The sequence below is a fragment of the Ranitomeya imitator genome, chromosome 2 (assembly GCF_032444005.1).
Source record: "Ranitomeya imitator isolate aRanImi1 chromosome 2, aRanImi1.pri, whole genome shotgun sequence".
Lineage (NCBI taxonomy): Eukaryota > Metazoa > Chordata > Amphibia > Anura > Dendrobatidae > Ranitomeya > Ranitomeya imitator.
In genome coordinates, this window is record NC_091283.1 from 339223606 (window position 1) to 339327483 (window position 103878).

Here is a 103878-nt window from a genome sequence, read left to right on the forward strand (position 1 = left end):
CGCTCCCCCCGTGAGCGCCGCTGATCGCGCTGGACGTACTATCCCGTCCATGGTCATGGGGGCCCACCCCACCTCGACGGGATAGTACGTCCCATGTCAGAAAGGGGTTAAAGAAGTTGTCCACAACTTGGACAACCCCTCATCATTCCTCATAAGTGGTTCTGTTAAAATAAAAACACTTATACAAAATTCCCATGCTAGTGCCATTCCAGCGATGTCGGCACTTGTGTTTCCAGAACTCATGTGAGCTTGTTACGTCCCATATACGCTGTGCCCGATCAGCGCTGGCATCACTGTCCCTACATTGGGACAAATCGAACATGAGGAAGTAGGCAGAGAGCCGCCACGGCCCTGGCTTCCTGTTGATGCTCAATACTTCTAAAGAAGAGGAGAGTGAAGCTAGCGCTGATTGGGTGCAGGGCTCGTGTAGCAACCTCATGTGAGCCTTGGAAATGCAAGTACTGACACTGCTGGAAGGGCACTAGCAAGGAAAGTGAGTTTGAGGGTTTTTGTTTTAACGAGGCCAAACATGAAGAATGACAAGGAGTTGTCCTAGTAGTGGACAACCCTTTTAAGAAAACACAATTTTCAGTTAAAACATATTCAATATTCTGAACATGAAAAAGGCTTCTCTCCCCTGTGTGAATTCTCTGATGTTTATTAAGAGTTTATTTTTGTGTATAACATTTACTACATTAAGAAAATGAAAAAGGCTCCTCTCTTACGTGAATTCTTTGGTGGCGAAGAATAGATGATTTCTTCACAAAACACTTTCCACATTCTGAACAGGAAAAGGCTTCTCCCCTGTGTGAATTCTCTGGTGCTTAACCAAACTTAATTTCTGTTTAAAACATTTCCCACATTCTGAACAGCAATAAGGCTTCTCCCCTGTGTGGGTTCTCTTGTGCTTAATAAAATTTGATTTGTGTGTAAAATATTTCCCACATTCTGAACAGGAAAAAGGCTTCTCCCCTGTGTGAATTCTCTGATGTTGAACAAAATCTGATTTCTGATTAAAACATTTCTCACATTCTGAACATGAAAAAGGCTTTTCCCCTGTGTGGGTTCTCTGGTGTCTATCAAGATGCTGTTTCCGGTTAAAACATTTCCCACATTCTGAACAGGAAAAAGGCTTCTCCCCTGTGTGAGTTCTCTGATGTTGAACAAAATCTGATTTCTGGTTAAAACATTTCTCACATTCTGAACATGAAAAAGGCTTCTCCCCTGTGTGGGTTCTCTGGTGACTAACAAGAATTGATTTCTGGTTAAAACATTTTCCACATTCTGGACATGAAAATGGCTTTTCCCTTGTGTGAGTTCTCTGGTGACTAACAAGATTTGACTTCTGGTTAAAACATTTCCCACATTGTAAACATGAAAATGGCTTCTCCCCCGTGTGGGTTCTCTGGTGGCTAACAAGATTTGAATTCTTGTTAAAACATTTCCAACACTTGGAACATGAAAATCTATTCTCTGCTGTGTGAATTTTTTGATGTTTAAGAAAAGAATTTTCAATGGGAAAACTATTTCCATATTCTGAACGAGAACATGTCTTCTTTCTTTTAAGAGCAGTTAGTTTTTTAACGCTTATTTTGTGATTTTGATTTTCCTTAGCAGTCGGTAATGAATAAGAAGACATAATCTGTTTCAAAGAGTCAGATGATAGATCTTTGCTGTGAAGGGATGGTTGTATATCTGGAGTATTGGCATTCACTTCAATTGCATCCTGTGGGATCTCAAAATCATCTGATTTAAAAATTGAAGATGTCAGCTGTCCCTCTGATTTCCTGGTACAGTCATCTGCCAAGCAGAAAACCAAATTATTACTTTTGAATAAAATATCCTTGAAATTTACATTTTTGAACATTTCTACTAAAACAGTCTGTAAAATGGCAAGTTATGTAATAATATTGAATTAACCCCTTTACCCCCAAGGGTGGTTTGCACGTTAATGACCAGGCCAATTTTTACAATTCTGACCACTGTCCCTTTATGAGGTTATAACTCCGAAACGCTTCAACGGATCTTAGCGATTCTGAGATTGTTTTCTTGTAACATATTGTACTTCATGATAGTGCTAAAATTTCTTCGATATAACTTGCGTTTATTTGTGAAAAAAACGGAAATTTGGCGAAAATTTTGAAAACTTCACAATTTTCCAAATTTGAATTTTTATTCTGTTAAACCAGAGAGTTATGTGACACAATATAGTTAATAAATAACATTTCCCACATGTCTACTTTACATCAGCACAATTTTTGAAACAAACTTTTTTTTTTCAAGGAAGTTATAAGGGTTAAAATTTGACCAGCAATTTCTCATTTTTACAACCAAATTTACAAAACCATTTTTTTTAGGGACCACCTCACATTTGAAGTCATTTTGAAGGGTCTATATGGCAGAAAATACCCAAAAGCGACACCATTCTAAAAACTGCACCCCTCAAGGTGCTCAAAACCACATTCAAGAAGTTTATTAACCCTTCAGGTGATTCACAGCAGCAGAAGCAACATGGAAGGAAAAAATTAACATTTTACTTTTTAGTCACAAAAATGATCTTTCAGCAATAATCTTTTTAATTTCCCAAGGGTAAAAAGAGAAAATGGACCTCAAAAGTTGTTGTCCAATTTATCCTGAGTACGCTGATACCCCACATGTGAGGGGGAACCACTTTTTGGGCGCATGGCAGGGCTCAGAAGGAAAGGAGCGCCGTTTGACTTTTTCAAGCTAAATTTGGCTGGAATTGAGATCGGACGCCATGTCGCGTTTGGCGACCCCCTGATGTGCCTAAACAGTGGAAACCCCCCACAAGTGACCCTATTTTGGAAACTAGACCCCCTAAGGAACTTATCTAGATGTGTCATGAGCACTTTTATCCCCCAAGTGCTTCACGAAAGTTTATAACGCCCGGGCGTGAAAAAAAAAAATCCTATTTTTTCCACAAACATGATCGTTTAGTCCCCAATTTTTTATTTTCTCAAGGGTAAAAGGAGAAATTGGACCCCAAAAGTTGTTGTCCAATTTGTCCTGAGTACGCTGATACCCCATATGTGGGGGGGACCACTGTTTGGGCGCATGGCAGGGCTCAGAAGGAAAGGAGCGCCGTTTGACTTTTTCAAGCTAAATTTGGCTGGAATTGAGATCGGACGCCATGTCGCGTTTGGCGACCCCCTGATGTGCCTAAGCAGTGGAAACCTCCCACAAATGACCCCATTTTGGAAACTAGACCCCCTAAGCAACTTATCTAGATGTGTCATGAGCACTTTTATCCCCCAAGTGCTTCACGAAAGTTTATAACGCCCGGGCGTGAAAAAAAAAAATCCTATTTTTTCCACAAACATGATCGTTTAGTCCCCAATTTTTTATTTTCTCAAGGGTAAAAGGAAAAATTGGACCCCAAAAGTTGTTGTCCAATTTGTCCTGAGTACGCTGATACCCCATATGTGGGGGGGACCACTGTTTGGGCGCATGGCAGGGCTCAGAAGGAAAGGAGCGCCGTTTGACTTTTTCAAGCTAAATTTGGCTGGAATTGAGATCGGACGCCATGTCGCGTTTGGCGACCCCCTGATGTGCCTAAACAGTGGAAACCCCCCACAAATGACCCCATTTTGGAAACTAGACCCCCTAAGGAACTTATCTAGATGTGTCATGAGCACTTTTATCCCCCAAGTTATTCACGAAAGTTTATAACGCCCGGGCGTGAAAAAAAAAATTCCTATTTTTTCCACAAACATGATCGTTTAGTCCCCAATTTTTTATTTTCTCAAGGGTAAAAGGAGAAATTGGACCCCAAAAGTTGTTGTCCAATTTGTCCTGAGTACGCTGATACCCCATATGTGGGGGGGGACCACTGTTTGGGCGCATGGCAGGGCTCAGAAGGAAAGGAGCGCCGTTTGACTTTTTCAAGCTAAATTTGGCTGGAATTGAGATCGGACGCCATGTCGCGTTTGGCGACCCCCTGATGTGCCTAAACAGTGGAAACCCCCCACAAATGACCCCATTTTGGAAACTAGACCCCCTAAGGAACTTATCTAGATGTGTCATGAGCACTTTTATCCCCCAAGTGCTTCACGAAAGTTTATAACGCCCGGGCGTGAAAAAAAAAATTCCTATTTTTTCCACAAACATGATCGTTTAGTCCCCAATTTTTTATTTTCTCAAGGGTAAAAGGAGAAATTGGACCCCAAAAGTTGTTGTCCAATTTGTCCTGAGTACGCTGATACCCCATATGTGGGGGGGGGACCACTGTTTGGGCGCATGGCAGGGCTCAGAAGGAAAGGAGCGCCGTTTGACTTTTTCAAGCTAAATTTGGCTGGAATTGAGATCGGACGCCATGTCGCGTTTGGCGACCCCCTGATGTGCCTAAACAGTGGAAACCCCCCAGAAATGACCCCATTTTGGAAACTAGACCCCCTAAGGAACTTATCTAGATGTGTCATGAGCACTTTTATCCCCCAAGTGCTTCACGAAAGTTAATAACGCCCGGGCGTGAAAAAAAAAATTCCTATTTTTTCCACAAACATGATCGTTTAGTCCCCAATTTTTTATTTTCTCAAGGGTAAAAGGAGAAATTGGACCCCAAAAGTTGTTGTCCAATTTGTCCTGAGTACGCTGATACCCCATATGTGGGGGGGGACCACTGTTTGGGCGCATGGCAGGGCTCAGAAGGAAAGGAGCGCCGTTTGACTTTTTCAAGCTAAATTTGGCTGGAATTGAGATCGGACGCCATGTCGCGTTTGGCGACCCCCTGATGTGCCTAAACAGTGGAAACCCCCCACAAATGACCCCATTTTGGAAACTAGACCCCCTAAGGAACTTATCTAGATGTGTCATGAGCACTTTTATCCCCCAAGTGCTTCACGAAAGTTTATAACGCCCGGGCGTGAAAAAAAAAATTCCTATTTTTTCCACAAACATGATCGTTTAGTCCCCAATTTTTTATTTTCTCAAGGGTAAAAGGAGAAATTGGACCCCAAAAGTTGTTGTCCAATTTGTCCTGAGTACGCTGATACCCCATATGTGGGGGGGGGACCACTGTTTGGGCGCATGGCAGGGCTCAGAAGGAAAGGAGCGCCGTTTGACTTTTTCAAGCTAACTTTGGCTGGAATTGAGATCGGACGCCATGTCGCGTTTGGCGACCCCCTGATGTGCCTAAACAGTGGAAACCCCCCACAAGTGACCCCATTTTGGAAACTAGACCCCCTAAGGAACTTATCTAGATGTGTCATGAGCACTTTTATCCCCCAAGTGCTTCACGAAAGTTTATAACGCCCGGGCGTGAAAAAAAAAATTCCTATTTTTTTCCACAAACATGATCGTTTAGTCCCCAATTTTTTATTTTCTCAAGGGTAAAAGGAGAAATTGGACCCCAAAAGTTGTTGTCCAATTTGTCCTGAGTACGCTGATACCCCATATTTGGGGGGAACCACTGTTTGGGCGTATGGCAGGGCTCAGAAGGAAAGGAGCGCCGTTTGACTTTTTCAAGCTAACTTTGGCTGGAATTGAGATCGGACGCCATGTCGCGTTTGGAGAGCCCATGATGTGCCTAAACAGTGGAAACCCCCCACAAGTGACCCCATTTTGGAAACTAGACCCTCTAAGGAACTTATCTAGTTGTGTGGTGAGAATTTTGAACCCCCACGTGCTTCACTAAAGTATATAATGCCCAGGCGTGAAAATAAAAAATCCTATTTTTTCCTACAAAAATGATATTTTAGTCCCCAATTTTTAATTTTCCCAAGGGTACCAGGAGAAATTGGAACCCAAAAGTTGTTGTCCAATTTGTCCTGAGTACGCTGATACCCCATATGTGGGGAGGAACTACTGTTTGGGCACACGTTGGGGCTCGAAAGGGAAGTAGTGACGTTTTGGAATGCAGACTTTGATGGAATGTTCTGCTGGCATCATGTTCCATTTGCAGAGCCCCTGATGTGACTAAACAGTAGAAACCCCCCACAAGTGACCCCATTTTGGAAACTGTACCCCCTAAGGAACTTATCTAGTTGTGTGGTGAGAATTTTGAACCCCCACGTGCTTCACTAAAGTTTATAATGCCCAGGCGTGAAAATAAAAAATCCTATTTTTTCCCACAAAAATGATATTTTAGTCCCCAATTTTTAATTTTCCCAAGGGTACCAGGAGAAATTGGACCCCAAAAGTTGTTGTCCAATTTGTCCTGAGTACGCTGATACCCCATATGTGGGGAGGAACTACTGTTTGGGCACACGTTGGGGCTCGAAAGGGAAGTAGTGACGTTTTGGAATGCAGACTTTGATGGAATGTTCTGCTGGCATCATGTTCCATTTGCAGAGCCCCTGATGTGACTAAACAGTAGAAACCCCCCACAAGTGACCCCATTTTGGAAACTGTACCCCCTAAGGAACTTATCTAGGTGTTTGGTGAGAAATTTGAACCCCCACGTGCTTCACTAAAGTTTATAATGCCCAGGCGTGAAAATAAAAAATCCTATTTTTTCCAACAAAAATGATATTTTAGTCCCCAATTTTTAATTTTCCCAAAGGTAACAGGAGAAATTGGACATCAAAAGTTGTTGTCCAAATTGTCCTGATTACGCTGGTACGCCATATGTGGGAAAAAACTGTTTAGGCACACGTTGGGGCTCGAAAGGGAAGTTGTGACGTTTTGGAATGCAGAAATTGTCTGCGGTCGTCATGTTCCGTTTGCAGAGCCCCTGATGTGCCTAAACAGTAAAAAAAAACCACAAGTGACATCATTTTGGAACCTAGACCCCCCCCAAGGAACTTATCTAGATGTGCCCCCTTTTTGGAACTAATGTACGCTTTCTTGTAAAGTAAATTAGTAGTGCATGGAGGTGTGGTACAATCTGAAGCAATCCTTCATACACAGGCCAGGTTTTTCGGGGCAGGTGTCGCATTGATAAATGGTGTCCTTGCGTATTCCCCTTTTGTAACACACTCGGCACCTTTTTTGCGGCTTACCTTTTCTGCCGGTTGGCGGGACCACCCCCGGAAAATGCTGGCCTGGTACGATACGAGCACCTTCAGTTCCGGAAGTACTGGGGCCCTCTCCTTCCGGAGTACCAAATATCAGGGCCTTAACCACTACCTCCTGGAACTGAAGGTACGACGTATCGGTGTGGCGTGCACATCGTAACAGCAGGAAAGCGTTGAGCATTGCCATTTGTACGATGTGGACGGCCAACTTTTTGTACCACACCTTGGCCTTTCTCAAAGCACTGTATGGTTGGAGGAGTTGATCAGAGAGATCAACCCCCCCCATGCTTTTGTTGTAGCCCAGTACACAGTCCGGTTTGCAGACCTGTGTAGAGGTACCCCGTACAGTGCTGAGGGCTCTGCCATCACCATGTATGGTGGTCAAGAGAAGGACATCCCTCTTGTCCTTGTACTTGACCACCAGCAGGTGGTCGCTACATTGGGCCTTGCTCTCACCTTTTCTGAGCATCTGCCGAAGTAGCGTCTTTGGGAGGCCTCTCTGATTTTTGCGCACAGTACCGCAGGCTGCGGTACCTCGCGCAGAGAGGGATTTGTAGAGTGGGATGCTGGTATAAAAGTTATCAGTATAGAGGTGATAACCTTTATCCAGCAGTGGGTGCACCAAATCCCACACGATCTTCCCACTCACTCCCAGGACAGGAGGACACTCAGGGGGTTCAATCCTGCTGTCCTTCCCTTCATACACTCTAAACCTGTGGATGTACCCTGAGGCACTCTCACACAGCTTGTAGAGTTTGATTCCGTACCTGGCCCTTTTGTTGGGCAGGTATTGACGGAATCCGAGCCGCCCCTTAAAATGGACCAAGGACTCATCCACGCAGATGTCCCTTTTGGGCACGTACACTTCAGAAAACTTTTTGTTGAAGTGTTCGATGACCGGCCGAACTTTGAACAGACGGTCAAAGTTGGGGTCATCTCGTGCGGGACACTGTGCATTATCGGAATAATGCAGGAATTTATGGATGGCCTCAAAACGTCTCCGAACCATGGCCATTCGGAATACTGGAGTGTTATATAAAACATCTACACTCCAATATTGCCGCATTTCTGGCTTCTTCACGATCCCCATGTGGAGGACCAGGCCCCAAAACTGCATCATTTCAACTGCGTCTACAGGAGACCAGTTGGAAAATGATGTACCGGGGTTTTGCTCCAAAAATTGACGAGCATACAAATTAGTTTGCTCCACCATGAGGTTAATAAAATCCTCAGAGAAAAAGACTTTGAAAAAGTCTGTTTCTGTGAGGCCCGTGGTGTCAAACTTGATTCCTGATTCTGCCACAAAATCAGGAATCAGTGGCTCGTAATTTTCGGGGGGCGAGGTCCATGTGGGTTCCGCAGTGGGGAGCGCTGGTTCAGGAGTGGTGGGGGCTGCCTCATCTTCTGTCCTGGGGCGTCTGCGTGGTGGTTCCGCAGGACCCGAGGAGGAAGAGGAGGAGGAGGAGGAAGAGGATGAAGAATCAGAAAAGTGAAGAAAAGTGGGATCCTCTCCCTCGCTATCAGTGTCGGAGGCAAGGAAAGCATATGCCTCCTCCAATGAATAGCGCTGTTGGGACGAACGGGACGAGCGGGACATTTTTGTGTGAATATGGTGATTGGGTGCACTTTATTGATAACTGTATGTGTATGTGTGGGGGGATAGTGATTTGTTCAAACTTATCTGAAAAGAAAATGCTAAAAGGAGAAGAAAAACCTGTAAAAAAAAAAAAAAAGGCAGGCACAAACTCTGATAAGAGAACTGCGTCACTTATCAAAGTTTGGCGGCTGCGGGATGTGTGTACGGAGGTTGCGCAAAAAGGCTGAAGGGAAAAAAGCGAGCGCGAGAGTTGATCGGTGAACTGCGTCACCAATCAACGCTCGGCGGCTGTTAAATGGGCGCACGGAAGGAGGTGCAAAGGGGGGTAAAAAGAGGGGGAAGGGAGATGGGGTGGAAGTGGGGATTGGGCAGGGATCAGTGATCAAAACGTACGGTTGTAGTCAGGTGGCGCAAAAGGGGGGTGAAAAAAAAAAAAAGGAAAACGGCAGGCACAAACTCTGATAAGTGAACTGCGTCACTTATCAAACTTTGGCGGCTGCGGAATGTGTGTACGGAGTTGGCGCAACGGGGGTGAGGGAAAAAAAGCGAGCGCGAGCGTTGATCGGTGAACTGCGTCACCAATCAACGTTCGGTGGCTGTTAAATGGGCGCACGGAAGGAGGTGCAAAGGGGGGTAAAAAGAGGGGGAAGGGAGATGGGGGTGGAAGTGGGGATTGGGCAGGGATCAGTGATCAAAACGTACGGTTGTAGTCAGGTGGCGCAAAAGGGGGGTGAAAAAAAAAAAAAGGAAAACGGCAGGCACAAACTCTGATAAGTGAACTGCGTCACTTATCAAACTTTGGCGGCTGCGGAATGTGTGTACGGAGTTGGCGCAACGGGGGTGAGGGAAAAAAAGCGAGCGCGAGCGTTGATCGGTGAACTGCGTCACCAATCAACGCTCGGCGGCTGTTAAATGGGCGCACGGAAGGAGGTGCAAAGGGGGGTAAAAAGAGGGGGAAGGGAGATGGGGGTGGAAGTGGGGATTGGGCAGGGATCAGTGATCAAAACGTACGGTTGTAGTCAGGTGGCGCAAAAGGGGGGTGAAAAAAAAAAAAAGGAAAACGGCAGGCACAAACTCTGATAAGTGAACTGCGTCACTTATCAAACTTTGGCGGCTGCGGAATGTGTGTACGGAGTTGGCGCAACGGGGGCGAGGGAAAAAAAGCCAGCGCGAGCGTTGATCGGTGAACTGCGTCACCAATCAACGCTCGGCGGCTACTAAATGTGCGCACGGAGGCGGCACAAATGGGGGTGGAGGGGGTAAAAAGAGGGGGAAGGGGGGATTGGGGTGGATGAACGGGGATTGGGGTGGATGAACGGGGATTGGGCAGGGATCAGGGATAAAACTTACGTTTAGTTGTCTTCTTTCTTTAGCAGGGATTGTGGTGCTACAGGCTGCTGTGGCACCACAATACCCAGCACGGCAGGGAGATCCAGGCACAAAATCCAGCAGGGAGATCCAGCAGTATGACCGCTCTGTAGGAATCCTCAGCTAGAATGAGGACCCTGCAGAGCGGTCATACACAGATCAGGCAGGTGACACAGACAGGTCACAGAGCGGTCATGCTGCTGCTGTGACCTGTCATTGGTGGGATCGACCATAACATCGATCCTACCAATCAGAGCTTTCCTGGTGACCTGGCTGTGACCTGCCTAGGATCGGATCTGTTCGCGCCATCCTAGGCAGGTCACAGCCAGGTCACCTGCAGGGCACAGAGCGGTCACAGCGTGATCGCCGCTGCGCCCTGTGATTGGCGCGATCGACGATGACATCGATCGCGCCAATCGGCTCCTGCAGGCCCTGCTGGGCCTGCACTGTGTCCTATCCTAGGATCGGTGCTATTAGAGCACCGATCCACGCAGGTTCCGGCAGGGCACAGCGCGGTAATACCGCGCGGTGCCCTGCGATTGGCGCGATCGATGCGATCGGCGATCGCGCCAATCCGGGGTGTTCTTGCCGGTGCCTGGCGTTGCCAGGCACCGGACCTAGGATCGAGTACATCAGTACTCGATCCTAGCCTGTGACCTCATTGTTTCAGCCGCTCCGATTGGCTGAAACAATGAGAATGGCTGTGATTGGCTGTTCAGAATTGAACAGCCAATCACAGCGATCGAGAGGGCGGGTGGGCGGCGACAATGCCCTGGATGCCGAGGCCATCTCCCCCCAGGTGAGATGGCGTCGGAATTTTAATGCGATCACCGCGACTTCGATACCGCGGTATCGCATTAAAGGGCAGGACGTACTATCCCGTCAAGGGTCAGATAGGCCCAGGGCACCTCGACGGGATAGTACGTCCAAGGTCACAGAGGGGTTAATCACTAAAAACAATGACAGTTCACAGTCTAATTGAAAACCTTATAAAATGAACTAGTAGAGCGTGTCAAAATAGTCACTACTCCTATAGATTAATTCACCGTGGGTTATAATTTCCAAAATGGAGTAACTTTATGGGAATTTCAATTGTTTTCATGTTCTGACATTTTTTCATACTAGGGCTTTTTCAAATGGTGTGTCCCATTTTCTCTGGGACTTGCTCCTTCGACGTCTGCGTCTGTCATCAGGCACCGTCTTATTCATTCTGCAGCCGGCACTGGTGATGTAGGAGACATCGGAACCAAAAGCTCTGGTCAGTACAGGCTCTGTCTAGCCATTAAGATTAAGGTGCCTGGGACATGTAGTACCATCCAGTCTGACAGCATAGATGTACAGTGGGGCAAAAAAGTATTTAGTCAGTCAGCAATAGTGCAAGTTCCACCACTTAAAAAGATGAGAGGCGTCTGTAATTTACATCATAGGTAGACCTCAACTATGGGAGACAAACTGAGAAAAAAAAATCCAGAAAATCACATTGTCTGTTTTTTTATCATTTTATTTGCATATTATGGTGGAAAATAAGTATTTGGTCAGAAACAAACAATCAAGATTTCTGGCTCTCACAGACCTGTAACTTCTTCTTTAAGAGTCTCCTCTTTCCTCCACTCATTACCTGTAGTAATGGCACCTGTTTAAACTTGTTATCAGTATAAAAAGACACCTGTGCACACCCTCAAACAGTCTGACTCCAAACTCCACTATGGTGAAGACCAAAGAGCTGTCAAAGGACACCAGAAACAAAATTGTAGCCCCACTGTATGTGCTATCCAGCCGAAGTAATCTACTCTTTACTTCAGCCAATTTGAAAGTATCACACCCCACTAAAACTCAAACCATATTGCTGGAAGCTGCCAGATACAGCCTTGTTCTCCTCTGGTTCAGTCCTCTGCTCAGCTGCTGGCTTGTGTATTTGTATCCTGTTGTGATCCTGGCCTATTTAATGACTACTGTTGTATCTTCTGATTTTGTATTTTCTCTGCCCTCCCGGTTGTGACCCAGCTACTTGACTACTCTTCTTTACATCTCACACCACCAAACAGCTAGTAAGTTTAGAACTCAGGCATTTGGAAGAGACAATGAAAACCTTCTTTTAAAGAACTGCTTGGGAGTTGAAGATGTCCCAAATTCTCAAGGGATTCGTGGCAGCTCTTTTTTTTCTTTGGTCCAGCAAGAGATAATGTCTGTCTCTTGCTGGCAGTTTATTTTAGGCTCATCAGCGGATGTTGGTTGGTAACCACTCGCAACTCCATTTATATAGTTACATGAAATATCAGCTGATCATTGGTTATAGAGTTTTCTTCTAGGCAGACAAGCTAGGGGCGTGGAGATTGCCCGTGACAGTGGTATTGCTGCTGTTGGAATTCTGTTATCCTGGTGCTGTTTACTCTGCTACTGTAGAGCTTAGCACAGCAGACTCTAAGCTGAGTAGTATCCTTTATGGCTGTCCCTTGTTTGTGTCCCCCCCATGTTATAACATGTGCAGTGGTGAGGCTAGCAACCTTGCCGGCCAGTGCACTAGCCTGGGTTAGTAGAGGTGACAGTCGGGAGGAAATAAGCATGTGACGGTGGCAGGGAGGGGGGGGGGGGAAGACCCGCATAGGGCATTAGGGAGGCTTAGGGACAGGCACAGGTTGGTGTCAGGAGGTGTCCCATCCCCCGCTCTTGAATGTTAGGGCCTTCCTCTCCTTTTCCCATTGCTTTGTACTTATATGCTGTTGTCCGCCGGACATTTTCATGTCCGAGAGTAATAGCAGACTCACATAAGTGAGGCATACTAATCCCACCACAAATCATACGAAATAAAAAAAACTGTAAACAAATAGGTATAGAATACAAAAAAACATGTTACATACCCAACAAGGACTTATGTCCAAAACTAAACTGAGCTGCAATAATTTATGGTGAACCATTGGGGCTACTATGAGTTCTAACCAGTAGAGTAGAGAAAGTATTAGTGCCCCCTGTTTCAGGAGAAATTGTGCAGAAATCAGAATTCATTAGGATTGAAAATATAATGGAATTTAAGACGTGGAGTGAATCCATGAAACTAGGACTCATGCCATGTCAACACGTCTCCTGCAGGCGTGAATACACTGGGGGAAAAAAGTATTTGATACACTGACGATTTTTGCAAGTTTTCTCACCTACTAAAAATTGAGAAGTCTCTGTAATTGACCTCTGTAATTGCAACAAAGGTTTCTGTACCAAATATTAAGTTCTGTTTTTATATTGTATCAAATACTTATTTCATGCAATAAAATGCAACTTAATTATGTAAAAATCATACAATGTAATTTTTCTGGATTTTTTAAAATTCTGTCTCTCATAGTTGAAGTGTACCTACCATACCAAGATAGTGACGAGGGGGCCATGTATACCAGGATAAGGGGGCCATATATACCAGGACAGGGGATACTAAGTACAGAATTGATCACAATTTTTGCTTCAATTTTTTTTATTTTTGTTTCCTCCACTAAAACCAAGGTACGTCTTATGGTCTGTTACATCTTATAGTTAGAAAAATACGGTAAATCTGAGAGTTTGTAAATTAAGTGTATAACATTTTCTACTATATAATTGTCTAAGGGTCACTTCCGTCTTTCTGTCTGTCCTTCTGTCTGTCACGGATATTCATTGGTTGCGGCCTCTGTCTGTCATGGAATCCAAGTCGCTGATTGGTCGTGGCAAAACGCCCACGACCATTGCCACGAAAAATCAGCGACGGGCGCAGTCCGGCAGCAACATGGCCGCTCCTTCCTCCCCGCAGTCAGTGCCTGCTCCGTACTCCCCTCCAGTCAGCCCTCACACAGGGTTAATGGCAGCGCTAATGGACCGCGTTGTGTCACGGTGTAACGCACTCCATTAACGCAGCTATTAACCCTGTGTGACCAACTTTTTTACTATTGAGGCTGCCTATGCAGCCTCAATAGTAAAAAGATCTAATGTTAAATATAGTAAATAAAAAAAATCATCATATACTCACATTCCGGCGCCTTTCCCGCTCCTCGCGATGCTCCGGTGACCACTCCATGCAAGCGGCAGGTTCCGGTGGAAAGAATGGTATGTGACAAGGACCTGCCATGACGTCACGGTCATGTGACCGCGACGTCATCACAGGTCCTGCGCCCATACCAACCCTGGGACCGGAAGCTGCCGCATGCACCGCACACAGGGCCAGGACTTCAACGGAGGGCGAGTATATGTTTATTTTTTATTTTAAGTCTGTATACTACATAGCTATGTGCTGTATACTCCGTCGCTGTGCAATATACTATGTGGCTGGGCAATATACTACATGGCTCTGTGCTGTATACTCCGTTGCTGTGCAATCTACTATGTGGCTGGGCAATATACTACGTGGCTGGGCAATATACTACGTGACTGGGCAATATACTACGTGGCTGGGCAATATACTACGTGGCTGGGCAATATAGTACGTGGCTGGGCAATATACTACGTAGCTGGGCAATATACTACGTGGGCTGTGCAATATACTACGCGGGCTGTGCAATATACTACGTGGCTGGGCAATATACTACGTGGCTGGGCAATATACTACGTGCCTGGGCAATATACTACGAGGACATGCATATTCTAGAATACCCGATGCGTTAGAACCGGGCCACCATCTAGTATTGTATAATTGTAGATGTAAAAAATAAAAAAAAATTAGAAAAAAAAATTACAGACCTCTCCATTCTTTGTAGATGGGAAAACTTGCAAAATTGTCAGTGTACCAAATAATTATTTTCCCCACTGAATGTGTGTGACACTTGCAGTGAGACACGTGTGTGTAATCCCTGCTGCTCGTGTCTCTGAACAGACATTCACAGCAGACCTGAATGAATCCCTTGATGCACTACCCCGGACTACAACTACCAGTAGACATTGCTCCTCTCTGCATGATAGGGGAGGAGAAGCAGCAGTGCAAGAGACTGATTGGGGGAGCAAGCTGAGCAACAAGGGATGGAGACCAGTGGACATGAGGGTGTCAGCCATTACTGAGGAGAGACCAGAACACCACAATAGCAGAGCCCAGTGTGAAGACTGATGCCTTTGCTAATCCCTGTGTAATTACACCAGAACCTCAGACTAGCCAGATAGTCCGGGAATGCTCTCCTCCCCCTGGCTTCACAGAAAGAAGGTGATTTCTGCCTGCCATTCCTAAGGGAGTGGATCCTGAAGCTCAATGCTGGAATACAGTGTGACTACAGAACCGCTACGTCAAAGAGGGAGTAGATTGCTGGGGATTGTGGTTCCACTGTGGACAGATATATATAAAAACTTTCTATAAGGAATCCTTGCTGAGACTGATGGTTCCACACGCTCCATCACCCGCGGCAACCAGGCCCCAAAAGTGAACGGTGTTGTTTTCTTAGGCTGCAGCCATTCATTGTTAAGCAGTTTTAGCTAGGAGTGTTTGTTGCTATTTAAAGGGAAAGTGTCATCCCTAACTTTCACGTTAACTGCAAATCCTTAACCGATTCTCTGTGCGTGTAAATTGTGAATACTGTTTGTTTTATTATTACTTGCCATCCCCCTTACCATATTTATCATTTACCTTTCTCCTCCATAAACCTATTTAAGTTTTCATCCACATCTCCTTGTGAGTATATACTGAGTGTGTACAGGGGTTTCTGGAGTCGACCCCTGGCAGAAGAGGAAGACCCTCCTGCATCCCACTACAACTCCCAGCAAGATTCGGGTGAAGGCACTGAGCTATATTGAGGTGAGAACTACCAAACACCCTGCCCCCAGAGGAAGCTAAAGGGTGTGTTACAGTGGAGGCACTGCTGAGATAAACAAAACAGGTAGATCCATTATGGAAATTTTAACTGAAGCACAAGTGTTCATGTGGTGTGGGGAAATGAGCGGGGCAATGGAACGCAGCTTTGCAATATGTGGTGAACTCACCGATGAAGAGGTACTACAGAGGGTGGAGCGATTCGAGGAAGTTGTTAACCCCCGAGTGGTTGACCAATGGAAGGAGGGGGGCAATCATCAGCGGCTCTGATTACTACGGAAAGGACCTTAGCACAGGAGTACTTCCCATTAGTCGTTACTGTGCCTTTAAAACATGGGCGCCATGGAAAATCCCCTGGCTTGAGAGGCCTGCAACAGAGTCATCACGTCCAGAGTCAAGCACGCAGCCCAGAGGGTTTAGTGGAAGTTCACCTCCCACCCCTGCTCAGGACAAGCTGGAAGAAACTGACGTTGTAGTTGTGGTGGTGGCAGCCATGGAGAAGTTAGTCACCTGTTGTGAATTCTGTGGCTGAATTCACTCCTGTGGTCACAAGTGGTACTGCAGCTTCTGAGCTTCCTCCCTCAGGTGTTCTGGTGAGCTCGTTAACTGCTTCATTACTTAACTCCGCCTGATGCTGCTATCCTTGCTCCTTGTCAATGTTTCAGTGTTGGATCTGAGCTTCTCCTGGTTGTTCCTGTGACCTGCTGCTCTGTATAGCTAAGTGCTTTTTGTTTTTTTGTTGCTTTTTTTCTGTCCAGCTTGTCTTTTGTTTTGTTGGAAGCTCCGAGACGCAAAGGGTGTACCGCCGTGCCGTTAGTTCGGCACGGTAGTTTTTTTTTTGCCCCCTTTGCGTGGTTTTGCTTTAGGGTTTTTTGTAGACTGCAAAGTTCGCTTTACTGTCCTCGCTCTGTCCTAGAATATCGGGCCCCACTTTGCTGAATCTATTTCATCCCTACGTTTTGTCTTTTCATCTTACTCACAGTCATTATATGTGGGGGGCTGCCTTTTCCTTTGGGGAATTTCTCTGGGGCAAGTCAGGCCTATTTTTCTATCTTCAGGCTAGCTAGTTTCTTAGGCTGTGCCGAGTTGCCTAGGTAGTTGTTAGGCGCAATCCACAGCCGCTTTTAGTTGTGTTTAGGATAGGATCAGGTGTGCAGTCTACAGAGTTTCCACGTCTCAGAGCTCGTTCTTGTATTTTTGGGTATTTGTCAGATCACTGTGTGCGCTCTGATCGCTAAGCACACTGTGTTTCTGGATTGCCTTCATAACACCTGTCATTAGCAAACATAACAGTACAAGGAGCCTAACTAATGATTCTCAATAGAGGGAAAGAAAAAGTTCTGACATAATTTTTTTTTTTTTTCTGCTTTGTGTTCACTTTTTTTTTTCCCCTAGACATTTGGGTGATTCTGGACACAGGTGTGGACATGGATATTCAGGGTCTGTGCTCTTCAATGGATAATCTCGTTATAAATGTACAAAAAATTCAAGATACTATTGATCAGAAATCTATGTTAGAACCAAGAATTCCTATTCCTGATTTGTTTTTTTGGAGATAGAACTAAGTTTCTAAGTTTCAAAAATAATTGTAAGCTATTTCTGGCCTTGAAACCTCATTCTTCTGGTAATCCTATTCAACAGGTTTTGATTATTATTTCTTTTTTGCGCGGCGACCCTCAAGACTGGGCATTTTCTCTTGCGCCAGGAGACCCTGCATTGAGTAGTGTCGATGCGTTTTTCCTGGCGCTCGGATTGCTGTACTAATTCAGTGGATCAGGCTGAGAAAAATTTGCTGGCTTTGTGCCAGGGTCAGGATGATATAGAAGTATATTGTCAGAAATTTAGGAAATGGTCAGTACTCACTCAGTGGAATGAATCTGCGCTGGCAGCTTTGTTCAGAAGGGGTCTCTCTGAGGCTCTTAAGGATGTCATGGTGGGATTTCCTATGCCTGCTGGTTTGAATGAGTCTTTGTCTTTGGCCATTCAGATCGGTCGACGCTTGCGCGAGCGTAAATCTGTGCACCATTTGGCGGTACTGCCTGAGGTTAAACCTGAGCCTATGCAGTGCGATAGGACTATGACTAGAGTTGAACGGCAGGAATACAGACGTCTGAATGGTCTGTGTTTCTACTGTGGTGATTCCACTCATGCTATTTCTGATTGTCCTAAGCGCACTAAGCGGTCCGCTAGGTCTGCCGTCATTGGTACTGTACAGTCCAAATTCCTTCTGTCCATTACCTTGATATACTCTTTGTCGTCGTTTTCTGTCATGGCGTTTGTGGATTCGGGCGCTGCCCTGAATCTGATGGATTTGGATTATGCTAAACGTTGTGGGTTTTTCTTGGAGCCTTTGCGGTGTCCTATTCCATTGAGAGGAATTGATGCTACACCTTTGGCCAAGAATAAACCTCAATACTGGGCCCAGCTGACCATGTGCATGGCTCCTGCACATCAGGAAGTTATTCGCTTTCTGGTGTTGCATAATCTGCATGATGTGGTCGTGTTGGGGTTGCCATGGCTACAAACCCATAATCCAGTATTGGATTGGAATTCCATGTCGGTATCCAGCTGGGGTTGTCAGGGGGTACATGGTGATGTTCCATTTTTGTCGATTTCGTCATCCACCCCTTCTGAGGTCCCAGAGTTCTTGTCTGATTATCAGGATGTATTTGAAGAGCCCAAGTCCGATGCTCTACCTCCGCATAGGGATTGTGATTGTGCTATCAATTTGATTCCTGGTTGTAAATTCCCTAAAGGTCGATTATTTAATTTATCCGTGCCCGAACACGCCGCTATGCGCAGTTATGTGAAGGAATCCCTGGAGAAGGGACATATTCGCCCATCGTCATCACCACTGGGAGCAGGGTTCTTCTTTGTAGCCAAGAAGGATGGTTCGCTGAGACCGTGTATTGATTACCGCCTTCTTAATAAGATCACTGTTAAATTTCAGTATCCCTTGCCATTGTTATCTGACTTGTTTGCTCGGATTAAGGGGGCTAGTTGGTTCACTAAGATAGATCTTCGTGGTGCGTATAATCTGGTGAGAATCAGGCAAGGAGATGAATGGAAAACTGCATTCAATACGCCCGAGGGTCATTTTGAGTATCTAGTGATGCCGTTCGGACTTGCCAATGCTCCATCTGTGTTTCAGTCTTTTATGCATGACATCTTCCGTGAGTATCTGGATAACTTCCTGATTGTTTACTTGGATGACATTTTGATCTTCTCAGATGATTGGGAGTCTCATGTGAAGCAGGTCAGAATGGTTTTTCAGGTCCTGCGTGCTAACTCTTTGTTTGTGAAGGGATCAAAGTGTCTCTTCGGTGTGCAGAAAGTTTCATTTTTGGGGTTCATCTTTACCCCTTCTACTATCGAGATGGATCCAGTTAAGGTCCAAGCCATCCAGGATTGGATTCAGCCGACATCTCTGAAAAGTCTGCAAAAGTTCCTGGGCTTTGCTAATTTTTATCGTCGCTTCATCTGTAATTTTTCTAGCATTGCCAAACCATTGACCGATTTGACCAAGAAGGGTGCTGATTTGGTTAATTGGTCTTCTGCTGCTGTGGAAGCTTTTCAGGAGTTGAAGCGTCGTTTTTGTTCTGCCCCTGTGTTGTGTCAGCCAGATGTTTCTCTTCCGTTCCAGGTCGAGGTTGATGCTTCTGAGATTGGAGCAGGGGCGGTTTTGTCACAGAGAGGTTCTGATTGCTCAGTGATGAAACCATGTGCTTTCTTTTCCAGGAAGTTTTCGCCCGCTGAGCGTAATTATGATGTGGGCAATCGAGAGTTGCTGGCCATGAAGTGGGCATTCGAGGAGTGGCGTCATTGGCTTGAAGGAGCTAAGCATCGCGTGGTGGTATTGACTGATCATAAGAACTTGACTTATCTCGAGTCTGCCAAGCGCTTGAATCCTAGACAGGCCCGTTGGTCGTTATTTTTTGCCCGCTTCGACTTTGTGATTTCGTACCTTCCGGGCTCTAAAAATGTGAAGGCGGATGCTCTGTCTAGGAGTTTTGTGCCCGACTCTCCGGGTTTATCTGAGCCAGCGGGTATCCTCAAGGAAGGAGTCATTGTGTCTGCCATCTCCCCTGATTTGCGGCGGGTGCTGCAAAAATTTCAGGCGAATAAACCTGATCGTTGTCCAGCAGAGAAACTGTTCGTCCCTGATAGGTGGACTAATAAACTTATCTCTGAACTTCATTGTTCGGTGTTGGCTGGTCATCCTGGAATCTTTGGTACCAGAGAGTTAGTGGCTAGATCCTTCTGGTGGCCATCTCTGTCACGGGATGTACGTACTTTTGTGCAGTCCTGTGGGATTTGTGCTAGGGCTAAGCCCTGCTGTTCTCGTGCCAGTGGGTTGCTTTTGCCCTTGCCGGTCCCAAAGAGGCCTTGGACACATATTTCGATGGATTTCATTTCTGACCTTCCCGTTTCTCAAAAGATGTCAGTCATTTGGGTGGTCTGTGATCGCTTTTCTAAAATGGTCCATCTGGTGCCCTTGGCTAAATTGCCTTCCTCCTCTGATTTGGTACCTTTGTTCTTTCAGCATGTGGTTCGGTTGCATGGCATTCCTGAGAATATTGTTTCTGACAGAGGTTCCCAGTTTGTTTCAAGGTTTTGGCGAGCCTTTTGTGGTAGGATGGGCATTGACCTATCCTTTTCCTCGGCTTTCCATCCTCAGACTAATGGCCAGACCGAACGAACCAATCAGACCTTGGAAACATATCTGAGATGTTTTGTTTCTGCAGACCAGGATGATTGGGTGTCCTTTTTGCCGTTGGCTGAGTTCGCCCTTAATAATCGGGCCAGCTCGGCTACCTTGGTTTCTCCATTTTTTTGCAATTCTGGGTTCCATCCTCGTTTCTCTTCAGGACAGGTTGAGTCTTCGGACTGTCCTGGTGTGGATTCTGTGGTGGATAGGTTGCAGCAGATCTGGACTCAGGTAGTGGACAATTTGATCTTGTCCCAGGAGAAAGCTCAACTTTTCGCTAATCGCAGACGCCGTGTGGGTACCCGACTTCGTGTTGGGGATCTGGTTTGGTTATCTTCTCGTCATATTCCTATGAAGGTTTCCTCTCCTAAATTTAAACCTCGTTTTATTGGTCCGTATAGGATTTCTGAGGTTCTCAATCCTGTGTCTTTTCGTTTGACCCTCCCAGACTCCTTTTCCATACATAATGTATTCCATAGGTCATTGTTGCGGAGATACGTGGCACCTATGGTTCCATCTGTTGAGCCTCCTGCCCCGGTTTTGGTGGAGGGGGAATTGGAGTATATTGTGGAGAAGATTTTGGATTCTCGTGTTTCTAGACGGAAACTCCAGTATCTGGTTAAATGGAAGGGTTATGCTCAGGAAGATAATTCCTGGGTTTTTGCCTCTGATGTTCATGCTTCCGATCTTGTTCGTGCCTTTCATGCGGCTCATCCTGGTCGGCCTGGGGGCTCTGGTGAGGGTTCGGTGACCCCTCCTCAAGGGGGGGGGGTACTGTTGTGAATTCTGTGGCTGAATTCACTCCTGTGGTCACAAGTGGTACTGCAGCTTCTGAGCTTCCTCCCTCAGGTGTTCTGGTGAGCTCGTTAACTGCTTCATTACTTAACTCCGCCTGATGCTGCTATCCTTGCTCCTTGTCAATGTTTCAGTGTTGGATCTGAGCTTCTCCTGGTTGTTCCTGTGACCTGCTGCTCTGTATAGCTAAGTGCTTTTTGTTTTTTTGTTGCTTTTTTTCTGTCCAGCTTGTCTTTTGTTTTGTTGGAAGCTCTGAGACGCAAAGGGTGTACCGCCGTGCCGTTAGTTCGGCACGGTGGTTTTTTTTGCCCCCTTTGCGTGGTTTTGCTTTAGGGTTTTTTGTAGACTGCAAAGTTCGCTTTACTGTCCTCGCTCTGTCCTAGAATATCGGGCCCCACTTTGCTGAATCTATTTCATCCCTACGTTTTGTCTTTTCATCTTACTCACAGTCATTATATGTGGGGGGCTGCCTTTTCCTTTACCTTTTCGTCTACAGAGTTTCCACGTCTCAGAGCTCGTTCTTGTATTTTTGGGTATTTGTCAGATCACTGTGTGCGCTCTGATCGCTAAGCACACTGTGTTTCTGGATTGCCTTCATAACACCTGTCATTAGCAAACATAACAGTCACCCAGTTTGCTAAGTTGTAGCAAAAAAAGGGGCCTTTCAACATTTGAGAACCTTTTCAGGTGTCACTCCAACCCTAGCTGGTGAAGAGGGGTATGATACATAGAAGGGTGTTGCTCTGCAGTACCTGAGTGGCAATGCACTGAGGCAGCAAAGAAGCAGAGAATTGTGGAGGTCCCGCTATGGAAATGGTACAGGCTGTTTGGAGAAGCCAGCCAGAAATGACTTCTAAAGACTACATTACGGTTCTAGAAGATGCTTTTGGGTCCCCAGAGGATGCCACAGATACTTTATAAACTTCGCACTACTTACCAGGAGCCAGATGAGAGGATGTCAGATTACCTCTATCAACTTGATAAGCTGGTGCATAGAATATATAGAATATTATCCAAGGGCGGAATTAGGACCGAACAAGTCGACCAGTGCCGTCTAGATCAAGTGCTGCGAGGAGCCTTGACTCACGATCCCATTGCCCAACGACTGAGGTGTTGTCACGACACAGCTTTCAGGTGACCCTGGATCAGGGGCTCCCTCCCTGTCCCTAAAACTAGGGGGCTCTCTAGCTCACCCTGCTTTCCAGAATACTTCAGATGGCGAAGATGCCAGGGCCTCCATCCTTGCCTTATCTCCTAAGTTAGCCCTCTGTCTGTTCTCTTCCCCCACCCAGGGAAGAGGGACACTACTGTGCACCGTAGTACACCAACCGGATAAACAAGGTAACACAAACAAGGGTTAACAGAAAGCTCCAGGCATACAAAATATTCACTCACATGTAAAAGGAATGAACCGGGGTATGGAGGTAGAGGAATAAACAAAAACAGAGAAGGATAAGGAATTACCCCTGTAAAGCTGCAGTAGTATCGTACGCAGTGAAGAAGCAGTGACCCACAAATTCAAACAAAAGTCTCTTTTAATGTGTTTCTTCACAGCATTAAAGTCCAATTCACATAAATGCATATAACTTCAGTGGATCTTATCAGTGACCAGTTTACACCAGTTCAAAGCAATACATATCACATGGCTTTAGATTTGTGGTCCCTAAACAGGCCAGACTTCCCTTGTCCAGTTTCCCTGGGCGACCGCACGCCATCTCACAGTCTCTATATGTCTCCATACACACAGCCTCATATGTTGCAGACACTACACACGCCAGCCCTCCTCTGACTAGTTCTCGTGGGTGTCCTGCATCGCTGTATCACAGTCTCTTTACAGACTCTTTACTCACACAGTCGTACACAGTTCAGAATATCCTCCGGATAGCAGCCGGGCACCATATCCACCTGTTTGCAATCGTTGCACATGCTAGTCCTCTTTCGGGTACAGGACATCCACCTCTGGGCACAGGACTGTCCACATCCGACTCATTCGGGCACAGGACATCCACCTCTGGGCACAGGACTGTCCACATCCGACTCCTTCGGGTACAGGACATCCACCTCCAGGCACAGGACTGTCCACATCCAACTCCTCCGGGTACAGGACATCCACCTCCGGGCACAGGACTGTCCGCATCCGAGATCAGTACCATGGACGACTTGCATCTCTGTGTATAAAGATCACTGCACCCGTACAAGAGAAAGGTATGCTTGCAAGTGGAAGTTTATTTATAGTGGTTATGAGGTCAAGCGACTGGTAAATTTTTAAAATTTACCAGTCGCTTGACCTCATAACCACTATAAATAAACTTCCACTTGCAAGCATACCTTTCTCTTGTACGTGTGCAGTGATCTTTATATTCAGTGACTTTGGAACTATTGGTTCCCTTCACTAGCACCGTCACCCTCACCTCAGTTGAGTGCTAGCCATCATAAACTTTTGCATCTCTGTGTACGCTGCGGGTGCCAGGCTATTCAGCTGCCCTGGGTGCTGGCTCTGCTGGCCTCCATGCACTCTGCAGACCAGCACACACCAGACTGACACTGACGTGCACCTCGCACACCTGGCCTGACCTGGCCAGACACCTGACACCCCCAAACCCCTTACTGTAGGGTTTTTAAACACACACAAACCTGTGGCCTTCAGCCACCTGGAAAACCCAGACCGGAGATCCGTGACTCTCATGCACACCTATGGACTTCATCCGTCTGCATGCACATTCTGGGGAGAACAAACAGCGCCCCCTAGCTGTATCAGAGGCCACAGCCTAACACCCCGCATACAAACTGAGCAACAGTCACCAAACCAGGGATTCAAGCTTCAGGAGGCTAATTTGCATATTCCAGGTGCCTTCTGGGAGAAGCGAAGTCTCCCTAAGCTAGAAGATCGTTGGGTACAGCCGGGACCAGCTGCTTCGAAAGCATCACCAAACCAGGGATTCAAGCTTCAGGAGGCTAATTTGCATATTCCAGGTGCCTTCTGGGAGAAGCGAAGTCTCCCTAAGCTAGAAGATCGTTGGGTACAGCCGGGACCAGCTGCTTCGAAAGCATCACCAAACCAGGGATTCAAGCTTCAGGAGGCTAATTTGCATATTCCAGGTGCCTTCTGGGAGAAGCGAAGTCTCCCTAAGCTAGAAGATCGTTGGGTACAGCCGGGACCAGCTGCTTCGAAAGCATCACCAAACCAGGGATTCAAGCTTCAGGAGGCTAATTTGCATATTCCAGGTGCCTTCTGGGAGAAGCGAAGTCTCCCTAAGCTAGAAGATCGTTGGGTACAGCCGGGACCAGCTGCTTCGAAAGCATCACCAAACCAGGGATTCAAGCTTCAGGAGGCTAATTTGCATATTCCAGGTGCCTTCTGGGAGAAGCGAAGTCTCCCTAAGCTAGAAGATCGTTGGGTACAGCCGGGACCAGCTGCTTCGAAAGCATCACCAAACCAGGGATTCAAGCTTCAGGAGGCTAATTTGCATATTCCAGGTGCCTTCTGGGAGAAGCGAAGTCTCCCTAAGCTAGAAGATCGTTGGGTACAGCCGGGACCAGCTGCTTCGAAAGCATCACCAAACCAGGGATTCAAGCTTCAGGAGGCTAATTTGCATATTCCAGGTGCCTTCTGGGAGAAGCGAAGTCTCCCTAAGCTAGAAGATCGTTGGGTACAGCCGGGACCAGCTGCTTCGAAAGCATCACCAAACCAGGGATTCAAGCTTCAGGAGGCTAATTTGCATATTCCAGGTGCCTTCTGGGAGAAGCGAAGTCTCCCTAAGCTGGAAGATCGTTGGGTACAGCCGGGACCAGCTGCTTCGAAAGCATCACCAAACCAGGGATTCAAGCTTCAGGAGGCTAATTTGCATATTCCAGGTGCCTTCTGGGAGAAGCGAAGTCTCCCTAAGCTGGAAGATCGTTGGGTCAAGCCGGGACCAGCTGCTTCGAAAGCATCACCAAACCAGGGATTCAAGCTTCAGGAGGCTAATTTGCATATTCCAGGTGCCTTCTGGGAGAAGCGAAGTCTCCCTAAGCTGGAAGATCGTTGGGTACAGCCGGGACCAGCTGCTTCGAAAGCATCACCAAACCAGGGATTCAAGCTTCAGGAGGCTAATTTGCATATTCCAGGTGCCTTCTGGGAGAAGCGAAGTCTCCCTAAGCTGGAAGATCGTTGGGTACAGCCGGGACCAGCTGCTTCGAAAGCATCACCAAACCAGGGATTCAAGCTTCAGGAGGCTAATTTGCATATTCCAGGTGCCTTCTGGGAGAAGCGAAGTCTCCCTAAGCTGGAAGATCGTTGGGTACAGCCGGGACCAGCTGCTTCGAAAGCATCACCAAACCAGGGATTCAAGCTTCAGGAGGCTAATTTGCATATTCCAGGTGCCTTCTGGGAGAAGCGAAGTCTCCCTAAGCTAGAAGATCGTTGGGTACAGCCGGGACCAGCTGCTTCGAAAGCATCACCAAACCAGGGATTCAAGCTTCAGGAGGCTAATTTGCATATTCCAGGTGCCTTCTGGGAGAAGCGAAGTCTCCCTAAGCTAGAAGATCGTTGGGTACAGCCGGGACCAGCTGCTTCGAAAGCATCACCAAACCAGGGATTCAAGCTTCAGGAGGCTAATTTGCATATTCCAGGTGCCTTCTGGGAGAAGCGAAGTCTCCCTAAGCTAGAAGATCGTTGGGTACAGCCGGGACCAGCTGCTTCGAAAGCATCACCAAACCAGGGATTCAAGCTTCAGGAGGCTAATTTGCATATTCCAGGTGCCTTCTGGGAGAAGCGAAGTCTCCCTAAGCTAGAAGATCGTTGGGTACAGCCGGGACCAGCTGCTTCGAAAGCATCACCAAACCAGGGATTCAAGCTTCAGGAGGCTAATTTGCATATTCCAGGTGCCTTCTGGGAGAAGCGAAGTCTCCCTAAGCTAGAAGATCGTTGGGTACAGCCGGGACCAGCTGCTTCGAAAGCATCACCAAACCAGGGATTCAAGCTTCAGGAGGCTAATTTGCATATTCCAGGTGCCTTCTGGGAGAAGCGAAGTCTCCCTAAGCTAGAAGATCGTTGGGTACAGCCGGGACCAGCTGCTTCGAAAGCATCACCAAACCAGGGATTCAAGCTTCAGGAGGCTAATTTGCATATTCCAGGTGCCTTCTGGGAGAAGCGAAGTCTCCCTAAGCTAGAAGATCGTTGGGTACAGCCGGGACCAGCTGCTTCGAAAGCATCACCAAACCAGGGATTCAAGCTTCAGGAGGCTAATTTGCATATTCCAGGTGCCTTCTGGGAGAAGCGAAGTCTCCCTAAGCTAGAAGATCGTTGGGTACAGCCGGGACCAGCTGCTTCGAAAGCATCACCAAACCAGGGATTCAAGCTTCAGGAGGCTAATTTGCATATTCCAGGTGCCTTCTGGGAGAAGCGAAGTCTCCCTAAGCTAGAAGATCGTTGGGTACAGCCGGGACCAGCTGCTTCGAAAGCATCACCAAACCAGGGATTCAAGCTTCAGGAGGCTAATTTGCATATTCCAGGTGCCTTCTGGGAGAAGCGAAGTCTCCCTAAGCTAGAAGATCGTTGGGTACAGCCGGGACCAGCTGCTTCGAAAGCATCACCAAACCAGGGATTCAAGCTTCAGGAGGCTAATTTGCATATTCCAGGTGCCTTCTGGGAGAAGCGAAGTCTCCCTAAGCTAGAAGATCGTTGGGTACAGCCGGGACCAGCTGCTTCGAAAGCATCACCAAACCAGGGATTCAAGCTTCAGGAGGCTAATTTGCATATTCCAGGTGCCTTCTGGGAGAAGCGAAGTCTCCCTAAGCTAGAAGATCGTTGGGTACAGCCGGGACCAGCTGCTTCGCAAGCATCACCAAACCAGGGATTCAAGCTTCAGGAGGCTAATTTGCATATTCCAGGTGCCTTCTGGGAGAAGCGAAGTCTCCCTAAGCTAGAAGATCGTTGGGTACAGCCGGGACCAGCTGCTTCGAAAGCATCACCAAACCAGGGATTCAAGCTTCAGGAGGCTAATTTGCATATTCCAGGTGCCTTCTGGGAGAAGCGAAGTCTCCCTAAGCTAGAAGATCGTTGGGTACAGCCGGGACCAGCTGCTTCGAAAGCATCACCAAACCAGGGATTCAAGCTTCAGGAGGCTAATTTGCATATTCCAGGTGCCTTCTGGGAGAAGCGAAGTCTCCCTAAGCTAGAAGATCGTTGGGTACAGCCGGGACCAGCTGCTTCGAAAGCATCACCAAACCAGGGATTCAAGCTTCAGGAGGCTAATTTGCATATTCCAGGTGCCTTCTGGGAGAAGCGAAGTCTCCCTAAGCTAGAAGATCGTTGGGTACAGCCGGGACCAGCTGCTTCGAAAGCATCACCAAACCAGGGATTCAAGCTTCAGGAGGCTAATTTGCATATTCCAGGTGCCTTCTGGGAGAAGCGAAGTCTCCCTAAGCTAGAAGATCGTTGGGTACAGCCGGGACCAGCTGCTTCGAAAGCATCACCAAACCAGGGATTCAAGCTTCAGGAGGCTAATTTGCATATTCCAGGTGCCTTCTGGGAGAAGCGAAGTCTCCCTAAGCTAGAAGATCGTTGGGTACAGCCGGGACCAGCTGCTTCGAAAGCATCACCAAACCAGGGATTCAAGCTTCAGGAGGCTAATTTGCATATTCCAGGTGCCTTCTGGGAGAAGCAAAGTCTCCCTAAGCTAGAAGATCGTTGGGTACAGCCGGGACCAGCTGCTTCGAAAGCATCACCAAACCAGGGATTCAAGCTTCAGGAGGCTAATTTGCATATTCCAGGTGCCTTCTGGGAGAAGCGAAGTCTCCCTAAGCTAGAAGATCGTTGGGTACAGCCGGGACCAGCTGCTTCGAAAGCATCACCAAACCAGGGATTCAAGCTTCAGGAGGCTAATTTGCATATTCCAGGTGCCTTCTGGGAGAAGCGAAGTCTCCCTAAGCTAGAAGATCGTTGGGTACAGCCGGGACCAGCTGCTTCGAAAGCATCACCAAACCAGGGATTCAAGCTTCAGGAGGCTAATTTGCATATTCCAGGTGCCTTCTGGGAGAAGCGAAGTCTCCCTAAGCTAGAAGATCGTTGGGTACAGCCGGGACCAGCTGCTTCGAAAGCATCACCAAACCAGGGATTCAAGCTTCAGGAGGCTAATTTGCATATTCCAGGTGCCTTCTGGGAGAAGCAAAGTCTCCCTAAGCTAGAAGATCGTTGGGTACAGCCGGGACCAGCTGCTTCGAAAGCATCACCAAACCAGGGATTCAAGCTTCAGGAGGCTAATTTGCATATTCCAGGTGCCTTCTGGGAGAAGCGAAGTCTCCCTAAGCTAGAAGATCGTTGGGTACAGCCGGGACCAGCTGCTTCGAAAGCATCACCAAACCAGGGATTCAAGCTTCAGGAGGCTAATTTGCATATTCCAGGTGCCTTCTGGGAGAAGCGAAGTCTCCCTAAGCTAGAAGATCGTTGGGTACAGCCGGGACCAGCTGCTTCGAAAGCATCACCAAACCAGGGATTCAAGCTTCAGGAGGCTAATTTGCATATTCCAGGTGCCTTCTGGGAGAAGCGAAGTCTCCCTAAGCTAGAAGATCGTTGGGTACAGCCGGGACCAGCTGCTTCGAAAGCATCACCAAACCAGGGATTCAAGCTTCAGGAGGCTAATTTGCATATTCCAGGTGCCTTCTGGGAGAAGCGAAGTCTCCCTAAGCTAGAAGATCGTTGGGTACAGCCGGGACCAGCTGCTTCGAAAGCATCACCAAACCTGCCTGTAGGACATTATTGCAAGAGAGCTTGGCTGAGTAGATTACACAAGAAGGAAAACACACAGCAAGTCAGCAGGATCTAGGAGCAACATGGCAGATGTGACAACCTACATGGTGAGCTGCAGCATGTGCTACATGTTCACAGATCGACCAGAAGAAGAATTAAATTTCACCTGTCAGAAGTGTAGACTAGTGGCTCTTTTAGAAGAAAAGGTGCGGGGTCTGGAAGAAAGAATAGCAACTTTGAAACTCATCAAAGAGAATGAAGACTTTCTAGACAGAACAGAAGCATCTCTACTGGTCACAGAAGGTGCAAAAAGTGTCAGAGAACCTCCAAAAGCAGATGAGTGGAAGCATGTGACCAAAAGAAGCAAGAAGACCATGGAGAAATCACCAACCACACAACTGAAGAACCGATATCAAATCTTTGTAGAGGATGAAGATGGCACACCTAAGAATGAAGCAATACCAGCAAGCAAAAAAGAAAAGGGCACACAGCAACAAGTGACAGCAAAAAGTACAGCCAAGAAGCAACGAAGAGTGGTGGTGGTGGGAGACTCACTACTGAGAGGCACCGAAGTAGCCATCTGCAGACCGGACATAACTGCAAGAGAAGTATGCTGCCTTCCAGGTGCGATGATCAAGGATGTGACCGATAGGATACCAAAGCTCTTCAGCTCCAAGGACGTCCACCCATTTCTTCTGATACATGTTGGCACCAATGACACGGCAAGGAAGGACCTACCGACAATCTGCAAGGACTTTGAAGAGTTGGGGAAGAAAGTAAAGGAACTGGATGCACAGGTAGTTTTTTCTTCTATCCTTCCAGTAGACGGGCATGGCACCAGGAGATGGAACAGGATCCTTGATGCAAACAACTGGCTAAGACGATGGTGCAGACAACAAGGATTTGGATTCCTGGACCACGGTGTGAATTACTGGTATGATGGACTCCTCGCCAGAGACGGACTACACCTCAACAAACCTGGGAAACACACATTCGCCAGAAGACTTGCTACACTCATCAGGAGGGCGTTAAACTAGAAGAAGAGGGGACGGGAAGAAAAACATTAGACTCGAACAAAGACGACCCAGGAAAACATACTCAGAAGGGAGGTAAGAACATTTCTAAAACAATCCACAGTGAGGAGATTGGAACAAAACAAAATCCTCTAAACTGCATGCTCGCAAACGCCAGAAGCCTGACAAACAAGATGGAAGAACTAGAAGCAGAAATATCTACAGGTAACTTTGACATAGTGGGAATAACCGAGACATGGTTAGATGAAAGCTATGACTGGGCAGTTAACTTACAGGGTTACAGTCTGTTTAGAAAGGATCGTAAAAATCGGAGAGGAGGAGGGGTTTGTCTCTATGTAAAGTCTTGTCTAAAGTCCACTTTAAGGGAGGATATTAGCGAAGGGAATGAGGATGTCGAGTCCATATGGGTTGAAATTCATGGAGGGAAAAATGGTAACAAAATTCTCATTGGGGTCTGTTACAAACCCCCAAATATAACAGAAAGCATGGAAAGTCTACTTCTAAAGCAGATAGATGAAGCTGCAACCCATAATGAGGTCCTGGTTATGGGGGACTTTAACTACCCGGATATTAACTGGGAAACAGAAACCTGTGAAACCCATAAAGGCAACAGGTTTCTGCTAATAACCAAGAAAAATTATCTTTCACAATTGGTGCAGAATCCAACCAGAGGAGCAGCACTTTTAGACCTAATACTATCTAATAGACCTGACAGAATAACAAATCTGCAGGTGGTTGGGCATTTAGGAAATAGCGACCACAATATTGTGCAGTTTCACCTGTCTTTCACTAGGGGGACTTGTCAGGGAGTCACAAAAACATTGAACTTTAGGAAGGCAAAGTTTGAACAGCTTAGAGATGCCCTTAATCTGGTAGACTGGGACAATATCCTCAGAAATGAGAATACAGATAATAAATGGGAAATGTTTAAGAACATCCTAAATAGGCAGTGTAAGCGGTTTATACCTTGTGGGAATAAAAGGACTAGAAATAGGAAAAACCCAATGTGGCTAAACAAAGAAGTAAGACAGGCAATTAACAGTAAAAAGAAAGCATTTGCACTACTAAAGCAGGATGGCACCATTGAAGCTCTAAAAAACTATAGGGAGAAAAATACTTTATCTAAAAAACTAATTAAAGCTGCCAAAAAGGAAACAGAGAAGCACATTGCTAAGGAGAGTAAAACTAATCCCAAACTGTTCTTCAACTATATCAATAGTAAAAGAATAAAAACTGAAAATGTAGGCCCCTTAAAAAATAGTGAGGAAAGAATGGTTGTAGATGACGAGGAAAAAGCTAACATATTAAACACCTTCTTCTCCACGGTATTCACGGTGGAAAATGAAATGCTAGGTGAAATCCCAAGAAACAATGAAAACCCTATATTAAGGGTCACCAATCTAACCCAAGAAGAGGTGCGAAACCGGCTAAATAAGATTAAAATAGATAAATCTCCGGGTCCGGATGGCATACACCCACGAGTACTAAGAGAACTAAGTAATGTAATAGATAAACCATTATTTCTTATTTTTAGTGACTCTATAGCGACAGGGTCTGTTCCGCAGGACTGGCGCATAGCAAATGTGGTGCCAATATTCAAAAAGGGCTCTAAAAGTGAACCTGGAAATTATAGGCCAGTAAGTCTAACCTCTATTGTTGGTAAAATATTTGAAGGGTTTCTGAGGGATGTTATTCTGGATTATCTCAATGAGAATAACTGTTTAACTCCATATCAGCATGGGTTTATGAGAAATCGCTCCTGTCAAACCAATCTAATCAGTTTTTATGAAGAGGTAAGCTATAGACTGGACCACGGTGAGTCATTGGACGTGGTATATCTCGATTTTTCCAAAGCGTTTGATACCGTGCCGCACAAGAGGTTGGTACACAAAATGAGAATGCTTGGTCTGGGGGAAAATGTGTGTAAATGGGTTAGTAACTGGCTTAGTGATAGAAAGCAGAGGGTGGTTATAAATGGTATAGTCTCTAACTGGGTCGCTGTGACCAGTGGGGTACCGCAGGGGTCAGTATTGGGACCTGTTCTCTTCAACATATTCATTAATGATCTGGTAGAAGGTTTACACAGTAAAATATCGATATTTGCAGATGATACAAAACTATGTAAAGCAGTTAATACAAGAGAAGATAGTATTCTGCTACAGATGGATCTGGATAAGTTGGAAACTTGGGCTGAAAGGTGGCAGATGAGGTTTAACAATGATAAATGTAAGGTTATACACATGGGAAGAGGGAATCAATATCACCATTACACACTGAACGGGAAACCACTGGGTAAATCTGACAGGGAGAAGGACTTGGGGATCCTAGTTAATGATAAACTTACCTGGAGCAGCCAGTGCCAGGCAGCAGCTGCCAAGGCAAACAGGATCATGGGGTGCATTAAAAGAGGTCTGGATACACATGATGAGAGCATTATACTGCCTCTGTACAAATCCCTAGTTAGACCGCACATGGAGTACTGTGTCCAGTTTTGGGCACCGGTGCTCAGGAAGGATATAATGGAACTAGAGAGAGTACAAAGGAGGGCAACAAAATTAATAAAGGGGATGGGAGAACTACAATACCCAGATAGATTAGCGAAATTAGGATTATTTAGTCTAGAAAAAAGACGACTGAGGGGCGATCTAATAACCATGTATAAGTATATAAGGGGACAATACAAATATCTCGCTGAGGATCTGTTTATACCAAGGAAGGTGACAGGCACAAGGGGGCATTCTTTGCGTCTGGAGGAGAGAAGGTTTTTCCACCAACATAGAAGAGGATTCTTTACTGTTAGGGCAGTGAGAATCTGGAATTGCTTGCCTGAGGAGGTGGTGATGGCGAACTCAGTCGAGGGGTTCAAGAGAGGCCTGGATGTCTTCCTGGAGCAGAACAATATTGTATCATACAATTATTAGGTTCTGTAGAAGGACGTAGATCTGGGTATTTATTATGATGGAATATAGGCTGAACTGGATGGACAAATGTCTTTTTTCGGCCTTACTAACTATGTTACTATGTTACTATGTTACTAATTACACCTTCAACTCTCCTTCTCATGTGCACTCCTCTCCCACAGTTAGCCATGCAGCAAATGCTAGCTCTGATGAGGATTAGTAACGGAGCCCAGATTATAAAGGGCAAAGAAGTGGCTAACCGAGCACAGCTGTGAGCACAGGAATTTCCAACATGGCCGATTAACCCCTGTACTGCCAGAAGATATAAACACATTTTAAATCAAGGAGAAGTGCTTCTTCTCAGCGCCGGAGTAGGAGCAATCAGACGCTGCGGTCTTCTGGCTCCACATTGTCGCGGTAACTCCGTGACAGGTGTTGTGACAAAGAACAGATTCCCAGTTCCCTTTATCAGCGGCTTATGAAAGTGAGACCTAGGATGAATCCATCATGGCAGCTATAGAACAAGTGATTAAGCAAGTGGCTGCTGTCGACATAAATCCCGAGCCAAGCAAGCGAGAGGGAGAACTCCTGAAGATCACTGAGAAGCAAAGTGTACAGTTTGCCCAGCTTAAGTGCCCAGGCTGTGGAAGTAGAGTGTCTAATGAAGATTGTAGAGTGAGCTGTCAAGAACCAGCAGCAACCTATGAAATTGGTGAATGATGACCAAAGTTGGACGGAAGATGTCAAATCAGATGAGTGTTTTGTCTGTGAAACTGCCCGTCAAGTGGCTCATCAGTGTCTAAAGAGGTGGAGCTCTAATTACCTGCAGGGCTAACTATAAATCTTCTCTCACTGCCCCTCTCATGGAGAAGCCACAAAATAAAAAAACAAAGTTAAGTAAAGGGAGTGGTAGTAGCAGTAGCCGACCCTTTCAAGAGACATGGACTGAGATGTATGGCATTATAGAAAAAAATGGCAGATCATTTTGCGTTCTATGTAGTGAAACGGTAGTAAGCAGAACGTGGAATGTAAATAGACATTTTGAAACTAATCATTCCCAGCTCTTGAAAAAAAGTGAGGATGAAAGGAAGGAATACATTTCCAGGCAGCTACACCTTCATAAGAGCCAATCTAATTCCATCCTTAAATTTGTAAAAAGCTCTACAAATTTAACATCTGCAAGTCTGAGCATTGCTCACTCCATAGCTCAGCATGGAAAAGCACTCAGTGAGGGAGAATTTATTAAAGAAACTCTCTTAAGATGTGCACCAGTTCTATTTCATGATATGCAGAATAAAGATGCAATTATTAAGAGAATATTTGAGTTACCACTCAGTAGAAATATCATAAAAGACCGAATAATGAGGCTGAACACAAGCGTACAACATCAATTAAAGAGAGACATAAGTAATTGTAAATATTTTTCGATCTCTCTTGATGAAACTACTGATGTCACATCACATGCTCAGTTGGCCATTATTGGTCGATATTCTGATGGTCTCACAATGAGAGAAGAGTTGATAAAGTTAGTATCAGTGCCAACAAGTACATCAGGAAGTGAAATATGTAAGGTTGTTATGCAAACATTCTGTGACCTAAGCATTGATATCTCTAAAGTTGTGTCAGTGACGACAGATGGGGCACCAAACATGGTGGGGAAAAAAGTCGGATTTGTTAAATTGTTTACGGAAGGTATTGGACATCCGATTGTGCCTTTTCATTGCATTATCCATCAGGAGGCTTTATGTGCCAAAGCAGGATTCACTGACTTAAACGACTTAATGTCAGTTGTTACAAAAATAGTTAATTTAATAGCTGCTCGCCCCCTTCACAAGCGAGAATTTTCTGCACTTTTACTGGAGGTTGATTCCACCTACAGTGGACTGCTGATGTACAATAATGTAAGATGGCTGAGCCGAGGCAAAGTTATTGAGCGCTTTGTGGAGTGCTTTGAAGAAATTAAGGTATTTCTTGAGGATAAGGATCTGGGAAACTTTCCTCAGCTCTATGATTCTAAGTGGGTCAACAACCTGATGTTTTTTACAGATCTCTCTGTTCATATTAATGAACTGAACTTAAAGCTACAAGGTTTTGGCAAAAGTATTGACGTTATGTTTGGATACATAAAAGCTTTTGAAAGTAAACTTAAAATTTTCAAGCGAGATGTAGAAACTAAAACTTATAAGTATTTTCCTCGAGTAACAAAGTATTTTGAGAAGGCCAGTGCAGCTGTACAAAATGAAATGGAACCCTTGCATATAAAGTACCAGCATGTTTTAGACTTGTTACTTGACCAGTTCAGTGATAGATTTAATCAATTTAGAAGCCTAGAACAGACCATGAAAATAATTAAGTATCCTGATGTAGTAGTCTACAGTAGTTTGGAATTAAATGGTTTCCAGTGGATACAAATTGATGATTTGGAGATGCAACTTGCAGAATTTCAGGAAAGCAACTGGGCTCAGGTGTTTGTTGACTTGAGGTCAAAGCTTGAGAATCTAGAAAGGTGCCGCTTGGAGAATCAAGAGGAGTGCCACTATGAACAGGAAATTTGGAGCGCCTGGAATAGGTTACCAGACACTTTTATCACCCTGAAAAATATAGCAATGGCTTTACTCACTATTTTTCCCTCTACCTACTTTTGTGAGACCTTATTCTCAGCATTAAATAATATCAAAACCAACAAAAGAAACAGATTGACAGATGAACTTAGTAGCGCTTGCTTGGGTTTGAAGTGTACAAAATACCAACCTTCAATTGAACATTTAGCTAATGAAATTCAGCAACAAAAAAGTCACTAAATCAGTGATGGCGAACCTGTGGCAGTCCAGCTGTTGCAAAACTACAATTCCCATCATGCCTGGCCATTCAAAGCAAAAGCTTTGGCTGTGAAGACATGATGGGAATTGTAGTTTTGCAACAGCTGGAGTGCCACAGGTTCGCCATCACTGGAAGAATTCCCCCTCCCCCTCACTTATCTTAGTTCACGGCACCCCACACAAGTTAAATAATAGCAAGACCAACAAAAGAAACCAACTGACAGATGAACAAAGAAGTCACTAAGCAGGTAAGTTAAATAATTATACATATTTGTTATTTAAACTATACATGTCGCAAAATTATGGGTTTTTTTCTCAAGGTGACACACCACCCAAGTTATGTTCGTTTTTTTGGCGAATTTTGACACACCAAGCTCAGAAGATTGCCCATCAATGCTATAGACTAAGGAGAAAAAAATAAACCCCAAAAAAGAGACCTTCTGAACTCCGAATAGTCACTTAGACCCCTTCACAAATAGAGCATTATCACGAAGGATCTGAAATACCATCCTGACCTGCTTCACATGAGACTTCCAATCATTGGAAAAAATCAAAATATCATCCAAATACACAATCAAGAATTTGTCAAGATAATTGCGGAAAATATCATGCATAAAGGACTGAAATACAGAAGGAGCATTAGAAAGCCCAAATGGCATCACAAGGTATTCAAAATGGCCTTCGGGCGTATTAAATGCAGTTTTCCATTCGTCACCCTGTTTAATACGAACAAGATTATATGCCCCTCGGAGGTCAATCTTAGTAAACCAACTAGCCCCCTTAATCTGAGCAAACAAATCAGTAAGCAAAGGCAAGGGGTATTGGAATTTGACCGTGATCTTATTAAGAAGACGATAATCAATACAGGGTCTCAAGGAGCCATCCTTCTTAGCGACAAAAAAGAAACCCGCTCCCAATGGTGACGAAGAGGGCCGAATATGCCCTTTCTCCAAAGATTCCTTAACATAGCTCCGCATGGCGGCATGCTCTGGCACAGACAGATTGAAAAGTCGGCCCTTAGAGAGCTTACAACCAGGAATCAAGTTAATAGCACAATCACAGTCCCTATGTGGAGGAAGGGAACTGGACTTGGGCTCATCAAATACATCCTGGAAATCCGACAAAAACTCAGGAACCTCAGAAGAGGGGGAAGAGGAAATTGACATCAAAGGAACGTCACTATGTACCCCTTGACAACCCCAACTAGTCACAGACATAGTTCTCCAATCCAGCACCGGATTATGTTCCTGTAACCATGGAAATCCCAGTACAACAACATCATGCAGGTTATGCAACACCAGAAAACGGCAATCTTCCTGATGTGCAGGAGCCATGTACTTAGTCACCTGTGTCCAGTACTGAGGTTTATCCTTGGCCAAGGGTGTAGCATCAATGCCCCTCAAAGGAATAGGGCTCTGCAAACCACAGCACCTGGCGAATTCTAAGTCCATTAAGTTCAGGGCAGCGCCTAAATCCACAAATGCCATGACAGAAAAGGACGACAATGAGCAAATCAGGGTCACAGATAAGAGAAATTTAGGCTGTATAGTACTAATGGTAACAGACCTAGCGACTCTCTTAGTACGCTTAGGGCAATCAGAGATAACATGAGCCAAATCACCACAGTAAAAACAGCCTATTCTGACGTCTGAATTCCTGCCGTTCTACTCTAGTCAAAATCCTATCACATTGCATAGGTTCAGGACTTTGCTCAGAGGATACTGCCATATGGTGCACAGCTTTGCGCTCGCGCATACGCCGATCAATCTGAATGGCTAGAAACATAGATTCGCTCAAACCGGCAGGCGTAGGAAAGCCCACCATAACATCTTTAAGGGTTTCAGAAAGACCTTTTCTGAAAATAGCAGCCAGAGCCTCTTCATTCCATTTAGTGAGCACAGATCATTTTCTAAATTTCTGGCAGTATAACTCTGCCGCTTCCTGACCCTGACACAGGGCCAACAGTGTTTTCTCAGCATGCTCTACAGAGTTAGGTTCGTCATACAATAATCCGAGCGATTGAAAAAATGCATCTACATTAAGCAATGCCGGATTCCCTGACTCAAGAGAGAATGCCCAGTCCTGAGGATCGCCACGCAGCAGAGAAATAACAATCTTCACTTGCTGAATGGGATCACCAGAGGAGCGGGGTTTCAGAGCAAAACACAATTTGCAGTTATTTTTAAAGTTCAAAAACTTAGATCTATCCCTGTAAAACAAATCTGGAGTGGGAATTCTAGGCTCCAAGGCCGGAGTCTGAACAACACAATCTTGAATACTCTGTACTCTTGCAGCAAGCTGATCCACACGAGAAAATAACCCCTGAACATCCATGCCTGCATCCAGAATCACCCAGAGATAAGAGGAAGAAAAAAAGACAAAACAAACCAAAGAAAAAAAAATGGCTCAGAACTCCTTTTCTTTTCCTTCTTTTGAGATGCATTCAGCTCATTTTTGGCCAGTTGTACTGTTATGGTCTGGTGATTACGGAGCGACATGTGACTAGCTCTGAGCAGGTGGTATCTATACTGACCGCAGTCCCTAAGCTCAACACAACACTAGAAATAGCCGTGCAATGCTCCTAACTCTGCCTAGGCATCTCGTCACAGCCTAAGAGCTAACTACCCCTAAAGATAGAAGCAGGAAAACTATCTTGCCTCAGAGAAAATCCCCAAAGGATAGATAGCACTGCACATGTAATGACTGTGAGAGGAGAAGGAAATGACATACGTAGTATGAAACAAGATTAAGCACAGTATGCCACTTCTAGCTAGAAAGGAAAGTACAGGAAAGAGCACTGTGCGGTCAGTAATAAAACCTAGAAAAAGTCCACCGCAGAGAAATGCAAAAAACTCCACACCTAACTAAAGGTGTGGAGGGCAAACTCTGCTGCCCAGAGCTTCCAGCAAGCTGAATAGAAAAATACTGATAAACTGGACAAGAGCAAAAACAAAGACAGTAATGAACAACAAAGTCCACAATAAGTGAACTGCAAAGGACAAGCAAGGACTTAGCTTTGCAGAACTGGTCAGAGTGTCAGGAAAATCCAAAGAGCAATGACTCCAGGCTGGAACAAATGACAACTGGCATTGCATGAGGGCTAAGGCCAGACTAATATAGCCGAGCCCATAAGACGATCAGTGAAAACAGCTGCACAAGCTAAATCCAAGAAGCAGCCATACCACTCAAACCCACAGGAGGGAGCCCAAGAGCAGAACTCACAAAAATACTACTTACAACCACCGGAGGGAGCCCAAGAGCGGAATTCACAACAGGTATGCACCTCCACAAGGGACAACTCACACCAAGAAGCATGCAACCAATGACTGCTTCAAGGTGAATGAACCCTTTGGAGAAAGATGGACACCAGCGTGTGATGAGGACATTGAAAACCTCAAGTCCTGATTGACAAAGGCACCATTGCTGGCCTATGCGGACCCCAACAAACCATATGTATTTCACGCGGATGCTTCTTTTGAGAGGCTTGGAGTAGTCTTGTACCAGGAGCATTATGGAGTCCTGAGGCCACTCTACTACATTAGCCAAGGACTGACTCCGAGTGAGCAAAATTACTCAGCGCACAAACTTGAGTTCCTAGCATTGAAGTTGGCCGTGGTAGACGAGCTTCATGACTACCTCTATGGAGTGCCTTTCAAAGTTCACATTGACAAGAATCCGCAGACCTATGTTAGGACCACAGCATAGATTGATGCTACTGGTCATCGATGGCTCACTGCGCTGGCAATATACAATTTGAGCCTGAAGTACCAACATGGCACTACCAACATTGATGCAGATGCTTTGTCCCTCCTCTACAGGCCGGTGGTGAAGGAGGAAGAAGCAGCTTGGATTGAAGTCCTGGCCCCGCACGTGAAAACCTTGTACTACCAACACAGAGGGAAGACTGTTCAATCCAGGGGTTGCAATACCTTCTTAAGAGTTCCAAAGCAAGCTCCTTTGTGCTGTCAGTGGACTAAGGTGGATGCCGGCTCCATGCCTCAGCCGACACAGGCTCAGGTTGAAAAGGCCCAACAGAAAGACCTTTCTGTGGGGGTTGCTCAATGATGGGTGAACAGACCGAAGGCCTGAGAGGAATGCCCTGAGAAACAAGGAATCTGCTTTGCAGAGTCGACAGCAAAACTCCATGGTTGTGATGAATGGGTTTCTGTACCGAGAGGTTAAGCGTCAGAAATGGGAAGTTTGTAGACAACTGGTGCTTCCCACTCGATTCTGGAAGATAGTTATTAAAGCATTGCATGACGACTATGGACATCTGGGTGTAGAGAAGACTATTAGTCTTGTAGCAGATCAGTTTTACTGGCCAAGAATGGAAGATGACATTGAGAGTTACTGCAAATCCTATGCACGGTGTGTTCTGAGGAAAACTTTGCCTTCCCGGTCCGCTCCCCTTGTCAACATTACCAGCGATGGCCCCCTTGACCTAGTGTGCATCTATTTCCTTTCAATTGAGCCTGATGAGGGAATTATCAGCAATGTTTTAGTGGTCACTGGTCACTTCACAAGGTATGCTCAAGCTTACACCACTAGAGACCAGAAGGCAACCACCATGGCCAAAACTTTGTGCGACAAATTCTTTGTGTATTATGGGCCGCCAGCACTTATCCTTTCTGACCAAGGAAGAGACTTCGAGTCACATAATTAAGGAATTGTGTGAGATTTGTGGGATCAAGAAATCCAGAACCACACAGTTTCATCCTCAGGGAGATCTCAAATCTGAAAAGTTCAACCGTACCCTCCTTAACACTTTGGGCACCTTGGAAACTAAACGAAAAGGACAGTGGAGCCGACACATTTGTCAATTAGTACATGCCCACAACTGTACAAAAAAAAAAAAAAAGTCAACTGGGAACTCCCCCTACTTCCTAATGTCTGGAAGAAAAGTAAGACTGCTAGTGGATGTCAGCTTTGGAGTGTCTTCTGATCATTCATCAGGAAAGAACTACGAGAAGTATGTGTCACAGCTGAGGGAAGAATTGAAGGAGGCATACAGACTGTCTGATCAGGCTTCTGCTCGATCAGGGAGGTGAAACAAGACTCATTACGGCCGCAGTCAGTGACCATGTCTTGCAGCCCGGAGATAGGGTTCTAATCCATCAGTTGGGCCTCCCTGGAAAACGCAAGCTTGCAGATTGATGGCGTTCAGAACCCCATTTAGTGGTAAAAAAGTTGACTGGTAACTGGTAAGGAGGTGGAAGAGTCAACACATATCATCACCAACATTTGTTCCTTGTAGGGCAGAATGTCCAGCTACAGCAGCAACAAGACACTGGAGTTCATCCCGATCTCCCCATAGGAGTCTTCGGCATTAGAAATTGACCAGTCTTGCGGTCATTACTGAAGGTATGGAGTGATTACAGTGATGGATGTGGGCACTACTACCAATGGATGGATGACCCAAGCTCAGTAATTCAAGACTATATGGACCAGTCCTGTAGAGAAGATTCCCCACAAGAGTGTGATCCAGCCTTCAGCCCGTGCCGTCTCCAGTTGGGGGGAGGGTTTAGAAGATGCTGGAGAACCAGGAAGAGAAGTGACTGCCATGAGATTTGAGCCTGAAGGTCAATGAGGGAGTCCCTATAGTAGATACTCGTCCCAAGCGGGACATTGGCCCCCCGTGATGCTAACTTATGACCAGATGGGCCAAGCTACTGAAGTACCCAGAATGGTACATCCTCAGTTCAATTACATATGGCCATATTTCCCTAGCTCTTATGTGGCCTGTAAAATAATCTGTGTATGACTAACTGATCTAATAGTCAAGATGCTTTACCCCAGATTTTTTTTCAGGTCGCAAGTCGTCATTTAGTGCTTTCGGGCCTATAGTGACTCACCAGGGGGACAGTGTAACACCGGCAATGAGACTGTCATGATATGTACTTTTGCCCTGTCCTGTATTTGAATAATATGCCATTTGATGTATGTAACTGTTCTCTGGTGTCTATTAGCTGTAATTTATGTATTTTCTTGGGCTGGGAGTTCACCTGTAACAATATGTCTCCTTCCCCCAATACTTGCAGCCCTAAGCTATAATGTGATTAAGCTTTGTCAATACCACTAGTGAAAGAATAGCCATTCTACTTCACAGCAGGTGGCTAGTCATATGTACATACTAGATAGCCTAAGCGGAGCCCACCAGTCTAGAATCTTCTGGTGGACCCAACCATTGAATAGAAGGTGTGACCCCCTACCCCCATTCATGGGCGGATCCCAGGAGCTCAGACAATCCATTCTTATTTTGAGATCAGATGTGAGTTGATCCTTGAAGGAGAAGGAGTGGGGATTCTTAGCTGAGGCAAGACCCCATGTCCATCTGGGACTGCGGAAGCGAACGGGGCGAGACTTGAGCTGAGGACATATCTCGTCGTTTGTGAGATTGTTTTGGGATCTATTGGACTCGTGTGGACTATTGCTTTGTTACCTGGCACAAGGATTATCGGGAGGTGCCCCGAACCTGTTCCATTGGACTAATTGTGGACTCTGAAGATCTACCTGCATGTGTTGTCCAGCGTTCTTGATAATAAATCTGTGGAATCATCCCTCGGCCTGTTGTCCCTTCTTGCTCTGCCGTACACCCCGTCACAGACTGGTTGGCAGCAGAGGGATCAGAGCAGAAGGAATGGAGGACAATGGCCCAACATCGGGAACCAACACCGCAGAGTACATGAACTGGACTTTGGGGAGCCTACAATCAAAGGCCCGTGAAGTAGGAGTCCGTTTTAAAGGACTCTCCAAGGAGCAGCTAATTGAGGCTTTGGAAGGAGTTCGCCTGCAAGATGACGCTGAGGAAGGATCCTCACAGCAAATGGAGGAAAGACTGCAGCCGGAGGTAAATACCCAAAAAAGTCAGTGGGTTGTGTGGTACGAGGAGGAGTTGGCATTGCTGGGAGAAGAGGCCACCATAGACTATAAGAGGGAGGCCATTCACAGAGCTCAGGAGAGGGAGGCCATTCACAGAGCCGAGGAGAGGGAGGCCATTCACAGAGCTGAGGACAGAGCTCAGGAGATGGCATTGCTGGAGAGGCAGATCGCTTTGGAAGCAGCTAGAAGCTCCAGACAGACTCTAACCCCAGCACCCACCATGAGGGAACTCCCCAGAGTGTTCCGCAAAGACTTCAAGCCCTTTAATGAGGCTGCAGGCGACATTGAGGGCTTCTTCCAGGACTTTGAGCATCAGTGTCGATTAATGGAAGTCCCGGAAAGGGACCGAGTCCGACATCTGGTGGGGCTCTTAGAGGGTGGAGCTGCCGCAGCCTATAGAGCTATGGACCCTCAGGGGAACTGTGAGTATGCGGAGATTAAATGGACTATTCTAGAACATTATGCTGTTACCCCAGACACTTACAGGACTCAGTTCCGTACTTTAACCTGTGATGAGGAAGTGTCTTTCAAGATGTATGCACATAGACTCAAACAAATATGTCTTCGCTGGCTGGAGGCAGAGGAGGCCTTAACCTGGGAGACCTTCCTCCAGGTTATCCTAAAAGAGCAGTTTTACTTCAAGTGCCCTGCTGAGATCCGGGAATGGGTGCGTGAGAGGAGACCAGCCACTGTGGAGGAAGCTGCAGCTCTAGCTGATGAGGCTCTCACCATCAAGCCTCAGTGGAGGGTTCTGTTGGAGGATGGAGAGAGGCTTACCAGCTCCACAACACCGGTGGCCCCCTGTTCTTCTGTCCCCATTGTTCCCCATTCCTCTAAGCCACCACCTCATGCTGATACCCGTGTAAATGTGCCTCCAGTTGCTTCTACTGTGTTTTCTGGAATACGACGAGGAGAGGAAGTAGCAGAGCGCAGGTGTTATGGTTGTGGGCATCCGGGGCATCTGCAGGCCTCATGCCCAGCCAGCTCATGGAGAAGTCGTCCTCAAACCCCTACAGCACCTTCAGGTGGGAGCCGGCCTCCAGGTGCCCTTACCCCTCGCCCAAGAGGACGCCTTGGATGGAGTGAGACCCAGCACAGATGCTATCGATGTGGACAGCCGGGGCATCTGCAAGCCTCCTGCCCAGCTGTTCAAATGAGGATTAATCCTGTACCCAGTCGTATTATTAATTATGTACAGCCAAGTGCCATGGAGGACGACATGTCACCACTACGTGAGGACTGGCCTAGTGCCTCACCCACCCATGTTGCACCACTAGGAGTTTATGGTGTGCGACCTGCAGCTATGACAGCTTCTGCTCATCGAGGTACGCACTTGCAGGAGGTCGTGCTGGATGGACAGAGACTTATTGGATTTTGTGACTCAGGGGCTTTCCTCACACTGGCTGATCCCCGAGTGGTTCGGCCTGAGGCAATCTATCGAGGACCTGGGATTGTCATTGAACTGGCTGGTGGACAATGGAGGACTATTCCCACAGCCACTGTGGATCTGAACTTTGGTTTTGGGGTCAGGCGATGTGTGGTTGGGGTGATGGGTGGTCTGCCTGCAGATGTTCTCCTGGGCAATGATGTGGGAGAGCTACGATGCCAATTCGTGGCTGCATGAAGCCACATGTAAGTTACGGTCTGCCTGTGTGTACTTAACCAGCGACCTGTAGAGGTCCCTGGTACGTACACAAATTGGGAGGGGAAGGGATTGTCATGATATGTACTTTTGCCCTGTCCTGTATTTGAATAATATGCCATTTGATGTATGTAACTGTTCTCTGGTGTCTATTAGCTGTAATTTATGTATTTTCTTGGGCTGGGAGTTCACCTGTAACAATATGTCTCCTTCCCCCAATACTTGCAGCCCTAAGCTATAATGTGATTAAGCTTTGTCAATACCACTAGTGAAAGAATAGCCATTCTACCTCACAGCAGGTCGCTAGTCATATGTACATACTAGATAGCCTAAGTGGAGCCCACCAGTCTAGAATCTTCTGGTGGACCCAACCATTGAATAGAAGGTGTGACCCCCTACCCCCATTCATGGGCGGATCCCAGGAGCTTAGACAATCCATTCTTATTTTGAGATCAGATGTGAGTTGATCCTTGAAGGAGAAGGAGTGGGGATTCTTAGCTGAGGCAAGACCCCATGTCCATCTGGGACTGCGGAAGCGAACGGGGCGAGACTTGAGCTGAGGACATATCTCGTCGTTTGTGAGATTGTTTTGGGATCTATTGGACTCGTGTGGACTATTGCTTTGTTACCTGGCACAAGGATTATCGGGAGGTGCCCCGAACCTGTTCCATTGGACCAATTGTGGACTCTGAAGATCTACCTGCATGTGTTGTCCAGCGTTCTTGATAATAAATCTGTGGAATCATCCCTCGGCCTGTTGTCCCTTCTTGCTCTGCCGTACACCCCGTCACAGAGACCCGTATGTGTAATTCCAGCAGCTCATGTCTCTGAACAGACATTCACAGCAGCAGACCTTAATGAATCCCTTGCTGCACTACCGTGGACTACAACTCCCAGTAGACATTGCTCCTCCCTGCATCACAGGGAGGAGGAGCAGCAGAGGAAGAGACTGATTGGGGGAGAAAGCTAGGAAGGGGGTGGAGACCAGTGGACATGAGGGCAGTCAGCCATTACTGAGGAGAGACCAGAAAACCACAGGTGTACAGGTGAAATGTTTTTGTAGTTTACTGCAATCCTGTTTGACATTCGTTGTTTTTTAAAGAAATTGAGAAGTCAGGATAAAAGGAAACTCTGTTGTTATTGCACAGAGATTCACACTTAGCTTTCACTGCACATTTAAAGCAAACCTGTCATCAGAATTTTGCAAAGTAAACTACAAGAATTGTCAGGTTGGCGCCATTACACTGATTAAAATGATACCTTGGTTTATGAAATCTGTCCTGTGATTGTTGCTTAATCTGTATTTGTAGTTTTATAGTTTTCAGATAATGAGATTCTCGTGCACCATTAATCCTAATGGGATTAACTGACAGTTAATTGATCATTCAGGGACCTGCCTCCTATATTAAATATTGCATATAATATCGTTGGCTTTGAAAAATTTTTTTTAACTCCAGCAAAATTACGTCAGTGGAGGAGCCTGCACAGTAGCATGCATTGCTTACTGATACATGCTACCGCATATGCGCCGCCATCTTGTTGGAGACCATTTTTTATCTTTTTTGCTCCAAAGAAATGCCGCCGACAGCAGCACATGCGAATTAGCATCTATCATCAAGGGATGCGCTCAATCTGCCCACCTGCAAGCGATAGTTGCTAATGTGTTGACACCATTTTGTTGGGAGCGTAAAAAACAAATTGGTTCCAGCAAGATGGTGTTGGCGCATGGGCAGTAGCATCTACGACGCCATTTTGCTGGAGGTAGTTTTATTTCAAAAGCAACACTATTATATGCAGTATTTAAAATAGGAGGCAGGTCACTGAAGTATCAGTGACCTGTCAGTTAAGCCCATAAGGATGAATATGAGAACAAAGCACCAAATAAAGACCCAACTACAGGCAGCCTCGAAGCAGAGAATCGCATTAACTGAAAACTGCAAATACAGATTAAACAACAGCCACAAGATGGATTTCTCCAACCAAGATACAATTTTAATCAGTGTTAGCTTTAATGTTGTAGATCGTAACAGTGAAGTTTGGTCAGAAAGACTGGACCTGGTCTTGTAGGGACCATATGAGCACATTCAGCAGCACAGAAGGGAGAGAAGGTAGATTCATCCAATAAGATATCAGGGATCTAGGAAACCAACAGCATCATTACCCTCCGCTTTCTCTTACAGGCCCATCATAATATATATTTTTAAGTGGTTTTCTAACTTGTCAGCACATTCTACGTACGCTGTCATTTGGCTTTGAAGTTTACAGATCTGGGCAGGAAATGTTTTCTAATTTAGGAAGGTGGATCTTCAAGGTTGTAATTTTTATATGAGGGCTTTCAATGCACAAAGTCACTTCAACAGTTTTTGGTGAAGGAAAATGTTGTGGTCTAGAGGAAAAATGGTGATCACACGATTGTGATACGGCCAAACTAAACCACTGATAAAGCAGCCACAGCAGGTGACTGAAAAGAATATGTGACTTCTCTGCATTTAGTGATTACTACTCACCTGGGTAGTCATATGTAGGAATCTCCTCTTTACACCACTCATCAACCCTCACAAATGTCTCTGTAGTATTAATATTGGTCAGATCTTCACCCTGAAACAAATATTGTAAAAGTCACAGACAGATGGATAAGTCACATCGATGATCAGATCTAATCCTGTCATCTCCACCGTTCTCATTACACAAGTATAAATCATATAATACTGGTGGAAAAAAACAAGACTGAGCACAAGACTTTCACAGCCATCTACACATCATAGGGGAGATCTTATGACACCTTCTCTCTATCTACCTGATGATCCTGAGGAACATTGAGATCTTCTAGCTTACAGTCTTGTGGAAGAAGAGGACGTGGACATCTCTCTGGTGTTGTCCTCTTACTCGATAGATCTGGAGGAAACACATACAGGGACTGAATTAATTCTTTAAATACAGATAATTTTAAGCCGTGTGTATTTAGTCCTTTCTATTACCTGGTGACGTGAGGGGCTGGGGAACCTCCATTATGACATCCTTGTACAAATCTTTGTGTCCTGCTAAATACTCCCACTCCTCCATGGAGAAATAGACGGTGAAATCCTGACACCTTATAGGAATCTGATACATACAATGATAAAGTCATCCCCCGATACCTTCATAGTGTTACTGTATAATGTCCCAGCATTCCCAGCAGTGTCACCTCTCCAGTCAGCAGCTCAATCATCTTGTAGGCGAGTTCTAGGATCTTCTGGTCATTGATGTCCTCATGTATCAGGGGGTGAGGTGGAGGCCCCGTGATTGGGCTCTGGGGTCTTCCCCATCCCTCAGACACAGGGTCCTGACAGCGCTCACTAGAGGTCTTCTTCACTACTGTGTAATCCTGGTTATGGAGAGACACATTAATAAATCTCACTACAAACATTTCCAGAGTCCTCACCTCTCCAGTTCTGTCCATCTGTTATTCCCATAGATAAGAATGATGTAATGTGTAATGTGACGTCACCAGAATCTCTCACCTCTCCAGTAAGCCGGAAGAGGATCTCTATGGTGAGGTGTAATATCCTTTCCACCATCTTGTCTCTGTCCATATCCATCTTTGATGGGTAAATCAGAAAAATTCTCTTATATAGAAGATCTTCTGAGAGGATCGGATATTGTAGAGACCTAAATGAGAAGATGATGAACCAATGTAACATCATAAAAATCCTGTGTAAGAATACAATTACTGCAGATAATAAGGGAAACATATGAGGAGATTTATTATTTTACAGTATTCAGTATAGATACATACTGTATATATATATATATATATATATATATATATATACACCGCATACACTCGAGTATAAGCCGAGATCCCTAATTTTGCCACAAAAAAACTGGGAAAACTTAATGACTCGAGAATAAGCCTAAGGTTGGAAAAGGAAACAGCTACTGCTAAATTTCAAAAATAAAAATAGATACCCATAAAAGTAAAATTGATTGAGACATCAGTAGGTTAAGTGTAAGATGCTCTATAGAATATTATGGCCCATATAATGCTGTGCAAAGGTTGATGGCCCCATAAGATGCTCCATAAAATATTATGCCCCATATAATGCTGCACAAAGGTTGATGGACCCATAAGATGCTCCATAGAATATTATGCTCCATATAATGCTGCACAAAGGTTGATGGACCCATAAGATGCTCCCTAGCATATTATGCCCCATATGCTGCTGCTGCTGCGATAAAAAAAAACTACATACTTCCCTCTCTTCGCTCAGGCCCCAGGCACTTGCAATATTCACCTGTTCCCGTTCCACCGCCACGCGCCTCTGTGTCTTCCGGGTCTCTGCAGTGACTGTTCAGGCAGAGGGCGCGCACTAACCACATCATCGCGCCCTCTGACCTGAACGTCACAGCAAGAGGAATCGGAAGACGGAGCCCGGCGGTGGAACGGGGACAGGTGAATATCGCATGGCTCACCCTCCCCCGTCATACTCACCCTCCTGGCGCGGTCCCTGCTTCTCAGATGCGATGGTCTCTGGAGCACGCCAGCAGCTTGTTCCTGTGTTCACCAGTCACATGGTACCGCTCATTAAAGTAATGAATATTCGCTCCACACCTATGGGAGTGGAGTCGCGTCCATATTCATTACTTTAATGAGCGGTGCTACGTGACCGCTGAACACAGGAACAAGCTGCCTGAGAAGCAGTGACTGCGCTGGAAGCAGGCGAGTATGATGTGACAGCTGCCGCTCCCCCACCCCCGCCAACTCCCTAGGTCAATGACTCGAGTATAAGTCGAGAGGGGCACTTTTAGACTAAAAAAATGGGCTGAAGATCTCGGCTTATACTCGAATATACACGGTGTATATATATATATATATATATATATATATATATATACGTACACACACTCACACACAGTACAGACCAAAAGTTTGGACACACCTTCTCATTTAAATATTTTTCTGTATTTTCATGACTATGAAAATTGTACATTCACACTGAAGGCATCAAAACTATGAATTAACACATGTGGAATTATATACTTAACAAAAAAGTGTGAAACTGAAATTATGTCTTATATTCTAGGTTCTTCAAACTAGCCATCTTTTGCTTTGATGACTGCTTTGCACACTCTTGGCATTCTCTTAATGAGCTTCAAAAGGTAGTCATCGGTAATGGTCTTCCAACAATCTTGAAGGAGTTCCCAGAGATGCTTAGCACTTGTTGGACCTTTTGCCTTCACTCTGCAGTCCAGCTCACCCCAAACCATCTCGATTGGGTTCAGATCGGTGAGTGTGGAGGCCAGGTCATATGGCGTAGCACCCCATCACTCTCCTTCTTTGTCAAATAGCCCTTACACAGCCTGGTGGTATATTTGGGGTCATTGTCCTGTTGAAAAATAAATGATGGTCAAACTAAACGCAAACTGGATGGAATAGCATGCCACTGCAAGATGCTGTGGTAGCCATGCTGGTTTAGTATGCCTTCAATTTTGAATAAATCCCCAACAGTGTCACCAGCAAAGCACCCACACAACATCACACCTCCTCCTCCATGCTTCACGGTGGGAACCAGGCATGTAGAGTCCATCCGTTCACCATTTCTGCATCGCACAAAGACACGGTGGTTGGAAACAAATATCTCAAATTTGGACTCATCAGACCAAAGCACAGATTTCCACTGGTCTAATGTCCATTCCTTGTGTTCTTTAGCCCAAACAAGTCTCTTCTGCTTGTTGCCTGTCCTTAGCAGTGGTGTCCTAGCAGCTATTTTACCATGAAGGTCTGCTGCACAAAGTCTCCTCTTAACAGTTGTTGTAGAGATGTGTCTGCTGCTAGAACTCTGTGTGGCATTGACCTGGTCTCTAATCTGAGCTGCTGTTAACCTGCGATTTCTGAAGCTGGTGACTCAGATAAACTTATCTTCAGAAGCAGAGGTGACTCTTGGTCTTCCTTTCCTGGGGCGGTCCTCATGTGAGCCAGTTTCTTTGTAGCGCTTGATGGTTTTTGCCACTGCACTTGGGGACACTTTCAAAGTTTGCCCAATTTTTCAGACTGACGGACCTTCATTTCTTAAATTAATGGTGGCCACTCGTTTTCTTTACTTAGCTGCTTTTTTCTTACCATAATACAAATTCTAACAGTCTATTCAGTAGGACTATCAGCTGTGTATCCACCAGACTTCTGCTCAACACAACTGATGGTCCCAACCCCATTTATAAGGCAAGAAATCCCACTTATTAAACCTGACAGGGCCCACCTGTGAAGTGAAAACCATTCCCGGTGACTACCTCTTGAAGCTGATCAAGAGAATGCCAAGAGTGTGCAAAGCAGTCAACAAAGCAAAAGGTGGCTACTTTGAAGAACCTAGAATATAAGACATAATTTCAGTTGTTTCACACTTTTTTGTTAAGTATAAATTCCACATGTGTTAATTCATAGTTTTGATGCCTTCAGTTTGAATGTACAATTTTCATAGTCATGAAAATACAGAAAAATCTTTAAATGAGAAGGTGTGTCCAAACTTTGGTCTGTACTGTATGTATTCGTATTTTTATTATTGTTTATATTGAAATAATTTTAAAAGATTTTTTCTGTGTTTTGTCTTCACAGATATATTGCTATTATATGAATGACACTGTTGAAATTTACAGAAAATTTTACAGAAAAATCATTAACCCCTTTACCCCCAAGGGTGGTTTGCCCGTCAATGACCAGGCCAATTTTTACAATTCTGACCACTGTCCCTTTATGAGGTTATAACTCCGAAACGCTTCAACGGATCTTAGAGATTCTGAGATTGTTTTCTTCTAACATATTGTACTTCATGATAGTGCTAAAATTTCTTCGATATAACTTGCGTTTATTTGTGAAAAAAAACGGAAATTTGGCGAATATTTTAAAAATTTCACAATTTTCCAACTTTGAATTTTTATTCTGTTAAACCAGAGAGTTATGTGACACAATATAGTTAATAAATAACATTTCCCACATGTCTACTTTACATCAGCACAATTTTTGAAACAAACTTTTTTTTTTCAAGGAAGTTATAAGGGTTAAAATTTGACCAGCAATTTCTCATTTTTACAACAAAATTTACAAAACCATTTTATTTTTAGGGACCACCTAACATTTGAAGTCATTTTGAGGGGTCTATATGGCAGAAAATACCCAAAAGCGACACCATTCTAAAAACTGCACCCCTCAAGGTGCTCAAAACCACATTCAAGAAGTTTATTAACCCTTCAGGTGATTCACAGCAGCAGAAGCAACATGGAAGGAAAAAATTAACATTTTACTTTTTAGTCACAAAAATGATCTTTCAGCAATAATCTTTTTAATTTCCCAAGGGTAAAAAGAGAAAATGGACCTCAAAAGTTGTTGTCCAATTTATCCCGAGTACGCTGATACCCCACATGTGAGGGGGAACCACTGTTTGGGCGCATGGCAGGGCTCAGAAGGAAAGGAGCGCCGTTTGACTTTTTCAAGCTAAGTTTGGCTGGAATTGAGATCAGACGCCATGTTGCGTTTGGCGAGCCCATGATGTGCCTAAACAGTGGAAACCCCCCACAAGTGACCCCATTTTGGAAACTAGACCCTCTAAGGAACTTATCTAGGTGTGTGGTGAGAATTTTGAACCCCCACGTGCTTCACTAAAGTTTATAATGCCCAGGCGTGAAAATAAAAAATCCTACTTTTTTCCTACAAAAATGATATTTTAGTCCCCAATTTTTAATTTTCCCAAGGGTAGCAGGAGAAATTGGACCCCAAAAGTTGTTGTCCAATTTGTCCTGAGTACGCTGATACCCCATATGTGGGAGGAACTACTGTTTGGGCACACGTTGGGGCTCGAAAGGGAAGTAGTGACGTTTTGGAATGCAGACTTTGATGGAATGTTCTGCTGGCATCATGTTCCATTTGCAGAGCCCCTGATGTGACTAAACAGTAGAAACCCCCCACAAGTGACCCCATTTTGGAAACTGTACCCCCTGAGGAACTTATCTAGGTGTTTGGTGAGAATTTTGAACCCCCACATGCTTCACTAAAGTTTATAATGCCCAGGCGTGAAAATAAAAAATCCTATTTTTTCCCACAAAAATGATATTTTAGTCCCCAATTTTTAATTTTCCCAAAGGTAACAGGAGAAATTGGACATCAAAAGTTGTTGTCCAAATTGTCCTGATTACGCTGGTACGCCATATGTGGGAAAAAACTGTTTAGGCACACGTTGGGGCTCGAAAGGGAAGTAGTGACGGTTTGGAATGCAGACTTTGATGAAATGGTCTGCGGTCGTCATGTTCCGTTTGCAGAGCCCCTGATGTGCCTAAACAGTAAAAAAAAACCACAAGTGACATCATTTTGGAACCTAGACCCCCCCCCCCCCCCAGGAACTTATCTAGATGTGCCCCCTTTTTGGAACTAATGTACGCTTTCTTGTAAAGTAAATTAGTAGTGCATGGAGGTGTGGTACAATCTGAAGCAATCCTTCATACACAGGCCAGGTTTTTCGGGGCAGGTGTCGCATTGATAAATGGTGTCCTTGCATATTCCCCTTTTGTAACACACTCGGCACCTTTTTTGCGGCTTACCTTTTCTTCCGGTTGGCGGGACCACCCCCGGAAAATGCTGGCCTGGTACGATACGAGCACCTTCAGTTCCGGAAGTACTGGGGCCCTCTCCTTCCGGAGTACCAAATATCAGGGCCTTAACCACTACCTCCTGGAACTGAAGGTACGACGTATCGGTGTGGCGTGCACATCGTAACAGCAGGAAAGCGTTGAGCATTGCCATTTGTACGATGTGGACGGCCAGCTTTTTGTACCACACTTTGGCCTTTCTCAAAGCACTGTACGGTTGGAGGAGTTGATCAGAGAGATCATGCTTTTGTTGGAGCCCAGTACACAGTCCGGTTTGCAGACCTGTGTAGAGGTACCCCGTACAGTGCTGAGGGCTCTGCCATCACCATGTATGGTGGTCAAGAGAAGGACATCCCTCTTGTCCTTGTACTTGACCACCAGCAGGTGGTCGCTACATTGTGCCTTGCTCTTACCTTTTCTGAGCATCTGCCGAAGTAGCGTCTTTGCGAGGCCTCTCTGACTTTTGCGCACAGTACCGCAGGCTGCGGTACCTCGCGCAGAGAGGGATTTGTAGAGTGGGATGCTGGTATAAAAGTTATCAGTATAGAGGTGATAACCTTTATCCAGCAGTGGGTGCACCAAATCCCACACGATCTTCCCACTCACTCCCAGGACAGGAGGACACTCAGGGGGTTCAATCCTGCTGTCCTTCCCTTCATACACTCTAAACCTGTGGATGTACCCTGAGGCACTCTCACACAGCTTGTAGAGTTTGATTCCGTACCTGGCCCTTTTGCTGGGCAGGTATTGACGGAATCCGAGCCGCCCCTTAAAATGGACCAAGGACTCATCCACGCAGATGTCCCTTTTGGGCACGTACACTTCAGAAAACTTTTTGTTGAAGTGTTCGATGACCAGCCGAACTTTGAACAGACGGTCAAAGTTGGGGTCATCTCGTGCGGGACACTGTGCATTATCGGAATAATGCAGGAATTTATGGATGGCCTCAAAACATCTCCGAACCATGGCCATTCGGAATACTGGAGTGTTATATAAAACATCTACACTCCAATATTGCCGCATTTCTGGCTTCTTCACGATCCCCATGTGGAGGACCAGTCCCCAAAACTGTATCATTTCAACTGCGTCTACAGGAGACCAGTTGGAAAATGATGTACCGGGGTTTTGCTCCAAAAATTGACGAGCATACAAATTAGTTTGCTCCACCATGAGGTTTATAAAATCCTCAGAGAAAAAGACTTTGAAAAAGTCTGTTTCTGTGAGGCCCGTGGTGTCAAACTTGATTCCTGATTCTGCCACAAAATCAGGAATCAGTGGCTCGTAATTTTTGGGGGGCGAGGTCCATGTGGGTTCCGCAGTGGGGAGCGCTGGTTCAGGAGTGGTGGGGGCTGCCTCATCTTCTGTCCTGGGGCGTATGCGTGGCAGTTCCACAGGACCCGAGGACGAAGATGAGGAGGAAGAGGAGGAGGAAGAAGAGGATGAAGAATCAGAAAAGTAAAGAAAAGTGGGATCCTCTCCCTCGCTATCAGTGTCAGAGGCAAGGAAAGCATATGCCTCCTCCAATGAATAGCGCTGTTGGGACGAACGGGACATTTTTGTGTGAATATGGTGATTGGGTGCACTTTATTGATAACTGTATGTGTATGTGTGGGGGGATAGTGATTTGTGCAAACTTATCTGAAAAGAAAATGCTAAAAGGAGAAGAAAAACCTGTAAAAAGAAAAGTCTAAAACAGCAGGCCCTAGCTCTGATAAGTGAACTTGCGTTACTTATCAAAATTCGGTGGCTGCTGGATGTGCGCACGGAGATGACAATAAAAAGTAAAAGTGTCTAAAACAGCAGGCCCAGCTCTGATCAGTGAACTGTTTCACTTATCAAAATTTGGCCGCTGCTTGATGTGCGCACGAGGGTCAAGCAAGGGGGGGTGGGGGGGGGAGTAAAAAAAAAAAAAAGGCAGGCACAAACTCTGATAAGAGAACTGCGTCACTTATCAAAGTTTAGCATTTTGAAAAGATATTCCACCTAGGGAGTGCGGTAGATTATTTCTTATCAAACTTTGGCGGCTGCGGGATGTGTGTACGGAGTTGGCGCAACGGGGGTGAGGGAAAAAAAGCGAGCGCGAGCGTTGATCGGTGAACTGCGTCACCAATCAACGTTCGGCGGCTGTTAAATGGGCGCACGGAATGAGGTGCAAAGGGGGGTAAAAAGAGGGGGAAGGGAGATGGGGGTGGAAGTGAGGATTGGGCAGGGATAAGTGATCAAAATGTACGGTTGTAGTCAGGTGGCGCAAAAGGGGGGTGAAAAAAAAAAAGGAAAACGGCAGGCACAAACTCTGATAAGTGAACTGCGTCACTTATCAAACTTTGGCGGCTGCGGGATGTGTGTACGGAGTTGGCGCAACGGGGGCGAGGGAAAAAAAGCGAGCGCGAGCGTTGATCGGTGAACTGCGTCACCAATCAACGCTCGGCGGCTACTAAATGTGCGCACGGAGGCGGCACAAATGGGGGTGGAGGGGGTAAAAAGAGGGGGAAGGGGGGATTGGGGTGGATGAACAGGGATTGGGGTGGATGAACGGGGATTGGGGTGGATGAACGGGGATTGGGGTGGATGAACGGGGATTGGGCAGGGATAAAACTTACGTTTAGTTGTCTTCTTCTTTAGCAGGGATTGTGGTGCTACAGGCTGCTGTGGCACCACAATACCCAGCACGGCAGGGAGATCCAGGCACAAAATCCAGCAGGGAGATCCAGCAATATGACCGCTCTGTAGGAATCCTCAGCTAGAGTGAGGACCCCTAGAGCGGTCATACACAGGTCAGGCAGGTGACACAGACAGGTCACAGAGCGGTCATGCTGCTGCTGTGACCTGTCATTGGTGGGATCGACCATAACATCGATCCCACCAATCAGAGCTTTCCTGGTGACCTGGCTGTGACCTGCCTAGGATCGGAGCTGTTCGTGCCGATCCTAGGCAGGTCACAGCCAGGTCACCTGCAGGGCACAGAGCGGTCACAGCGTGATCGCCGCTGCGCCCTGTGATTGGCGCGATCGACGATGACCGATCGCGCCAATCGGCTCCTGCAGGCCCTGCTGGGCCTGTACTGTGTCCTATCCTAGGATCGGTGGTATTAGAGCACCGATCCACGCAGGTTCCGGCAGGGCACAGCGCGGTAATACTGCGCGGTGCCCTGCGATTGGCGCAATCGATGCGATCGGCGATCGTGCCAATCCGGGGTGTTCTTGCCGGTGCCTGGCGTTGCCAGGCACCAGACCAAGGATCGAGTACATCGGTACTCGATCCTAGCCTGTGACCTCATTGTTTCAGCCGCTTGGATTGGCTGAAACAATGAGAATGGCTGTGATTGGCTGTTCAGAATTGAACAGCCAATCACAGCGATCGAGAGGGCGGGTGGGCGGCGACAATGCCCTGGATGCCGAGGCCATCTCCCCCCAGGTAAGATGGCGTCGGAATTTTAATGCGATCACCGCCACTTAAGTCGCGGTATCGCATTAAAGGGCATGACGTACTATCCCGTCAAGGGTCAGATAGGCCCAGGGCACCTCGACGGGATAGTACGTCCAAGGTCACAGAGGGGTTAAATGAGAAGGTGTGTCCAAACTTTTGATCTGTACTGTATGTATAATACAGTATATAAATATATATATCTATATATATACTATATAAAGCTGAATGTGTGTGTGTGTGTGTGTGTATGTGTGTGTGTATGTCCGGGATTGGCATCTGCACCGTCGCAGCTACAGCCACAAAATTTTGCACAGTCACACGTCTGGACCCCGAGAGCGTCATAGGCTATATTGTGAGGCGAAATTTTAACCCCGCGCATTCCAATTCACCAAACAATTTTGCCCCTATCTACATAATGGGGAAAAAAGTGAAAGGAAAAGTGTTGGAAGCGTCGCAGCTACAGCAACAAAATTTTGCACAGTCACACGTCTGGACCCTGAGAGCATCATAGGCTACGTTGTGAGGTGAAATTTTAACCCCGCGCTTTCCAATTCACCAAACAATTTTGCCCCTATCTACATAATGGGGAAAAAGTGAAATGAAAAGTGTTGGAGGCGTCGCAGCTACAGCCACAAAATTTTGCACAGTCACACGTCTGGACCCCGAGAGCGTCATAGGCTATGTTGTGAGGTGAAATTTTAACTCCGCGCTTTCCAATTCACCAAACAATTTTTCCCCTATCTACATAATGGGGAAAAGTGAAAGGAAAAGTGTTGGAGGCAAATTGACAGCTGCCAGATGTGAACAAGTGGGACTTAAAGAGTGAGAGCGATGCCGCCAAAGAGTATATACCGTACAGTTGCTAAGGTGGGACCCCGACATGGGATACTCACCAAACACGGGGATATGAACACACACACAAAATGCGCCACACACTACCACATGCTTGAACACATATTACCCTCAGCACACATTTCACCACAAATACACCAACCTCGCCACATAAAAGTCAAAACACAAAAGTCGCCACTCAAAACTCACCACGCGCAGAACTCGCCACATGCAAAAACTAGGCAATTGCAAAACTCGCCACAAGTGCAAAACTCACCTCATGGAAAACTCGCCACACGCAAAACTTGCACACGTGGAAAAATTGCCACATGCACAAAAGTTGCAACACATGCAAAAGTTGCCTCACACAAAACTTGCACATACTCAAAAGGCACCACACATAAAACTCGCCACGCGCAAAATTCGCCATGCGCAAAACTTGCTGCACACAACTTGCTACACTAACCTGTCACATGCAACTCGACACACAAAAAGTTGCTACACGCATGTTGCCACACAAAACTCATCTCACAAAAGTCGCTACATGCATGTCGTCACACGCAACTCAACACACACAACTTGACAAACGAAACTCGCCCTAAAACACACACAAGTCTGGTATTATCCTTCAAAAATAAAAATCTGATTAATAAGCAGACAAACTACAACAAATGTACCATATAGGAAATACGGCAGCTGTCAGTCACATGACCTGTCTATTATGTGTATGTGTGAGCTAATATATACTGCCAGGGGGAGGGCTTCCTGTTGGCTGGGGATATATCAGGCTGCCAATTTAGCTTACAAATACTGAGGTAAAAATACTGAGCAAATAACGTGTGAACGAGGTCTAATACAGGAGGAGATGACACACAGGTATATACTATATACAGGGGAGATGACACACAGATATATACTATATACAGGAGAGATGACACACAGGTATATACTATATAGATGAGGAGATGACATACAGGTACATATATATACAGGAGGAGATGACATACAGGTATATACTATATACAGGAGGAGATGACATACAGGTACATATATATACAGGAGGAGATGACATACAGGTATATACTATATACAGGAGGAGATGACACACAGATATATACTATATACAGGGGAGATGACACACAGGTATATACTATATACAGGAGGAGATGACATACAGGTATATGCTATATATAGAAGATGACATGCAGGTATATACTATATACAGGAGGAGATGACACACAGATATATACTATATACAGGGGAGATGACACACAGGTATATACTATATACAGGAGGAGATGACATACAGGTATATACTATATATAGAAGGAGATGACATTCAGGTATATACTATATATAGGGAAGATGACACAGCAGGTAAATACTATATACAGGGGAGATGACATACAGGTATATACTATATACAGGAGATGACATACAGATGTATACTATATATAAGGGAGATGACAAACATGTATATACTGAGGTGATGAGGTGAAAATGAGAGGTGTGAGGTGAAAATGAAAAGGTGTGAGTGCAAAATGAGAGGAGTGAGGAAAAATAGTGGAGTGATCAGAAAATGACAGATGTGAGGTTGAAATGACAAGTGTTAGGGGGGAATGAGAGGAGTGAGGGAGAAAATGAAAGGTGCGAGGGAGAAAATGAGAGATGTGAGGGGGAAAATGAAAGATGTGATTGGGAAAATGAGAGGCGTGATGGGAAAATAAGAGAAGTGAGGTGCTATAACTAACCACAGATATTTACTATGCCCAGGCAACGCCGGGCTCTTCAGCTAGTATATATATATATATATGCACACACACACATACACACTAAATGCTGTAGAATAAAATCTCTCTACATATACAGTACATACACACGCCTCACAAAATTAGAATATCATCAAAAAGTTAATTCATTTCAGTTCATCAATACAAAAAGTGAAACTCATATATTAGATAGATCACTCTGTTTGTAATGACTCTATTTCAAGTGTTTATTTTTGTTAACCCCTTAGTGACAGAGCCAATTTGGTACTTAAAGGGAACCTGTCACCTGAATTTGGCGGGACTGGTTTTGGGTCATATGGGCGGAGTTTTCGGGTGTTTAATTCACCCTTTCCTTAACCGCTGGCTGCATGCTGGCTGCAATATTGGATTGAAGTTCATTCTCTGTCCTCCATAGTACACACCTGCACAAGGCAAGATTGCTTTGTGCAGGCGTGTACTATGGAGGACAGAGAATGAACTTCAATCCAATATTGCAGCCAGCATGCAGCCAGCGGGTAAGGAAAGGTTGAATCAAACACCCGAAAACTCCGCCCATATGACCCAAAACCAGTCCCGCCAAATTCAGGTGACAGAGTCCCTTTAATGACCGAGCCAATTTTTGCAATTCTGACCACTGTCACTTTATGAGGTTATAACTCTGGAACGCTTCAACGGATCCCACTGATTCTGAGATTGTTTTTTCGTGACATATTGTACTTCATGTTAGTGGTAACATTTCTTCGATATTACTTGCGATTATTTATGAAAAAAACGGAAATATGGCGAAAATTTTTAAAATTTAGCAATTTTCAAACTTTCTATTTTTATGCCCTTAAATCAGAGAGATATGTCACGAAAAATAGTTAATATATAACATTTCCCACATGTCTACTTTACATCAGCACAATTTTGGAAACAACTTTTTTTTTTGTTAGGGAGTTATAAGGGTTAAAAGTTGACCAGCAATTTCTCATTTTTACAACACCATTTTTTTTTAGGGACCACATCACATTTGAAGTCATTTTGAGGGGTCTATATGATAGAAAATAATGAAGTGTGACACCATTCTAAAAACTGCACCCCTCAAGGTTCTCAAAACCACATTCAAGAAGTTTATTAACCCTTTACGTGCTTCACAGGAACTGAAACAATGTGGAAGGAAAAAATGAACATTTAACTTTTTTTTGCAAACATCTTAATTCAGAACCATTTTTTTTATTTTCACATGTGTAAAAACAGTAATGTAACCATAAATTTTGTTATGCAATTTCTCCTAAATACGCCAATACCCCATATGTGGGGGTAAACCACTTTTTAGACGCACCGCAGAACTTAGAAGTGAAGGAGCGCCGTTTGACTTTTTCAATGCAGAATTGGCTGGAATTGAGATTGGACGCCATGTCGCGTTTGGAGAGCCCCTGATGTGCCTAAACAGTGGAAACTCCCCACAAGTGACACCATTTTGGAAACTAGACCCCTTAAGGAACTTATCTAGATGTGTGGTGAGCACTTTGAACCCCCAAGTGCTTCACAGAAGTTTATAACGTAGAGCCGTGAAAATAATAAATCGCTTTTGTTTACACAAAAATGATCTTTTCGCCCACAAATTCTTATTTTCACAAGGGTAACAGGAGAAATTAGACCACAAAAGTTGTTGTGCGATTTCTCCTGAATACGTCGATACCTCATATGTGGGGGAAAACCACTGTTTGGGCGCACCGCAGAGCTTGGAAAGGAAGGAGTGCCGTTTTACTTTTTCAATGTAGAATTGGCTGGAATTGAGATTGGACGCCATGTCACGTTTGGAGAGCCCCTGATGTGCCTAAACAGTGGAAACCCCCCACAAGTGACACCATTTTGGAAACTAGACCCCTTAAGGAACTTATCTAGATGTGTGGTGAGCACTTTGAACTCCCATGTGCTTCACAGAAGTTTATAACATAGAGCCGTGAAAAAAAAAAATCGCATTTTTTCTACAAAAATGATCTTTTTGCCCACAAATTTTTATTTTTACAAGGGTAACAGGAGAAATTAGACCACAAAAGTTGTTGTGCAATTTCTCCTGAGTACGTCGATACCCCATATGTGGGGGTAAACCACTGTTTGGGCGCACCGCAGAGCTTGGAAGAGAAAGAGTGCCGTTTTACTTTTTCAATGTAGAATTGGCTGGAATTGAGATCGGACGCCATGTCCCGTTTGGAGAGCCCCTGATGTGCCTAAACAGTGAAAATCCCCCACAAGTGACCCCATTTTGGAAACTAGACCCCCCAAGGAACTTATCTAGATGTGTGGTGAGAACTTTGAATGCCCAAGTGCTTCACAGAAGTTTAGAATGCAGAGTCGTGAAAATAAAAAATATTGTTTTTTTAACAAAAAAGATATTGTAGCCCCCAACTTTTTATTTTCACAAGGGTAACAGGAGAAATTGGACCACTAAAGTTGTTGTCCAATTTATCCTGAGTATGCTGATGCCCCATATGTGGGGGTAAACCACTGTTTGGGCGCACGGCAGAGCTCGGAAGGGAAGGAGCGCCGTTTTGGAATGCAGACTTAGATAGAATGGTCTGTGGGCGTTATGTTGCGTTTGCAGAGCCCCTGATGTACCTAAACAGTAGTAAGCCCCCACAAGTGACCCCGTTTTGGAAACTAGACCCCCCAAGGAACTTATATAGATGTGTGGTGAGAACTTTGAATGCCCAAGTGCTTCACAGAAGTTTATAATGCAGAGTCATAAAAAAATAAGTAAAAATAAAAAAAATTTCCACAAAAAAGACTTTGTAGCCCCCAAGTTTTTATTTTCACAAGGGTAACAAGAGAAATTGGACCCCAGAAGTTGTTGTCCAATTTATCCCGAGTACTCTGATGCCCCATATGTGGGGGTAACCCACTGTTTAGGTGCACGGCAGAGCTCAGAAGGGAGGGAGCACCATTTGACTTTTTGAGCGCAAAATTGGCTGTCGTGTTTGGAGACCCCCCTGATGTATCTAAACAGTGGAAACCCCCCAATTCTAGCTCCAACCCAACTCCAACACACCCCTAACCCTAATCCCAACCTGATCCATAATCCTAATCACTAACCCTAACCATAATCACAACCCTTACCCCAAAACAACCCTAATGTCAACCCTAACCATAACCCTAATCAAAACCCTAAATCCAACACACCCCTAATCCTAATCTCAACCCTAACCTCAAACCTAACCCTAATCCCAATACACCCCTAATCACAACCCTAACCTTAACCCTAATCCCAAACCTAACTCTAATCCCAAGCGTAACCCTAATGCCAACCCTAACCCTAATACCAACCCTAATCCAAACCCTAACCCTAATCCCAACTCTAACCCTAAATTTAGCCCTAGTCCTAACCCTAGCCCTAACCCTAGCCCTAACCCTAGCCCTACCCCTACTCCTACCCCTAACCCTACCCCTAGCCCTAACCCTACCCCTAACCCTACTCCTAACCCTACCCCTAACCTTACCCCTAGCCCTACCCCTAACCCTACCCCTAACCCTAGCCCTAACCCTAGCCCTAACCCTACCCCTAACTCTACCCCTACCCCTAACCCTACCCCTAACACTACCCCTAACCCTACCCCTACCCCTACCCCTAACCCTACCCCTAATTTTAGCCCCAACTGCTGTTCTCCTGCCGGCCAGCAGATGGAGACAGATGGCGGGCGCACTGCGCATGCGCCCACCATTTTCTTTTCCCCGGCGGCCAGGAGGAGCAGCAGGAGGATCCAGGGACACAGTTGAGTATAATAGGGTCCCCGAATCCCCCTATTTCTCTGTCCTCTGATGTGCGATCACATCAGAGGACATAGAATTGCACTTAACTTTTTTTTTTTTGTGATCGCCGGGAAACAGTTAATTACCGGCGATCGCAAAACAGGGGTCGGTAAAACCGACCCCGATCATGTTCTTTGGGGTCTCGGCTACCCCCGGCAGCCGAGACCCCAAAGATTCTCCCGGCGCCGGCCGCACTGCGCATGCGCCCGCCATTTTAAAGATGGCGGCGCCCACCGGGAGACACGAGGAGCACCGGGGGAGCCAGGTGAGTATTGGGGGGCCACCTGGGACCCCTTTTCTCTGTCCTCCGATGTGCGATCACATTGGAGGACAGAGAAATTAAAAAGAGATCGCGTTTTTTTTTTTTGCGATCGCCAGTAAACGGTTAATTACCGGCGATCGCAAATGCGGGGTGGGTAAAAAACCCCCCGAATCATGTTCTCTGGGGTCTCGGCTACCCCCGGCAGCCGAGACCCCGGAGAAAATCCGACTCTGGGGGGCGCTATTCACTTTTTCCACAGCGCCGTTAATTAACGGCGCTGTGGTTTAAGTACCCTTAGCGGCCGCCGTTAAAAGGCGTATCGGCGGTCGCTAAGGGGTTAACATTGACAATTATGGCTTACAGCCAATGAAAATCCAAACGTCATTATGTCAGTAAATTAGAATACTTTATAACACCAGCTTGAAAAAATGATTTTAAAATCTTCTAGAAATGTATGTTCAGTAAATGCACTCAGTACTTGGTCGGGGCTCCTTTAGCATGAATTACTGCATCAATGCAGCGTGGCATGGAGTTGATCAGTCTGTGACACTGCTGAGGTTTTATGGAAGCCCAGGTTGCTTTGATAGCAGCCTTCAGCTCGTCTACATTGTTGGGTCTGGTGTCTCTCATCTTCTTCTTGACAATACCCCATAGATTCTCTATGGGGTTAAGGTCACACAAGTTTGCTCGACAATCAAGCACAGTGATACTGTTGTTTTTAAACTAGGAATTGGTACTTTTGGCAGGGTGGACAGGTGCCAATTCCTGCTGGAGAATGAAATTTCCATCACCAATAAGCTTGTCAGTAGAGGGAAGCATGAAGTGGTAGACACTGCGCTGACTTTTGTCTTGATAAAACACAGTGGACCTACATCAGCAGATGACATAGTTCCCCAAACCATCACCGATTGTGATCATCGCCGATTGTGAAACCATCGCCGATTGTGTGGAAACTTCACACTAGATCTCAAGCAGCTTGGATTGTGTGCTTCTCCACTCTTCCTCCAGACTCTGGGACCTTGATTTCCAAAGTCTAGTGTGAAGTATCCACAATCAATGATGGTTTTGGGAGCCATGTCATCTGCTGGTGTAGGTCCACTGTGTTTTATCAAGACCAAAGTCAGCGTAGCCATCTACTAGGAAATTTTAGAGCACTTCATGATTCCCTCTGCCGACAAGCTTTTTGGAGATGGAAATTTCATTCTCCAGCAGGACCTGTCCACACTGCCAAAAGTACCAATATCTGGTTTACAAACAACAGTATCATCGTGCTTGATTGGCCAGAAAACTCACCTGACCTTAACCCCATAGAGAATCTATGGGGTATTGTCAAGAGGAAGATGAGAAACACCAAATCCAACAATGCAGATGAGCTGAAGGCTGCTATCAAAGCAACCTGGGCTTCCATAACACCTCAGCAGTGCCACAGGCTGGTTGCCTCCATGCCACGCTGCATTGATGCAGTAATTGATCCAGAAGGAGCTCTGACCAAGTACTGAGTGCATTTACTGAACATACATTTCAGTAGGCCAACATTTTGGATTTTAAAATCATTTTTCAAGCTGTTGTTATGAAGTATTCTAATTACTGAGATAATGACTGTTGTGTTTTCATTGCCATAATCATCAACATTAACAGAATTAAACACTTGCAATAGATCACTCTGTTTGTAATGACTCTAATATATGAGTTTCACTTTTTGTATTGGAGAACTGAAATAAAACAGGATTTTTGGTTACTTACCGTAAAACAGGGCTCAGGAATCTTTTTTTCTGCCAAGGGCCATTTGGATATTTATACCTTCCTTCAGGGGCCGTACAAACTCCGCCCACGAAGTACATTCTGACTGGCACTGGTTTCAGGATGTAATCTTTCATTACATGCCCTTCAGTATTCAGTAGTGAACACTGCATTCGTGTGCTAACAGAGCAACAAGAAATTAATGAGCTGGTTGTAATCAAAATACATCTCCCTGCCCAAGAATGCGGTCCCTGAGAATCTGCTTAGGGACCTGATAAAAGGTCATTGAGGGCCGAAAATGGCCCTGGGGCCTGAGGTTCCGCACCCCTGCCGTAAAATCTGTTTCTCGAAGCCTTCATTGGGGACGTTGGAACCATGGATGTATGCTGCTGCCTCTAGGAGGCTGATACTATGCACAAAAAAAGTTAGCTACTCCTCCGCAGTCTACATTCCACCGACCAACACTAGATTAATCAGTTAGTGAGAAAGCAGTATGAGAAGCATGGAGATAGAGAGAAAAACAGACAACTCAAACTGTAACAATATAACACAGAAAGAAGAGTTGATACTGGAAATTATAGGCCAGTAAGTCTAACCTCTATTGTTGGTAAAATATTTGAAGGGTTTCTGAGGGATGTTATTCTGGATTATCTCAATGAGAATAACTGTTTAACTCCATATCAGCATGGGTTTATGAGAAATCGCTCCTGTCAAACCAATCTAATCAGTTTTTATGAAGAGGTAAGCTATAGGCTGGACCACGGTGAGTCATTGGACGTGGTATATCTCGATTTTTCCAAAGCGTTTGATACCGTGCCGCACAAGAGGTTGGTACACAAAATGAGAATGCTTGGTCTGGGGGAAAATATGTGTAAATGGGTTAGTAACTGGCTTAGTGATAGAAAGCAGAGGGTGGTTATAAATGGTATAGTCTCTAACTGGGTCGCTGTGACCAGTGGGGTACCGCAGGGGTCAGTATTGGGACCTGTTCTCTTCAACATATTCATTAATGATCTGGTAGAAGGTTTACACAGTAAAATATCGATATTTGCAGATGATACAAAACTATGTAAAGCAGTTAATACAAGAGAAGATAGTATTCTGCTACAGATGGATCTGGATAAGTTGGAAACTTGGGCTGAAAGGTGGCAGATGAGGTTTAATAATGATAAATGTAAGGTTATACACATGGGAAGAAGGAATCAATATCACCATTACACACTGAATGGGAAACCACTGGGTAAATCTGACAGGGAGAAGGACTTGGGGATCCTAGTTAATGATAAACTTACCTGGAGCAGCCAGTGCCAGGCAGCAGCTGCCAAGGCAAACAGGATCATGGGGTGCATTAAAAGAGGTCTGGATACACATGATGAGAGCATTATACTGCCTCTGTACAAATCCCTAGTTAGACCGCACATGGAGTACTGTGTCCAGTTTTGGGCACCGGTGCTCATGAAGGATATAATGGAACTAGGGAGAGTACAAAGGAGAGCAACAAAATTAATAAAGGGGATGGGAGAACTACAATACCCAGATAGATTAGCGAAATTAGGATTATTTAGTCTAGAAAAAAGACGACTGAGGGGCGATCTAATAACCATGTATAAGTATATAAGGGGACAATACAAATATCTCGCTGAGGATCTGTTTATACCAAGGAAGGTGACGGGCACAAGGGGGCATTCTTTGCGTCTGGAGGAGAGAAGGTTTTTCCACCAACATAGAAGAGGATTCTTTACTGTTAGGGCAGTGAGAATCTGGAATTGCTTGCCTGAGGAGGTGGTGATGGCGAACTCAGTCGAGGGGTTCAAGAGAGGCCTGGATATCTTCCTGGAGCAGAACAATATTGTATCATACAATTATTAGGTTCTGTAGAAGGACGTAGATATGGGGATTTATTATGATGGAATATAGGCTGAACTGGATGGACAAATGTCTTTTTTCGGCCTTACTAACTATGTTACTATGTTACTATGATAAACATGGGAGGGTGCTGTGTCCCCAATGAAGGCTCAGAGAAACAGATTTTACGTTCAGCAACTAAAAATCCTGTTTTCTCTATCGCTTCGTTGGGGGATACAGGAACCATGGGATGTCCCAAAGCAGTTCCTGGGGAGGGAACAGGAGAAACTTCATTCAGGCCGGAGAAGTCACTACTGCCGCCTGCAAGATCCGTCTACCTAGGCTCGCATCCGCCGAAGCGTAGGTATGGATCCTGTAAAATTTGGCGAACGTGTGAATGCAAATCCAGGTGGCTGCTTGGTAAAGTTGTAGGGCAGATGCCCTACGTTGCACCGCCCGAAGGCGCCCACTGCCCGGGTAGAGTGAGCCTTAATCCCAGGTGAAGGCACTCTGCTCTTGACCTGGTAAGCCTCCAAAATTGCCGTCCGGATCCAGCAAACAATCGTGGCCTTGGAGGCCAGCAGACCTCTTTGCGCACCTTCTGGAATGACAAAAAGAGAATCTGTCTTCCTAAAGGGGGCGGTCCTAGCCAGATAGACCCGTACCGCCCTAACCTGGTCTAACATGTTCAGGGAACGCTCCAGAGGATGAGTCGGAATGAGACAAAGGGAAGGGAGGACAACATCTTCATTTAGATGAAAAGCGGACACCACCTTGGGATGTAAAGAAGGTAGACGCTGCAAAACCACCTTGTCCTGGTGTGGAACCAAGTATGGAGAGCAACAGGAAAGAGCTGCCAGTTCCGAGATGGAGGTGATGGCGACAAGAAACTCCACCTTCCAAGACAGAAAGGACAGAGTAGTCTTGGAGAGGTTCCAACAGAGAGCTCCTCAGGGCCTCCTGAACTAGATTGAGGTCCCAGGGATCCACAGGTGTGCGGTACAGGGGAGCCACATGCACTGACCCTTTAAGGAAAGTTCTGACCTGAGAACGAGAGGATAGGTTTTTCTGTAAAAGAATAGAAAGCGCTGACGCCTGACCCTTTTAAAGAACGAATTGCCAGATCAGTGTCGAGTCCTGCCTGGAGAAAAGCCAAAATAGAAGTAAAAGAGAAAAGGACATAGGCGCGATATGATTAGACTCGCACCATCTGAAATAGGCTTTCCAAGTCCGATTATAGACCCTTGAGGAAGACGGCTTCCTAGCCTGGATCATGGTGCGAGTAACAAGCCTGGCCGTTCTCAGAACCGCGGATTCAACAGCCACGCCGTTAAATTGAGCGACCGAGAATTCTGGTGGCAGATCGGTCCTTGGGACAGAAGATCCGGTCTGTCTGCTAGCCTCCAGGGGACGTCCTCGAGAAGTTTGACGATCTCTACGAACCAGGACCTTCTGGGCCAATCCAGGGCAATCAGATATAACTGGCACCCCTTCCACCTTGATCTTCTTCAACAGTCTTAGAAGAAGGGGGAGTGGAGGTAACAGGTACGGAAGAACAAACTGTGACCAGGGAATCGCTAGAGTGTCGGCGCCCATCGGGAGAGGATCGCTGGACCTGGAAACAAATAGTGGAACTTTTCTGTTCAGTTGGGATGCCATGAGGTCCATATCTGGAGTACCCTATCGAAGGCAAACCTGATGGAAGACTTCCTGATGCAGGGACCACTGTCCCGCCATGAGACCCTGGCGGCTGAGCAAGTCGGCAGCCCAATTGTCCACGCTGGGGATATGCACTTCGGACATTGCCGGAACCGTCACCTCTGCCCAGAGGAGAATCTTGTACACGTCGGCCATCGCCAAAGGGCTCCGGGTCCCCCTTGGTGATTGACATATGCCACTGCTGTGACATTGTCCGTCTGAGTTCAGATTGGCAGACCCCTGAGAAGCTTCTCCCAGTGATGGAGAGACAGAAGGATGCCCTTTTCTCAAGGATGTTGATCAGCAGAGAGGATTCCTCTGCTGAGAAGGCTGGTGTCTGTCGTCACCACCTGCCAGTGGATGGGAAGAAAGGACCGACCCTGAAAGATAAGAGGGGATAACGGCCACCAATTGAGAGATCGTTTGACTCGGGAGGAGAGCCGAATTGGACTATCCAGGCAGAGGACAGACCTGTTCCACTGAGATAGGATGGCCTGCTGGAGTGGTCCTGAATGGAACTGCGCAAAAAGAATTGCTTCCGACGCTGCCACCATCTTTCCCAGAACCGTCAGTGCTGAGCAGAAAGAAGGAAACCGAGGGCCCTATAGCAAGTGAACTCCTTGCTCGAGGATTGCGCTCTTCTCTTTGGGAAGAAAGACCCTTGTCTGATGGGTGTTGAACAGCATGCCTAGAAAAATGAGGCGCTGGGTCGAAACAAGACAAGACTTTGCCCTGTTGACTAGCCATCCGAACCAGGACAGGGTGTTGAGAACAATGGCCAGGCTTTCCTGGGCCTGAGAAAATGATGGAGCCTTGATGAGAATGTCATCGAGGTAAGGAATCAGCACTAAACCTCTGATCCGCAGAATGCCCATTAACGCTGCCATGATTTTTGTGAAAACCCTGGGAGCGGTTACGAGGCCGAACAGCAGGGTGATGAACTGAAAATGATCCTGCTGTACTGCAAAATACAGAAATCTTTGATGTCCTGGGAAAATAAAGACATGAAGATAGGCATCTTGGATGCCTATGGAGCACAAGAATTCCTGCGCCTTCATGGGAGCAATTACTGAACAATCCATCTTGAAATGTCGAAGGCGGGCCCGTTTGTTCAGCAGCTTTAGGCCAAGGATGGGCCAAACCGTGCCATCCTTCTTCAGCACCACAAATAGGTTTGAATAAAACCGTATGAAGCGTTCCTGGTCTGGGAAGGGAAAAATAACTCCTGACCTAAGAAGGGAGGCAATGGATGCAAAGAAACCGGGAACCAGAGAGGCATCTCTTGGAGGAAGGGATTTGTAGAATCGATCTCGGTGCTGCGCAACGAAATCAATTTTGTACTCACTGACCCATGCATCCTCCACTGAGGTGAGCCAAACGCCTTTGAAAAGACAGAGGTGACTGCCCAGCCTGGGAGATACGCCGGGATCTTGAAATGAGTCATGCCAACGAATATCTACCAGGTCTGGATCTGGCAGATCTACTCTGGATGTTACGGGGATGCCAGGAAGGGGTGGGTTTAAACTAAGCCTATTTCCTATCCTAGTGAGCCTGCGGCCTCTCTCGGCAGTAAAAGTCCTCCGTCGCAGAAAAACTGTGAAAGGAGCGAAAGGGCCGAAACTGATGCTTTAAAGGACGGCGAGGTTTGGATTGAGGAAGGAGGGATCTCGTGCCCCCAGTGGTCTCCTTACTAATTTGGTCCAACTGGGAACCAAACAGACGGGAACCCTGGAAAGGCAAGCTTGTAAGGGACTTTTTTGAAGACAAGTCCACCTGCCAGGCCTTAAGCCAAACAGTCTGTCGAATGGCCACGATATTACTGGATGCCTGAGCCGCACATGAGGCGGCGTCCAGGGAGGCAGATACCATATACTTCCCTGCATGATAAATCTGGTCTGCGAGGTTGGCCAATTCCTCCGGACGACCTCCAGCAAGAATGCCCTGACGAAGTTGTTTAGCCCATGCAGCTATTGACTTTGACACCCAAGTAGAGGCAAACACCGGGCGTAATGTAGAAGCGGCCACTTCAAAGGCTGACTTTGCGACAAATTCTATGATCCTGTCATTGGAGTCCTTGAGGGATGCCCCATTTGTCAGCAGGAGGACCGTGTTGGTGGACAGTCTGGAGACTGGCGGGTCCACAGTAGGAGAGGTTGTCCAGTTAGCCATGAGCTCAAGGGCGAAGGGGTATAGGATGCTGAGGCACTTCCCTCTTTGGAAGCGTCTGGTAGGGTTCTTCCTTTCCATGGCAAGAATGTCTGACAGTGCATCCGAAACTGCTTCGCCTGACTCAAGGGAGGATCAAGCAGCAGAACGCCGGGAGAGACCGGGGGAAGAGATGGAGCGGGAAGAGGACCTGGAATGACGCGCCTGTCTGAATCTCTTACGGCCTGTGATGGAAGACACCTTCAATGAATCCTACGACCCACTAGTAACGGCGGAGGCCAGAAGGGGCAACCTGTCAAGAATGGACACCAGGGTCTGCGACACTTTGGTAAGGTCTGCCACGGACTGATACAGAGAGGAAGCCCACACTGGGATAGGGGCATTGCTCTTACCTGGGGCAGAAGGAGACTCCTGGGTGGTAGGCAAAGGGGGGTTGCTGCAGTCCTGAAAGAGGGGAGACGACTGACCTGAAGGGAGTTTGCATTTACACAAAGAGCATACAAAGTGTCTAACAAGAGCAGAGGAGAAGAAGAAGAGGAAGCAGGAGGACGAGAACGCTCTCCTTTAGTATTAGGCATGAAGACCCACTAACTGACCTACTATCTAATGCTAGAAGGTTAGGGGGCAGGAAGAGAATGCAGAGGAGAGGGTCAATCTGCAGAGCAGAGCTACTCACAGTAAGATGCAGTCTGCTTCCAAAAGTAAAGGAGATGCAGGTCCCGCAGGAAACAAATCAGCATCTGTATCCACAAGAAAAAGTGGCAACTGCAAGGAGGGCGCAGGGCAAAAATGCACACTGCAGGAGGGAGAGCGAAGGCTGATGGAAGAATCCTGCTTTCTGGGGCCAGAATAAAGGGGGGAGAGCTACCCGCCCGGTCCGGGCAGAGAAAGATGGCAATGGAGCAGGGCTTTGCCTAAGGAGTGGGTAAAGCTTACCGCCAGGAGCCAAAAGAGGAAGTGAGAAGAGTCGGGCGGGAGAAAAGCCCGCCCAAAGAGCAGAAAAGATGGGGGGAGGAGCCAACGCCAAAAACTAGGCCCCGAGAGAAGCCGGGACCTAGATTAAAAACAATGACCACTGGAGCAGGGGGAAGCGGCGCAGAGGTCCTAAAAGCACAACAAAAAGGTAGCCCAGCACCTCAATTCGCAGGAAAACTAGGGGATAATGGCCCATTCTAAAATGGACCCCAAATCTCCAAACACATAAAATTAGAGGAAATATTTTTATTTTTTTTCTTCCTTCATTCCTTGTCTTCTTCTTTAACTTGAATCTTCCTATGGGAACTTCTCGTCGCCTCTGGGGAAGAGAGCGACAGAGAAGTACCTCTCCATCCAGGAATGTCAGACATCCAAAATTGCTGCGTTGCGGGACGTCTACGCCTCTTAACACCGACAGGCTCTAGTGGGCGAGTGGATGGGAAACGGGGGCCAGGATCAGATCCGGATCACCTAAACAAGCTTCTGTGTAAGTGGTTGGGGTCCTGCCGACTAAACCTATTAGGATACGTGGTGGCAGTACACGCAGTACTCAGTCTCTACGTGGGTGTGCAGTTGTGACTATTCACACTGTATCCCTTCAGAGGTAGATCCATCTGAAAAAGAAGAGACGTTACTGGAAAATGCTGAAAACCGAGGTAGATATGGGTTTAGTGAAAGACTTGTGTCCACCTCCTACTGACTCTAAGCTAAAACTGATTAATCTATTGTTGGGGTGTATACTGCGGAGGATGAGGTAACTTTTTTTGTCAGGGAAGAAATGAGGAATCCAGCTCAACGAGATAGTGAAAAAACTCTTCTTTATTCACTTGAAAAAGGTGTTCATTGGAGGATAAAAACATCAGCCATTACAAAGATTAAAATGCGATATCAACGCGTTTTTGGTGATCAAACACCTATATATACATATATATATATATATCCTGTCATAGAAATATGCGGCAGCACTCACCGATCCTGGAGTGAGGAAAGTCTTTATTGAGACATGTGATAATACATCTTCACGGCTCGGGGGATGTGCAGTGACAGCAGGAATGTGCAGGGGTCGACGACGGCCGTTTCGCGCTGTATCTAGCACTTCTACGGGTCCAACCCCCTGTGAAACCTGCAGTCTCAGGACAGATGTTAAAATGTTAAATTACTGCTAGACATGCATTCATACCTATACATACAGTGGGGCAAAAAAGTATTTAGTCAGTCAGCAATAGTGCAAGTTCCACCACTTAAAAAGATGAGAGGCGTCTGTAACTTACATCATAGGTAGACCTCAACTATGGGAGACAAACTGAGAAAAAAAAATCCAGAAAATCACATTGTCTGTTTTTTTAACATTTTATTTGCATATTATGGTGGAAAATAAGTATTTGGTCAGAAACAAAATTTCATCTCAATACTTTGTAATATATCCTTTGTTGGCAATGACAGAGGTCAAACGTTTTCTGTAAGTCTTCACAAGGTTGCCACACACTGTTGTTGGTATGTTGGCCCATTCCTCCATGCAGATCTCCTCTAGAGCAGTGATGTTTTTGGCTTTTCGCTTGGCAACACGGACTTTCAACTCCCTCCAAAGGTTTTCTATAGGGTTGAGATCTGGAGACTGGCTAGGCCACTCCAGGACCTTGAAATGCTTCTTACGAAGCCACTCCTTCGTTGCCCTGGCGGTGTGCTTTGGATCATTGTCATGTTGAAAGACCCAGCCACGTTTCATCTTCAATGCCCTTGCTGATGGAAGGAGGTTTGCACTCAAAATCTCACGGTACATGGCCCCATTCATTCTTTCATGTACCCGGATCAGTCGTTCTGGCCCCTTTGCAGAGAAACAGCCCCAAAGCATGATGTTTCCACCACCATGCTTTACAGTAGGTATGGTGTTTGATGGATGCAACTCAGTATTCTTTTTCCTCCAAACACGACAAGTTGTGTTTCTACCAAACAGTTCCAGTTTGGTTTCATCAGACCATAGGACATTCTCCCAAAACTCCTCTGGATCATCCAAATGCTCTCTAGCAAACTTCAGACGGGCCCGGACATGTACTGGCTTAAGCAGTGGGACACGTCTGGCACTGCAGGATCTGAGTCCATGGTGGCGTAGTGTGTTACTTATGGTAGGCCTTGTTACATTGGTCCCAGCTCTCTGCAGTTCATTCACTAGGTCCCCCCGCGTGGTTCTGGGATTTTTGCTCACCGTTTTTGTGATCATTCTGACCCCACGGGGTGGGATTTTGCGTGGAGCCCCAGATCGAGGGAGATTATCAGTGGTCTTGTATGTCTTCCATTTTCTAATTATTGCTCCCACTGTTGATTTCTTCACTCCAAGCTGGTTGGCTATTGCAGATTCAGTCTTCCCAGCCTGGTGCAGGGCTACAATTTTGTTTCTGGTGTCCTTTGACAGCTCTTTGGTCTTCACCATAGTGGAGTTTGGAGTCAGACTGTTTGAGGGTTTGCACAGGTGTCTCTTTATACTGATAACAAGTTTAAACAGGTGCCATTACTACAGGTAATGAGTGGAGGAAAGAGGAGACTCTTAAAGAAGAAGTTACAGGTCTGTGAGAGCCAGAAATCTTGATTGTTTGTTTCTGACCAAATACTTATTTTCCACCATAATATGCAAAAAAAATGATAAGAAAACAGACAATGTGATTTTCTGGATTTTTTTTTCTCAGTTTGTCTCCCATAGTTGAGGTCTACCTATGATGTAAATTACAGACACCTCTCATCTTTTTAAGTGGTGGAACTTGCACTATTGCTGACTGACTAAATACTTTTTTGCCCCACTGTATTTCACTACAAGTTTATTAAATACTCAAATTACAAATTCGTATAATTGAAATCTAGTGACCTCAGATATGGGGAACACATATGGCTACTTTCTTCTTAAATACATTCTGCTGTACTCAAGTATCCAGACCAAACTATAGAAAATCTATAAGCAGTGATTCCCATAAAAATGCCAATGCCTTTGATGAGGTAGAGTTACTTAAAAAATATCGACAATATCAAAATGTGCACATTTAAGCAAGCACCCAGTCTGGGACATGTGAAATACAGGCTTTCCACATTCATCAATCTACCCAAGGATATCTCATGAACTATACCTTCCAGATTTAACAAATCGCACCTCCAGGGAAGAAAAATCCCTGTCTAGCAGAGAATACCTGCTGAATGCAACTGTCGTGAAAAAGGCCGAGTTGGCCGAAACGCGTTGACATTCAAAGGTTGCATATTATTTTTTACCTTTAATAAAAGAAATCTCATTTGCATTCAAAAGGAATGTGCAATTGACATTTATTCTATGTACATGGTCTAAGAGGGATTTCACCAATCCACTCAATTGGCACCCCCACTAGTGACACTCAGAGTGCACGCCAATATCTATTTTTCATGATACTAGTGATGCTCTTGGACACGTGTAGTTGGAGCGCCCCCAGACACAGGGCCACGCGTTTCGGTACCGGGCCTCTCTGGTTCGGTTCTGAGGCGGTCACGGTGGCTAGACTGTCATGATCCCAATGGCAGAGGATCACAAAAGGACAAGCACAAAAACAAAACAAGCTCTAGGGTGATGGAACCTGAGCTGACCGCGATCCTGAACCTAAACACACAACTAGCAGTAGCCGGGGAACGTGCCTACTATGATTCCTAGACGTCTCGCGCCAGCCGAAGGACTAACTTCCCCTATTAGAAGAAACACAGACCTCACTTGCCTCCAGAGAAACACCCCACAGAAATAGCAGCCCCCCACATGTAATAACGGTGAAATGAGAGGAAAGCACATACGTAGTTATGAAAACAGATTCAGCAAAATGAGGCCCGCTAAAGCTAGATAGCAGAGGATACAAAAGTGAACTGCGCGGTCAGCGAAAAACCCTTCAAAAAACCATCCTGAAATTACTTGAACTCATGTGCCAACTCATGGAACATGAGGAGTAATTTCAGCCCACTAGAGCAACCAGCAGCAAGGAATCACATATCTGCAAGCTGGACTAAGACAAAAATTAAGCAAAACGTGGAACAGGAAAATCAAAACTTAGCTTGTCCTGAAGATTACAGAAGCGGGTAGCAGATGTAAAAAGACACACTGATTACATTGATAGCCAGCGAGGAAATGACAAGAAAGCCAGGTTAAATAGGAAACTCCCATATCCTGATGGAACAGGTGGACACCAGAGACCGCAGAGAACACAAGTCACCCAGTACCATCAGTAACCACCAGAGGGAGCCCAAAAACAGAACTCACAACAGTACCCCCCCTTGAGGAGGGGTCACCGAACCCTCACGAGAACCACCAGGGCGACCAGGATGAGCCCTATGAAATGCACGGACCAAAACGGCAGCATGAACATCAGAGGCAACCACCCAAGAATTATCCTCCTGACCATAACCCTTCCACTTGAGCAAATACTGGAGTTTCCGTCTGGAAACACGAGAATCCAAGATTTTCTCCACAACATACTCCAATTCTCCCTCCACCAGCACCGGAGCAGGAAGCTCAAGCGAAGGAACAACAGGTACCTCATACTTCCGCAACAACGACCGATGGAACACATTATGAATAGCAAACGATGCCGGGAGATCCAAACGAAACAACACAGGGTTAAGAATTTCCAAGATCCTATAGGGACCGATGAACCGAGGCTTGAACTTAGGAGAAGAGACCTTCATAGGAACAAAACGAGAAGACAACCACACCAAGTCCCCAACACGAAGTCGAGGACCCACGCGGCGACGGCGATTAGCAAACTGCTGAGCCCTCTCCTGGGACAACTTCAAATTGTCCACCACCTGACTCCAAATCTGATGCAACCTATCCACCACCATGTCCACTCCAGGACAATCAGAAGGCTCCACCTGACCAGAGGAAAAACGAGGATGAAACCCCGAATTACAAAAGAAAGGAGAAACCAAGGTAGCAGAACTAGCCCGATTATTAAGGGCAAATTCGGCAAGCGGCAAAAAGGTAACCCAGTCATCTTGATCAGCAGAAACAAAACACCTTAAATAAGTTTCTAAGGTCTGATTAGTTCGTTCCGTCTGGCCATTCGTCTGGGGATGGAATGCAGACGAAAAGGACAAATCAATGCCCATCTTAGCACAGAACGTCCGCCAAAATCTAGACACAAACTGGGATCCCCTGTCAGAAACGATGTTCTCCGGAATCCCATGCAAATGAACCACGTTCTGAAAAAACAGAGGGACCAACTCAGAGGAGGAAGGTAACTTAGGCAAGGGTACCAGATGAACCATCTTAGAAAAGCGGTCACACACAACCCAGATGACGGACATTTTTTGAGAGACAGGGAGATCCAAAATAAAGTCCATGGAAATGTGCGTCCAAGGCGTCTTCGGGATAGGCAAAGGTGACAACAATCCACTGGCCCGAGAACAGCAAGGCTTAGCCCGAGCGCAAACTTCACAAGACTGCACAAAAGAACGCACATCCCTCGACAAGGAAGGCCACCAAAAAGACCTGGCCACCAAGTCTCTAGTACCAAATATTCCAGGATGACCTGCCAACGCAGAAGAATGGACCTCGGAGATGACTCTACTGGTCCAATTATCCGGAACAAATAGTCTTTCAGGCGGACAACGATCAGGTTTATCCGCCTGAAACTCCTGCAAAGCACGTCGCAAGTCTGGGGAGACAGCCGACAAAATCACCCCATCCCTAAGGATACCAGTGGGCTCAGAATTTCCAGGGGAGTCAGGCACAAAACTCCTAGAAAGAGCATCCGCCTTCACATTCTTTGAACCTGGCAGGTATGAAACCACAAAATTGAAACGGGAGAAAAACAGTGACCAACGAGCCTGTCTAGGATTCAGACGCTTGGCAGACTCAAGGTACATCAGATTTTTGTGATCAGTCAAGACCACCACACGATGTCTAGCACCCTCAAGCCAATGACGCCACTCCTCAAATGCCCACTTCATGGCCAAAAGCTCCCGATTACCAACATCATAATTCCGTTCAGCGGGCGAAAATTTTCTAGAAAAGAACGCACATGGCTTCATCACTGAGCCATCGGAGCTTCTCTGTGACAAAACCGCCCCCGCTCCGATCTCGGAAGCATCAACCTCAACCTGAAAAGGAAGTGACGCATCTGGCTGACGCAACACAGGAGCAGAAGAAAACCGGCGCTTAAGTTCCTGAAAGGCCTCCACAGCCGCAGGAGACCAATCAGCAACATCAGCACCCTTCTTAGTCAAATCCGTCAAAGGCTTAACAACACTAGAAAAATTAGTTATGAAGCGACGATAAAAATTAGCAAAGCCCAAGAACTTCTGTAGACTCTTAAGAGATGTAGGCTGCGTCCAGTCACAAATAGCCTGAACCTTGACGGGATCCATCTCAATAGTAGAAGGGGAAAAAATATACCCCAAAAAAGAAATCTTCTGGACTCCAAAGAGACACTTAGAACCTTTTACAAACAAAGAATTGGCCCGCAGGACCTGAAACACCTTCCTGACCTGCTGAACATGAGACTCCCAGTCATCAGAAAAAACCAAAACATCATCCAAATACACGATCATAAATTTATCCAGATATTCACGGAAAATATCGTGCATAAAGGACTGGAAGACAGAAGGAGCATTAGAAAGTCCAAAAGGCATCACCAAATACTCGAAATGGCCCTCAGGCGTATTAAATGCGGTTTTCCACTCATCACCCTGCCTTATCCGCACAAGATTATACGCACCCCGAAGATCAATCTTAGTGAACCATTTAGCCCCCTTAATGTGAGCGAACAAATCAGTCAACAATGGCAAAGGATACTGATATTTGACTGTAATCTTATTCAAAAGACGATAATCTATACAAGGCCTCAAGGAACCATCTTTTTTGGCCACGAAAAAAAAACCTGCTCCCAAAGGGGACGAAGATGGACGGATATGTCCCTTTTCCAAGGACTCCTTAACATAATTCCGCATAGCAGTATGCTCTGGCACTGACAGATTGAAGAAACGACCTTTAGGAAATTTACTGCCAGGAATCAAATCTATAGCACAATCGCAATCCCTGTGAGGAGGAAGCGAACTGAGCTTAGGCTCCTCAAAAACATCCCGATAATCAGACAAAAATACAGGAACCTCAGAAGGAGTAGATGAAGCGATAGAAATCGGAGGTGCATCATCATGAACCCCCTGACATCCCCAGCTTAACACAGACACTGTTTTCCAGTCCAGGACTGGGTTATGAGTTTGTAACCATGGCAGACCAAGCACTAAGACATCATGTAAATTATACAGTACCAGGGAGCGAATCACCTCCTGATGAACGGGAGTCATACGCATGGTCACTTGTGTCCAGTACTGAGGTTTATTCATAGCCAAAGGTGTAGAGTCAATTCCTTTCAAAGGAATAGGAACTTCCAGAGGCTCCAGAGTAAACCCACAGCGATTGGCAAATGACCAATCCATAAGACTCAGGGCAGCGCCTGAATCCACATAGGCATCGACGGAAATGGATGATAATGAACAAATCAGAGTCACAGACAGAATGAACTTAGACTGTAAAGTACCAATGGCAACAGACTTATCAACCTTTTTTGTGCGTTTAGAGCATGCTGATATAACATGAGCTGAATCACCACAATAAAAACACAATCCATTTTTCCGCCTATAATTTTGCCGTTCACTTCTGGACTGAATTCTATCACATTGCATAGTCTCAGGTGCCTGTTCAGAAGACACCGCCAAATGGTGCACAGGTTTGCGCTCCCGTAAACGCCGATCAATCTGAATAGCCATAGTCATGGACTCATTCAGACCTGTAGGCGCCGGGAACCCCACCATAACATCTTTAATGGCCTCAGAAAGGCCATCTCTGAATTTTGCAGCCAGGGCGCACTCATTCCACTGAGTAAGCACCGACCATTTCCGAAATTTCTGACAATATATTTCTGCTTCATCTTGCCCCTGAGAGAGAGCCAACAAAGCTTTTTCAGCCTGAATCTCTAGGTTAGGTTCCTCATAGAGCAAACCCAATGCCAGAAAAAACGCATCCACATTGAGCAACGCAGGATCCCCTGGTGCCAATGCAAATGCCCAATTCTGAGGTTCACCCCGCAGGAAAGATATAACAATCTTGACCTGCTGAGCAGGGTCTCCAGAGGAGCGAGATTTCAAGGAAAGAAACAACTTGCAATTGTTCCTAAAATTCAGAAAACTAGATCTATCTCCAGAAAAAAACTCTGGGATAGGAATTCTAGGTTCAGACATAGGAGCATGTACAACAAAATCTTGTATATTTTGAACCTTAGCAGCAAGATTATTCAGGCTGGAAGCCAAACTCTGGACGTCCATGATAAACAGCTGAGGTCAGAGCCATTCAAGGATTAAGAGGAGGAAAGAAGCAGCCAGGCTGCAATTAAGGCTAGGCAGCAAACTCTGAGGAGGAAAAAAAAAAAAAACCTCCTCAGACTACTTTTCCTCCTACTTCAGCCAATACGATTACCAATTTGGGGCCGGCTATACTGTCATGATCCCAATGGCAGGGGATCACAAAAAGACAAGCACAAAAACAAAACAAGCTCTAGGGTGATGGAACCTGAGCTGACCGCGATCCTGAACCTAAACACACAACTAGCAGTAGCCGGGGAACGTGCCTACGATGATTCCTAGACGTCTCGCGCCAGCCGAAGGACTAACTTCCCCTATTAGAAGAAACACAGACCTCACTTGCCTCCAGAGAAACACCCCACAGAAATAGCAGCCCCCCACATGTAATAACGGTGAAATGAGAGGAAAGCACATACGTAGTTATGAAAACAGATTCAGCAAAATGAGGCCCGCTAAAGCTAGATAGCAGAGGATACAAAAGTGAACTGCGCGGTCAGCGAAAAACCCTTCAAAAAACCATCCTGAAATTACTTGAACTCATGTGCCAACTCATGGAACATGAGGAGTAATTTCAGCCCACTAGAGCAACCAGCAGCAAGGAATCACATATCTGCAAGCTGGACTAAGACAAAAATTAAGCAAAACGTGGAACAGGAAAATCAAAACTTAGCTTGTCCTGAAGATTAAAGAAGCGGGTAGCAGAAGTAAAACGACACACTGATTACATTGATAGCCGGCGAGGAAATGACAAGAAAGCCAGGTTAAATAGGAAACTCCCATATCCTGATGGAACAGGTGGACACCAGAGACCGCAGAGAACACAAGTCACCCAGTACCATCATTAACCACCAGAGGGAGCCCAAAAACAGAACTCACAACACTAGACCCGGTCCGCGACCCTGCTAAGGAGCGTCCAATAAAGGTGATAGGACAGTCTGTCAGGGGTTCGTGACGCTACCTGTGGTGTTCGGTCAGGGTGACCGACGCTGCTGTGGGGTCCGCTGGGGTGATGGAATGGCAGCTGGATGGTATACCTTCCCACAGGTGAAGTATGTCCCCAGGGCTTCCCAGTAAGGTGGATGGTAATGGTGTGAGGTGCAGGCAATAACGAGGGCACAAAGTTGCAGTCTCTTTACCTCTTTACTGAAGGCTTCAATATCCTCAGTCCAGAGCACGTTCAACCGGGCTATCAGAGACCGGCCGGTCCGATGGGCACATCCAGAGTTTGCCTCGCAGATGGAAATCATTGCCTACCAATAGCGCCTATGTGTTGTAGTCCTACCCTGCTGAGCATTCGGAATAGTCCTCACAACTGCTGTTCTCGTTCTCTACAGCTTTCTCTCTCTCTCTCTCGTTCTTTGGTTCCAGATGTTACTAGTTTCTAACGTCCCCCAGGTATAATATGGCTAGGACGCCACCCGTTTGACGGGAAGGCTTGGAGGTCTTCCGGGACCCTAGAGACGCCCCTCTCCCAATGTTGCCCCCTATGTCTTCGTAGGTGTAGTAGGTAGACAGCCAACCTATAATTGACTGTCCAGCGGAATTTGAAGTAAGGCCTGAAGTCAGTTACTCCTACGGTGATCCGGCCACCGACTACGCGCCTCAGTAAGATGTTGCCTCTCTCTCGGCACGACTCTTACTGGCTCTCCTTTGTGCTGATCTCGTTTACACTGTTCCACAATATTCTTCCCTTCGTGTCTCTTTCTTAGGACACCGCCGCAAGGTGTGCAGGCGCGGTTCCGTTTCGTTCTGTTCTGTCCGCTAGGCACCTGCCAGGTTCCCACGCCTGACAGGGACCCCCCTGTGCCTTCTCCCTGCAACACCCCCTGCCACGGGATGTTGCCTGGTTCCAACCCAGTCAGCTTCTAACTAACTTCCTCCCCAGCCCCTAGTTTTACCAGTGTGAGGAGTGGCCCAATAAATAAAGCCTTTTTCTCCCCCTAGTGGCCGGAGTGTGAAGTGTAATGTGTTCTGGTGATACCTGGTCAGGAGAACTCCTTAGTGCCATCAGACGTACCGCTACTCTCCTTAGCGGCAGAGTGCCATACTGCAACGACCAGGTCTCTGCGGCGCTGCACTCCCCCCCGGTTAAATCCAGTACTCCTGGACTGGAAAGAAGAACAACAATATAATGCAGTGCAAGACATACAAAAATTTTTAGAATGCTAAGGACAAGTAATTTGAAAAGGTGCTTCCCTTTATGGGAGGCGAGGACGCTTGAACGTTACAAACAAAAACAAGATTAAATATTTTTAAATAACATTTAGATTATAAATAACTTTTAGTACCCAGCCGGGTATTCTACTAAGTGCAAATTTTGAACAATAAACTAACTCTTCCTTTAAGGGCGTATTCGCTGAACCCACTAAAGGCCTATCATAGAATGCTACATAACTCGTTTCTTTCCGTGCCAACTTCCCCAATGCAGGACCGCCTAGCTCCTTCGCTGGGCCTACTGTCATTGTACCAACCATCTTTCTACACTTCTCAGGAGGACTCTCTCTCTAACCCCTACGGGTTCACTTCCAGACTTTCCTGTCCTCAATCTTTATCAACATTATTAACGTTTCAACCTTTATGAAAGTAATCATCAAACATTCTCTTTAAGAGGGACCCAAGTCTCTGGTGCAGATTCTCTTTCAGCAAGCAAGTTCACAGCAAGCAAGTCCTTCTGCATCATGTCTTCGCAAAGTCTTCGTTGGCTTATAAAACCAGTAGGGGGCACCTTTAAGAAGGTGCAAACTATCTACAAAGCAGTTCTGAATCATTCACCGTCCATGATCCGGCAGTCTTTAAAACAATGATAAAACGTGGTCTAACAGTAGAGAAACAATAGAAAACAATAGGGATCCTTGGTCAACAAATGGATCCCTAGGAGTTAACCCTGGACGGGTTGAAGGTAGCAGCAGGAAACATTTAACTATATACAAATCTCAGGGTTTCGAGGTTTATTGCTGGGGAGGTTGTGGTCTTACCTCACAGACCACTCCTTTCCGTTGCGCACGGGTGGAATCCACAGTTACTCGCGGGGCCTGGCTCACTTGGTGGTCCGCAACAGGGACCCCTTCCTCTGGAGCACCAGCTTCCACCTGTAGGGCCGCGCATCGTTGGACACCTCTGGCCACCCAGCCGCCTCCCTCTGCCACCGGGTATAGGTCACAGCGTCACCTGGCCTCAGGTCTCGGGTCTCCTCACTCGTCCCATAGCGGGGTTCCACTTCACTCCGGGCGACACGGACCTGCAGGGGTTCTCCGATCTCCTGGATAACTCCTCTCCTGCCTGGGGTTGTAGAAGACCACCACTCCCCAGTGCGACGGCGGAACCTTCTCCTCTCCGGTGAGGTCTATCACGTCCACAAGTCACGGCTGTTTCCTCCAAGCCGCCACTAGGCGTCGCTGGTGCTCCTTCACCGGCAGGATTCTTAAGTCCCGCTCCTGCGGGGCACAACTCCCTGGCCGGGTGCAAAGTCCTGATGCAGCCGGAGTGGGCAGAGGAGGGGACACAGGGGACAGACGGATCTCCGTCGGGTGGCCCAACCGGGAACTCACTCGGGCGTGGGCTTCCAGGCAACGTGCCAGCCGCCGAGCCTCGGCGGCGGCCACCCAGCCGTCAGGCATCCGCCCTCCAGGTTTTCCCTCAGGCGGCTTCACAACAGTCAAGTCCTGCAACGGCGGTGACTCTGGGATCGCCGCGGGCGGTACAGGCCTGCGCCTGGCCAGGTCATCTCCATGCGGTGGCCTGGGAGTCGCCATCTTTGTCCCCTTCTCCAGATCTTCTTCCCGGGCTCTCTTTCGGGGGCGGCTCCGTCCCCACTGTCCCCACCCTCCATAGAGGATGAGAAGGCGGACCTCAGTGGCTGACGGGCCCACCCTCAGGATACAACAATGCTTAGACTGGGCGGCCATTATCGTTCGCGCTCTTCGGTTCTTCTACACCCACTTCCACGCCGTTCTTCTTCTCCTGCGCTCCTCGTGGCGGCAGTTTGGGCGGGAATCTTGCGTCAATAGCAATGCACAGTCTTTGTAATAAATCACAATTCCAACACGTCTCAATCACAGTTCCAAGGCACACATGACCCAATTCTTCAGGCTTAAGTACGATCCTGTTCGTGACGCCAAGTTGGAGCGCCCCCAGACACAGGGCCACGCGTTTCGGTACCGGGCCTCTCTGGTTCGGTTCTGAGGCGCTCACGGTGGCTAGACCCGGTCTGCGACCCTGCTAAAGAGCGTCCAATAAAGGTGATAGGACAGTCTGTCAGGGGTTCGTGACGCCACCTGTGGTGTTCGGTCAGGGTGACCGACGCTGCTGTGGGGTCCGCTGGGGTGATGAAATGGCAGCTGGATGGTATACCTTCCCACAGGTGAAGTATGTCCCCAGGGCTTCCCAGTAAGGTGGATGGTAATGGTGTGAGGTGCAGGCAATAACGAGGGCACAAGGTCGCAGTCTCTTTACCTCTTTACTGAAGGCTTCAATATCCTCAGTCCAGAGCACGTTCAACCGGGCTATCAGAGACCGGCCGGTCCAATGGGCACACCCAGAGTTTCCCTTGCAGATGGAAATCATTGCCTACCAATAGCGCCTGTATGTTGTAGTCCTACCCTGCTGAGCATTCGGAATAGTCCTCACAACTGCTGTTCTCGTTTGTTCGTTCTCTACAGCTTTCTCTCTCTCTCTCGTTCTTTGGTTCCAGAAGTTACTAGTTTCTAACGTCCCCCAGGTATAATATGGCTAGGACGCCACCCGTTTGACGGGAAGGTTTGGAGGTCTTCCGGGACCCTAGAGACGCCCCTCTCCCAATGTTGCCCCCTATGTCTTCGTAGGTGTAGTAGGTAGACAGCCAACCTATAATTGACTGTCCAGCGGAATTTGAAGTAAGGCCTGAAGTCAGTTACTCCTACGGTGATCCGGCCACCGACTACGTGCCTCAGTAAGATGTTGCCTCTCTCTCTCGGCACGACTCTTACTGGCTCTCCTTTGTGATGATCTCGTTTACACTGTTCCACAATATTCTTCCCTTCGTGTCTCTTTCTTAGGACACTGCCGCAAGGTGTGCAGGCGCGGTTCCATTTTGTTCTGTTCTGTTCGCTAGGCACCTGCCAGGTTCCCACGCCTGACAGGGACCCCCCTGTGCCTTCTCCCTGCAACACCCCCTGCCACGGGATGTTGCCTGTTGTGAATTCTGTGTCTGAATTCACTCCTGTGGTCACAAGTGGTACTGCAGCTTCTGAGCTTCCTCCCTCAGGTGTTCTGCAGAGCTCGTTAGCTGCTTCATTATTTAACTCCACCTGATTCTGTTTTCCTTGCTCCTTGTCAATGTTCCAGTATTGGATCTGAGCTCCTGGATCTTCCTGTGGCCTGCTGCTCTGCTTAGATAAGTGCTTCTTTGCTTTTTGTTGCTATTTTTTCTGTCCAGCTTGTTGTTTGTTTTTGCTGGAAGCTCTGAGACGCAAAGGGTGTATCGCCGTGCCGATAGTTCGGCACGGTGGGTCTTTTTGCCCCCTTTGCGTGGTTTTTGCTTTAGGGTTTTTTGTAGACTGCAAAGTTCTCTTTGCTATCCTCGCTCTATCTAGAATATCGGGCCTCACTTTGCTGAATCTATTTCATCCCTACGTTTTGTCTTTTCATCTTACTCACCGTCATTATATGTGGGGGGCTGCCTTTTCCTTTGGGGTATTTCTCTGAGGCAAGCCAGGCTTGTTTTTCTATCTTCAGGCTAGTCAGTTCCTCAGGCTGTGCCGAGTTGCATAGGTAGCGTCAGGCGCAATCCACAGCTGCCTTTAGTTGTGTTTAGGATAGGTTCAGGTTTGCAGTCTACAGAGATTCCACGTCTCAGAGCTCGTTCTATTGTTTTTGGGTTATTGTCAGATCACTGTATGTGCTCTGATCGCTGGTACACAGTGTCCCTGGATTGCACTCATAACAGTACAAGGAGCCAAACTAATGATTCTCAATAGAGGGAAAAAAGAAGTTCTGACATCATTTTTTTTTCTCAGCTCTGTGTTCAGTCTTTTTTTTCCCCTAGACTGGGTGCTTCAGGACACAGCTGTGGACATGGATATTCAGGGTCTGTGCTCTTCAATGGATAATCTCGTTATAAATGTACAAAAGATTCAAGATACTATTGATCAGAAATCTATGCTAGAACCAAGAATTCCTATTCCTGATTTGTTTTTTGGTGATAGAACTAAGTTTCTGAGCTTCAAAAATAATTGTAAGCTATTTCTGGCCTTGAAACCTCATTCTTCCGGTAATCCAGTTCAACAGGTTTTGATTATTATTTCTTTTTTGCGCGGCGACCCTCAGGACTGGGCATTTTCTCTTGCGCCAGGAGACCCTGCATTGAGTAGTGTCGATGCGTTTTTCCTGGCGCTCGGATTGCTGTACGATGAGCCTAATTCAGTGGATCAGGCTGAGAGGAATTTGCTGGCTTTATGCCAGGGTCAGGATGATATAGAAGTATATTGTCAGAAATTTAGGAAGTGGTCAGTACTCACTCAGTGGAATGAATCTGCGCTGGCAGCTTTGTTCAGAAAGGGTCTCTCTGAGGCTCTTAACCCCTTCACCCCAAAGCCTGTTTTCACCTAAGTGACAGGGCCAATTTTTACAATTCTGACCACTGTCACTTTATGAGGTCATAACTCTGAAACGCTTCAACGGATCCTGGTGATTCTGACATTGTTTTCTCGTGACATATTGTACTTCATGATAGTGGTAAAACTTCTTCGATACGACTTGCATTTATTTGTGAAAAAAACAAAAATTTGTCGGAAATTATGAAAATTTAGCAATTTTCAAACTCTTAGTTTTTATGCCCTTAAATTAGAGAGTTATATCACATAATATAGTTAATAAACAACATTTCCCACATGTCTGCTTTACATCAGCACAATTTTGGAAACATAATTTTTTTTTGTTAGGACGTTATAAGGGTTAAAAGTTGACCAGCGATTTCTCATTTTTGCAACAAAATTTGCAAAACCATTTTTTTACGGACCACCTCACACTTGAAGTGACTTTGAGGGGTCTATATGACAGAAAATGCCCAAAAGTGACACCATTCTAAAAATTGCACCACATTCAAAAAGTTTATTAACCCTTCAGGTGCTTCACAGGAATTTTTTGAATGTTTAAAAAAATTGAACATTTTTTATTTTCCCAAGGGTAAAAGGATAAATTGGACCCCAAAAGTTGTTTTGCAATTTGTCCTGAGTACGTCGATACTTCATATATAGGGATAAACCACTGTTTGAGCGCATGGCAGAGCTCGGAAGGGAAGGAGTGCCATTTGACTTTTCAATGCAAAATTGGCTGGAATTAAGATCGGACGCCATGTCGCATTTGGAGAGCCCCTGACGTGCCTTAACAGTGGAAACCCCCCACAAGTGACCCCATTTTGGAAAGAAGACCCCCTAAGGAACTTATCTAGATGTGTGGTGAGCACTTTTAACCCCCAATTGTTTCACTAAAGTTTAGAATGTAGCATTGTGAAAATTAAAAAATCATTTTTTCTTTCCACAAAATGATGTTTTAGCCCGCAATTTTTTTTTTCCCAAGGGTAACAGGAGATAGTGGAACAAAAAAGTTATTGTCCAATTTGTCCTGAGTACGCTGATACCCCACATGTGGGGGGGAACCACCGTTTGAGTGCATGGCAGAGCTCGGAAGGGAAGGAGCACCGTTTGAAATGCAGACTTAGATGGAATGGACTGCAGGTGTCATGTTGCATTTGCAGAGCCCCTGATGTACCTAAACAGTAGAAACCCACCACAAGTGACCTCATATTGGAAACTAGACCCCCCAAGGAACTTATCTAGATGTGTTGTGAGAGCTTTGAACCAACAAGTGTTTCACTACAGTTTATAACGCAGAGCCGTGAAAATAAATATTTTTTTTTCCACGAAAATGATATTTTATCCCCTATGTTTTTATTTTCCCAAGGGTAACAGGACAAATTGGACCCCAAAAGTTGTTGTCCAACTTGTCCTGAGAACGCCGATACCCCATATGTTGGGGGGAACCACTGTTTGGGTGCACGGCAGAGCTCGGAAGGGAAGGAGCGCCATTTGAAATGCAGACTTAGATGGATTGGTCTGCAGGCGTCATGTTGCATTTGCAGAGCCCCTGATGTACCTAAACAGTAGAAACCCCCCACAAGTGACCCCATATTGGAAACTAGACCCCCCAAGGAACTTATCTAGATGTGTTGTGAGAGCTTTGAACCAACAAGTGTTTCACTACAGTTTATAACGCAGAGCCGTGAAAATAAAAAATATTTTTTTTTCCACGAAAATGATATTTTATCCCCTATGTTTTTATTTTCCCAAGGGTAACAGGACAAATTGGACCCCAAAAGTTGTTGTCCAACTTGTCCTGAGAACGCTGATACCCCATATGTTGGGGGGAACCACTGTTTGGGCACACAGGAAAACTCGAAGGGAAGGAGCCCTGTTTTACTTTTTCAAAGCAGAATTGGCTGGAATTGAGATCGGACGCCATGTCGCGTTTGGAGAGCCCCTGATGTGCCTAAACAGTGGAAACCCCCAATTATAACTGAAACCCTAACCCCAACCCTAACCCTAACCCTAGCCCTAGCCCTAACCCTAGCCCTAGCCCTAACCCTAGCCCTAACCCTAGCCCTAACCCTAGCCCTAACCCTAGCCCTAACCCTAGCCCTAATGGGAAAATGGAAATAAATACATTTTTTTACATTTTATTATTTTTCCCTAACTAAGGGGGTGATGAAGGGGGGATTGATTTACCTTTATAGCGTTTTTTTGGCGGATTTTTATGATTGGCAGCTGTCACACACTAAAAGACGCTTTTTATTGCAAAAATAGTTTTTGCATCACCACATTTTGAGAGCTATAATTTATCCATATTTTGGCCCACAGAGTCATATGAGGTCTTGTTTTTTGCGGGACGAGTTGACGTTTTTATTGGTAACATTTTCGGGCAGATGACATTTTTTGATCGCTTTTTATTCTGATTTTTGGGAGGCGGAATGAACAAAAACCAGCAATTCCTGAATTTCTTTTAGGGGGGGGCGTTTATACCGTTCCACGTGTGGTAAAATGGATAAAGCAGTTTTATTCTTCGGGTCAGTACGATTACAGCGATACCTCATTTATGTAATTTTTTTATGTTTTGGCGCTTTTACACAATGAAAACTATTTTATATAAAAAAATAATTGTTTTTGCATCGCATTATTCTGAGAGCTATAACTTTTTTATTTTTCTGCTGATGATGCTGTATGGTGGCTTTTTTTTTGCGGGACAAGATGACGTTTTCAGCGGTACCATGGTTATTTATATCCGTCGTTTTGATCGCGTGTTATTCCACTTTTTGTTCGCCTGTATGATAATAAAGCGTTGTTTTTTGCCTTGTTTTTTTTTTTTTTTTTTTGCGGTGTTCACTGAAGGGGTTAACTAGTGTGATAGTTTTATAGAGCGGGTCGTTACGGACGCGGCGATACCAAATATGTGTACATTTATTGTTTTTTTTTTTTTTTTACATAAATAAATGGATTTATTGGGAAATGTTTTTGTTTTTTTATTTGGGGATTTTTTTTAATTTTTTTTTACACATTCTATTTTTTTTTTTTTTACTTTCTAACATTGTCCCAGGGTGGGACATCTCTGTATTAGATCAGATCGTTGATCTGACACTGTGCATAGCACACTGTCAGATCAACGATCTGACAGGCAGCTTAGCTGGCTCTCCAGCGCCTGCTTTTAGCAGGCGCCGGCTAGCCAGGTCACTTCATGACCCGGAAGGAGTCCGGCGGCCATCTTGGATCCGGGGACTCCTTCCGGGTCACCGAAGCAACGCGATCTCATTGCGTTGCTCCGGTGGGAGAGCGCAGGGAGCCCCCGTCCCTGCGCGATCCCCCTCTATGCCGCTGTCACTACTGACAGCGGCATCAGAGGGGTTAAATGCCCGCGATCGGCGATAGCGCCGATCGTGGGCATTGCTGCGGGGTGTCAGCTGTCATATACAGCTGACACCCGCACCCGATCACCGCGGTGCTCAGCGCGAGACCGCGGTGATCGGTGCACCGTACTAGTACTGCTGCTGGCACTAATGCAGTGCCGGCAGCGCAGTACTAGTACGGCGCATGGCGCGAAGGGGTTAAGGATGTCATGGTGGGTTTTCCTATGCCTGCTGGTTTGAATGAGTCTATGTCTTTGGCCATTCAGATCGGTCGACGCTTGCGCGAGCGTAAATCTGTGCACCAGTTGGCGGTATTACCTGAGATTAAACCTGAACCTATGCAGTGCGATAGGACTATGACCAGAGTTGAACGGCAAGAACACAGACGTCTGAATGGGCTGTGTTTCTACTGTGGTGATTCCACTCATGCTATTTCTGATTGTCCTAAGCGCACTAAGCGGTTCGCTAGGTCTGCCGTCATTGGTACTGTACAGTCCAAATTCCTTCTGTCCGTTACCTTGATATGCTCTTTGTCATCGTATTCTGTCATGGCGTTTGTGGATTCAGGCGCTGCCCTGAATCTGATGGATTTGGATTATGCTAAACGTTGTGGGTTTTTCTTGGAGCCTTTGCGGTGTCCTATTCCGTTGAGAGGAATTGATGCTACACCTTTGGCCAGGAATAAACCTCAGTACTGGGCCCAGCTGACCATGTGCATGGCTCCTGCACATCAGGAAGTTATTCGCTTTCTGGTGCTGCATAATCTACATGATGTGGTCGTGTTGGGGTTGCCATGGCTGCAAACCCATAATCCAGTATTGGATTGGAACTCTATGTCGGTATCCAGCTGGGGTTGTCAGGGGGTACATGGTGATGTTCCATTTTTGTCAATTTCGTCATCCACTCCTTCTGAGGTCCCAGAGTTCTTGTCTGATTATCAGGATGTATTTGAAGAGCCCAAGTCCGATGCCCTACCTCCGCATAGGGATTGTGATTGTGCTATCAATTTGATTCCTGGTAGTAAATTCCCTAAAGGTCGATTATTTAATTTATCCGTGCCTGAACACGCCGCTATGCGCAGTTATGTGAAGGAATCCCTGGAGAAGGGACATATTCGCCCATCGTCATCACCACTGGGAGCAGGGTTCTTTTTTGTAGCCAAGAAGGATGGTTCGCTGAGACCGTGTATTGATTACCGCCTTCTTAATAAGATCACTGTTAAATTTCAGTATCCCTTGCCATTGTTATCTGACTTGTTTGCTCGGATTAAGGGGGCTAGTTGGTTCACTAAGATAGATCTTCGTGGTGCGTATAATCTGGTGAGAATCAGGCAAGGAGATGAATGGAAAACTGCATTTAATACGCCCGAGGGTCATTTTGAGTATCTAGTGATGCCGTTCGGACTTGCCAATGCTCCATCTGTGTTTCAGTCTTTTATGCATGACATCTTCCGTGAGTATCTGGATAAATTCCAGATTGTTTACTTGGATGACATTTTGATCTTCCCTGATGATTGGGAGTCTCATGTGAAGCAGGTCAGAATGGTTTTTCAGGTCCTGCGTGATAATTCTTTGTTTGTGAAGGGATCAAAGTGTCTCTTTGGTGTGCAGAAAGTTTCATTTTTGGGGTTCATCTTTTCCCCTTCTACTATCGAGATGGATCCGGTTAAGGTCCAAGCCATCCAGGATTGGACTCAGCCGACATCTCTGAAGAGTCTGCAAAAGTTCCTGGGCTTTGCTAATTTTTATCGTCGCTTCATCTGTAATTTTTCTAGCATTGCCAAACCATTGACCGATTTGACCAAGAAGGGTGCTGATTTGGTTAATTGGTCTTCTGCTGCTGTGGAGGCTTTTCGGGAGTTGAAGCTTCGTTTTTGTTCTGCCCCTGTGTTGTGTCAGCCAGATGTTTCTCTTCCGTTCCAGGTCGAGGTTGATGCTTCTGAGATTGGAGCAGGGGCGGTTTTGTCACAGAGAAGTTCTGGTGGCTCAGTGATGAAACCATGTGCTTTCTTTTCCAGGAAGTTTTCGCCGCTGAGCGGAATTATGATGTGGGCAACCTAGAGTTGCTGGCTTTGAAGTGGGCATTCGAGGAGTGGCGTCATTGGCTTGAAGGAGCTAAGCATCGCGTGGTGGTATTGACTGATCATAAGAACTTGACTTATCTCGAGTCTGCCAAGCGCTTGAATCCTAGACAGGCCCGTTGGTCGTTATTTTTTGCCCGCTTTGACTTTGTGATTTCGTACCTTCCGGGCTCTAAAAATGTGAAGGCGGATGCTCTGTCTAGGAGTTTTGTGCCCGACTCCCCGGGGTTATCTGAGCCGGCGGGTATTCTCAAGGAAAGTGTCATTGTGTCTGCTATCTCCCCTGATTTGCGGAGGGTGCTGCAAAAATTTCAGGCGAATAAACCTGATCGTTGTCCAGCGGAGAAACTGTTCGTCCCTGATAGGTGGACTAATAAAGTTATCTCTGAACTTCATTGTTCGGTGTTGGCTGGTCATCCTGGAATCTTTGGTACCAGAGAGTTAGTGGCTAGATCCTTCTGGTGGCCATCTCTGTCACGGGATGTACGTACTTTTGTGCAGTCCTGTGGGATTTGTGCTAGGGCTAAGCCCTGCTGTTCTCGTGCCAGTGGGTTGCTTTTGCCCTTGCCGGTCCCAAAGAGGCCTTGGACACATATTTCGATGGATTTCATTTCTGACCTTCCCGTTTCTCAAAAGATGTCAGTCATTTGGGTGGTCTGTGATCGCTTTTCCAAAATGGTCCATCTGGTGCCCTTGGTTAAATTGCCTTCCTCCTCTGATTTGGTGCCTTTGTTCTTCCAGCATGTGGTTCGTTTGCATGGCATTCCTGAGAATATTGTTTCTGACAGAGGTTCCCAGTTTGTTTCAAGGTTTTGGCGAGCCTTTTGTGGTAGGATGGGCATTGACCTATCTTTTTCCTCGGCTTTCCATCCTCAGACTAATGGCCAGACCGAACGAACCAATCAGACCTTGGAAACATATCTGAGATGTTTTGTTTCTGCAGACCAGGATGATTGGGTGTCCTTTTTGCCGTTGGCTGAGTTCGCCCTTAATAATCGGGCCAGCTCGGCTACCTTGGTTTCTCCATTTTTCTGCAATTCTGGGTTCCATCCTCGTTTCTCTTCAGGACAGGTTGAGTCTTCGGACTGTCCTGGTGTGGATTCTGTGGTGGACAGGTTGCAGCAGATCTGGACTCAGGTAGTGGACAATTTGACCTTGTCCCAGGAGAAGGCTCAACTTTTCGCTAATCGCAGACGCCGTGTGGGTCCCCGACTTCGTGTTGGGGATCTGGTTTGGTTATCTTCTCGTCATATTCCTATGAAGGTTTCCTCTCCTAAATTTAAACCTCGTTTTATTGGTCCGTATAGGATTTCTGAGGTTCTCAATCCTGTGTCTTTTCGTCTGACCCTCCCAGACTCCTTTTCCATACATAATGTATTCCATAGGTCGTTGTTGCGGAGATACGTGGCACCTATGGTTCCATCTGTTGAGCCTCCTGCCCCGGTTTTGGTGGAGGGGGAATTGGAGTATATTGTGGAGAAGATTTTGGATTCTCGTGTTTCTAGACGGAAACTCCAGTATCTGGTTAAATGGAAGGGTTATGCTCAGGAAGATAATTCCTGGGTTTTTGCCTCTGATGTCCATGCTCCCGATCTTGTTCGTGCCTTTCATTTGGCTCATCCTGGTCGGCCTGGGGGCTCTGGTGAGGGTTCGGTGACCCTTCCTCAAGGGGGGGGTACTGTTGTGAATTCTGTGTCTGAATTCACTCCTGTGGTTACAAGTGGTACTGCAGCTTCTGAGCTTCATCCCTCAGGTGTTCTGCAGAGCTCGTTAGCTGCTTCATTATTTAACTCCACCTGATTCTGTTTTCCTTGCTCCTTGTCAATGTTCCAGTATTGGATCTGAGCTCCTGGATCTTTCCTGTGGCCTGCTGCTCTGCTTAGATAAGTGCTTCTTTGCTTTTTGTTGCTATTTTTTCTGTCCAGCTTGTTGTTTGTTTTTGCTGGAAGCTCTGAGACGCAAAGGGTGTACCGCCGTGCCGTTAGTTCGGCACGGTGGGTCTTTTTGCCCCCTTTGCGTGGTTTTTGCTTTAGGGTTTTTTGTAGACTGCAAAGTTCTCTTTGCTATCCTCGCTCTATCTAGAATATCGGGCCTCACTTTGCTGAATCTATTTCATCCCTACGTTTTGTCTTTTCATCTTACTCACCGTCATTATATGTGGGGGGCTGCCTTTTCCTTTGGGGTATTTCTCTGAGGCAAGCCAGGCTTGTTTTTCTATCTTCAGGCTAGTCAGTTCCTCAGGCTGTGCCGAGTGCCGTCAGGCGCAATCCACAGCTGCCTTTAGTTGTGTTTAGGATAGGTTCAGGTTTGCAGTCTACAGAGATTCCACGTCTCAGAGCTCGTTCTATTGTTTTTGGGTTATTGTCAGATCACTGTATGTGCTCTGATCGCTGGTACACAGTGTCCCTGGATTGCACTCATAACAGTTGCCTGGTTCCAACCCAGTCAGCTTCTAACTAACTTCCTCCCCAGCCCCTAGTTTTACCAGTGTGAGGAGTGGCCCAATAAATAAAGCCTTTTTCTCCCCCTAGTGGCCGGAGTGTGAAGTGTAATGTGTTCTGGTGATACCTGGTCAGGAGAACTCCTTAGTGCCATCAGACGTACCGCTACTCTCCTTAGCGGCAGAGTGCCATACTGCAACGACCAGGTCTCTGGGGCGCTGCATATACAGTTCATCCAAACAACGCAGAGTGTTACTACCTATTTTAATTGCCTCACACTGTCCGCGGGCTGACATCTTTCACACACTTAACAACAGTTGATGATGATGAGCTGTGTCAATCTTACAGGGAGGCCATGCCAAAAGTGTGGTCTATTGGAAGATGATCCACACTGGGACATGACATTGCAGGAGGCGTCCCTCACTCGCTTTCGACTTCAACTTCGAAACCTGTTCCCTATAATAACTACAACCTGTGCACCTTCCAATCCCCGGGCTCTTTGCGACAAATACAAAGAATATCTTAGTGAACATATTCATAAAGTGCACAGGAGAGTTAATCCGGACATAGACTTAAATTTCACTGCCGACATATTCAACAAAGTTCTCCTGACTCTAGAAAAAAGGTGCAAATGTATCAAGAGTACAACTCTAATAAAATTAGGTTTACCAGCACCAGTTCCACCAGCCTTTGATGTTATGGACTGAGATATTCTGCAAGAAAAAAAAAGCTATGATTTGGAAAAGTTGAAAGAATATGTCTAGAGATGGGCGAACCTGAACTGAAATGTTCGGCATTCATACTGGATTGTCACTGTTTGGACCTGAACGCAGAAAATGGGCTTTCTGCTTAAGTCCAGGGCAGTGTTCACAAGTCAATGGTGGAGAAGAGAGAGAAATTTTTATTTCCCTTTCTTAGCAGTTCAGATATCCACTGTTTTCAATGGGGTTCAGGTTCTGGTGGAAGTTCAGGTGCTGTTCTGGTACCTGAACAGAACTTTCTAAAAAGTTTGGGTCAGTGACCAGAACCCGAACTTCCACCTGTCCATCCAGCCCTAAATATGTCACATTAAATAATCTTCTTGTGGTTGATGACCAAAGATAGGCATTTTGAGAATCTGGCCACTTACTAAAGACTATAGGACAAATGGATGTAGAGCAAAGTCCACAGCTCTAAGAGACAGAAACTTTTTTCCAGCACAGAGCACTGGCTGCGTCGATACTGTTGTGTTTTATTTGATATTTTTTCTGCTGTGTGTTATTAGTGATTTGCTGGCTCGTCAGTTCATCCTCAGGACTTGGAGGAACTTCAAGGGAGATTATCCAAGCTGGGATGGATGGATGGTCTATGGAGTTTTGGAGATTGATTGTTGGCTGGAGGGGTATCCATGAGCTACGGTCGTGATATCCATCGTCTGGAGGAACATAGGCTGTGACTGCACACTATACCGGCTGGAGCTGTGGGCCAACCAATAGTTGGGAGACAGTGTGTATCGCCTGTTACGGAGGCAGTGGAACTACTGATCTCAGATTGGGAACTTGTGGACTGAGGACATTGCTTGATGGCCATCCACCTGGATTTGTTGTACAACCATGCATGTATGGAATAAAAATAGTCATTGTTAAGTTTCATCGTTAACCTGCTTGGGGGAATTTTATAACCACATCATCAGATCTTCACAGGTGTATTTGGCAATTATGGCTCAGACTTTGAGTGGAAATGAGACTATTTTCCCTTGATGCCCCAGGAGGTACAGGTGACACAAATTTGTTGCTCACAGATGTTCACTGAAACAATAACATTGCGCCGGCCATTGCATCATCTGGGGTTGCGGCCACTCATTTAGATGAAGGCCGCACGGCTCATTCAGCACTAGGTTTGCCCTTGAATCTAGTGCTCTTGGAAACTCCAGTCTGTAATATCACTAAGGGCTCAGGGAAAGATAAAGTATTACAGACTTGGAAATGAATTGTTTGGGACATATGTACCATGGCGCACAAGAGACCCTTGATTGTACTTTGAGAGATCTGCGGGATCCAATCACTTAAAGGGGAATTGAGTTTTTGTTTTTTTTTTTTACAGGTGACTTCTGCCAAATGTTACCTGTTCTTAAGGGAGCAACACCAGCAGACAAGCTAAATGGCTGTATAGCATCTTTTCTATGGAGACATGTTCAGAAGCTAACTGTGACTAATATGCGGGATGGGAAATACTATTGCGGACACATTTCCCCGCCACCTACTTTGCCTCGGAAATGGCAGGTTCCCTTCAGATTCCACTTCGGCTTAATTTCCTTCCCAGATGACTTTTGTAGAATGTTGTCCTTGGTGCTGGAGGTCACTGACCAAGTTTCCCTGATATCTGTAACAATTGTAACACCCATCAGTGGCTCTGTGATCCCACAATCCTGCCAGTGTCAGCTCCATAATCTACAGATACAGGGGAGACGGCCCGGCCCAGGGACCACAGACACGTCCATTGCTTCAGTCATGGGGAGTGACAAGCCGGAATGTCCCCATTGGAGTTCCTGAATTCTGTGGGGTCTCCTGGATGTCCCCGCAGGGGCTCAGTATACGGATAGGAACTCCTATAATGTTACTGAGGAACCTTCACCACAAATTATGTAACGGCGCAATGTCGAGTGTCCGCATCTCAGCCAAGCGTTACCGAGGCCACTATTCTTATGGGAAACTAAGGGGAATGTTTCCATCTCCCGTCTCGCCCCTCGTTACCAAGCGACACGTCCCCCATTATAGGCGTCTGCAGTTCCCAATCTGACCTGTATTTACTATGAGCAGAAACAAAGCACAAGGTCAATCACTGACCGGAGCCACAGGAATCTGGGGGAGATGTCACATGGGGAACACTGCTTGTTCTAGGGCGGAGACCCCCAAATCTCCATATATGAGGGGAAACGGGAAACGCTGTTTACCAGAAAGCTCCAATAGACGACGGCGCATCTGTAACCAGCCTGACCCCTCTGCAGCTGTTATGTCACTGTACACACCACACAGGGGTCCCAAAGGAGCCTCCGCAGTGCTGAAGGGGTTAATGTCTGCCCTCCCCCTCCCGCTAAGTGATGGGGAATCTCCAGCACCTACCTCCACCTGCAGAGCCGCACTCCACATATATGGCTGCTCTGTGTGCACAGGACCTGTGATGAGGTCACAGGAGGGGAGGAGTCAGGGGTCACATGATCAGGGGCCTCAGTGTATGCAGGACTCTGCTGTGCTGGTTGTCATGGTGCTGGATGAAGGGAAGTTTATGTGTGAGGTCAGGAGGGGTTAACAGTGTGGATGTAGCAGAGCCGAGTGTACGAGGTATACAGAGCGGAGTCGTGTGTACAAGGTGTATGGAGTGGAGCCGTGTGTACGAGGAGTACGGAGCAGAGCCACGTGTGTTCACGGTGTATGGGGCAGAGCCATTGGTGCATGGAGTGGAGCTGCATGTGTACGACAAACAGTGTGTGCACGGAGGCATGTGTGTTCAGAGCCCTGTGTGTGCGCTATATACACTGTGTTCCAAATTATTATGCACAAAGAGTTTAGGAGTGATAAGGTTAAATTATTATGCAGTCTACATTTTTGGCCAAAATGGGAAATAAAAAAGGATGTGTCGGCTGCTGAGAAGCAACAAATTGTGGAGTATTTAGGTCAAAGCATGACTACAATCAACATTGCCAAGACACTTCATCGTGATCATCGCACAATCAAGAAGTATGTAGCTGATTCCCAGCCCACACGTGTGCGTGCTGATAAGGAAAAATTGAGGACTCTTTCCAACAGGCAATTGCGTAAGGTTAAAAGAGCAGCTGCAAAAATGCCTTCTCATAGCAGCAGACAAGTTTTTGAAGCTGCTGGTGCCTCCAACGTCCCCAGAACAACAAGATGCAGGGTCCTTCAGAGGTTTGCAGCTGTGCGTAAGCCATCCTTTCGACCATCTCTATCCACTGCACACAAGCAGAAACGGCTCCAGTGGGCCAAACGATACATGAAGACTGATGTTATGAACTGGTGGTTTAGGAGCAACATGGGAGGAGCTCTGAAGGAGGTGGTATCTGTACTGACCGCAAACCCTGAACCTAACAGCGCAACTAGAAATAGCCGTGGGGGGTACTTGACACTCCCTAGACCCCTCGGCACAGCTTAAGATCTAACTTCCCCTAAAGACAGAAAAAGGAAACCTATCTTGCCTCAGAGAAAATCCCCAAAGGAAAGATAGCCCCCCACAAATATTGACGGTGAGAGGAGGGGAAAATAACATACGCAGAAATGAAATCAGATTTTAGCATAGGAGGCCATACTAGCTAGATAGATAGGACAGGACAGGATACTGTGCGGTCAGTATTAAAAACTACAAAAAATCCACACAGAGTTTACAAAAATCTCCACACCTGACTAAAGGTGTGGAGGGTAAATCTGCTTCCCAGAGCTTCCAGCTAACAGAATTAATCCATACTGACAAGCTGGACAAAACATAGAATGCGCGTTTGCATTTCGGCTTTGGGAAAATGGCCGCCGCGATCTCTAATGCGCACGCGCGGCATCCCGCGGCCATTTTCCTGAAGCCCCGTGCAGCAGAGCACTCGATCTGCGCACGCGCGGCCCCAGGAAGATGGCCGCCCCCACCGACGAAAGGGATGACAGCGCAGATCGCGCGCTGTGTCTTCACCACTACGCCACTACGCCACCAACGTAAAGCTGAGGAAGAACCAGCGATGTCACCACGCCCTCCCGACCTGACCAGCCTGATTGACAGGCGAAAACGGCGACTTTGGTAAGTTATTTCTCAGCATACATGGGGAATCGGGGTACACTACATACACTATAGGAACACACAGCGCAGGCCCTATTTAACAGTATTTATAGCTCAATCTCAAAAAACGGGGTGACAGGTTCCCTTTAAAGGGGGGGCCCACTGAGACTCTTTTGCCTGGGGCCCTCAAAAACCTGGAGCCGGCCCTGTCCCCTGACCTCAACCCCATTGAGAACCTCTGGAGCATCATCAAAAGGAGTGTCTATCATGGCGGGAGGCAGTTCACATCTAAGCAACAGTTCTGGGAGGGTATTCTGTCCACATGCAAAACAATTGAAATGCATTGCAATGCATTTTGAGTGTTTATTTTTTTTAAAAAGATACTGTTTTCATAGGCAGTTTGTTCCAAAACATTGCAATTATACTAGAATAGTAGATGAATGGAAAATAACAATGACTGCAATTCAGATAGATAATGTAGAGAAAATGAGGAAATATTATTTGCATAATAATTTGGAACACAGTGTACTCCTGTATACTCCCCATCCTCAGTCGCAGGCCCCGCGGCTCTTTATCACACTGTAAAACTGACACCGGACACACACTGTAAAACTGCGGTTGGACGTTTCTTGTTTCTCGCACATGTATTAATAACGATAACCCCTTCTTGGTCGTGTCCCTGCACCCCATGCTGGCTCCAGCGCTGAGCTTGCCTGTTTTCAAGCACATGACAGCAGTGGATGGAATCGCAATCCACTCGCGGCTATTAAAATCCGACAGTGCCATTTAACATGGCCACGCCGGAAATGCGTCCTAGCTCCCCTTGTCAGCACCCCTGTCACTTGATCGCGGGGCGCAGATGGGTTGGCATGGTAACCCAGGGTCTGCAGGAGACCCCTGTGGTTGTCATAGTCGAGCAGTGCCCTGTGGCCAGCATTCATAGCAGATGAGCATGTTTGCTACACATAGCAGGCTGAAGCACGTTTGGGATTGCTGAGTTTAGAATCGCCCGATCTATCAAAATATAAAAATAAATAAGTGAACGGCATAACGAGAACAAAATTCAAAACACCAGAATTATGTTTTTTTGTTGCAATAACGGGCGATCAAAACATCGTGTCTACCCCAAAATCATATTGATAGAAATGTCAACTCGGCACTTAAAAAGTAAGACCTTGCCCATCCCTGGATCCTGAAGAAATGGAGACGCTACGGGTCTCGGAAAATAACACAATTTTTTTTTCCATCGGTTAAATAAAAAAACTATACAAGTTTGGTTTCTGGAGAATCATAATCGTAGGTCAGTTATAGCATTTAGTGAACATGGTAAAAAAGTAAAATAATTGTGACAGATTACGTTTTTTGGAGTTTTTTCCTGTTTTCCAGTACAGTATATGGTAAAACCAATGGTGTGAGCTATCGCCAATCCAGAAGCCTCCTAAATCTCCCACTGACGACTGACTCGTTCTTTTTGCTTTATCGAGTGAATCAAACAACGTTCATGTAGATAATGAGAATTTATCCTACGAATGAGTTCCTCTTGTGCGGGGGTAGTAGCTTCTCTCCAGTGTCTTGCCAGGCTCTGATGGGCCACTGTCAAAACATGGGTTATCACTGGAACTAAGTTTCGGGGGAGTAGGTCCAACCCTATAATTAAGACTGCCAAGGACCCTTTTAGGGTCAAAGGCAACCTATCAAAGTCCTGATTAATTATGCCACTCTGCTGGCGAATTAAGAGTCCTATAAAACAGAGACAATCCATGTTTGTTGGGATATTCTACTTTAACCCCTTTACCCCCAAGGGTGGTTTGCACATTAATGACCAGTCCAATTTTTACAATTCCGACCACTCTGGAAAGCTTTAAAGGATCCTGGTGAGTCTGGCATTGTTTTCTCGTGACATATTGTACTTCGCGACAGTGGTAAAATTTCATTGATATGACTTGAGTTTATTTGTGGAAAAAATGGAAAATTTGGTGAAAATTTTGAAAATTTTGCAATTTTCCAACTTTGAATTTTTATGCCCTTAAATCGCACAGATATGTCACACAAAATAATACGTAACATTTCCCACATGTCTACTTTACATCAGCGCAACTTTGGAACCAACTTTTTTTTATTAGGGAGTTATAAGGGTTAAAAGTTGACCAGCAATTTCTCATTTTTACAACATTATTTTTTTTAGGGACCACATCACATTTGAAGTCACTTTGAGGGGTCTATATGATAGAAAATACCCAAAAGTGACACCATTCTAAAAACTGCACCCCTCAAGGTGCTCAGAACCACATTCAAGAAGTTTATTAACTCTTCAAGTGCTTCACGGGAATTTTTGAAATGTTTAAAAAATATGAACATTTAACTTTTTTTCACAAAAAAGCCCCGATGTACCTAAACAGTAGAAACCCCCCACAAGTGACCCCATATTGGAAACTAGACCCACCAAGGAACTTATCTAGATGTGTTGTGAGAACTTTGAAAAGTAAAAAGTAAACTAAAGTTTATAACGCAGAGCCGTGAAAATAAAAAATCATTTTTTTCCACAAAAATAGTTTTTTAGCCCCCAATTTTGTATTTTTCCAAGGGTAACAGGCGACATTGGACCCCAAAAGTTGTGGATCCTAAGTACACTGATACCCCATATGTGGGACAAAACTACTGTTTGGGCACACGTCAGCTTGGAAGGGAAGTAGTGACGTTTTGGAATGCAGACTTTGATGGAATGGTCTGCGGGTGTCATGTTCCATTTGCAGAGCCCCTGATGTGCCTAAACAGTAAATAAAACCCATAAGTGACATTATTTTGGAAACTAGACCCCCCAAGGAACTTATCTAGATGTGTTGTGAGAACTTTGAACCCCTAAGTGTTTCACTAAACTTTTTAACACAGAGTCGTGAAAATAAAAAAATCATTTTTTTCCCAGCCGTTTTCAGCGGTACCATGTTTATTTATATCTGTTTTTTATTGCATGTTATTCCACTTTTTGTTCCGCTGTATGATAAAGCATTGTTTTTGCTTAGTTTTTTTTTTTTTTACGGAGTTCACTGAAGGGGTTAACTAGTGTGACAGTTTTATAGGTCTGGTTGTTATGGATGCAGGGATACCAAATATGTGTACTTTTATTTTTTTTTTATTTACATAAAGAAATGTATTTATTGGAACAATATTTTTTTTCTTTATTTAGGATTTTTTTTTAAATATTTTTACACGTTATTTTTTTTACTTTTTTACTTTGTCCCAGGGTGGGACATCACTATATATTGTCAGATCGCTGATCTTACACTTTGCACAGCACTGCGTCACATCAGTGATCTGACAGGCAATGCAGGAGGCTTGCTGGTGCCTGCTCCCAGCAGGCACTGACAAGCCACCTCCCTGCAGAACCTGGAAAGACCCCGCGGCCAACTTGGATCCTGCGGCAGAATTAAATTTCCATCTCCAAAAAGCTTTTTGGCAGAGGGAATCATGAAGTGCACTAAAATTTCCTGGCAGTTGGCTGCACTGACTTTGGTCTTGATAAAACACAGTGGACCTACACCAGCAGATAACATGGCTCCTCGAACCATCATTGATTGTGGAAACTTCACACTAGACCTTGGAAATCAGGGTCCCAGAATCTGGAGGAAGAGTGTAGAGGCCACAATCGAAGCTGCTTGAGGTCTAGTGTGAAGTTTCCACAATCGGTGATGGTTTGGGGAGCCATGTCATCTGCTAGAATAGGTACACTGTGTTTTATCAAGACCAAAGTCAGCGCAGCCGTCTACCAGGAAATTTTAGAGCACTTCATGCTTCCCTCTGCCGACAAGCTTTTTGGAGATGGAAATTTCATTTTCCAGCTGGACTTGGCACCTGTCCACACTGCCAAAAGTACCAATACCAGGTTTAGAAACAACAGTATCACTGTGCTTGATTGGCCAGCAAACTCGCCTGACCTTAACCTCATAGAGAATCTATGGGGTATTGTCAGGAGGAAGATGAGAGACACCAGACACACCAATGCAGATGAAGTGAAGGCTGCTATCAAAGCAACCTGGGCTTCCATAACATCTCAGCAGTGCCACACACTGATCTCTGCCATGCCACGTCGCACTGATGCAGTAATTGATGTAAAAGGAGCCCGACCAAGTATTGAGTGCATTTACTGAGCATACATTTCAGTAGGCCAACATTTCAGATGTTAAAATCATTTTTTCAAGCTGGTGTTATAAAGTATTCTAATTTACTGAGATAATGACTTTTGGGTTTTCATTGGCTGTAAGCCATAATCATCAACATTAACAGAAATAAACACTTGAAATAGATCACTCTGTTTGTAATGACCCTATATAATACACTAGTTTCACTTTTTGTATTGAAGAACTGAAATAATTAACTTTTTGGTGATATTCTAATTTTGTGAGATGCACCTGTAGATGAACGGCTTGTTGGATATTTTCAGCAATTGCAAACTTTCAAGCATCATTTATACAAGTACAAAACTGTGCATGATCATATACAAAATCACAAATTATATAGCATGTATTACACCAAATCTAAAAAGTAATACTTAATAATTAATGAACAAAATACATATATACTGTATATGCATACATACATATACATACATTGTATACACACATATACAGTACATACACATATAAAAAACAAAAAAAAGCGTAAATTTACCCACACAAAAAATTATCTTTGCTATTATCTATATATACACTCAAAGCTAAAAGCACCACTGTTTTTAAAAGGTACATATATCCTAAAAGCTTAACGGAGGGTGAATAGTTCTATATTTTCATGTGTTTGTTGTGTAAGATGCCCACTGGACGAGTCCTTGAGAGGGGATATGTGTCATCGCAGCTATTAACTGTGGTGATATGAGCTCGGAAGTATGCTCCAGCATGTATAGTGCTGAGAGAGTTATTTGGGCCATTCCAGGGCTGGGATTTACAAGCGGTCATAAAAGATGGGTGGGAATGACCGCATACGTATCCCAACCCCAGGGGCGTGGTTTGGC

At 45.8% G+C, this 103878-nt stretch overlaps 1 protein-coding gene across 1 annotated transcript; it reads right to left on the bottom strand.

The window, feature by feature from the left end:
- Positions 1–489: 489 nt before the first annotated feature.
- On the bottom strand, positions 490–72475 carry LOC138663657 (oocyte zinc finger protein XlCOF22-like). Its single transcript, XM_069749938.1, has 7 exons — positions 72282–72475; positions 47695–47842; positions 47379–47558; positions 47173–47296; positions 46992–47089; positions 46702–46792; positions 490–1800 (listed from the first exon to the last, which is right to left on the bottom strand). Exons 2-7 carry the CDS (start codon positions 47770–47772, stop codon positions 761–763), a joined length of 1611 nt encoding a protein of 536 aa, XP_069606039.1. The 5' UTR covers positions 47773–47842; positions 72282–72475; the 3' UTR covers positions 490–760.
- Between the last annotated feature and the right edge of the window lie 31403 nt (positions 72476–103878).

Bases quoted from the DNA above. Each gene is read 5' to 3' on its own strand.
- LOC138663657 (XM_069749938.1), bottom strand. From the start codon at position 47,772: ATGGATATGGACAGAGACAAGATGGTGGAAAGGATATTACACCTCACC. The intron at 47,090-47,172 runs GTAATAGAAAGG...TGTTTCCTCCAG, and splicing joins CCAGCCCCTCACGTCACCAG to ATCTATCGAGTAAGAGGACA. The intron at 1,801-46,701 runs GTGAGTAGTAAT...TCTGCTTGGCAG, and splicing joins TCCTACATATGACTACCCAG to ATGACTGTACCAGGAAATCA.